The following is a 112,249-nucleotide window of genomic DNA, read 5'->3' as shown; positions in this document are numbered from 1 at the left end:
CAAATCATCAGTACCACTGTTACTGACATCAGTGGTATCAGGAGACCTGTGTTTTAATTCTGGCTCCACTGTTTCACAGATGGGAAGTCATCGCCGTAATACGGATGGGTATATACAGTCAGTAGTTTATAGCAGCACATTATTTAATACCACACTCTAATGCAGACAAAGAAAATACACCCCTACAACTAAATACTGTTGATCATAGGCTTTCCCAAATAATTGCAAAGCTCTCTTCAGGGCAAATTTGGAGGCAGGGTCCTGTTTGTGTGATTCATCTGCTGTATCGGTACCACTGCTGCAAGTAGTGAGGAAGGGTGTTGGGCACTATTTGGTTGGTACGGCTGCGGTAGCGCCGTGAGCCTTTCTGTGGCACATCCCCCAGCACTGCTGCTACATGTCTCCCAGGGATGGGAAAGTCTGTCTGGTTCCTCAGTGAATGGACTGAGTTTAAAAAAACAACCAAACCAAAACACAGAGCACTCGGCAACTGCTGTTAACTTCCATTCTTTTACTTCCTAGACCTCAGACACTGAAAAATCATCACTCAGCTTAACAGGTCGACTTTGCAGATGACCAGCACCTTTGAAAAGCAGACCTTTGAGCCCCTTATGAAATTCCCCTTCCTTTCATCACTGCGTGTCCAGGCTACTCTCTGGTTTCTATGCTTTTAAGACATGTGTCCTCTTCTCTTCTGTGAGAATTAACCATTTGGAGCAGATCATCAGGCTGCTATGCTGCTTCTGGCACTGAGAGTGTTAAACAATTGCACTTGATACACTCATTCTCCTAGTCGCTGACCTTTACTAGCTGGAGACTAGCCTAAGTCCTCAGGAGATACCACATCCCTACAACAAGCTGTAGCATTGCTTGTGCTATAGCTGAACGTTTTTATTCTCCACGTAACTTATCCCTTAGAAGGGTAAATCCAGAGTAGCCTCTCTTTAGTCATGCATCAACCCAGTGTAGTCTTAATTGCCAGTTCATGGGCCAGATCCAGTTGGCTCCCCTGCCTTCTCCCTAAGCAATTTATTAGTTGCTTGAGTGGCACATGCCTCAGGAACAGCCAAAAGCTCTCCCTGTGACTGCAGAGAGCCCAGCGGCTGGAAATCAAGCCTCTGGAGCAGCCTTGGCGTGGGAGGTGGGATGAAGTGTGGCTGGGAGAACACCTATGATCTGGTTATGAGCAAGCAATTAATTGTTACAGCAGCAGCTGCAAATGATGAAATACAGTGCTTTAAGTTTCAACTTTCTCTTAAACTCATGCTGCTCTATTTTTGTAATGATGCTCTTTCTTGTGGGAAGCCTTTTGAAGGTGGAAGATTGGCTATATCCCTAATAATAGGGCCATATCCGTAAGAGATGGGTCCATGAGACGGTATCTCAGGCATTAAGATGTGGTTAATGCTGTAATTGATGAACTCCTGACCTATAAAGCTGTGTTTACTCATAGACAGACTGCAGTATGCAGATGCAGAAGCTGAAGCTTTGTTTCACGCTCAAACGCCGGTGTAACACCATCAGGGTTAAGTGGGCCAACTGCTGAGAGGAATTTGGCCTGCTGTTCCATAATTATCTGCAACTGATCATTGTAATCATCTATAATTATCAAGGTTCCACCCAATCTGCAGATCAGTGGCACAGCTGACATATCTGCATGAGCTGAGTATCAGGCAGACATGCTAATTGCTTGGCAGAAAATAATTTATTTACTATGCTAACAACACAGGCCTGCTCCATAATACCGACTATTTTTTAAGAGTAGCTGGCTCCTTGTGAGGAGAGAGGGGGTTTTAAGTCATGGGCTACAAAGAGCAGATACAGGAAATCATGTCCTTCTTCTGTGATTGTACTGAACCATACCCAGGGGTCTTTTCAAGGCAAATTGAACTTTCCAGCATGTGCCATCCCTGACATTCAGCTCCGCAGATGTTCTCATCTGCAAAGGAAGCGTCCTCCCGTACTGAAAAGACACTGTAATGCATTAGTCTCAGAAACAAACTCCCTGTGTCTTCTTGGGAAGAGGCCACCATAACAATAATTAACTCTTGTATCATCCCATCAAGAGAATATTAGAAACTTGCTAAACTTTATTTCCTGTCAAACTTTGCTTTCTCTTTGCATGCACTGGTTTCCTTTGGTGGTGGTTCTGTGTAGTGCGAGTTAGAGAGATGTGATAAATTACTTTATCGAGCACTTCTGGCCACAGCAACTGCCTGCCACTGTGTTCCTCCTGGAAATCTTTGCTGACGTTCCCAGATTGCAAACCCACTCAAAGAGCCACTGTGTAAAGAAATAACCAGAAGGTAACTCTTCCTACTTCCCTGAGTGGGTAGCGTTCGGGTCCTCAGGCTCCTCCTGTTCACCCTGGCTTGGCAGGGTTCATGGAGAGGCAAGTCCAGGCTGAGGGCTGGAAGGGGGAGACTGTCAGGAAGTACAGGACTGTTCCCATTTCCAGCACTCACTTTTGGTCATGTGAAAGTACTGAGATATCTGAAATTGCAAGTATCATTTTAGATTATGCTATTTTTAGACATTTTTATATATTCTCAGCTCTATGAAGGCTGATATAAATGAACCATGGCTTTTTTAGTTTAACAGATTTTGATTCTCTAAATGAATACAAGAATTTTTATTCAGTGTTTGATATTCAGAAAACCTTAGCGTACAGTGAGTAACCCAGAAACAGTCTTGTGCTAATAAAAGTTTTGCGTCATGCTGTCATATTTTAGCTGCTTTTCTAACCCTGACTTTCTGATCCATCTGTTACAAGTTAAAAGGTTTGGAACTGAGTTAAATTGACTATTGGTGGTAAAAGATAATTCATATTGTTAACAGCAATCAACTAGAACAAAAAGTACAGAAGCTTGGAACATTACATTAGGTATCCCTAAGTGATGTTGATTAATTCAATAAACGAAAGTAAAGTCCAATAACCACAAAACTCAACACAATACATTCTTATTACTTTCTTATCTCTTTTACAAGAAACTACTGAATCTCTGAATTAGCTTGTTTTCTTCTAACAGAATCCATCTTGGAGAAAAAGGCTGTAAAATTTGTTAATGCTGACTTCAGGATATCTAGAATTTCACTGTGTGAGTCACCAACAGGAAAGTTTTCCCCTCATTAATATGTTAATACTTTGCTTTTACTCCAATACACTTATCTTTTTTAAGGAAGCAAAAAGCCAATACATTCTCTCCGTCCAGATATTTTTCACATCTTCTGCACCAGTTCTATTGATTTTTCTAAATTCTGTTGAAGGGATCCAATGTTATATACTGCAGTATCTATGTAAAGACATCAGTTTCTCTGTGATGTTCAGACGAACTTGCTTTTTTGTTTTGGTTGTTCAGTATGGAAAATAAGTCTGAGAAGCAAAGTCACCTTTTCTCTTTATTTTTACTTTATAATGCCGAGTAGCAGACACACGCATAGAGTCAAGTTATAGAAAAAATCATAGAAGTAGCTTGTTACTGCCCTCATAGTCAAGCGCTTTCCATTTGGGACAGAAGAGCTTCAACATGTCCTGCGCTCCACCTTTTATTCCCTGGCAAAGAAGCCACTGGACAGGAGACTTGCTTGATGTTTCCATCGCTTTCACTGGCCTTGTGGTCTTGGTCAGATCAGTTCATCTCACTGTGCCTCAGTTTCCCCAACCTCAAACAGGACAATATTTTCATTATAAAGTGATATGAACTCTGCTTGTGGAGGTTATGTATGATTATCTGCTCACAGTCAGTAGGTTCCCCCTCACACACACAGAGCAAATGCTGAAGCACAATAGCACCTCATCTTTCATAAGCAACCTGGCAATAGTTCAGTGCATGCAGAGGAGCAGTAGTAATTACAGCTTAAGTCTAAACCAACATCTTCCAGGATGGACTGAAGAATGGCACAAAAGGGAGAGACTGTGGAATTACAAAAATCAGCATAAACCAGTGCTGTACTGTTTTGAAATCTTGGAGATGTTGAACTTAATTTTGTGAAGAAGCTGAAGGGGAGTGCAACCTGGTCTCTTGTTTACCCAATCCTAGCTGTTCTGCTGTCACATGCATTATTTTCAAATATGATTATTCAAAACAAATTTGTGTTTGGTAAAACACTGCCAGGCCCTCTTAAGACAGAAATTCAAATCTCCTGTCTAGACATGGATTTTGAAAGACCTAACTAGTTTGGCTAATGAGGAACACTGTGATATCAAAACTCCTTCCCTCCCTACCTGCGGAGAGGGAAGGAGTTAAATGTCATGCTGGTAAAGGAATCTGAATCATTCTTTTGCAGCTGTTTCTGACTTTTAGATATATGTAGGGCTTTCTGCTCTTACTGATGTGGATGATTTACTCCTGCAATGTCAAGGTCTTTTTGCTGTTTGAGAAGAAAAGTTTATCGCCAGTACACTCTGTCTCTCTGAGATTTTGCCCTGGCTGCCATGACTGTAAGCTGAGCCCTTCAGAATTTTTAATATATTTAGCCTCACAAATCCTCTCTGAACTAGAAAAAAGCAGAGAATTAAGGCTCAGAGAGAAGGAAATGTCTTGCCTGAGGTCATCTGGGCTGCTTGTGGCAGGGAAGAACTGTAATCTTTCACAGAGGGTAGGACTAGAATCATTAACCTATTCTCTCTCTTCCCCCAAATACAGGAAACAATGCAAACATTCTCTAAATACTCTTTTAATCTTTTTTTTTTTTTTTTTTTTTTTTTTTGTGATGGGAGGAGGAATTGGAGAGATTTTTTATGCCCACTCAATAGTTCCACATCAGTCTATCCTACTGTGGAAAGTTGCTTTGTGATGTTAAATGACATTCACATTATTCTTCCCAGTATCTATCTTGTCTGCAGGGTATAACAAGCAGTTGAAGCTCAAGGGGATCGCATCAATTTTTATTCTGAGCCTGGCTGACAAAGATATGAACACTTAATTAAGATTTCTTTCATCTCCTGAAAATAGCCCCGAAGATCTGAGCCTGACAGTGATACTAGCGAAGGCAAAGTGTCCAACTGCAAGATCTTAGTTGGAACACTTAGTTGCCCTCACAAACCGTTTGAATTGAGAATGTAATCTAGGTGTTTCCAAGTGGATGCCCTAACTCAAGCCAGAGGCTCCTGCTTTCTCTTCTGACTCACTCTAGTCCTGTGAATGCCTCTTTCACACAGGAGCAGACCAACAGGAGGGAGAGCCTCTCTCAACTCCGCAGGAACAATGTCAATAATTCAGGCGTGCATGCTGCAGAAACAGTTGGCTTAGGCTTCCCGATGTGCCATCTGTGAGAAAAGTGCTTTTTAAATGACTGATTACAACAAAATGCACATTCGTTTTCTATTTATTTATATGCATGCATGTATATTGATTAAAATTAGTCCGGTTTTGCTACATTAAATCAGAGTGTTGATAATTAAGCATCTGTGCACAGAGCTGAGAACATTAGGAGCACCAAAGAAACAAACAATAGTTTATAATAGGATCATTAGAGGAGTCTTAGCAGCACTTACAACATGTTTATTCAAAAATGAAATATGCCCTAGGGAAGAAAAACACCAATTATGGAACACAGGGGATTTAAAATAAAAAGGTCAGTTTTAAAGCCTTTAAGTAAATAATTTCAAACAACTCAGCAGGAGCTCACATTTAAAAATAGACCAAGTAGCTAAAACAATAAAATGTGTTAATTGTATGATCTGGAATATGTCAAAAGGACAAGTACAGTCACCCTCATTACTTCCTCATTGTTCAGAGTGAAAAAACTCAGTATTAATACTGACATATGACATACATCTTGGGTATATATGCACAGCAAATATTTATGGTTCTATGAGTGTCTCAGATTGATTGTACACAGCCAAGAAGGAACTACTTCCAGCTGCACCAGGATTAAAATAAACTGTGTGCATATCTGTATCAACAGCTCAGGTCTGCAAAAACCACTGGCTGCCCTTGGGTCAGAGGAAGTTTATAGGTCCTGCTCCATATGGGAACAGGAGACCTTGTGTCTAAGTGGTGGAGCAACCTCTTATCACATACACATACTTGGATTTATACCCATTATTTCTAATTAATACATGTATCCAGCAGCACCTGCAATCACCTGCAATCTAGCAGGCCTAATTAAGTATTATTATTACCCACTCAGAGATAGGGACTTCGACACACAAAAAAGTAAAGCATCTCTGTGGACTAAAACTCACCTCTTCTGTTTACTCTCTTATCACATATCCTTTTAGTATCTAAAACACAGTATTAAGAATTTAATCTGAGGAATGAATGCAAAAGAATAGCAAACAGGTTTATGCAAATTAAACCCTCTACAGTACTGGCTGAATTTCAGCAAAAGCCGCGGGATGCTGATAGTATCTCAAGGCAGGCCACCTGAGGCTCAACTAAGGAAACTACTCTAGTTTTTCTTAGCAAAAAGGGTTGTCGCTGGACAACACAATTTTCCCGTAGGGTTTTGGCTGCTTGCTCAGAGGCCAAGCACCAGCTCTTCGTCCCGGTCAACCTCCACCGACACCGCGTGGGGAAGCACCGCGAGCTGTGCCCCAGGCGAGCGCAGCGAGGTGCCTACCCCTGCGGGATCCACCACATGGAGACTCTGGCGGGAGGAAGGGGCTCTGCCCCAGCGTGACGGACAGAGGGGGCAACACCCCCCGCACGCCCGGCGGGCGCCGCGCGGAGCCCCAGGTGAGCGCCGCCCCGCCGCCGCAGGTGAACGACAGGGCGTTGCCCCCAGGGGTCCCCTGATTGGCCCGCGGCGCCGCCAGTCGCCCGTTCCCGCGGCAACGCGCCCGCCCTCCCGCAGGCACACCCCCGCGCCCCCGCTGTCGGCGGCTGATTGGCCAGGGCGACGGTGACGCGCGCGCGGGGGTTTTACGGCCCTCAGCTGGAGGGGAAGCGGCTGGAGAGGGCGAGCGGCGGGTCTGGAAGCGGGAGGTCGGCGTGGCCGCTGCTACCATGACGTTCAAGCGGAGCCGGGACCGGTTCTACAGTACTCGTTGTTGCGGCTGCTGCCATGTGCGGACCGGTACCATCATCCTGGGCACCTGGTACATGGTGAGAGACTGGCGTGGGGGGCAGCCGGCGCCGCTGAGGGGGCGGTGATTTGGGTGGTGCGCCGCGCGCATGCGTGGGGGCTCTGCGGGCGCTCGGCCTGGGCGCGGGGTGGGCAGAGCGCATGCGCCGCGGGTGGGCCCCGCGCGGGGGGGGAGTGCTCTGAGGGGGCCGCTCTGAGGGGGGGCCGTGGCGGCGGGATCAGCGGGGCTCCCCCCGTCCTCGCCTGGCGAGCTGTTCCCCTTCGGGAGTCAGCAGTTGTGTCAGCTGTCGCGATTGTCCCCTGTGCCGCGCTGTGCGGGGGAAGCTACACGAGTTTTCTGGAGTCACCCGGCGTGGCTCGGACCCCTCTTTCTGGGGTCTCTTTCGGCTTTGCCAAACCCAGTTGTCCCTTGGCGGCCTCCCTTGTGATTAGAAAAAGAAAATGAAGCAAAAGTTCAGGGCGTTTTAGTCTAGGTCTCTAAGGAGTTCTGTTAGTATTCCCTTTCTTGGACTAGAGGGATAGAGACTTTTACATGTTTTAAACAGTGTTGAATGTGTCCTTGGTAAGACAGGAGATGCTAACGTTCAGGGGGACTGGAATCTGGGGTATGCTGAGAATAGGATGATAAGATGTGGCTCCCCCGAGGGGAAGATGAAGGTCTTCGAAATGAGCATGGCTTCTGCTTGTTGAAGAGCTTTGTGGAAGGGGAAGTTTGTGGTTATTTGGTACTCAGTGTTCTTAGCACAGTGGTTGAGGAGGAGCAACACAAACAGATTTGGTTTCTAAAACACCTCTTGTTTGACTGGTAGGTGCTTTTTCTCTGAATGAGAGCTGTGGTGGTGAAGTTGAAATATTTGATAGTTTTGAACTAGAGTGGCATAGAAATGTGAAAACATACCAAGTTAAGGCCCGTAGTCTTAACTTCCCTTAGTTCCCTTAAAGGGGAACTGAGTTCCCCTGTATTGAAGTCATTTCCTCATCTTTCCTTCCCCTTACCCTCATGAGCAGTAACAATGTGAGAATAGTTTTAAAAGTTGCATTGTAGGTTTTTTGTTCTTCTGAAGCTGTAACCAAAGCCTGTGTTCTCATTTACCCTTCCCCAGACTGTAAAAATAAAGAATGCTGAATTTTTATGTCTTGATGTGAAGGAACTGTTCACAGAAACTGCTTTTACAGGCATGGGGATTTAAGTTTGTGGAGTTTTATGGTTTATCTTCAGCAAGTATGGGGAGGTCCTTTTTTAATCTCTTTTTTTCCCTTGACCAAAAAAATGTACAGGCAAACAAAATGGCAGGAGGAAGGAATGGGAGCAAAAGCAAGGTGTGGGGGTGGGAAGTGTAACAAAACTCTAGGAAAGGGATACTTTCTCAAAAAGAAACTTGGAAAAAATGGTTTGGTTTTAAGTTCTACTGTTAGTTCACGTAAAATAGAAAAGTAAGTTCTACTGCAGTATTGAATATCAGACTTGTTCTGGAAACCTGCAAAACTTCCAGAAGTTTTAAGCTATGCTGATGGAGGGGGATCAAGAATATGCTTCTGGTGAAAGCATAAATTGTTAATAGTAAGGAGATGCTTGTCCTTGTTATGAAACAAACGGACCTTACTGCCTTCCCCACTTTTGTTTCCTGCTCGCAGGAGTATGTAGAAACCCAAGAACTCGGTGGGGACACTGGGCAGGGATGTGTTTTACCTGGTCTCAGACCTGGTAGTACTTGCAGCTTCCACCTGTCTTGCTGTGCTTGTTTCATCTTGTTGCTTGGATGCAGCACCTCTTTCTTGTTCCTGAAGCTGTACAAATACCTGTAGTGCTTATGCATGGTGAAAAGTAAGCTGGTCATTGATGAGGCACATGGCTTCAGAGGTGGAGCGGTGTCTGAGGCAAAGTGTTCCTTTGATCTTGTGTAACTGCAAGGATTCAGGCTACTAGAGGGAAAAATACAGTTGAGTTCAGGGTAGCAGGGTGCATGTGAAGTACTTCATAGCTGTGTTTTTCTATAAACTGCATCAAACAGTTAAACTATGCATTGAAAATTTTTATCCAGCTCTTTCCAGCTGTCAGCTGGGAAAAGGTGCTAACGCCTTTAACTCTGACAACTGTTAGCTGTTTGAGCTGAAATAAGGTTTTACCATGAAGTCTTAGGTAGTCTTGCCTAATGCTTTAAATCAGAATTCAACTATAATTCATACCTTTTGAAGGTAAAGTACAATTTGGACAGTGAAAATTAAATTTATCTTTCTGCTGACAAATGTAAAAAAAAAAAAAAAATTAAATGGCCCAGGGTATGTCAGGTTGTTTAGACATGTTAATTAATGCACCGTTTAAGTATATATCACTAACTTCAGTCTTTCAGACACTAGTTTGTGATAAGTATTTCTAAATTAATTTAATAATCTGTGTTTATAAGTTATAGTGGGACAAATAGTAATAACTTTCAGTGTAGGTGGGTTTTTTTGTGTGGTTTTTTTTTTTGCGAGGGAGGTAGCATTTTGGTGGAGGAGAATGCTTAGTTCAACAATAGTTTTGTGTTACTGAAAATCTTGGTCAGCCCGTATTTACTGGATAGCCTGTTCTTGTGCTGTGCAGTCCTGAAGGAATTCGATACCAAACATAAAATGGAGTATCGTAGCAATTTACTCCAGATGTTTTAGTAAGATAAGAGTTTCAGCTATTTAGTACATGTGCGTTTTTCTTATGTAACCATTTCTTTAGGCATTTTCCTGTTCTTTATTTGTATACTCTTAGATCTTGCATCTAATTAACTCCTCACTAAAACAGTTATTGCTGTCCTTGTTGTGTACTTCTGTGAGTCTAGAGAGAACAAGGATATTATCTTCTAAAATGTCTGCTGTTGATGCTGTGTGATCAAACTGCGTCTTTTAAGCATTTTTCAGTCTGTATGCTGCTACTGTTTCTGATAAATAGATAAAATCCTATTTGCAAAAAGATGAGTTAAGAACATTTCTAGCAGACTCATACTTGAGTTCCAGGACTAATATAGTTTGGTTTACTCTGCAACACCCACTACTGTTCTGTGTAGGAAAGAAAAAGAAACCTCCTATTCCTAGTTCCGTAATTGCAAACGGGTGGCTTTGAAGCTTGTTTCTTCCTGTAAACTTTCTTATTAGGCACAGTGCTTTCCAGAAACCGGAAGTATGAACACTCCACTGGCAAAGTCAGATCAGAGTTCAATAAACAGTCTAAAAGTAATAGCATTGTTTTGGAAGGAGTGGCTGTTTCATACTGACAGCAGACTTCAGCGATGGAGTCAAAATGCTGCAATTGCTACTGGTTAGCAGGAGGGTGAGGATGATCTTTGGAGTCGTTTGTTCACTGAACAAGATTTCCAGAAATGAAGGAATGTAACTGGTCTCAATCTAATCTTGACAGTACTAGAAGCTCTGAAGTACCCTATTCAAAATTACTATTTTTAAGTTTTTATTAATTCAGTATAATAAAAACAAAAACCAAAACAAAAAGTCCATCTTGGTTTGTTTCTTCAGGAACATGTTTAAGGAAGAATACTGGAAAAGTGAGAGGAAGATGAGAGAGTATAGTAGTGCAAGGCAACTTCCCTCTTCTTTTCCACTCCTAAAAGGAAATAAGTAGGAATTCTTGTTTACGTCCAAGACTTTTAGTCATTCAGAGTGCTTGGGGAAACCTAGGCTTTATGTTCAGGCCTCTAGAGAGATGAAGCACTTAGATGATTAGGCATTAAATGTATACCATAGAGATAAAACTCTAATTAAAAAGCTAATGCTTGTTATGGTCCCACAGTCTTTTGAGTTCTGATCATACAGGGAGCTAATATTTCTGTTACCAGTTTGCAATAAATGCTGACTTTCTACTTTAATACAGCTATCGAATTTTTAAAATTTTTATATAAGCTACACCAAACTTCTATTAAGTTTAGTTATCCCAATTATAAGAGTAAAACATAATTCCTAAACTACTACAAAACTGAAGCTTTTTCATCTTAATGGAACCATCTTTTGAATAAGAATTTGAACATGCATTTTGTAATTTATTTTTTGATTATTATTTTTTGATATCCTAACAAAAAAGACTAGGATGGGGACTGCTGAGATTTTTGAGGTGTTACTGGCTTGTTTCGAGCTGGTCAGTTTTTTGGTGGGTGGTGGTGGTTTTAATCTTCAGATTACACTGAGACCTGTGCTATGTTTTTTCTGACTTCTGCCTGTAGACCATTTGTGAACACATCTTTTATTTGCAGTGAGTATATTCTTTTAAGCTCTGATGGTGCCTTGCAAGCCCAACCATCCTCTTGCTGCCAGTCATGTTGACTATCAAGTTGAAACAAGCTTTGTGGTCGCGCTGTTATCAAGCTTCTGCGAAAGAAGAATGGTAGTAGTTAAAATAGAGGCTCTGGCTTTGTGCTGAAAAGGACTTCTAATTTGGAGTTGCTGGTAACTCTTAATTGAAATCCATATGTTGAATATGAGGAATTCCTCAGTGCTATGATATGACTGACAAATAGCAGTAATGGAGTACTGGAAACCCTGGTGTGTTAATTGGCAAAGGTTTGGGTTTGTTGTTGTTTGGGGTTTTTTTAAGTTAGTATTTTTATTCTGTCTCACTGATCCTAATGGATTGGATTTTGAAATACTCTAATTTTCTATTTTACTTGCATGCCATTTCAGGTTCAGAAAATAAAGCTTGAATACTTTGAACCATACTCAGTAACTAGTAAAATTACTCAGGACTTTTGTATGCTAAATTAGGACCATGGATAGGATGAAGATTAAAAAAAGTGACAGATGTAGGATCAGTCTCACAGTTCCAAAGTATTCAAGTTTTTCAGTACTTCTATATTAGTTCAAGTGCTGCTTGCTCTTTATCTTGAAGCAGATAGCCTATCGTGGCAATTAAACTCAGTACTGAAATAATACCGTCTTTTGTCCTCAACTTTATCACAGTTTAAGTTAAAATGATGACTGTATATAAACAATAAATGATTCAGATACAATTGAACATGTCTCTTTGTGTTTTATGAAGTAGAAGTCAATGTTTCGACTGCCTGAGATCTGAACCTTGACATAGGCTTTTAAAACAATTACAGAGCAGGAAGTTATTTTCCAAGGTATGGGTTGGTACCGCTGGCTCACTCAGGAGGAAATAGAAGGCTTGAGAGTATACTGAGAACAGAAAGCCAGAGTACAGAAGGATGAAACAGGAGTGGTGAGAGAATATACTATTCTATACAGTTGAACAATGATGAAGCAAAATAAAAGATTTGGACAAGTGTCAGATGAGCAACTTGACAGTTTATCCTGTATGAAGTGTCTTGTGAGGGGGGAAAATATGTTTCTTTCTAGGCTAAAGATATAGGTGGCTAAAGTTAGTTCTTTTGTCAGCTGTACTAGTTGTTATATTTTACATTGCAAGGCATAAAATGGAGGATACAAGTGGGTGAAAGTAGCTGGAATTTCTAATAAGTTTGTATAATACATGATGACATGATAGCATTTCTACAAAGCGATCAGCTTTGATTTCACTAAAGGGTTCTTTTTAGCAAAAAGCATAAACAAGTTTATCACCAACATATCTCTAAACTCGGGGGGGGGGGGGGGGGGGGAGAAAACCTAACCAAACCCTTTTAAAGAAAACCTCAACCTTGTAGGAACTGTGAGTCTTTAAAAGCAAAAATTCCTTTTAAATGTTCAAAAACTTTTTTGCCTTATTGAAAACTTCAGTAATTGTGCATGGACTTGCCACTGTTATTATCATTGTCTCCTGGAACGAGGACAGTAAAATAAGAAATATCTGGCAAATATTCTGAAGTTGTAAGAAACTGCAAACCAGTTTGTTTTTTTCTTTTGAGACTAACTGTAAAAGATCCTGCTGTTAGTGGTGACGGTGCTGAATACTGATTGGAGAACGACAACAGCTTGAAAATACCATTGTGACTTTTTTGTTATGCAACCTTTTTTTCTTTGGCACGTCTCTCCAGATATTAGTAACAGAAACTATGCCCCTGTAAATCTTGAATAGGTTATAAATGCTGTGAAGGTAATTTTGCAGAGGCTTAAGCTACTTTTGACTCTTCGAGCTCTTACTGTTACTGAAGGCATTTCTGCTATGTACCAAAATGGGGAAACAGAAGTAGTCTTCAGTGGCAGTGTAAGTGAGGAAAAGGACTGGTAAGCACGTAGCCCAATTTTGCTTACAAATTTTGGGGCTCAATCTTTGTGTGAGACGTTTTTAACTTCACCTGTGTTTGTGTAGCCTTTCTGATAAGGACTGCTGAGGTTTTAATAAATGATCCAGGAACGGGAGAGAGACAGTTCTCCCTTGCTTGTAATTGTACCATTGTAGCAGCAAGCTACCTTTGAGGGTTAGAACTGTAGTGGAAGTTTTCCCTCATACACTCAGTATTTGCTGTGATGCTTACACTTGCCCCCCAGCACTGTTTGGTAGGGTGCAGTGTCTTATTTGTGCATTAAATTAACTCTGACTTTCAATTTCCTGTGGAAAGCAGAAACTTTCCAAATGTTCCTCATTGTGTCCGTTGTTTTACCTTTTCCTTCCTGGCCTCTTTTAACTGTTTCCAGTTTTCCGGTTCACAAATCTGTTCATTCATCATGCAGCATCAGTTTATGCCATTTGAATCCCTACAAATCCTATCCATCCTCTTAATTTGCAAAGTTGTTTAGTTGTGATCCATTAAAACTATCAAGCATTCAGTGCTCTTCTGGTTGTTTTGGTAGTGATTTAACTAAAACAGCTTGAAATTTAATCTTAAGTTGTGTTCTTTTTTTTCTTCTGCATATAGGCAAATAAAAGAGTTTATTTCTAACTGAAATAAAGAGTTGTTAGTGTGTCCTTAAAAAGATCATAGCTGTTGCAGTGTAAATAACCTTTAGGTAACTGTGATCTTTCTCAGGTGGTGAACTTGCTGATGGGCATCTTGTTGACAGTAGAAGTGACTCATCCAAATATAGTGCCAACTGTTGATATCCAGTATGAAGTCATCGGAAATTACTACGCTTCTGAGAGAATGGCTGGTAGGTGTATAATTCTGCTGTTTGATTAGAAAGTAAAGTATGCAGTATCATGCTGTATTTACCTTACATGAGTGCATATATATGTGTACAGCTTTTAAATATGGATGTCGCTTTCTGAATTTCTCTTTATTCTGGATTTGAGTTGTTCTACAAGATTAAAAAAAACTTTTATGAAGTATTATTTTTATTTCATATTATTCCTAAGCATCTTAAACGATAAGATTTCTAAAGGTTTCTTGGCCTTCTAATGCTTTGAGTGTTGAAGTATGTGTGGAACATCTCTAATTCACTTTCTCTGTAAACATTTATTATCCTTGCTGTGTCAGCAAAACAAAAAGCAGAAAACTATTTTTAAAGACTTTGGGAATTTTTGGTGATCCTCATGCATTTAAGGAAAGAGCTTACAGCTATTGTGTATGAGTTTATTAAGAAAATCATGCCATATTTCTAAGAAGTAGAAGAATTGGGATGCCAAGTAGTGGAGCGAAACCAAAGTATTTCTCTTAAAGTTTGACATGCCCAATAAACAGAAGAGAAAGTCTCATAAGCAGAATTAAACCTACTTTCCACTCTATTGTAATAGATTAAGTGTATGATGTGCACAAGTGTAATTGGTGTAAAACTTTTGTCTGTAATGACCAAGCTTTTTAACTGTAGCATGACATGGGAACTTGTGTGTATGCCTTGTTTTTCTTGTTTTTAAATGTGCACAAATATGTTTTGTGTGGCACTTGAAATATGTCCCATCTCAGTCTGTTGTATTACACTAAAATTTCAGGAGGGCCAGATCCAGTCTAGAGCGAAGATAAATAGTACAGCACAAATCTGGGTTTTGAGAGTTCTGGTTTACAGTCTTCGTGTTAATTGTTCATGACCTGAGTTAAGGATCTGTCAGTTCTGACCTTTGACTGTAACTCACGTTTGTTAGTAATGAAATGAGAGGCAACGAGGACCAGCTACTTCATAAAGCCAAGATATTAAGTAAAATTACAGCAAATATCTGTAAAATGTCATATGTTCTGTAACAAATATTGGTGTACTTGGTAGCCTTACACTTACGTAACTGAGAGGTGCTTCTGAAGTTGAAGGTGCTTTTTCCACTCTACTGTAAAATGGCTATCACATGATTTTGACTTAAAGGTTCTTGTTTCCCACGTTGGGATATGTGCTAGAGGGTTTTGTGTGCATGAAGGGATATCACAATTTTGATTGTGCATGTGGATATCATGAGTAACAAGTCCTCAGAAGAAAACCACTCTTGTTGGTTATTGCTGATTACTTAGGGTGCTCTGATCAGCACAATGCATTTCAGACACAGGAGGGCCTCCTTCTTGATGCCATCTGTGTGTGCAGATACTATTATCTTGTACTGAATTGAGTACGTAAGTCCTCCTACAGTGTATCTTTTCAAATCAGTTGCAGACTAGAAAGTTATGATTCTCAGATCATATCTTTCAAGCATGGGAACCACAAAAGTTTGGCTTCAGTATTGCTAAAAACATTAGCTTACCACATCTATAGACTCTCAAGCTGATTTCTTTCTATGTGTTTAAAAATTTAAACTGTGCTTGCTGTAGGAGTATAATCTAACTTGTGGAAAGCAGCTGTGCTTCTGTCATCAGTAACTGTGATGCACAAGGAGAATCTTTTATCATTCAGTTTCCATGAGTGTCCTGGATTCTGCTACCATTTGGCTTCTCTTCAGCTGTGCCTTTTCTTGTAAATAATGGGATACCTTCCACACAGTGACTTCCTGTTTTCCTTAGTGTTCCTGAAGGAGCAGTGCTGATCCCACTGCCAATGACCAAATTATATAATCAAACCATTTTAAAGTGTAAGGGTTTATACTGTGCTAGCTTTGCTTAAAATTCTTTCCAGTTGTAAAATTAATCACCCACATACTTTTAGCACTGACATATATTGCTAATCAGCATCATTATGTTGCATTGCTGTCAAAACTATGTGAGGTCTCGAACTGGCGTGTCTGAGCTTTATTCAGGCTTTTGATTAAAGCAGAGTGATTTTTCCAAATGCCTGCTGGTTTTCTTGAACCAGATTTTTTTCCATTAGGAGAGATCTGAGTTACTCAGTTCTGCTGCTGCTAGTTAGCACAGATGAAGCAGTTGAGAACAGATGATTGTAATGGATAGAGCCTGGGTGCCTGTCAGCTCCAGTGTGACAACTTCAGGAAATGTCTGATGCTTATTGTTTTTCTTTTAATGCAGAAAATGCCTGCGTTCTATTTGCTATCTCCCTCCTCATGTTCACAATCAGTGCAATGATGGTGTATGGTGCAATTGCTGTAAGTATATTTATAGTCCATGGTTTTAAACTTGCTACTTGAATTTTTAACTAAATGCCTTACAGGCCTGCTCCTCTTTTCTTTTTCTTCTTAGCATCGTGTAGGCTGGCTGATCCCATTTTTCTGTTACCAACTCTTTGACTTTGTGCTCAGTTGTCTGGTTGCCATCAGTTCTCTAACCTACTTGCCCAGAATCAAGGATTACCTGGATCAGTTGGTAAGTGTTTGTTTAGCTTGAGTTGATATGTTACATTTGAAATTAAACTTGGATTTAGTTGGATAAATGTCTGAGCTATAGTTACCTTACTGTGCATAAGAAAGAGAAATTCAGACTGCAGCAGCCATAGGGGATGACTGCTGGGATGGTTATGAGAATGAGAGTTTACCAGAGGTGGAAGGGCCAAAGGTATCATTGTTCCCTAAAAGGAAAGGCAGGGAGAGTAAAGAAAGAATTGTGATGGGAATTGTTGGTTTAAACTTTTTAATACATTTGCATTCGAAACAAAGATGTTTGTAACCCTTTAAGCAATGCAGTTCTGTGGCAGGTTTGCTACTGCAGATTAAAAATTAACTCTTATTTGGTGAGGAAGAAGAAGAGTATAGGTAAGGATTGATAATAATGTAGGTTTCTACAGCATTATGGGATGGAATTTGAGATTCTGAGGGTTCCTTTTTACGTTCTATATGACTCTTCTTATTTTGCAGCAATACCTTCTAAGGAAACTGTAATGGAGTTTTCATTAACACTGCCTGTGTTTTAACTGCAAGATGTCTCAATAGATAGAATACACTATTCAGTGGGGATCACAGTCTCTTTCTGGCTTGTGTTTTGATCTGATCAAGTAGATCAAGTTCAAAAATAAAATCCTTTTTAAAACAGACATAAACAAAAAAAAATGGGTTGGTGTTGGAGAGAGGCTTTGTTACTGTGGTCAGGGAAAGAGAAGAGTCTGAAATCTGCAGAAGCTCTTTGTTTTGGTTCTTCTGAAGTTTGGGGGCAACTTTTCTCCTTTCTACTCTGCACACATACATGTTACTGGTTGGACTGACAAGAGGTAATGAATACTACATCATTAAAGAGTTGCAGAGGACCCTTGTACAGATGCTGAGCTGCAGCTGTTAAAAGGGAAGTGCATAGATATCTGTATTAGCATGAGATTGAGGAAGTGACCAGGGGCTGTATAAGTAGCCCTTTTCTTTAGTGACCTGTACTTGCAGGACAGAGGCAGGATAAATACTGTGCTTTGTGGGAGGATAAAGAAGCAGTGAGTGAGAACTGGAACTTTTTGTTGTTTCTGGGGGAGCAGTTTACTCAAGAGTTTGTTTCATTTGGTGTGAAGTTTGGATGTCCTGTCATATTTGTGACTGTGCAGTGTTCGTGCTTATCTCCTCCCTTTCTCTCCCTTCCCTTTTTTTTTTTTTTTTAAACTAGCCGGATTTCCCTTACAAAGATGATCTCCTTGCCTTGGACTCCAGCTGTCTCTTGTTTATTGTTCTGGTGTTCTTTGCTTTATTTATCATTTTAAAGGTAAGTTAAAACTTCAGCATGTCTGAGTTACTATATTAAGATGCTGTCAATCTGAGTTAATTCTCAATGTTGAATTAAGAACTCAGCTGACTTCTTAATGCTGTGTTAACTTCTTTGAGCATAATTGTTAGCATGCTCAATTATGATATGGCTTAAGTCTTATATTTTATGTACTGATGTCTTCAGTTAACTTGCTTGTATGCAGTGGGGCATGTTTACGCAGCTCTGCCCTTCCTGAGTAGGAAGTAAGAATGTACGAAGACTTCAGATACCATTTTTTTGCATATGTGGAGATAAATTTAATATTTGTAATTAAGCTTGTAGTGAAACAATACTGAGTTACTGCATACAAGTTTTCTAAACAAAATTTGTAAAATATCTCACTGTGCCTAACAAACCAGGGTGCATTTTTGGAAGGAAGATAATGGAAGGAGGAAATGCATAGGTTAATTCAGAGCTGCATCTTTCTTCCTACTGAAGGGTGATACTACCAGTTATTTTCTTTCTGAAGATCTAAATACAGAGGCATTCATTTGAATTACAAAAACTCTTGTGCAGACAAAGCAAATTAGAGAAATGAGTTGGTAATATACCTTGGCTATGACAATATTCCTTTATTGCATTCAGATTGAATTTAAGAAAAAAGTGAAGTAATGAAAAACAATTTTACTCATTTACTATACTTTTAAGAGGAATGTCTGACTGGAGGGAGCGGAAGCCTGATATAATAGATGATATTTTTGTATTGATTGGGAAATATGGTACCTTGTGTATAACCATGTGTTAACTTGCCAGTGAAAAATTTAGATTAATGTTACACAGATTGATGAGGATTAGATTTTTTTTTCTTCATTATTAGAGCATGATACATGTATATTAGTACATCTCTTTACAACGGTTAATGTTGACTTAAAGTTCAGGCTACTTTGCCCTACCATCTTCTCTTTGTCGGTGTGCCCTGTCCTTTACACTGGTGCCTGGACACACAGTAATGCTAACTCAGGGATGAATGGAATTGTGCTGTTGGCCTGTCCTCCTCCTCCTGGCAAGTTTGGACTGAAATCCACAGAAGCATAAGCCAGTTGGGGATTAGTTTGATTAGCACTGCTGAGGCAGATAGAGAGATTAGTTGAATGGATCTGTGAATTCTTTTGCTAAAACCTGTGTGGTTCATCCTCTGAGTCACTGTGATAGCAAAGCTAAATGGGGAACAGGAATGGAATAGGTATGTGGCTAAATCTGTCAAATAGCAACCATTCCTCTGATATGTGTTGACTAAGTTGATTTATGCTTTTTTGTCATATGAATATAATCCAGCATCTAATTTCTGAATTAGCTAATGCATATGAAGTCTTTAAAAAGAGAAATCTCTCTTCTTTCAGGCATATCTAATTAACTGTGTATGGAACTGCTATAAATACATCAGCAACAGAAATTTGCCAGAGATAGCTGTGTATCCTGCTTTTGAAGCTCCTCCACAGGTAAAACCTCTTTTTGAGATAAAAGGAACCACCATCGTTTAATTTTGAAGTAGGAAACCACCATATCCCTATGTGTTTACAAGCCTTGCCCAGCTTTCTAAACAAAGACTGGAAAGATTTAAAAAGTTAAAGCAGCTAATGTTATGGTGGGTTATTTCCTAGTTACATTCTTATAGTGCATAAAATAGGAGGTTTTATAGAGAAAAGCCTTTGAATGTTTTTCTTGCAGTAGAGTGAAGTGTTCTGATTGTCCCAGTCAAAACCTTCCTTGCTGCTTTGCAAACCCAAGAGACAGTGGGGTGGAATGAATGACCTAGGGTTAGGTTCAGCAGAGCAGTAAACTGTTGTTTCACCTCCTTTCACTTCCTCAGTGGCTTACTAGAAACAGCAGTAAATTCTACCTAAAAACATTTGCCTGCAACAGAGGATTAAATTGCTGATGGGGCATGTATGTTTTTGTTCTGTTTTTTTTCTAAACCTTCTGCATTAATCTCTTCAAAATACCTTCTCTTTAGTATGTTCTGCCAACCTATGAAATGGCAGTGAAGATGCCTGAAAAGGAACCACCACCTCCCTACATACCTGCCTGAAGCAATTGTTATGTTAATTAACATCTGTACCAGCTTCCTGGGGGTTTTGTCTTTTAATCTTGCAAAACTGCTTAAGTAATAGAAATATTCAGGGCTTTAGGAGCAAACTGTTCTGTTTAAAATATGTTTGATATAAACTTACTAAGCAAAACACATCTGGGAGTGATTTTGTTTGCTTTAATTTTTGTTCTCCTTAATGCTCTTAAACATTTTATTGCCTTAGGGCCTTATACTGCAAGAACTTATGCATGTGACTAACTTGTGGCTTTTAATAATACCAACTGAGCCAATCTATGATTGAAGTTAGCTGCAATTATAAGTGTCTGCAGGATCGTGCCCTTAATTTATATTAATTTTTTTGTAAAGTAGTTCACAAAGACAATCTGATCGTGCAGCAAAATGACAGTTTGCCTTTATCCATTTTTTGGAGGGGGAGGGGGTTTGAATGTGGTATATACGTGACTTTTTTTTTTACTTTGCACTTTTCTCATATGTTATCTTACCTTTTATTGTGGTTTTTTTGGTTATCCTATGTCTTGAAACATAGTATTTTTCAGGAGGAAGTGAGGGTGGCACAGGATGTTTATTACAATGTGCTGTGAGTGCAAGAAAAATAGAAATGTGGAAGATGGTTGCATGCTTCTAATCTTATATGTATTTTCCTCTTTGTGATAAATGATACTTAAATAAATCTTTTACAAAATGTTTACGAGTAGCCTTGGTTGATCTGTTGGATTTCTTTCAGTGCTTCAGTGTACTGCAGATAGTCCCACATACATGCAGCTTAGCCAACGCTGGCTTCCTACAGGTGGTTAAGTGGTTGATCTGTGTTCTTCAGCAAAAGTCATCCTGTGGGTGGAGAACCTGGGTTTCCTTTAATGTGTAAGCTTGTATCGCAGCCTTTGCAGGTCACATACCCGGTTGTCTTCTACTTGTCTGATTGATTGCTACTTATACAGAAGCTGGGAAAAGGGAATTGTACTGGAGGCTTCTAGCCCTCAGGGCAAACTTGATGTCTGATGAGCTGAGGCGTTAAGAGCAGGACAGACACCCAGCAGGGCTACATTATCCACAGTGGAAAATGTCCAAAGTTGTTGGACAGATGCGGTAACTTCAGAAATGTTCTTCTAAAAAAACCAACCAAAACAAACAACTACAAATGACAACTTTTTACTGTTCCTCCTCTGTAGTAAGAGGTAAAAGATAATGTAATGATCTGGTAGTATATCTGAAGAAAAAATGACTTTCTATTTGGAAGACAAAAGGGATCTGGGATTAAACTCTGGAAAAAAGGATTAAAATTGCTACAGCATACAGGTTGTTAGTTATTCTAGTCTGTTCAAGTATGTACCTCCTTCCTGTCCCCCTGACACGTTTAAAAACGCCTTCTGCCATTGCCGTGGTATCTGTTACAGTTTCCTTAGTTTTCCCTTTACCTGAGGTGCCACCCTCAAGAGCACCTGACACTGCAGTGCTGTAGAATGTTTTGGGCTGCTGTTGGTGCAGTGCCTTGCCCATCCCCTTACCCTATGCACCCCTGTGTGTTGGCAGCTGTGCTCAGTTCCAAGTTTAAGGAACTGCATTGGATCTGAGCTCAGACAGAGGCTCCAAAACCAGGGAGTCTTTAGGTGCTGGCAGACTGCATACTCCTGGGGGCGAGCTGACCGACTGCATGAAGCTGGAGTGGTCCAAGAAACACAGAGCTGAACTACTGGGGTACTGTGTGATACACAGACACCGGTCCCCGAGTGTATAGGGCCTGGATCTACCCGCACCCAGGGAGATGCGGTGTGTTGTGCGTCAGAATGAAGCCAAACCCCTGCTCCTTCATGAGCAATCTGACCAGGAGTGGGCACCAGAGGAACCTGAAAGCGTTGGAGAGGGGCTGGGAGCTCCGGGCGAGGGGCTGGCTGGCTGACTTCCCCACAGGTGGGTGGGCGATAGTAGAGGTGAGCAGTGTTTGGCAGCAGCAGGCACAGCTCGAAATTCGTGTGTGCGCTCTGTTGCTCAAACAGCTGCAGCCCCCACCAGGAGATGAGAGCCGTTGCACTTCACCGGGCCCCTGTCCCGTCGCTCTCTGCACGAAGCGTGCTGGTCCCTCTTCCCTGACGCTGGTGCAGGCTCTGTGACTGCGACCGTGGCCTCTTCCACTGTGCGGTCGAGGTAGCATTTGCCAAAGTGAGTCAATGCCTGTCACTGTACTGCTGGCCGGGTGTGAGGGTGTGGTGGTTCTTGTTCTAAATCGGGGCTGCCTGTTCCCCTTGCAGAGGTTTGGCAAACGCTGTGCTGGAGGTCGGAGTGCATTTGTGCCCTGAACTCTGCTTTCCGTTAAAGCTTGCTGCAGCTTCCCCCGGGAGCTGGCAGGATCTGCAGTGCCAGGGACCAGACAAAACGCCCTGCGTTAGGCAACAACAGGGAGGGCAGGTTCTTGTGCCGCGGCGATCACGCTGTGAGCTGCTTCACCCATTCTTTGCAAATACTGCCCTGGAGATAAAGCCTGGAGACTAGAAGTGCAAAGTTAGCAGACCTGGATCAAATAATTCCAGTGCAGGGAGAAAGGGGGAGTTTGTATTTCAGCTGAAGCACCCGCCCCCAGGTTTGAGCCCTCTCCCTGCCGTGCCGCGAGTTCCCGAAGTTCAGCTCTAACCCCGTCCTTCCCTGGCCGCCGGTCCCCACCCGCCGGGGGAGGAGGCGGCGGGGGGAGCCGGTGCCACCTCGGTTGTCCCTCCCCGCACACCCCCCCGCCATCGCGGCCGGCAGCTTTAAATGCGGCGCGGCGGGCGGCGGGGCAGGCGTTGGCACGATGCGGCGGGCGCTCGGCACCCTGCGCTGCCGCCCGGCGCTGCTGCTGCTGCTGCTGCTGCTGCTGCCGCCAGTGCTGCCGCTGCCCGCGGCGGGGGGCTCCCCGCACCGCCTGCGTCGGCAGCCGCGGCCCGCCGGGGGCCTCTCCGGGAGCCGCGCCGCAGGTACCGCGCTGGGAGCCGCCTCTTGCGCGGGGCTGCGCGCCCCCGGCCAGCCCGCCCGGCGGCGATGCCCTGCCCCGAGGCGATGCTCTTCGGGAGGCGATGCTTCTCCCGGAGGTGGTGCCTTTCCCCCAGGCGATGCCTCTCCCGGAGGCGATGCCCTCCTGGAGGCGATGCCTTCTCCCAGGCGATGCCCGCCTGGAGGCGATTCCCTTCCCGGAGGCGATTCCCGGACCCGGCTGCCTCGGCACCGCCTGCCATTGCTTCTCCTGGGCTGCTGCCTTACATGCTTCGTTTTACGAATGATTGGGAGAGAGTTATTCCCCAGGGACATCTTGCTGTAGCTGCGGCAGTCCATGGACCATTCCCTTGAAGGCAGAAGTGCCAACTACTTCTTTTAATGCAAAATTGGCCTTGCTAATCTCTAAAACCTACATAACTCTTCCTTACCCGTGTTCATTTCTTGAAACATCTCTGTTTCGGACTCAGAAAGATCAGGCTAATGAAAAGGGTTTTTTTCTTAATCTAAAAAAGAGAATTCCAGAGCCTACAAATCTTGCATTTGGTCTTTTTTTTTTTTTTTTTTTTTTTTTTGCTACAACAACTAGTGTGTTTTTCTTTGATGGCTTAAGATACACATGCATGCACAAACATTTCTTCATGTTTTCTCAGCTTCTCAAAGGGCACAAAGCCATTCTTCTAAATCCTTACGCAAAAACTGAGTTATGGGATGCATGTGGAATTTTATATAATATACCTGGACAGGATCCTAGATTCATCCAGTCCATTACTCCGTCCAAAGGCAAAAAGTAAGATCTGTCTGATTTGATTTTTTCCCTCCCTTTTCACTTGCACAAGAGAAAAAAAGTTTTTTAATGCATTGGGAAAAAAAAAAAAAGGTGCTGTTTTTACCTCTACTTTTAAGAAATTGTGAACACTTTTAAATTTTTTTTTAACTGGAATGCAATAATAAAAGTCAACTTGATAGTAGCTGTGAAAGGTGTGTCCAGTTCCCAAAAAGAGCTCTTCAGGGAGTATATTCAAACTGAACACCTCAAATTTCGCTATTTAATGCACTGTTGAGAGGGAATGTGTCTTTTGTAGAAATATTGTGCTTTTGGGTTGTCTGTTTTTCATAAACCTGCAGTACAAATCCATACCTTGATCAATGTCAGGTCAGGATATCAGGACTAAAGAGTGTACAGCTTAAGTTTCCTGCTATTGCTGTCTTGATTATTTATCATCTTCCTAGAAATGATGCTTATCTCTGATCTGAGCTATGGCTTTTCTGTTTCAGTCTAGATTTATATGTCAGTGAGGAATTTTAGCAGCTAGAAAAATTGGTGTAAATATTAATTTTTACATGTAAAATTACTTCATAAATACGAAGTTCATTTATTTCTCTGCTCTAGAAGCCTTTAAACAGTAACAACTTCTAAAGAAGCCTTTATCACAGCATCATTAGTGTCTTTTTCCTGTTGCTCTTTATTTCTTCTTGTTTGAACTTCACAACACTTTGGATTCTGAATCAGGAATTTATATTCTTACTATCCTAAAAAATATTGCTAGGATCTGTTCACTACGTAATCTAGCCAGTTGTTTTACCATTTTATTTCTGGAGCTTATAAAAATATGTAAGATGAAAAAGTAAGTACATTTATATATCATTGCTACACTTCTGTATTGGCTGTTATATGCAAACTACAACCCTTTGTTTCAAGGATAGTGACATATTTTGTGGGCTCAAATGTAGACCTATCTTTTAATGCTTAGAAGTGTTCAATTTTTTCTTACTTGTCAAAATTAATATTTAAGAATTTCTAATGTGTGGCTCACTGTAATTTTAAACCTCTTCCTAAAGAATCAAGAGTGCCAACATTTATCTGGAAGGAACAGTTTGCCATGACAGCTCTCACTGCCCTAGGGTGAGAGTTCTGGTCCTGTGTAGGAGATAACTGAAGTGTTTTCCTTCCTTCTTGACAGACACTGCCTGCAAGAACCGGCCCCTAGACCTCGTCTTCATCATAGACAGTTCCCGTAGTGTCCGACCTGAAGAGTTTGAGAAAGTGAAAATCTTTTTGTCAAAAATGATTGATACTCTGGATGTTGGTGAAAGAACAACCCGTGTGGCAGTCATGAATTATGCTAGCACTGTCAAGGTGGAGTTTCCCCTCCGGACCTACTTTGATAAAGCATCTATGAAGGAGGCTGTATCCCACATTGGCCCCTTGTCTACTGGCACAATGACCGGCCTTGCCATCCAAACCGCCATGGATGAAGTCTTCACTGAGGAAATGGGCACCCGGCCAGCAACCTTCAATATCCCCAAGGTGGTCATTGTTGTGACAGATGGACGGCCACAAGACCAGGTTCAAGATGTGGCAGCAAGTGCCCGGACAGCTGGCATTGAGATCTATGCAGTTGGGGTAGACCGGGCAGACATGCAGTCCCTGAGGATAATGGCCAGCGAACCACTGGATGAACACGTCTTCTATGTGGAGACCTATGGTGTGATCGAAAAGCTGACAGCCAAATTCAGAGAGACTTTCTGTGGTAAGGTGGTCAGTCCAAGAAGGTAGTATAATTTGGCTCCTTTTGGCTCCTACTGTGGTTCCACTCCCTAAGAAAGAAGGTTTTCTTTTTCAGAAGTGTTATGTATCACATTTAAATATTTCCTTTGCCATCTGTTGGGCAAACAAGCCAACCCTTTTATTCAGCCTAGGCCAAGCAACGACCTTTAATTTTGAATCGTGATCTTACCATGCAAGTAACAGACCTGATTTCAGTGGACCTCCTTGTGTAGTTGGACCAATTTAGTGCAAGAGAAAGTATGGCAATCTGTCCAGGATTTGGCTACCTAAATTTACTGACTCACCGATAGCACACACCAGAGCTGTGCAGTCTGCTCATTCCTTTTCCCATCTTGCTGGGAAGTGAGGAGGGTGGAAGCATGGTGCTGAAGGGCTCTTTATAGTTTTGGAGTAGGAAAATCAGTGTGGCAGGTGAGCCGCCATGCTAGCTTGAGAAATTTGATGCAGGATGAAGTGCCCAAACACAATGGCAGGTCATCTCGGGATGGGCTTTCACTCTGCAGGCACTGCTGGGCTTTTTCAGTGTGCCAGACTCACACCTTTCTCTGTTGCTCTGCAACTTGACTTAGATAGGGAACTGTGGGATGGGTTGAATTAGCTTCGCCCTTTCAGGGCTGGTCTTGGAAAAATGCTGGATGTATATGTAGTTTGGACTAGAACTCCACTAAGGATGCTAGGCCAGTGTGGGTTGTTATTGTCATTTACAGAAAAAAAAGGTCATGTATCTGGAGTATTTAGAACTGCCTATTAGACAGCTATGACACAGCCCTACTCACAAAACCCAGTGACTTTTTGACAATTAAACTTGTATGAAGTAGATTTTTGTAGTAAATTTGTAAGGTAATTACTTGTAAAATAAGTCTCCAGCAAGTAATGGCTAAAATCAGATGGAAAGAACATTGGAAGAGAACTAAAATAAGAACTATTGCCTTGGGAACTTGGTTGGCAATGGGTTACTTTGTTATTTCAGAGCCTTGCTAAAAATTACCACCATACCTTTTGAATAAATTTAGAGTGAATAGACCTCTTTTTCTAGGTATGAAATAAATGTGTAAGGTTATCTCCAGATAGGACACCTTGCCCAATAATTACCATAGGAAGTGCCTTGAGGTTTGGCTTGACATCATGTTGTGTTGCTGATGTGATCAGATCCTCTCCCTGGTAGCTGGAAGTGGGTACAAGTGCCCACCTAGTTGGACAGGTATGTGTGCTGTGAACATAGCACTAATTTTCCACCTATGTTCTTGCCAAAGCAAGTCCTTTCATAGCACCAAATAAAAATCTCTTGTTCTTAAGAGTAATGTCACTGTTCATTGTGCTGAAACATAGAAATTAGGCCCCTACTAAACTGGAGGGTAAACCAAAGAGAGCTCACAAATACACACTTCCAGTGTAACCCTGAGTTGCCTGCATGCAATTAGCCAGAATCTGTGGGATTCATGAACAAGAAGAGGGTAAAGGGAATAATTTTTAAAAAGGTTCCTACAAACCAAATAAATCTAAGAGGGTCTTGTAAAACAGTGTGGGTAAACTGGGTCTTTTCCAGCTCCAAACTGCTTTTTGGTCAGAAATCTAGACTCACCAGTGACAATTAGGATTTTCTTTGCTTTGGCCAAGGCAAATAAATTTGTTTGTAGGGTGAACTGAAAACAGGAAAACTAATGTTCAGGGGCAAAATAGTTGGGTAAGATCAAGATCTTGATGTCTTGAGAGCATCATTCAACATGAGACCATCCTGGAGGTGGAAAATCTTAGCCTTGAATTGGTGTTCAAGTCAGTGGAGGCTTGACTTTCCTACCACAAAAATCTGACCATTTGAGTCTGAGCTTCTCAGTTATGCTTGAAAATACCACCCACAGATTTTTTTCATAAACCATGGAGATGAATTCTCTTATTGCCAAGGGTGTAGCAGAATGAAAAGATGCTGTCTTGGTTTGAGATTTGTTTTTGCCAATGGAAAGACAAGGCACAGTTTCTGTCAGCCTTATTAGGGGACACCTAGATCTTCCATGTGTTAGAAAATGGGAAATGTTGCCTTGCATTCAGAAATACGTGAGAAAATTCAAGCACTCTTGTTTCTCATTTCTATCTCACCACTATTGCTTTGGAGTTTGATTTTACCAGTAGTCCATACCCACATTTTAACTACTCATCTGAGTAAAATCTCAGATAATAATAGACTTGTGCTTCCCCTTTTTCTCCTTTTCCCTTTTGTTTCCTCCTTCTTTCTTTCCTTCCTTTCCCTTTTTTGTTCCCCTTTCCACTTTTTTCCTCCACCTTTTTTTTTTTCTCCCCCCTTCTCTCTCCCGTTCCCTTTTTCCCCTCATCTAAATTTAGTCATCTAAAAATCATCTAAGTTTAAGCGGGTATGTAGGTTTCCTTTACAATCTGTGGAGAGAAACAGGGGCATCTTGAAGTGACCAAAGAAGCAGCAGATCCAAAGCTAAATATACTTGAGAAAAATTGGTCAGAAGTTAATTAGTTATGCAGTTTGGCCATCTGTGAAGGAAAAGACTGTCAGCACACATAGTGCATTCCAGAGACAGACCAGCATTACAACAGTCAGTCTGCCCTGTTACCACAACACACATATCAGCTGCCATCCATCACGCTGCTTTTCATATCACTGTTTTCTGTTTTCTTAGTCTGATGAAATAGCCTTACTGTTTGCTGGGGAATTAGCTGGTCCTTGAAAATTGAATCTCATTTTGTAGTTTGCAGTTTCAGTTTCTCAGTTCTCTGAGGTTTGGATATTATTTGTGTACTGTCCTTCAATTCGGAGGGTCATGTACCTGCAAAGCTACCTTGCTGTTGAAACTTTCTTCCACATCCTCTTTTGGTTTTGACTTCTTGAATCTGATGGATCAAGGCAGCTGCAGCCCTCACATACCCATCTTGCACCGGTGTGGGTTTCTTTGCTGGACCAGCATTACACAGACACTTTTTTCATCCCTGAGAAGACAGTGTGTTATCCTAGTGCCTCCGAGTCATTTTTCTGTTCCTCCTGGTCTTGATGGTCTTTCTGTTGCAGTTTTGGTTTATTTTATTTTATTTTGCTTTCTGTTGCATTACAGTTTACATGTGATTTTTTTACAGTGCAGCAGGAATTCATAAATCAGGTTGTTTGCCAATGAGCAGAAGTTAGTAAACTGCCAGACAGTGACTGATACATTTTGGGATTATTTCAACCGGTTGTCTGTAATAGAAAGAGACTGGATAAAAAATGCCAGAAGGTCCTTTTCATTGCAGAGTTCTCATTTCCAGTGTAATGTTACTAAATGCTTAAAATCTCTCCCTGTTGCACCCTTTTCAATTCATCTTGTCTTTCTGCCACCTCAGGTGGTGAGTTATTTCACTGCAGTTGTTCCAGTGTCATTTATGACCTCTTTCTTTCTTCTGGCTACAGAATGATGCAAAAGATACCTGTAACTTTTTGTGACAGTGACACAGCACTGACATTTACTGCTGCTAATCCAGCAAACAGTGCAAGATGTACTTTTGTAAGCATAAATTATTAATGACTGTTTCTTTCCTTTGGAATGACTGAAATACCTTTTCTGTAAATGTCCTTTGTAGCTGCGAATGTGTGTGCACTTGGGACCCATGACTGTGAGCAAGTCTGTGTGAGTAACGGTGGATCCTACCTTTGTGATTGCCATGAAGGCTACACTCTGAATCCAGATAAAAGAACCTGCTCAGGTATTATTCTTTCTGTAAATGTGTTCAACTAGAAAAAAAACCACTTTTAAAAACCATAATTGGATTTAAGAAGCTACTTGTGTACTTCTGTTGAAACAGTGAACATCTGCATCTTCTTCAATAATAATAAATCTAATAATAAATAATAAATAAAAGTCTGCTGCAAGTAATGGTGAGTAGTTTGACTCCATCACCATCCTTTTTATTATGCCTACAGATCCATTCCTTAGGGCCAGATGCCAAAACAAAGTCTTCAGATATAGACACTGTATAGGTATTTTCCCCTACCACTTAATCTAATTCCTTCAATTACTATTACCATTTCTGAGCTGATTCCAAATCAAAATCTATTCAAAAATGTGAATATGCACTCCATCCCAAACTACTTTTTATTAAAAATGAATCGCTTCTCTAATATGCATCTTGCAGCTGTGGACACATGTGCACCTGGAAGGCATGAGTGTGATCAGATCTGTGTGAGTAACAACGGATCCTATGTCTGTGAATGCTATGAAGGCTACACCCTGAATCCAGATAAGAAGACTTGCTCAGGTAAGAATTAAAGGCTACTTTAATATATGAAACTCATGGAGAGATGGGCATGTTTTCTGTGAGTTGCCCTCATTATTTCTAGTTGAAAAATTGCTTACAGGCATCAGCTCTTAAAATGAGAATTCACTTATAGCCTTTCCCCTTAGTTCCAATAACAATCAAATTGCATTGTTCTTTGAATGTGTTGATTAAAAAAATGCAGTTTGGCACTTACCTACCATTTTATGCTCTTCACAGTACTTCATAAACATCACTTAGTCCCTGGGAAAGGATGAACCTATTTCGGAGATGCCCACCAGCACTGTGTCTCCACTGGAGAGTGAGTGCCACTAGTCCACAGAGAACTTAAAACCTGATGATTTTCCCATGTCCTCTCCACCGCTTCTGTTGAAACTCAGGGGTATTTACAGCTTGCTGCTTCTGCTTCCAAAGTTGTGCAGGGCCCTGCTGTATAGCAACCCAAGTCTTACCCTGGCAGCAGTTTATTCCTCTCCTACTCCTTGAATTGGCACCCTGAAAAGTTAATCTATTATAAAAACTTTTTTTCCCCCCAAATACTTCTGTGGAGTTATTTCTTTAAATCCAGAAGTTCTGAGCAGCACCGGCCTTAGGGTAGCTATTTTATAACTGGTAAGTGCATCCCTCCCTTTGAGAGCCCTTGAGCATTTTTTCACGGAAGTTTCCACTCTTCTTATTTCTGAAGGGAGAACATAATCTTCTAGAGCTCCTGCTTTTTTGTATATGCCTCACTAGGCTTTATATCTCTTTGCCATTTAATAGCATTTCTGTGTATCATTTTTGTGCCTGTGTTCAGCTCATGGATGAAAGTATGAAGTCAAATTTGGATCCACCATAGTTACTGTTAATATTGCAAGAAACAACTTCTGCCTTGACATGTGGCAGGTTATTGCTCATCTCAGTATGGTGTTTTAGCTTCATCCTTACTGGGGATATTCAGGACTGTTAGCATGGCTGATAAAAATCAGACTTGTGTGAGATATGTTATAGTAATGTCTTACAGTCCCACTATCTGCCTCTACTAAATAATTAGTAACTGAACTCAGCTGTCTGGAGGGTAATATAATAATGTAGTAGGGCACTGGTTGAATCCTAATTTGAATCCTAATTTAATTGTATTTATAAATGTTGAAGCATTTAAAATGCTTGAGTGTCTGGGAGGGATTAATAAGTTTGTTTTCTAAAATATGTTTCACCACAGTCATGGACATGTGTGCACCTGGAAGGCATGATTGTGCACAGGTCTGTCTGAGTAATGATGGATCCTACAGCTGTGACTGCTATGAAGGCTACACTCTGAATCCAGATAAGAAGACTTGTTCAGGTAAGACCTGATCATGGAAATACTGTATGTAGCTAAAAGCAAGTAGCTTTTAAAAATCAGGTTAATTTACATTATTTTTGTGATAAATTATCCAAGAGTTTCTGTAGAACTCCTGAGAACACAGTGCAACTTTATTTCTTCATGTGTCCAGCAATAATTTGAGACCTGTGACTCTTTCACAGTTGTGAAAATTGTAATTGCTATAATTAAAATGCCATTTGATGTTTCCCTGAGGACTTCACAATATTTTTACACTGATGGAGCACAAATTACCATATCTACCTGAGAGAGGAGAAGGATAATATATTTGGTGGGAATTATGTAATGTGCACTACCTGTGTCACAAAAATCTTCAGCAAAGCAGCACAAGGGAATGAGATGAAGAAGAGCAAGGACTGTGCTGGGAGAGAGATTACAGTCTGTATCATCATGAGTGTGATCACTCTTTTTGGTAGATATGTTTGGACCTTAAAAAATACTCCAGCCTTAGAGCTCTAGAGGATGGAAGGAAATTTTCTTTCCCAGTGCTGGTCTCTTGTGGAGAATACGAGCATAGATATAACTGGTACTTAAGGATGTACATGTAAGTATATAGTACCTACAAATTAATACGTATTCTATATTATTTTCATTTAGGATTAGGATTTGAGCTTCACTCTTCATTTCTTTGGATGTCTCACTGAAGATTTATTTAAGCAAAATCCTTTTTTCCACTTCCATCATAATCCTTTTCCTTACTACATTTTGTGTGAACCAGTGAATTGCTTCCAATTACAGGAGTTTCCTAGGCAAATCGCTCCAATTAAGTCATATGTCTCACATCTCAAAGAGGCAAAGCCAGAGGCCCTCAATATTTCTTCTTGCCTGGTTTAGAAGCTGATTTTGTAAATACAGTTCCTAAGACTAACTCTCACCTGGCATTATATAGACACAATAAACATCTGTGAGGGAATGTGAAGTCAGTTAGGCATCCCCTTTGGAAGTCCAATCCCAAACCTCCTTTCATAGCACTGATTATCCCCCTGCATAGACAAATTTCAGATTATTTCCCTAACATGCTTGCTTTTTTTCTCTTTTGAATCTCATTTTTCAATAGGCTGCTAATGATTTCTCAACCATCCAGGTCTTTGTGATATAATAAAAATAGTTTAGGTCCAGGAGGGGGTCATCCCTCCCTCCCTCCCTCCCTTCCTTCCTTCCTCCCTCCCTCCCTCCCTCCCTCCCCTCCCCTCCCCTCCCCTCCCCTCCCCTCCCCTCCCCTCCCCTCCCCTCCCCTCCCCTCCTCTCCCCTCCCCTCCCCTCTATTTTTCTTTTTCCTTTCCTTTTTTCCTTTTCTTTTTTCTTCTTTCCTTCTTTCTTTGCTTCTCCCTTACTGAAGCTCCTTACTGCAAAGATATCCAAATATGGGAACGCCTTCTAAGCTTGGCCTTTCAGAGTTGATGTGTTAAATTTGGCAGAAAACATCAGCTTCACACATCAAGTGCCCACTTTGTAACTGGCAGCAAATGCCACGTCTCTCTTTTTTTTGCTGCCATGTATACTCTTCGGTTTATGGTCTTTTCACTCCATAAAACAGTGTCTTATCCAACTCAATTAAAGCTGAAATAATGCCAAATACTCTATTAAAATCCACATACTTGTTCTCTGAAATTCCTTTGGATAATTATTTTGTAACTGGGTCACTGCTACTTTGGCTCCTTTTGCAATCTGTTACAACTGCAAAGAAAGCGTTGCCAGTGTTCCAAAAATTGTATTAATTTTGTGATGTTTATAGCCAGATAAAAACACACTCTGTATACCCTATCATGGCTAATAGCATGCTGACATGCGATAAGAACGTCATGGTTTGAATCCAGATGAAGACATGTTTGCAAATGGGAATTACTAACATCAACTAAAATGAAGTTTGGGTATTGATTGATACTCTACTCTTCTCTTCTCAAATGGCTTCCTCAGCTGTCGACATGTGTGCACCCGTAAGGCATGACTGTGAGCAGGTCTGCGTGAGGGATGATCTGTTCTATACTTGTGACTGCTACCAAGGCTACACCCTGAATCCAGACAAGAAGACTTGCTCAAGTAAGAGCAGATTGCTGTTTCCTATAACCCCCGTGCCCTCCCCAGCTAAGTACATCTATTGACATAGCTCTCATTAGCAGGTTAATGTATTTAGATCTGTTTGAGAAACTTACACATGTATTCAAGTGTTAAAAGACAGTTCTATGTCACTCTGCCTTTTCCACTTTGAGCAATATTTAGATATAAAGCACTTCATATGCAACAATGCTAGTAACTGCTTACCATTTGGTCTTTGTTTATCATCTTCTAATGAAGGTTTTCACTGTATTTAAAAAAAAAAAATGCAATATTCAGCAAACCCAGAACTGAGAAATAATTGAAGAGAGAAGAGCTGGGGTTAGTCACACAGTCACATACTTTGCAGTACTGCAGAAACTGCGTACCACCAAGCAGGAGACAGCTTGAGGTGATGTCCTCCCCTCCAGGCTGAATTTAATTTTGCTGTTTGTTTCTTTAGCTTCTCAGGGACTTTGAGTTATAGTAAAAATGTAATCATTTTAGAAGTGTTTCTTTCCTTCCTGGTTTCCTTACTGTAAGGTTCTGTACTGGAAATTTTTCCTAGCATGCCCTTGGAGGTGCTCTGGCACTTCACCTCTGGTGGTGTTAGGCAGCTGTGGTTGGAGTGAGCACAGACTGTACAGAGTAAGGACTGAGGGAGACCCCAGTAAGCCAATTAGTTCATCTCACTGCTTCAAGGCAAGATCAGTTACACATATCAGTAGTTCCTGGTAAGATTCACATAGGATAGGCTCCCAGCATGGAAAAGCATTGCCATTGGGAAGCATTAAAAAATGGTTATCTTGGTTTTGGATAACTGTTTCTCCAAAAAGCATTCTGTAGGCACTGATGTATGTGCACCAGGAACCCATGACTGTGAGCAGGTCTGTGTGAGTAATGGCAGATCATATACCTGTGACTGCTATGAAGGCTTTACCTTAAATCCAGATGAAAAAACATGCTCAAGTAGTAATTTTTTTTCCCTGAATATATTTATTGAAGTACCTCTCCTTAATATGTTAAATCCTTTAAATTTGCTTGATAAAGGTTCTATCCACTCACAAACTCCCTGAAAGTATAATCCCTTTTAATTCTTTTCTGCCTCTTCCCACTAATATTTTGAGCTAGTTTGATCCTTCTTGTTTAGTTATAGCAGTTATTGTATTTAAAACTACAGTTGACTCTTACCTATCACCACACATTTAAGGACTTCACTGTATTTAAAAAAAAAGAGTCTGTTATAATCTGCATTTCCTTATGAAATGGGCATAACTGGGGGGATTGGCAAGGCAGGGGTTCTGGGGCATCTGTTTCTGGGGCATGGGACTCAGTTGTGTACCAGCATTTGCAGGATGGTGGGGGGCCAGAGGGGAACAGAACTGGTGTCAGAAGAACGACTGCAACGCTAAACCATGTGTTGTTGTCCGCTCCTCCAAGCTGAGTGGGGCAGGCATGCCAATTGTTTTCCCTTCAGATGGGCAATAATGGCATCAGCTGTTGGCAGAACCTCTGCACCATTTGATGTAGAATCATAAGTAAAGTTGGGTTGGAAGGGACCTCAAGAGGTACCTAGTCTGATCTCTGGTTCAGAGCAGGAATAACCTGCCATTACATCAAGTTCCTAAGGACCCTATGTAAGAGCAAAGTTATAAAACAGGTGGATATAGCCAAACACCATCTGCAAATATAGTAATTTTTTGTAGGTCTGGACTTCTACATAAATGCAGTGTAAAAACACTACTCTAGCATGTTTTGTATGACTTGTTTGGCATCCCAGTGGCAATGGGAGCATCCAAGATTTTGAATATCAAATACTGGAAGACTCTAAATTTCACAGAAGGACTGTAGAAGACTTCAGGGTACCCTTGGCAGTTGCCAAAGTTGGCTGGAAAAGTAATTTTGTTAAAACAGACATAATCCAAGGAGGATCTGTATCTGTCATTGGAGAATTTAAATGCAAACATAAAAAATTAACTGGCAGTTGGTTGGAAACCAACCATGTTGGTGTGATATTTTGAACTGGCCTTCCTCCAGCTGACTCTTGAACAGCTCTTCTTTGTACATTGACCATAAAGCCAGTGGAACGTTCCAAAGAAGGGAGGTGAACAAATACAGGTTCAGTGGAATCAAGGAGACACCAGTTTCAACATTGGCGCTAAGACAAATGAATTTCTGCACTGCTAGAAATGAATCTGTTCATAGATTTTGCAGTTTCCCTGCAAAATGGAAATATCAATGGCATGATTGGTAAATAAAAAAAGAAACCAAAAAAATTCAGAAAAAAAGAGGAATTGTATCCAGGTATAATATTTCTATTGCTTTACTGTTATAATGCTCACATAATTTGTTTGGCATTGATCAGCTACACATTTATGTATCTGCATAAAAAAGAATTGATTAATCTGCTGTCATTGCCTTTGCAAGCAATGTTAAAAACATGTATAACAAGACAGGCATTACATAGAAGTAACACCTCTTGATAACTTGTTGAAAGGGTATTTCATAATCGTAGGCCCTCTTTTAAGAAGGCTCTGCCTTGGGAAGCTTATTATTATTCTGGTCTCAGATGTAGACAGTAATCTCACTACAGTAACTGTGCTTCAGTAGCTGTTGATGTTTGTTCTTAGCCTGCAGCAAGGGGTGCAGCTTGCCTTAACTCCTGTTTTCTTTACGGAGAAGGTGAGGTTAAATTGCCTTTCATGTAGCTAAGAACTCACAGCCATCAGCTGATGCCTGATGTTATTATACCACAATGAAATTATCACCTCTCTGAGCCCTTTTTGATCATCCCTGGTTTTGTGGTGGATTATAGAGAAAAAGGAGTTCCTGAGGACAGCTGAGGTGGGTTCCCTGTAAGTCTGGAAGATTGAGGGCAATTGTGAGGAAGAAATTCTTTACTGTGAGGGTAGTGAGACACTGTTGCCCAGAGAAGTTGTAGCTGCCCCCTCCCTGGAAGTGTTCAAGGTCAGGTTGGACGGGGCTTTGAGCAACCTGGTCGGAAAGATGTCCCTGCCTATGGCAGGGGGGTTGGACTAGATGACCTTTAAAGGTCCTTTCCAACCCAAACCATTCTATGATTCTATCATTCTTCTGAAGAGAAGCCCAACAAGTTAGTCATGGCCTTAAATACATCTAATTGAATAGATTCTGTTTACAGTGATGCCAGTGGCCTTCCTGTGTGGATAGTCTGATGGTCAAAGTACTACTTACAAGACGGAGACCTGAACTGCAGGTTCTTCTCAGTCTGCATCACCTGAACACACTCATTCTACTTCCCAGTGTGCCCTCCCTTTTGGGATGGGGGATATTCTGGATGAGAGGGAGAGATAACAGGGAGATGGGGGAGGCTGGTTGGTCTCTGCACCCAAGCTTCTTTTTATATTTTGCTCAATAATGGTCTAATTTAAAGAGTGCAGAGGATCCAGGTAGGTAGTCAGGTGAGGAACTCCCTGATCTGCCTCCTCCCTGGTTAGAGTCACGTTCTCTCTTGCCCGTCCTGTTTCTGGACTATGACACTCATGTCTCTGGCTACACACTGGCCCCTGTTCCCTGCTTTCCCTCCTTCCTGACTGCCCTGGGTTGCAGTGCTTGCTGTAGTCTCACAGCATGAGTTCAACTCCCATTGCAGAATCAAGCATTTTCCTGGGATTTAAATGTTTGATAATTGTCATAAATATTCTAAATGCTGTTTTCTCTCTTAGGAGCCATAACGAGCAGTCTCGTAACAACTGAAGAGTCCTGTAAGTGTGAAGCCATAGCTGCCCTGCAGGACTCAGTCACCTCTCGCCTTGAAGCTCTGTCCACAAAATATATCCTTTTTCTTACATGATCTTCTGCATTCAGCTCTTTACTGGTATTTTAGAGGTAGCTGTTTTGATACAAGCCAGGGAAGGAACATCCCTCAAAACAGAAAGTATTTTCATGGTGATTTTAGAAATGTTACGGAGCAAAATCTTGGTTGTTGCAAATACCACTATGTTTTCAAATTTCATTGAAGGGCTTTAGTATCAAGATACAGATAAAATGCATGTGCCCATGTCCCCTAGATTATAAATGCTACGTTTAACATCAAGCACTGCTCTATTCATAATTCTTCCAGATGACTTTTACTGTTATAGCAAATTCTCAGTTTTGAGCCCCCCTATTATGTTCCAAAATTTTCAAGACAACAGGCAGTGTGACAACAGTCCCATTAGCTGTGGTATTCCTCTGAATCCCACCTCTGCAGGGAGGCACTGTCCCAGGCAATTTTCATGCACCTTCTTCTTTTCCATGAAAATGTGCTAGCCTATTAATATCCAGCTGCTGGGATATATGAGAATGGGAGAGCTGTGAGGCAGGGTGCCGAGGCTGGAGGCACTAGGCAAGCCTCAGGTTCACAGGACATCTGAGGTGCAGGCTGGTGGGTGCCAGCTCTGCTGTGCTGGAATTTCCTGGCTTCGTTTGCTGCAGTGTGGTGCCTGTGGCAGTGGAGAAAAATGTGGTCAGCCCCCAGATTAAAGATTGCATAAACATGTAGGAGAGAAAAAAAAAAAAAAAAAAAAAAAGAGAAAGTGGTGAACTGTGTGGTATCACAGCAAACCTAAATGCTGGAATAAATGCCCTCAGACGGCACAGCACGAACTAATAGCTGGAAATTAAAGTTGGGCAAGCTGTGATTCATCAAAAGGCACAATTTTTAGAAGTGAGAGTGGTTGATCACTGTGACAATTTACCAAGATTTTATCACTGGAAATTTCTGAGACTGGATGCTTTTTTCTGTAAAAGGTGCTCTTGTTCAAGGAAGAATTAATTTAGGGGAGCACTATGTCTACGGTTGTCATCCTGATCCCAGGGGCTTCAAAATCAAGGAAGAGTAGGGTATTTAGAATTAATCAAAGAAAGAGAGCAAAGCAGGAGACTAGTAAGTTTTATATGTTAACTCATCATTTATACAGATAAATGAATTTTACGGTCCACCAAAGTTTCTGAAAGCCAAATGAAAACTTCTGCCAAGGACATAAGACTTTCCCAGTTCTTGAATAAATTCAAAGTTATTTTATAAGGTCTAATTGCAAATCCCTCTTCTTGCAGTGTGCCTGAAGTTCAGTTTATCTGCCTGGGAAATGTGAAGAGAAGACTCTGATTTTACTTGGATTACAATATATAATTCCAGGAAATCTTAAGTAGATAAAACTGAACACCAAGATAATTAAACCTGTAATGTCATCTCAATAGTAGCATGTCCTTCAGAGAACAATCTTTCTGTCTAAAAGAGCTAATGTTAGGCAAGAAAATGTGGTGTGTTCAAGTCAGGAATATACTTTATTACTGAGAACTGAGGCTTTTTTCCAGAGTTATTCTTTGTTGTGCAATTTGTATCCCTAACATCTTTTCAAGACAACCTGGGAAAAGCAGCAGAGACAATCACTTGGTCCAACTCCTTCTGAGAAATTAGGGTTGTAGAGATCGTTTGGGAAGTTGCCAGATCTTGACAGATCTCCAGAATGCTTTGGAATCTCTGGTTCAAGCATGTATTGACCTGTCTAGAAAACAGATTGTTTGTTGAAAATGAAGCAATGAGAAAGTTTATGAATAAACCAAACATTATAGACAGCTATTTTATTGCCCTTAACAACTGACCACTAGATGAAGTGTCTGAGAAGCTGCAGGTATATCAAGGCAGACAGCAGGTTGTCTGAGCTATCATTCTACTTAATTTTAAAATAATCTTTCAGAATCAATCCTTTTTATTGTGTTCAGCAAGCTTTATTTTGTTGCACAGCTTACAAAACAGCAGTTGGTTTTTTATAGTTGACAAATGTCAAGAAGACTTCAGGAAGACAGCCTTGAAAATACAGTGACCCTGAGGATCTTCATGTACAGTCACTTTATAACCATAAAGCTACCTATACCTGCTGTGCTTCAGTTTGTACTACAAGTAGCACAGCAGGTACTGCTTTTCTGCAGTAACTGCATTTTTATTCCTTTTTTAAAAGTAAATACAGAAAAAAAGAATGGATACATATATCACATTATATAAAACTGTGAAATGGCAAGGCAGAGTAAAAAATGTGCCTGTGTCTTCTGTTCATTAAATGGGAAAGTAAGTTGGGGTCTTGTAACTTATTTTAATAAAGTATGATGTGCACACTGACACTGGAAGTTTTCTTGTATACATCTTAAAGGATGTGTGTTATGAAATAAAGGGTTTAACAAAAACAAGGAAACAAAACCTCAAAGATAAAGGGGGCATAAAGGGGAGAAATCCACAGAACTAAACAGAATACTATCCCCAAGTCACATAGTTGGAAAAAGAACCGTTTGATTTTAAAACCTGCAAGTCCTTGTTAATATAGATAAAAGGTTTAATAGTAATTTCAAGTATTAATAATGTTGTTTAACACTCAGAAGGATGAAAGACGTCCTCCAATTTAAGGTTTTTATCCTGCAAGATTTACTTATGTTATTAGTCAGTTATTCCTGTTGTCATAGGACAGACTTTACTGAAACTACTTCTGTCAATTTGGCTTATAGAATAAAACACACAAGCTAACAATTAAAAAATTTAATTGTTAAAGGAATCCACTTGTTTTGCACACTTGGTGTTTCTAATCATCCAAATGCTTTAGCAACTATATTTAAATAAGTTGGAATGAAAACTATGTTGGTTTTTTTTTTAGCATTGAAAAATTCAACATATTTTGTACAACTTTGCAATATAGTTACACAAAATATTTTATCAGTAGCTGGTATGTCAAGGACATATTATAATGACATCTGTGCTTGCTTCATGCCCTGCACCTAACAGATACAAACAACTGCAAGGAAAATTGGTGGGCAGAAGTTTGGTTATCATGTTCACTGCACATGCGAGTGGGACTTCAGGTATGTCTACACAGTAATGTTGTTAGACTATAATACTAAATAGCACAGGTAAACATGGGACACAACTTCAGCAAGGGCTAAAAATGAGACTGTAAACTCTCCAAAACTGCTGGATTGGTCTGTGGTTGGTATTTTGTGATGTGTGCCCACTGATATTAATTTTCTGTAGCTTGGTTAAAGTTAGTGTGGGACAACCTAGCTATGCTACATTGTCTTCCTCCAAGTGCTGTATATGCATATTTTTTCTGCAAGTCATGGAGTTTTATATCCAGCACTTTACTTTGCTTACTTTCATGTCCTCTGCTTAGACATGGGTATTATACAAGGATTTATAGGGCCAGAAGTATGCCTTGGCCTCTGTAATTGGTAAGAATAAACAAGCTGTAAATCTAATGCAAGACTTTTCAACTTCTTGGCAATTGGGAGTGGATGACATCAGTCCCATTTACACTAAGGCCAGTTGGCAGATGAGATTTTATACAATAGTGGAAAATCGTCCTGGAGGCCAGATGTGTCTTGCTGGGCAGGCTTTGTTTCATGCATTAGTATTCTTAACTCCATTTTACATTACAAATGATAGTATTTACATTCAATTCTTTTGAGCAATTACCATGTCTCACTGTGTGCTTGTGAGCACCAGGTAAAGTTCCAAGGTGATATAAGCAATTTCTTTAAAATAGGACATACCAGCATGTCCTATTGACTGAACATTTTTATTTTAAATACAGATGTATTTGTTGATATGGAATGAGTAATTACACTGTTTTAATTATTGGGGCAGTAGAACTTTAAGACTAATGGAGAGACCTGTTAGGAAAAGAAATAAATTTGATCTTTTGGATGGCATTTTAAAATTATTTTTATTTTGCATAGAATAGAATAGAATGGAAAGGACCTACAACGATCATCTAGTCCAACTGCCTGACCACAGGCATTTTCTAAATTACCTTTAGCTATCTTATTCAGCTCTAAAATGCCTACAGGGCTTCAGCCAGCTTTGCTTTAGAGTTCTGTCTTACGTATGTGCTTCTAAGTTGGAATCAGTCAAAAAGCTGGATGCCCAGTGCTCCTCATGTTCATGTAACTTCAATAAAATGATGTGACGATAACCCATGGCTGGTTCTATTTCTCTACGTTTCCAGATAGGCTCCCTGGGAATAGGGGAGCAGCACTAAACTTGACGAGACACAGGTTTGAGAGCTTGGCTTTGTCATGATCCTCCTTTGACATTGAACAAATTGCTTATATTTCAGTGTTTGTGTTGTGGATAATTGCACTGTGGAGTGCTTAGCCTCCGTGAAAGCAAGTGGGATGATGCCCTGGGAGTCACACCACTTGTTTTTCCTGCGTCAAGAAGGCGAGTTTTTATAGCAGGATGCAGGAGACACAGTACAGACTTCTGTACATCTCCCATGTTCCCCTTTTCTGTCTATCAGCTACAAATCAGCTTTGGTGCGGAAATTGTTTTGCAGCTGGGTCCAACCCAGCTTGGAGTCAGTGCTGCCAGAGCCAGACTGCTCCTGAAGGCCCTGCACCCCTCTTGCAGGTCCAAATCCAGGTTTGATCCTTCCCCCAGCCCACTGCACTGCTCAGTGTCAAGAGCTCTGCAACAGCAGCCACGGGGCTTGCTTCACCCTGCCTAACCCGCTGAATCAAGGCATTATCATCTGCGTATGGGACTGACTGACCAGACCCGGTGGTGGGTGCTGGCAGCACCTTCTGAGGGAGCAGCAGGAACGGCGTCCAGCGCCTGTCCCCTCAGCCACAGCCACCAGTTACCTCAGAAAACAGTAGCGCTTGGGGCAGCTCCAAGGTTGGCGTAACTCTGAGGATGTACTGATGTCAGTTATACTAAAAACACTGTGTGCAAACAATCTGGGACGCGGCGGGCGAGCAAGCAAGCCAGTCTCTCCTCAGGCCGCGATGGTACCTACCGCCCATCGCCACCTCAGCCGGCGCCTCTGGGGGCGGGAGCGCTGTGCCCGGCGCGAGAGGGCGGGCGGCGCCACGTTAATGGCGTCTCTCTCCTCCCGCTCCCGGAAGTATAGGAGCGCGCGCCCGGGGCGCACTTCCGGCGGCGGTTGCCAGGGAGACGCGGCTACCAGGGAGGCCGCGCTGGGCCCGCTGCGAGTCGGCATCCCTTGGATGTAGGGTTTGTTTCCGCGCATCACCTTGCCCGCCGCTCGCTCCTCCAGGATGTTCATCTACCTTTGCAAGAAGGTGCTCCTGGGGCACGGAGGAAGGTCGGGGCGGCGCGGGGCTGGCAGTCCGCGGGGCAGGCGGAGTTCCCCGCTTTCCCCCCCGCCCCGGGGCTTGGGGGCGCGGAGGCCTCGGGGCGCTGAGGGGATCCTCGGGGCTCCCTCCCGCTGCCTGCGGCCCGGTGTCGCTGGTGGTGCGGCAGTGGGCTTGGTCCCTGCCCAGAGTGCTGCCCTGCTCTGTCCTGCCTGCTCCCTCTCGGTCTGGGTTTGGGGCTTGGGGTTTCTTTGGGCTGCAGCTGTCTCCGAACTGCTCCCCAGGAGAATGTGGGCGTAGCACTTCAGCTGGAGACCGGCTCGTCGCAAAGCCCTGTGCGATCCCTCTCACCTGTGTTGTTGCTTATGGCACCTTCTCTGCCCTGTTACTGCACGTGTTAGATTTCCCTTTTCTCAAGTGTTGTGTTGCGCAGTTTCACTAGTGCTTGTAATTCTAGTTGTCTTCTGTCTCTTTTTGCATGTACTGATGTGTTGATAAGACATAAGTTTATCTTGTGTGCTATCATATGGGTGTGTCTTTGAGGTGTTCAGATAGACTTTTAAAATAAAACATGATTCTTACAACTATGTAGAGATACAAAATACTTCTTTTTCAGATTGCAATTCCTGGTAATGTTCGATTAAGGTGTATTTCCTGGAATAAGGATCAAGGTTTCATAGCCTGTGGTGGAGAGGATGGATTACTGAAAGTTTTAAAATTAGAAACACAGACAGGTAAATGAGGGTTTTTTTTTTAAGAACGAAATCCACCACACTTCAGAGAACATAACTCCTTCCACAAGTTACCTGACAATATTATATATTTTAGATCTGTACATAGATAGTGAAGTATTTGCATAAACATTAAATGTGCTGTCACTTTCTTTTGAATACTTTTCCTCCAGCTTGTCTTACATGGCACATGTTTAATTTGTCTACCTGTTACATCTGCTGAAGTTTTCTTCAGTGCTGCTTTTTCAGGGCATATGTTTTATCCTTGTTCTTTTTGTATAGGCTTCCACTTATTTTGGAACTTCATTTTTTCTTGCTTTTGTTTGAATGATCTCTACCATCTTTGCTATTTTAGGGAGAAAGCTGTGTATTTTTTTTTTAAATATATGTGTTCCAAGAAAAGTAAAATCTAATATATATTCAGATTCCTTTAAACCTCTTTCTGAATTAAGAAAATGTGATAACCATTGCTGCTGTTGTGGGTTTTGTTTTGTTGTTTTTTTCCTGAAAAACAGCTAGACTGTAAAGGGTATATGAATTTGGATGTCAGATGTGAATAGCAAACACGTTGAACTGAGGGATGGAAAATTCATCCTGCACTTACCATTTACATAATTCCAGGGGAATAATTTTATCTATGTAAATAGTGATTAGAGCTGCAGTATTGATAGAGACACAGCAATATGTATGCCTTATTAGGTTTATTTTATAGTTATTTTTGTTATTTTTAGATGAAGCAAAAATAAAGGGACTTGCAGCTCCTAGCAATCTTTCTGTGAATCAAACTCTTGAAGGTCATAGTGGTAAGTGTCTTTGGGCGTTTAATGTACTTTTGCTTACAATAAAAAAAATAGAAGATTTTGTGAAGTTGATAGAGTAATTTTGCTATAACTTTTTATTATAAGCCTGAAATAAAGATTGTCAGTATTCAGCTCAGGTATGTAACAGCTTGGCTATCTATTTTTACCAAGTTATCTGATGAAAGACCTGCAGTTGATCTTTCATGATCTGTGAGTGAATTACTGGGTTGAGAACCAAGTTGATCTAGACTTAGCTCAGTTCTCCTAGCTGATACTGTATGTGTGATGCAGAATGCATGCTGCACAAATCAAGCTCTGCTCTACCTGTTATGATTTGAAGTCTGCTTATGGATTTTGCAAGGATAAATCTGTGAACTTTGGCATTACAGCCTAACTTGTGTTTTGTATTACCTCAGGCTTGGCTTTTTTCAAATTATTTGGTCCCCATTCATTATCCAGAGAAGGAAATACTGATTTCTATTTAAGTGGATGATGCTATTGTATGTGTTATATTACAGAGGGACTTTTTTTAAATTTTACAGTGCTATTGGTATAGTACTTGTTTTCTCTGACTTCAGCGTGGTTATTCTGGAAGTGCTACTACTCAGTTGTATGTAACTGGAATATATTTTTAGATATTTACATAAAAGATCATGATACATTTGCTCCCATACATTTGTGGTGTTGGAATGGGCTGCCCAGGGCAGTGGTGGAGTCCCCATCCCTGGAGGGGTTTAAGAGTCGGGTTGACCCAGCGCTGAGGGATCTGGTGGAGTTGAGAACTGTCTGTGTGACGTTCATGGTTGGACTGGATGATCTTCAAGGTCTTTTCCAATCTAGATGATTGTGTGATTCTGTTCACATACTGCCCTGGTAGATGACAGATAAAGAATTCTTTGTAGCAGAAGAGAAAGGCTGAACTGATGGGCAGTTAATGCTGGAATTGCTGACTTAAAGAAACAGAGATGTTCTACTGTGGTTTTATTAAAAAAAAAAAAAAGAACAATTTTCTCTTACATATATATATATAAAGTTTTAAAATATGTATGATAGGCTAAAATCAGAAATGAGACTAAATGTCTTAAGCATTTTTGCTAGCAACACATACGTGGATAAGCCTGTTTGTTTTATAGTGTCTATGAGATTTGCGTATATGTTACGGTAGCTTTACATTTTCTTCTGAAGAAATCAAAGTTAGTTCAGTAAACCTGATCTCTGTCTTAAATATATTTTCATTTTCCCTTTATTGACAAATTACAGAATGTGTAAATACGTAGACTGGAGTATAGTATACAGACAAAGTTTAGAGAGGTTAGAAAACAGGCTAGAGAAGGATAGCGTGTGAAAGTAAAAATTGAATGCAGGGAAATTAGATGAGTTAAACTCTTGCATGAGAAATGTTAAATGGTCATCACCTGTGGACAGTGGGATATGAAGAGAATGCTAAAATCCTTATATCATTTGAAGAAATGGTCTTTTTATGAGGGTTTGCAGTTGAAACCTGCCAACAGTCAGGTTATTTTAGGGGCCTGGTTAAATATGATCGAAAAAATGAACTGTGAGGAATTGATTTAGTGGATATTTTGAATGGATGTCTTAAATTCTGAAATAGATTACTGTTACCTTCAAAAATTCCCAACATTCAGGATATCTTTGATTGCAACTGCTGATAAAGGTCATGACTGAAATGCTGAAAAATGGGAAGGATACAAGAAATGGATGGCTAGCGGTGAGGGCATGAAAGATTATGATGCTTGAAGTGGCCAAGTTCTTATCCAGTGTTGAACTGATAAGATGCTGCTTAGAAATGGTTTGAAGATGTTTTGAGTCAAGTCAAATATTTGAGTATGATGCCATATGAGACTTGAGGGTCTGAAGGAACTGTGTGTAGAGTGCTCTTTTTGGTAATCATGAGGGAGGTTTTGTTTTAAAAGTGCAGCACTACTGAGGATCAAACTATTAAGAGGAAGAAAAAACCCAAAACTTATGACAGTAAAGTTTTGTCAGCTTCCCAGACTAACATGTCAGAGGCGGTCAGGAGCTGCAAAACTATGATTTGAGTTTTGCGTATTGAAGCAATGGTCTGAGCAGAATTTGGAGAAGGTGTTACTCAAGTGAGTGAATACAGAAACAAAAGGAGCTGTTTATCTGAATTTTGAAAGAGGAAACAAGTAATACAGAAAGAATGCCTAGAACTAAATCAAAGTCAGCAGTGCAAATTTCTGAAAGGTTCCAGGTTGATTGTGCGATTGAAGGAGCTGGGGCTGTTCAGTTTGAGGAGGAGAAGGCTAAGGGGAGACCTCATCACTCTCTACAACTTGTAGAGAGGTTGGTGCTGGTCTTTTCTCACAGGTGATTAGTGACAGAACAAGGGGGAACGGCTTTAAACTCCAACAGGGGAGGTTTAGACTGAACATTAGGAAAAAATTTTTCACAGAAAGAGTGGTCAGAGAGTGGAATAGTCTGCCCAGGGAGGCGGTGGAGTCACCATCCCTGGATGTGTTTAAGGGTCGTTTGGATGAGATGTTGGAGGATATGGTGTAGGGGAGAACTTTGTAGAGTAGGGCTGATGGTTGGACTCAATGATCCCAAGTGTCTTTTCCAATCTGAATGATTCTATGATTAAGTTGGGTGTGTTAGTTTTATTAACCTATTTAAATGCTGTAAATAAAAAATTTGTATCATTTTCTAGGTTCTGTGCAAGTGGTGACATGGAATGAACAGTATCAAAAACTGACTACCAGTGATCAAAATGGACTCATCATTGTGTGGATGCTGTATAAAGGTATTCTACAGGATAAATTTGAGATGGGATAATATTTCATGTTGTGAGAAATCTTTTTTTCTTTTATTTTTTTTCCAGCAATTCTTTTTTGGTCTTTATTTTGCAGATCGTAAAGCTCAAAATAGACTTAAAACAATTTCCAAGTTTTTATTGTAATACTTGTCAACACTTTTAGTAGTGTAGTCACATATAAAAAGGCATTTGTCCTGCAGAGCTACCTTAGGAGAAGGTAAAGATTCTTAGCCATATGCTTGGTAAACTGCTTTAAATTTCTCATTTTCTTATCCCTGTTACTTTATTCCCTTGGAGGAAAATAGTATATTGAGGAAAAAAAAGAGCACTGCTTCTTTGTGTAGGTTCTGTTCTGGGTATCATTGTAATTTTTAAATAGTTCTGCAAAGTGCATCAAGCACAGACATACTGGTAGAACTACAAGAACTTAGCAACCTTGCTTAGGACATCAATTAAGTACTTTCATAAAAGCAATCTTTAGAAATGTTTAATTAAGGCAGTGAACTAATATGACTAACCAGTGTATTGCTGTAATTGGCCTTTATTGTTCTTGACCTTTTCACACATACATGTACTTCTTTGGTACACTTAAATACATTTGAAAGCCAGCAAACCTCTCAGTCAAATTAACCACTTTCCAACATGTGTGGGAAAGAAAGAAAATCAAAGGTTTTCTTTTTGTCTTGGGATGTTTGTTTAAAGAAAAGCGGAAACAAATAAAATCTCAGCTCAGCCTCTCATTTCAGGAATAAAGAATGTCACTTGATTAGTCTTTCTGCCTGATACGTGGTGGCTATTGTCACATAAATCATCTCTGTTTTGGAAAAGAACCAGTAAATTCCTTAATACATGTTCCTATCAAAGAAAGTTGTTTCCTCCATTTATGTTTCCTAGTGTATTCTTGCCAGTTCTGAAATTACATAAGCACAGATCTCTTCCTGTAGGGCCCCTCTTGGACTTTGGCTTCCCTCTCTGATTCCTCATTTGTCAGGTTCTTCTTGGAAATAAATAGCTCACATCTGAACACTGGGTTTCACAGTAACTATGTCAGTGTAGTCTGGGGGACACTATAGCATAGTCTTGCTAGAGTTTTACTGAAGGGGGAGAACTTTGGTTTTAATTATTTTCCAAAATTAACTGCTGCTGTAGCTTTTTGTTGTATATTACATTGCAGAGTCATATGTAACCTACTGTCTCATGGTTACTTATAAGCAGACCATTTTCAGATTTCTCCATTTCATTGAACACCTAATTTGCTTGCTTGGTAACTTTTATAAACTTTTTGTCTGTCTGTATTATGTTTTATTTGGGGTTTTTTAACAACTTCAGCAATTCATATCACTAAGAAATGTCATTACCATCCTATTGATGTATCTTTTTAATTGAGAGTAATTTTACTGTTTGAGTTCAGTGATTAGAGTGTATTGTGAATCCACTAGAGGATCATCAGATCAGAAGTGTAACTCAGTTTTTCATTCACTATTAATAGGTGCTTGGTATGAAGAGATGATTAACAATAGAAATAAATCTGTCGTTCGAAGTATGAGCTGGAATGCTGATGGACAAAAGATTTGTATTGTATATGAAGATGGAGCTGTGATTGTTGGATCAGTGGATGGTAAAATTTAAGCTCTACTAATTGTTGTGGTATTACATAGCTTTTAAGTATTATGTACATAGTGGCTGTTTCTCTAGATAAATACAATTAATAGTTACTTTCTAATTGTTGCTTTGACTTTCTTTAGCTGTTCTAGTTTTTACACTGGTAACTTGCATCCTGTTTTTAATTTTGTGGTTTGTTTATTAAGTACAATCAATGTTCTGTTACAGGCAATCGCATCTGGGGAAAAGACTTGAAAGGTACCCACCTCTGCCATGTGGCCTGGTCCTCCGATAGCAAAGTTTTACTCTTTGGAATGGCAAATGGAGAGATTCACATTTATGACAATCAGGGAAATTTTATTGTAAGTTCATGGTGGTATAATAAAGGTATTAACTTCAACAGGCATAAAAACTTCCTTCCCCTTAATTTATTTAATGTTTGTTTGTTTAATTGGTGGAGTTCAGTACTGAGAACTGGACAAAGTTTTTGTAGCTGCAGCTTTTTAATATAAATATTTCTTTCTTGGTAGCTAAATTAATATCACATCAATTAATACCTTTTTGCCTTGCAATAGTTATTAAAAATATAAAAATATGTTTGGTGATACTAAATAATTAAATTAAGCCTATGTTAAAAGTACTAGGGTGCTTTTGGAACAAAGCAATAGTTTGTTTTCCTATTGCTCCTGTCATTCTTTATTACATAAGGAATGTTACATGCTTTGGAGAAAACCTGGTAATAAGTGGAAAAATGAAAGGAAGTAACTTTAACAGTGTTGCATTTCTGTATTGCTGCATTGCTGTAAATTACTGAAATCCTTTACATAAGTTGTTGTAGCTCCCCCTTCTATTCTGCCTCCTTTTATCAACAACATGTTTTGTTGTGTGTCCTCTCTCACTCTCTTGCTCGGTGTGTACTGCCCCCCCCCCCCCTCCCCCTTACCTGGTAGCCTTCCTCAAAGTAGTCCAGGTGCACTCTTAGCTTTCAGAAGAAGCCTTTACCTGTGCTACTAGATGTACAGGGCTAATTATTACAAAAGCAAACTTACCTTAATTGGTATTATAATTTGGACACTTATTTTTTCGAATTATTTATATATATTATTCAAGAGACTTTTATCAAGAAAATCCTGACAAAAGGTTTCTTTTTAAAAAAAATCTTGTGGCCAGGAATGGTTTGAAATTGTTTTCATTATTTTGCAAAGTTCCAGTGGGGTTCCTTGTGTGTGTGTGTGCATGTGTGTGGTGGTTTGTTTTTTTGGGGGGTTTGTTTTCTTTGTTTTTAAGTTACTTTTCAAAGAATGAAAATGCCAACATTAAAGTACTTCTTTGTAGTTTAAATACATGTTTTCACATGTCTGATCTGGCTTTGAATAAGGAGGTTTTTCAAACTCTTAGAATTTTGAGATGTGAAAATTCTTCTTGAGACAGGAAAAAAATTTTGCATAGACATCTGGTCTTTTGCAGAGTATCAGTAGGGATATAAATTTTTTTTCTTCTGAACAGCGTATTGTATATGACTAAATGATTAACCATTTTTGTCTAGGTGAAAATGAAACTGAGTTGTTTGGTGAACTTAACTGGAGCATTCAGTATTGCTGGAATACATTGGTATCACGGTACAGAAGGCTACATTGAACCAGATTGTCCTTGTCTTGCTGTCTGTTATGACAATGGAAGATGCCAGATAATGAGAGATGAGAATGACCACAGTAGGTACAAAATGTGGGCTGCTAATTACTGAGCTACTCTTGACCCAAAATGTCTAGTTGTGTTTTTATTCTTAATGTTTATTTCTTAAAAACTAGATCCTGTCTTGATTGACACTGCTATGAATGTAGTGTGCATTCAGTGGAACCACTGTGGAAGCGTTTTGGCAGTGGCAGGCTCCCTAAAAGCAACTTCTCAAGATAAAGATGTAAACATTGTGCAGTTCTATACTCCATTTGGTGAGGTAAAAATATTTAATATATTTACATTTTTTAAAAATCTTAGTATGTTTTGTCCGTGTGGTCATTACTGATGGAATTTGGATGCCAAAATGCAGGTGTTTTAGTGTGTTTAACGTGCTCTAAGGTATCTAGGATATCCACCTGGATCTGGAAGGATGACACAGGACCAGGTACCCTTTTAGAACAGCAAATTAGTTGGCCAGTGTGAAAATCCAAGTGCATCTTGTAAAACACCAAATGATGGGATATGTGCAGTGTCTACCTTTTGAACACCTAACTCGATACCTGAGTTCAGACTATAGTCAATAAGCAATCTGGAATACTTAGGCAGCAGTTAAGATGCTAATTTAACATCTGTGTATCAAATCTGGATGTACTTGTCTTTCTCCACTGGCTGTGTAAGACACCTTGATATCTCTTGATTAGGAGTTCAAAATAAGGTAGGGGACGCTCCTCTCTGTTTTTATGGAATCAGTAAAACTGAGAAAATGTCATCTCTTATCAGTAAAAGTGATGGCTCAGAAACCTCAGAAAAGGTAAACTGTTTCTAATCTTCGTTTGTCTGTTGGCAATATTGTTTTGTAAATGGTTTTTGTACTTCCTGTCTTTTTTAATAAGGTGTTAAATGCTCAACAGTTGAGAGACAACTTTCCTATATATTTTTGTTCATGGTGCTACTCTTGCCTTGCAAGGTAATTTCACCTTCCCTCCTAGTCATATATCTAGAAATCAGTAAGCTAGTGTTACATTACCAGAGTGTGAGGAAGTTTGTTCCTCTTACAGGGGAAGAACTGGTCAGCTCTGGGGGTAACCGTGATAAGGATAGAGCTGTGAGCTGTGCAGTGAAAGGGATTAAGATCCAACATCATCTGTAGGAGTTTCCTTAGTTGGAAGTATTAAATGGAACCAAAGGCTTTCACCAATAATATTACATCTCTGGTTGTTAATGTCCTTCAGATTAGGCCTGGCTAAACAGGGACCTTTGGCTGGATCTCAAGAACAAAAGGAGAATCTATGACCTTTGGAAGAGGGGGTAGGTCTCTCGTGAAGACTATGAAGATGTAGTGAAGCTATGCAGGGAGAACATTAGGAGAGCCAAAGTGCAGCTAGAGCTCAGCCTGGCTACAGCTGTTAAGGATAATAAAAAATGTTTCTATAAATTCATTAAAAACAAAAGGAGGATTAGGGAAAATCTCCCTCCTTTATTGGATGCAGAGGGAAGCACGGTAACAAAGGATGAGGAAAAGGCTGAGGTGCTCAATGCCTACTTTGCCTTAATCTTTAACAGTGGAACTGGCTGTTCCCTGGACACCCAGCCTCATGAGCTAGGAGATGGGGAGAGGAAGCAGAATGAGGTCAGCACAATTAAAGAGGAAGTGGTCAGAGACCTGCTACACCACTTGGATGCACACAAGTCTGTGGGGCTGGATGGGTTACACCCAAGGGTGCTGAAAGAGCTGGCAGATGTGCTCGCCAAGCCGCTTTCCATGATTTACCTGAAATCTGGGGAGGTCCCATTGGACTGGAGGGTGGCAAATGTAACACCCATCTACAAGAGAGGCAGAAAGGAGGATTCAGGAAACTATAGACCTGTCAGTCTGACCTCAGTGCCAGGGAAGGTCATGGAGCAGATTATCTTGCGTGCCATTACAAGTCATATAATGGACATCCAGGGGATCAGGCCTAGTCAGCATGGGTTTATGAAAGGCAGGTCCTGCCTGACAAACCTGATCTCCTTCTATGACAAGATGACCCGGCTGTTGGACAAGGGAAAAGCTGTGGGTATTGTCTACCTGGATTTTTGAAAAGCATTTGACACAGTTCCCCATCGAATTCTCATAGAAAAACTGGCTGCCCATGGCCTGGATGAGTGAATGGTCTGCTGGGTCAAGCACTGGCTGGCTGGACGGTCCCAGAGAGTGGTGGTCAATGGGGCTAAATCCAGCTGGCGGCCGGTCACAAGTGGTGTTCCTCAGGGCTCGGTGTTGGGACCATTTCTGTTCAACATCTTTGTTGATGATCTTGATAAGGACATAGAGTGTATCATCAGTAAATTTGCAGATGACACCAAGTTAAGCGGGAGTGTCAATCTGCATGAGGACAGGGAGGCACTACAGAGGGACTTGGATAGGTTGGATCGGTGGGCCAACGTCAACGGGATGAGCTTCAACAAGGCCAAGTGCCAGGTCCTGCACTTGGGCCACAGCAACCCCCAGCAGCGCTACAGGCTTGGGGAGGTGTGGCTGGAGAGCTGTCTGGAAGAAAAGGATCTCGGGGTTCTAACTGACAAACAGCTGAACATGAGCCAGCAGTGTGCCCAGGTGGCCAAGAAAGCCAATGGCATCCTGGCTTGTATTAGAAATAGTGTGACCAGCAGAAGTAGGGAGGTGATAGTCCCCCTGTACTCTGCACTGGTGAGGCCACACCTGGAGTGTTGTGTCCAGTTTGGGGCACCTCAATATGAGAGAGATATTGAGGTGCTGGAGCGAGTGCAGAGGAGGGCAACGAAGCTGGTGAAGGGCCTGGAGAACAAATCCTATAAGGAGAGATTGAGGGAGCTGGGACTGTTTAGTTTGAGGAAGAGAAGGCTGAGGGGAGACCTCATCACTCTCTACACCTACCTGAAAGGACATTGTAGAGAGGTTAGTGCTGGTCTCTTCTCACAGGTGATTAGTGACAGAACAAGGGGGAACGGCTTTAAACTCCAACAGGGGAAGTTCAGACTGGACATTAGGAAAAAATTTTTCACAGAAAGAGTGGTCAGACAGTGGAATAGTCTGCCCAGGGAGGTGGTGGAGTCACCATCCCTGGATGTGTTTAAGGGTCGTTTGGATGAGATGTTGGAGGATATGGTGTAGGGGAGAACTTTGTAGAGTAGGGCTGATGGTTGGACTCGATGATCCAAAGGGTCTTTTCCAATCTGAATGATTCTGTGATTCTGTGATTAACTGAAACATGTGTTCCAGATTCTGTATCTAGTGTTTAGAAGTAAATTACTTAGATTTTAGAATTGTTTTGTACTAGTTCTGATATTTAGGGACAGACTTAACTTTTTGGAAGATAGTATCTTCTGTGTATAGTATGTGGCCAGTATTTGGACTTGGTATTTGTATTTGGCATGAAATAGGTACTAAACTGTGTAAGTTTATTGACAACAGTTTATTTGGGCACAAAGTTATGCCCTCAAAAGGAAAGTTAGATCTAAGCATAAGTATCAGTGTTCTGCTCAGTAAATTGTATTTTTTTAAAGCCTAAGATTATTAAAAATCTTACAGTAAATGGTAATGTATCCTCTACTACATACTTCTATATTATTTGCAAACAAAAAACTTCTCACAAACAAGTACTCTGTGGGACTAAGGTTATAATTTTTGAAAACATTTTTTTCAATTGCTTCCTTCATTCAACTTCAAATTCCACAGCAAAATAAATATATATCAAAAAGACGGAAAGTGTATATTTTTGCTGGTTCTTAAATTGTAAACAGACATCTGTCTGCCTTAGACTGTTTTTGAAAGGGAATAGAGAAGAAGAAAATGTCCATTGCCTCACTGCACATTGTGTATCTATGCAGCTAATTCATTGTATGCTCTTGACATAGATTAGCTATATGTTTTTATTTGTTTAAACTATCAGCTGCAGTTAAAGGTGCTGTATATCAACTGACTAATACACTTCCAGCATAAATAAACTTCTGAGGCATGTCAGGTATCAGGACTATTGTTATGTTTGCTTTAGTAACAACTGAAGTTATAAAGGTAATTCACATTATCAAAGGAAAAAATGTTTATATTGTCATTCTCCATCTATTATTTATTTTTGTAAGTTTGAACTATCAGAGTCCTGTTTTTTCTTTTTCTCTGACAAAAAAAAAGAATTGAGGCAAAAAAACATTTACAGCAATGCATGTTAAATATCTCCCTCTTTGTTCACATTTGTATTGTAATTTGAGAATCATTATGGGGTACTTTAAAGAAGATCTGCGTTTGGTTTTCATCAACAGTCAAAACTACTGTTTGTGTATTTTAGAGTGCCTATTATAAATTCAGAATCTTTTTCTTTCCTTGTTTTAAACAAGCATTTGCGCACACTGAAAGTTCCTGGCAAACAGATATCTGCCTTGTCTTGGGAGGGAAGTGGACTGAAAATAGCACTAGCTGTTGATTCTTACATATATTTTGCAAACATTCGTCCAGATTATAAGGTATGTAGTAACGTCGTACTTAACTGTATTAATAAGCTTCCTGTTATTTATTCTCTTTCTGAAGGGGTTGAAAAAGTAGCTTTCTCTAATACATAAATCAATACTTACCTTACGATTACTGCTTGATCAACACTACTGACTTGAAGTTTTAGTGGAATGTGTTTGTGTTGGTGATGGAATGACTTAGCCGTTGCTTTTATAATGAATGTGTGATGTTATTTGCATAATAAGGAAATGTATGCTTTGTTAATACTAACAGAATTGGGCATGATTGTAAATTTGATAGTAATTGAGGCTGTCATGTAGGTAAGGCTCCAGTGCTTTCATTGCTGTTTTCTTGAACTGAGTGAGCTAAGTGATACAATGGGAATTGTTTGATCTTTATTTTTACTATGTCATTTTTTTGGGTGGTGAATTACTAGTTTGAACCTGGAGAGTTGTGTAGAAACCTGAACAGTAGAAATACATGCAACCTGATAGGCTTACTTCCTACCTATATTTCAGTTCCCAATATACCTCTTAGAAGTGTGTATTCAGCTAATTCTAATTAAAGTTTTTTATCTTGTCTACCATATGGGGTTTCTTTTTTTGTAAAGAGTTAGGACTATTTCACGTAAATTTACAGTTTAACAAAAAATACCAATTACTGTCCAGTATACAGTATTGTATACTTCCTTTTTCCAGCACAGGATATGTTCTTTAATCATCAGTGTGTAACCACTGTGATTAAAGAGTGTAATGTGAGGAACATACTGCAGCTATATTGAAATGTATTGTTCCACTCTGTTGTGAAAAATCATTGGTCAGGGAGTTATAAACACAAATCTGCTAGGAAGCAATCTCAAATCGTTTGTTGTAAATCTGCTGGCAAAGACTTTGGAAATTTGAGCTGGAAATTAGTCTTGCAGGAAATGCTACCTAATGTTTATTCTGGGAAATGTGTAACAGCTGGAACACAGGCCTGTTGCTTTTTCTTGAACTCATCAGTATCTGTGAGACCATGTGTATTTCAAGATCTGGCACAGTTTGCAAATGAATATATTTTGAAACCTTACTTTTAGAAACTGCATGTGTAAGCTATCTTTTTTTGGTGTTTTTTTTTTTTCTTTTGCATATTTAAAGTGGAAAAAGATATGCTCAAACTAACTTATTTCTGGCGCAAACAAACTTAACCTGTTGGTAGTATACTTGGTTTCAATGTTAAATATTTTTATGGTGAGTGATATGTGTTGTCCTTCAATAAATAATGCACATTACTACTGCTGTGTTCTTTCTGATCATATCAGTAACTCCCTTTTAGGAACTAGATATTCTAAAACGTAACACTCATTAAATGGTAGTGATTCAAAACTTAATTTAGGCTGGACTGGAATTAATGACCTGGAGATGAAGTGTTAGTATCATATTACCTATCTACTAAATAATCTGTTTTCCTGTAGTTTTCAAGTATTACCATAATAAGAGAAAGGGGGTTCTAAATTAATATGACAGTAAAAACTATGAATTGAGCTGATCTTTTTTTAAACTATTCATGGTTTACATGGTATATTTTTGGAGTTGTAATACTAATTTAGAGCCTATAGCTCTAGTTTCTTCTGGTATGTATTACCTTGTTCAAATCTATGTTGGATTTCACTTTCTATCCTCCTCATCCAGCATTCTGGGATCCTTTGCCGCTTCTTGAAATCAGTTTAGATTTGAGAAACATGGTTTACAGTTTACAGACTTGTTACCTCATAACTTACTTCTTTCGTATAAATTTTGAATATTCAGAATAGTATAGGTTCCAGATTGCATCGCTGGAAAGATTCTGTGGGTAGTGCTCTTGGTTGTCAAAACCAACCTTTATTCCAGTGCTTTTATTTTTCTTCCTGAATCCAAAATGAGCAGGATTTTCGTGAAAATCCAAGTAGATTATATCAGTTGGGTCATCTTCATTCACATGCCTGTTGCCTCTCTGAAAAATAATAAATAATAAATGAGGTACCGCTTCCGGGGCTAAAAACATCATGATTGTCCTGTGTGTTGTATTTATCCATGTCCATCTGATTTTTTTTTTTTTTTTGTTACATCTCTACCTTGTGTGAAAGGTGGATTTACTGATTTGTGATTCCCAGAATCATAATGCTTTTTTACATCTACCCACTCCTGTTCCTCTGGCTGTACTCCACAGCATTGTGTTTGAATTCCCATAGAACTCTACTTGAGTGAAAACCTTTGGATTCTGACAGTTTGCTACCATTCAGTTTACAGATCTATTCTAAAAGTTCTTTTGCTGATACTTTAGTTTATTGTCTTGGTTTCATTTCCTGTAAAGTGTGGGAACCCTTCTGTCCAGCTCTCTTAAGAAGCTTTCTCCTCTCTCTAGTAAATGCTGATGCAGAGAATTCTGTTAGTTTTTCTACAATTGCATCATCATCCTTAAGTGGTTTGCTGTATATCTTATTTGTCAGCTTCACCTCCTTTCTGAGATATTTTCTGACTCTGCTGTGTTAGAAAGGGTTTTCATTATTAATTTCTAATTAAATCAGTTGAACACAATAAAATACATCTTCATGGTTTTTAGTGTTTGGATACTCAAATTCTTCTTTTGCTTTTTTGCCCTTTCTCCTACTTATTACATTAATAATTATATTCTTCTGGGGAGAAGGGAGGTGTTTTCTCATGTTACTGTGGATGATATAGGTGATATGAATTATTATAGTGCTCTAATATAATTGCTTATTTTTGTCTGCTTCAGGAATTGCACTGTTTGAAGTGTTTTATTTCCCTTGGGAAATGAACTTTGGGTTTCCAAAGCAATAGTCATAGACCAAGCATTTTCATGGTCTAAAGCATTATTGCAGGGGGTATTTTTGTGTACCCAATGACCAAGGAAGAAGCGAGGAGGAGTGAGATCTTGTCAGATTTTGAGATTGATCCTCCAGTTCTGATTGCAATAGGTTATTCTGTGTGATGGGAAGGCTTCTTTTGCCAGTTTAATATTATGCAAATAACTTATTACTGGAGCTGTGTTCACATACTTTTGACAGATCAGTTCATCACTTGCAGGTAAAGAAAATATTGAATACTGATTGTGCATATGAAATAAACACTTTCTTTAATAGCTGTGAACAATTTATTATTGAATTCTTATAATTTCTGATAGGTTTTATCAAAATTGTCTCTCTTGGCAGTGGGGTTACTGCTCCAATACGGTTGTTTATGCGTATACCCGACCTGATCGTCCAGAATACTGTGTAGTCTTTTGGGACACAAAAAACAATGAGAAGTATGTGAAATATGTGAAGAGCTTGATTTCTATAACAACTTATGGAGACTTCTGTGTTTTAGCAACTAAAGCAGATGAAAATCAACCTCAGGTAAAGCCTTTCTTTTAATTTTCACTTGAATCGCCCTGTTCCACATATCAGTGCTTTACAGCCAGAATAAGATGAAATGTAACATTCTAAATCTGCCTCAGAGTGTGTCATTCAGCTGTCATTTGACAGAATGGCACTTGAATGGGCTCAGTGTTTAAAAACAAAGAACCCCAACAAACAACAAAGTAACAGCAAAAATGTGCAGAAGGGATTAACTGTTTGAGGAGGGGATCAAGTGCACCCTCAGTAAGTTTGCAGATGGCACCAAGTTGGGTGGGAGTGTTGATCTGCTCGAGGGTAGGGAGGCTCTGCAGAGAGACCTGGACAGGCTGGAGCGATGGGCTCAGGCCAACTGTATGAGTTTCAATAAGGCCAAATGCCGGGTGCTGCACTTGGGCCACAACAATCCCCAGCAGCGCTACAGGCTTGGGGAGGAGTGGCTGGAGAGCTGCCAGTCAGAGAGGGACCTGGGGGTGTTGATTGACAGCCGGCTGAACATGAGCCAGCAGTGTGCCCAGGTGGCCAAGAAGGCCAATGGCATCCTGGCTTGTATCAGAAACGGCGTGGCCAGCAGGGACAGGGAAGGGATCTTACCCCTGTACTCAGTACTGGTGAGGCCGCACCTCGATTACTGTGTTCAGTTTTGGGCCCCTCACTACAAAAAGGACATTGAATGACTCGAGCATGTCCAAAGAAGGGCAACGAAGCTGGTGCAGGGTCTGGAGCACATGTCGTATGAGGAGCGGCTGAGGGAACTGGGGGTGTTCAGTCTGGAGAAGAGGAGACTGAGGGGAGACCTCATCGCCCTCTACAACTACCTGAAAGGAGGTTGCAGAGAGCTGGGGATGAGTCTCTTTAACCAAGTAATAAGCGATAGGACAAGAGGGAATGGCCTCAAGTTGTGCTGGAGAAGGTTTAGACTAGATATTAGGAAGCATTTCTTTACAGAACAGGTTGTTGGGCATTGGAATGGGCTGCCCAGGGAGGTGGTGGAGTCCCCATCCCTGGAGGTGTTTAAGAGTAGGGTCGACATAGCACTTAGGGATATGGTGTAGTTGGGATCTGTCAGTAATAGGTTAACGGTTGGACTAGATGATCTTCAGGGTCCTTTCCAACCTAGATGATTCTGTGATTCTGTAACTGCCTCTGTATTTTAAGTCCTTGTAGCCATTAGTAACTTAATGAAAACTGCACCCTTCCACATTAATGTTTCTTTAGAAGGATTTAGAACATTTATTTAAAGACAAGCTGAAAGCAGGAGAGTATCAGAGTGGTAATGAATATTTAATCAGTCAGAAGTGGAAAAAAGGGAGAATTTTTTAGGTGATACACATCACATTAATGCAAACTGCTCCGTTTATTTTAAATGTAGTGACAAATGGTATGATAAATGTATCCTTTGGTTAATGTATGTTTGGTTAGCGTGATGCTAACTGTTACATGATTTTTCTTACTGCGTTCACTTCTGAAATATTTTCTATATCACTTGTATATTGCTTACAAAGGAGGAGCATGAGACGGAGTCAATTGGTTCAACGGTAAAAAAAAAAAGCTTTAGTGCTGCTTTGCTTGATTGTGCAATAAATGATATACTGTCATATGGATTGAAAATATGGTATACAAGGCCAAAACCATTTGGTGAAATTGAGTGCAATAAAACGAGATTTTTCAGGGTGGTATTAAAATAGGAAACAAACAGTGAAGGGACTTAATGTAACTTTCTTGAGTAAAAATAAGAGATTTAATTTTAGCATCTGTAAATTACAGATAATAAGCATCTTTCAATTCTTTCAAAAGGGCTCCAGTGTAATTATTAATACTGTGGGGGGCCAGCTTTTAGGAAATGAAATGAACAAGCTTATCTTTTGGATAGCAGTTCATTAGAGTTGCTTTCTGAAAAAGAGATTTTTTTTTTGCAATAGATTTCAGTCATTAGAATTGTGATTTCAAGATGGAAAAATATACAGCAATAGCTGATGGAGCAAAAAAGACTAATTTCCGCAGGAACTGTTTAAAGGTATTGCAAGTGGATGTGAATGTCAGTAAGTTATGAAGAACTTAATGTTGATACCCATAGCAAGGCTTGAGCTTTCTGCTTTGATCAAATCAGACAATGCAAACTCCCTGTTCCTGGCACCACGTGCGTAGATCACGCAGCCTCTGTCTTGGATACTGTTACTCCATCACCCCTCAGCAGTTTCTGATCTACTGACTTACAATTCTCAGAAATAAGTAGAAAGGGCATAAGAGAGAAATTAATTAAAGAGTGAATGTTACGATAATTTGCCAGAGAAGAATGAATATAAACATAATGGAAACAATAAATAGTTTGAGAAACCAGGTGTGGTTTCCTACAGAGGTGGAGGCTCAACGTATTTTTTGGAAAAGAGAAATTTGAGAATGCAGCTGGAAAGTTTTAACTCACGAACAAAGAAATAAAATACTATTTTGGAGTGGTGTTTATTGGTGGCAGAACCAGAAAAATAAATTTAATGAAAATAAATCTTTGTACAGATCTTTTTCTTTGAAAGAATGAAGTTCATACTGTTACTGAAAACCTAAGTTCTGCCATTCTCAGGTGATTAATAAGCTATCAGTCAGTTTAAAGGGGTAGGCTGTTGCTGTAGTCTGCTACCACAACTACATGAGTTGTTCAGGAGGTGAAAGAGCTATGAAGAACTAGTTATCTTCCATTTCCTGGAGAGTCAAGATAACGGTTCTTAGGTGATTCAAGTTTTGGCAGTCCTGTGTTACTTTTACTGTAAAGTCTTCAGACTTTAAAAAAAAAAAAAAATTGCTACTTAATTTCCACACTTATTATTGAAAACATTCTTATTTCCCTGTGCAATCATCATAAAGCTATTTAATCCTTGATTTAGGCCTGGAAAAATAAATAGTTCAGCGACAACAATGAAGCATTGATGTCTAGGTCAATTTTTATTTATTTGCATCTTCTTGAATTTAACAGACCAATCTGAGCTATCTGTGCTATGAAAGCCTTCCCAAGCAGGACTACAATAAGAGCAAAACTAACAAAACTCATCAGTTTTGTAGTATCTGCGATACTGCAGGGCAGTATCACAATTATTTTTCTTATTCATAATTCTTCACACATTGTAGCCCTCTTGGAGGTTCAACGAGATCGAGGTCTGCAAAGGATAGAACGAGGGTCCAAACTTCTGGGAGCTAGTGAGGGGGTCTGATGCAGTTTATGAGATTACCTTTTGCATGAACAGCTAGGTGAGAGTTGAGTCACAGAGAAATTACTGGTGTATCGTGCTAGTAAATAATCACAGTACAGTATGTGCTTCACAGAGCAGGGGGTGAGACACTGGCTGTCTTGCCTGCCTGCTATCTGTGGACCCTGATGGTGGTACATCCTACGTATTGTGTTTTGTCTGGTAGATTTGCTCCTTTGCTTAAAACAGCTGGTCATTTTCCCGTTCTGTGTTTGTCTTCGTTTATAGTGCTAATTGGCAAATACCTCATTACTCTCATGCTTATGCTGCTTTATATTTATTGCAGTCATGGTCTCTCTGTTTGCTGTTGCTGATCAGCATTAGATTGTGTGAAATGTGGGTTATGAGAGACACCTTCATAGAAAAGCTTGTACAGCTTACTGATTTTAAAAAAATGTGGTTGTAATGAGACTTGCTTTTATTTCCATACAGTATGTGCTGGTTCTCTGCAATTCTATTGGCACTCCCTTGGACCCAAAATATATTGATATTGGTAAGCAACTTGCAATAGTCTTATTCCGTTGTTTGTTTGTTTTTTTTTTTTTTTTTCCCCAGTCTTTATAACAAATTTATTATGCAAGTTTGTTGTTCAATGAAACAATCGCTGTGTGGTAACACCCCTTGCATTCAAGTGTTGTGACCTCCCATTCTATATGTGATTGTAACTATTACTTTATATTGGCTTCTCACTTCTACTTGGACTACCCCTAAATGTAATAAACATGTAATCAAGGGTTCCCATGTTGTGAACTGTGATTTGTATTGGAAATGACCTATTAATTTGTTAATAAAAATTGTGACTTATAAAACCAGTCCTATTCCTTGTAAAAATTGGCTAAATTCAAACCGATTCTTCCAGTTAATACAAAGTATTTACAACAGAATTTAAAAAAAATTGTTATTTTTTCTATGGATGTTCTTGGTGATTCAGCTTTTCTTGAGCAATTAAAATAGTTTGATCTGGACTTTCATTTAAAAATAATATGTTGCTGCTTCCCAAATATCTTAAAGATCAATTTCTCATATTTCAGTGTTGGTAATATATTTTCCTTATCTTCCTCACAATTGTTTTATCTGAATAGTTTTAGATTATAAAATAAAAATAAAATAAAAAAAAATAATCAGTGGATTGTAACAGAAGTACGAAAGTACCCCCAAATCCTGAATAGATCTGAATCCCAGGCTTTTCCTACTGCTTGTTTGCTGCTTTCAGGGAGTTTTGCAAGAGAATAAAGATCATTGATTTTTCCCTTCAAACAGATGAGGGAAGTGCAGACAAATTGACAGATCAGCTTTTTGATTGATTAATTGACTTTTGTTATGGCTTGTGCTTTATTTTTGGTTTGTTATCCCAGTAGATCTGAATTTGGATTCAGGATAGACACTGTGAACCTGATCTGCAGTTTTCTTTTTGAAGCTTGATTCTTTGATTTACTCTTCTGTTTTGTTGAAAGGCTAAATCATTTGTGATGAAGTTTTAGCAAAAGTATTTATTTGCTTTTGAATGAGAGAGTATAGTTAAGTGAAAAGTAAATAGTTATTTTTAGAACCTTAGCTAAAATGATGGTTAAGTAGAAGGTGTATTTGGCAGTAGATATCTCATGTGATTCCACTGTGTTAGAAAGGTAGGATACGCTATACCACTGTTGTGCTCAGTGGTATAGCACTTTCTGAGCACAGTAAAATACTTAAGAAAAAAAAAAATTCTGTACATGGTTATGCATGGTTATATCATGTGCATGATATGCAGGGGAGCATAGCCATATTGGAACAGGTTGTGGATAAAACCAGATTGCTTTTTGTAAACCTGGAAGAATTCCTCCCCTCTTACCTTACTAATGTAAAGGTGTCCACTTAATATGTGTATATAGCTTTGGAACATACGTGCTCTGATTCTGCAGAAATTACATTTAATTTTTGAACAAACCAAAATCTTTTCCCTACTTGTGCCAAAAAGAGATATAGCTATTATGACAAGAAACCTCATGAACTTTTGTTGATGTAAATTGCCTCTAGAACCATCCTCTCTACAAAAAGTAACTTTTCTGTCTAAATTAAGCCCATGAGAGAAGTTAGTTCCAAGCCACAGTGCTAATACTTGGTGTTACTAATAAACAAACAGCCATTCTGTCTTACAAAATAGATGGGAAAAGTGTCTAGCAAAGTTCTGGTAAGACAGAAATGATGAGGAAAGTAAGATGAAGAATTCTAAGACAAGGAAGTAACAACAATTCACAGAAGAATATAGGTAGGAAAAAAAAATTAACCAAAGAACAGAAATAGTTGAGATCATAAAGATGACTATTTGCTTAAATTGGTGCTACTAAACAGTTTTATTTTTAACTAAGTTTGTAAGTGTCATTTTCTAACATTGTTCAGTTTTTTAGTGACAGCAGGAAGAAATCAGCTGTGAGTCAAAAATATATATAATGAAATTCATGCCCTATACTGTAGATCATAATTAAAATGAAGGGTATCCTGCTCTGATGAATGAGTTTGACTCCTTTGTCCTATAGAATGTAGATGAAATATTGTGGTACTTTTTAGTCTCATAATTTCTGTTTATGTCAATTTGATGCCCTCTTGCCACCTTTTACAATAGGGGTGGCACATCAGAATCTTCAGGACTAAAGTGCCCAGGAAATTTAATACCAAAAATTTTACAATGGATGCGGGGGGAAACAAACAAACAAACAAAAAACCCCAACAAAACCCCCAGCAACAAAAACTGAGCACTGAAGTAAGATGACATGGTGGGTGGTAGTGCTGTAGGTGGTTGTCTGTTGTGTGTGCCCTGTCCTGTCCCTCCTCCTGATCAGATGTCTGCACTGTATGTGCCTACTAGTCTCCTGGACTTACTTGACAGGTGGGATTCAGGTGGTGGGAGGAGGATTCCGGGACTTACAGGGAGTAGTTAATTTCATTTCTGCAGTTGAGATCTAAAATATGTTCAGTGAATCATTCCTGAAAGGGGTCTTTTTGCTTTCCATTGGGTACAGAGAAGCCCAGGGCAACCAGCTCATCTCTGTCAGAGATATCTAAAAATAGGTGAGACAAATCCCACTCAAACAGTCAAAATTAGCCTTGCATGTACACCTCTAACTCTGCATTATTTAAACTCTTTTCTTTGCATTTTTCTAGTGTTCTGTTTATGTGAGTTTTCTAAATCTATCTGTGATAATTTTATTTATTTACATTATAAACAAAGGTGTAAGTTTCTTTATGATTACCCCATTATGACACATCTTCAGCTGTCTGTATGCAAGAAAAGAATCTTCTCTGGTAGCTGAAAACAGTTAAAGAGAAATGCTATTTAACTGAAAAATGCTGCTGCTGTTCCAGCTATACTTGAACTGTGCTGAAGAGATTAAACAATCTGGAAAAAGCTTCTCTTCCTTTAGCTTAACTAAGCTTCCTGCGGTCTGCTTGTGTTCCCTCCAGCGTCAGAGGGTCAGTTTAGTGCATAGATTTACAATGCTCTTCCCTAGTGTGAGCTGACTTGTGAAAAAGCTACGCCTTACAGCCTTCAACCTCATAAATGTGCAAATAGTTGAGGTTAGGAATATTTGCATTTTTGAGTCCTGAAAAATTTCTGTAGTCTCAGTAGTTCAAACATAACAAACAAGCCTTTCACTGCTGTACAGTAAACGCAGCCAAAGATTCAACTTTTTTTTTTTTTTTTTTAATATATGCATCCTGTAAGACTCCTTTAAAGTTATCCCACCAAATTTACAGTAGGGATTGAAGGTGAAAGTGAAAAGCAAACACCTATAAATGCAATGCTTTTGGAACACATTGCGCTGGTTTTATCATAGTTGCTTTTCTTTTTTGTAACCTTTAAGGATACAACTTTATAGAAAAACTTGAAATACTTATAAGGTCAGTTTGTGCAAGGTGTAGACACTAAGGTCTTTAATATAGAGTATGTCATGCTGTTTATCACAGCTGGAGCTTGTTGGCAGTAGAAAGTATAATTGTTCCAGTTTGACAGGGTGCTGAACTTAAGCAGCTGGCCGGCCTTGCTGAGGTTGATAGAGAAGACCTTGTAAAACCTTAAAGGCAGAAGACCTTTCTGTAAATGCTTTTAAGAATCCACTTGGTGCATCATTTCGAACAAAATCATTATCCCTTTGTCAGGTTCATAAATGAAAAAAATAAGCTTTAAATCAATTATCAGGTGAGAGTAATTAATAGTTTAAGATATAAGCAGTACAGGTAGAATTAACATATATCTTAAGATAATTGGAGGGGTGTCTTTGACTTATGAAAAATGATTATCTGTCTGTGAAAGTCTATCAAAGCAGTTTTTCAGGTTACTCTCGTTTAGTAAAGCAATACATTGTTGCATTGAGTTCTGTCTAGAAAATAATTTGCTTAGGTAATTTTTGTTTTGAACTCTTGTTCTTGTTTCAGACTTCTAAGTGCCATCTTTCAGAATGGTTTGACAACATTTAGGTTGTTACTTTATTTGATTTTCATAAATGCTTACGAAAAATGCCTTCTCATATAGTAGGATGTTCCTTAACAGACCACTCGCTATCTGTGTGCTCCTGCCTATTCTTAAGTGGATGCTCTTGACTGCCATGTGTCTCAACTTTTTTTTTTTTTTTTTGACTGGCTGTAATTACTGCAAATTGAACACACAGTATCTTTTGGTTTTTATCAGACTGCCCCTTGGCAATTGCAATCACCTGGTGCTCTACTGAGCACAAAGATTTTACTTGTCCTTGAGACTTTGGTGCCCTGCAGGTCTTTCAGGCTTTGAGCTGATAATGGAGAAAAAAGATTGCTAATCTAGGTATGCTAAGTAGCTGACAAAGCATTGGAATAATACATCTGAGAACGTGTGTTAAGGCACAATTTGTACAAATTGTCAATTTATAATACTTTATAAAATTGTTTGAACAATATTAATGTCCTAGTGACAAAGTAAATGTGACAGTGTGCCATGTTTGATTCACCCCCAGGAGATGCAAATCTTACGCTGTTGGGCTCTGAGTCAATAGTTCAAGAAGGGCTCAAAAAAAAAAAGTCCTTATTCCCTTTGTTCTGTTGAATTTTTAATTATGTCATTAGCTTTCTAATGCTTGCCTCTGCTAACAATGGCAAAAAAGGATTAATCCACCATTATCTGGTGAAAGGCTATCACTTCAACTTTCTTTAGACATTGATGGATGGTTACACCTTAAAGCTCTTCCTCATGTTACTCTTTATTTTGTCCAAGGGCATTTTTCTTCCTGTGCTTCCTGTGCCTTGTTTTTAGGGTCCTTCACAATAGCTAGTGTTTGCTAGCCCATAACTTGGTCTTTCCTCCATTGTCAAGCATTATTATGTTCCATCCTACTAAGGTACAAAAATTAACCAACACAGTTTCTTCTGTGCTTGTTTCACAGGCTCACAGGGTTTCTGTCAAAGTCCTTTCATGAATAACTAAATATAAACTACAGTAGGTGAAATAGCTTGTTATATAATGTATTTTTTAATGGAAACACAGCAGATGGTATCTGCTAAGAAAATGTCACTCAGCCTGGATTATATCATCTTCTTACATGCGCCTTGAAGCACTGATGTAGTGAAGCGTTGTGTTATCTTTCACATGTGTGTTAGCGCCTGGTGAAATGAGTACAACCGCCTGACCAACATACAGGTGGATTAAAGGCAGAATGCTGGGGTCATTCCTAGGGGTCTTGCCTCCCTCCTGGATGCTTTAACAAGGATGACTGAACTACATGTGAAACAGCACTTGAATTGCTGTTACTTAAAGTTGATATTTTTAAAGTAAACTAGAACTGATTTTTAGTATTTGTTCATGTTCTGTAAACTGCGGTCAATCATGAGTTGTTCCATGTGCCGTTCAGTCGTCCCTGCTGCTGTCTGACATTTTCTTCTATTTATGAGCTAACGCTTCTAGAGACATTCAAATCAAGCTCTAAAATTAGGTAGATGTTATTGATCAGACTAAGTTTGTCCCAGTTTCTCAGGAACAGCCTGTAATAGGTTTCTATGAAAACAACAGTTTAATCTCGTGTCTGTCAGATTGCTTCCTTTCCATCAGATTTAGGTGGGATTACTTATCTCTCTTGTGTTAGTATATTATATTTCATATACTAGAAAGTGTTAGATTTTTCGTGCAGTGAAGGAATATAGTCATGCATTAAGTTTGTTTTCCATCTATTTCTTTTTAAAGAAGATTAGACATGAAAGCAGGTGTTTTCTAACTGTTTTAAAGTGAGATGGAGTGAGTGTGGATGAAATACAGACATCGCAGAAGATATTTGAGATTCCTGAATATCTAAGAAGTAAAGTTTCTCTCCTTCAGGGACGAGGTTTTATGAAGGAGCAGTGAAGAGAAATGAGGTGAGAAGAGAAAGAAGGGCCAGAGAAAATGTAAAGGGCAGTTGTTTCACATGTTGGCATTGTTTTGCTAGGATGATGTGTTTAATCCTTTTCAGTATTAAATCACTGAAAAGTAAGGCACCTCTTCAAATGTTTTTCATACATATTTTCAAGGTCTGAAAATTAATTATTAAGACATTAATACTGAAGTTATGTATCTGCAAAATCAGTGGGAAGAGCTAGACAATCGAAGAAGTCCACATGTTTAGCATGGAAAGCTGCTATGCAGTGGAAATGCTTGAGCAGAGTAGTGTCCAAATCTCTTGCCTCCTTCTGACTTTAGGTGCTTGCTTTTCTTTCTGCTTAATAGTCAGAGCACGAATTCTGTGAAGGGCATTGATGTCCAACTGAGCATCACTTACTGCTAAAATCAGGGCCACTGTAGAAGATGATAATACCTCCCTACACAAAAGGAAACTAAGTAGTTAAACCAGCTGCCTGGAAAGGGATTCTAGATCTTCCTCAGCCTGAAGGGATTGAAATAAGCAACTTTCCTTTCCCAGAAGAGGACAAATCCCATTCCTTCCTTCTCTGCCCCAGCAGCAACCCAAACTTGAAGTGGCTGGGGCATCCTTTCCTTGTGTTGAATCTGTGCTGTTATGCAGCCAACAAGGAAAGCATTTTAGGAGCAGAGTGTAGCCCAGTGTTTAAGGCTCTGAGGTGAGAAGGGGAAATAGAACAGAATAGGATACTTCCCGTTGGAAGGGACCTACGACAATATCTAGTGCAACTGCCTGACCCCATCAGGGCTGACCAAAAATTAAAGCATGTTGTTAAGGGCATTGTCCAAATGCCTCTTAAACACTGACAGGCTTGGGGCATCAACCAGCTCTCTAGAAAGCCTAGTCCAGTGTTTGACCACCCTCTCTGTAAAGAAATGTTTTCTACTGTCCAGTCTAGACTTGGATTTTAATTTCTCTTTCCACAGATTTTTCTGTTTGTGGGTTTTTTTTGGTGTGTTTAATGACTATCCAGTATAAAATGCTAAAGCAATTCTAAAAAAAACCCCCATATGTCCTACTTTTACGCAATTGTTTAAGCTATTTACTCAATTTTGTAAAAGCATCAGTTCCCACATACAGATAACTGTTCTTCCAGATGTGTTTTTGAATGGATCTGATCCTGATGATGGTTTCTGTGCTGTGTATCCTTCTCCCTGCAATTTCATATTTGGCTTAAAACCAGTCATCGTTTAGCCTGCTGTTGCAGAGAAGGCCCTGCCCTCCATGCTGTCTGCTCATTCCTGCCCTCTCCAGCATTTGTGATTTTCTCTTTAATCCAACTTAAACTAATCTTTTATTTATTTAATTTTGGGGTCAGTTAGATGAATGAACTGATACAACTTACTCTGTGGTCAAGCTACTGCTAGAGCTGATATAAAAGAAGTGGCAGGGAAATGTGTCAGGGGTTGGTGTGTGGGGTTGTGTGTTTTTTTTTTTTAACAGCAACAGTCAGTTTAAGTCTTAGGCATGTTCATAAAATGCCTAATTGATTGCATTTCTCTGGATAAAGCATAGATGTGTTGCCATCTTGTTTCTGGATCACAACAGAGCTTATGTGAACATCCTTTTTTCCCAGATAGGGGTACCTTGAAGTGTGCACAAATGAGTAAGTTTAGCTTCCATGGAAGCTGTAGGTCAGATGGGGAGTCACCTGGGGAGTCACCTGGTGAGTCTGAGGAATGCCCATGGCTTTCAGATGTGGGCTTGATTTAGCATTGTCTTGGAGTAAAGTTGTTTAAACGTTTACTAAGCTGTGTCCAAATATGAGGCTCAGTATGATTTGAGCAAGAGGAAACCTTCTTCCCTCACAGGTCAGGAGATTCTCATGTTTCATTTGTAAAGGATAAAAGAATTGATTCTTATGGCATGTATAGCTGCAAGGTAATAAAAAACCAGAGCAAATACATAAAATTTATTAATGCTGTTAATGAAACAGAGGAGACTGTATCCTTCAGTTGTATGTGACTAATGATTGAAATGAATAAGTATATGAAATACACTGAGTTGCATATAATGTAAACAACTGTACTGCTCACATGTTAAGCATCATCACTAAGCCTTCTTATCCAGTATTTACATTTATACTAAAAAGTATTCTGCAGACATCGGGTAGTTTATATAATCCTCTTGGTTTCAAAGAAATAAAATCTGTTCAACCAATCTTCCCCCATCTGTGTCTCAAAGCACTGTTCTTCTTTATGGCAGGCTTATAGCTCCCTCCAGAGTTCTGTTCTGTGCTAAAATACAGGAAAGAAATGAGATTCACTGTAAAAGAATCAGATTTTGCCCTCACAGCCTGTTATCTGTACGACTCAGTGTTTCACTAATATGCTGGGCTGCACAATTCTTTTGAGTTTTTCTGTTTGGTAACATACTGATTTACTTGTAGAATTTGAAGACATTAGGGGATTTACTGAATAGGTTTCTACATTTTTCTGAGCCTTTTCACGTGCATTAACTGGTTTTCAGAAAGATGAAATAAAGGCTTGTAAAAGGGAAAAAAAAAGCCACAATACTGTCAGAATAGTGTATTATGAAGAATAATGTAATGGTTTGAGTGCATATATATATTTTTTTCTTCTTTGTTCACCTAACATTGACAGCAGGAATGAGATACTCAGTTTATCCATGTGTTCTAAATGGGCTTAGGGCTAAAGTAAAGAAAATGCCCTGCCTTCTACACTGTGATCTTTGGATGCAATAAAGTAACACTAAGTGCACGCTTTGTTAAATATTTAACTTGCTGCCATACAGATAAAGTGCTATTTGTACCAGCTATTAACCAAGATACAAACAGCATTTCTAGGTCTTGTCTAACTCAAAATTTTGTTGACTGTTTTTAAGTGGTGCTAATCAAAGAATCTCTTCTAGATTGTCAACTTCTGAGTATTTATTTATATTTGAGTTATTACAAATATGTCAAATATGGAGGTATTTTATAGCTCATCTTAGAGTTTTGAGATATTCCTGAACTGGTCATTAACCTGAAAATTTGTCTATATGCTTTTGATGTTTTCTGCATTAGCGCATGGAAATTTGCTGAAATGATAGGGAGAAAAGCGTTAATTTTAAAATTGGAACTTGTAAAGAATTTTTTGGTCTTCTGAAAAAGGCCACAAGCCCCAGTGAAATTTCTTAGCAATTAATGAAAACTGGTGCTAGGTTGTATGTGGTGTGGGTTTTGTTTTGTTTTGGGTTTTTTTGTTTTGCTTTTTTTCTTTTAACCTATGGAGATACGGCTTCATCCATCTGGGAGAAAGTTTACAAATTAGCATCTAGTCCAGTACTTGCTGCTCTAATTTTACAACCATTTGGGTTTCATAACAGGGCCGTTGTTTGTCACAATGACCAAAACGCATGTGATAGCAGCTTCAAAAGAAGCATTTTACATCTGGCAGTATCGTGTGGCCAAGAAGCTCACAGCAATGGAAATTAATCAGGTAGCACGGACCAGAAAAGAAGGAAGGGAAAGGTTTGTCTTCAGGCTTTGTAATTTTTCTTCCTTTGTGTTGGTATCATTGATAAAGGTGGATTCTCCCATGCCTAAAATGTGAACTCTTGTTTTCTCATTTTTCTACTCAGCTGTGTTGACTTGCAGGCTTGTAAGATTAAATACTAAAGAATAGTTTTTCATAACAAATGTAGGTTTGTTATCCAGATATCTTAGACTTTCTGGATTAGTTCCTGTTCAGTGTCTCCATTTGCTCACTGTGTGCTTCCCTTACAGAGCTACGTGTCTTGATGCTTTTTTTCCTGCTCCCCTTTTTCTCCTCCATACTCTCAGTTTCCAGGCAGCTGTATTCCCTCTGATAACTTTAACTGCTGCTTGTGTGTCAATGGCTGTAAGGACATAGTCTATCCAGCTAGTTCTTTAAATACACTTGTGTCTGTATCTTTGATGTCTAATCCCATATGGAACTTTATCCTCTCGAACTAAACAAGCCAAAGTCAACATCATCTTGCTTCCAAAATATTTCCTTCTCAGGCGCTCATGAGTGGCATTAACTTTTCTGTCACCTCCACAAGCTTGCAACTTTGTTACGATTTTCTCTTCTTTTGTGTTATGTTTTCTTCCATAGAGATGCTACAGTATCTTTCTGTAAATCTACCATCTCCTGTCACCATATATCCATAAAAATTAGTAATTATTTGTACATGGTGTAATAACTTACATTGTTCTAGTACCTGAATGTCCTAGCCTTGGACAAGATTGTAAATTTGACAAAAATACTGAAAAAGCAAATAGCTGTATTTCAGTATAAACTATGGTTTTAGCATTCTAAAACCTTTCCTAATGCTACTTTTTAATGCAAAAGAGAAGTTATGATGAAGGATTGAATACAATAATGCATAAGTTTTATGGATATGAAGGTGAAGCTCTCCATAAGTATGGAGAAGAGCCTGAGGAAATACGGAAATGCACATTTGCAAAGAGGCAGTTGGGGTGGTTGATGGTTTGCAGGTACTTCTTGTTGCAGAATTAAAGTTTATAGATCATATAGGAATATAGACCATCAGGGGCTGTGGAAGTGAAAGCAAGTATTATATCTTTATATCAATACAAATTGGGGTTATCAAAGGGGATACTACTGGAATGTAAGAACAGGCATATTATTCTCTTTTCCAATTGCAATGGTTTCTTCTCCAAGGATTGAAGATACCTGTATGCTATTAAAAATGATCCTTTCTTTGGACTGCCTTTTTCTTCTAACTTCCCTTTTCTACAGGATTTATCATATTGATGACACTCCTTCAGGATCTGCGAATGGACACCTTGATTACAGCAGAGCTATTGAAGTGAGTGATGTTTTTAACTAGTTTATTGTGGTGTCACTGGTAGCTTGAAAGAGAAGTAGTTACCATTGCTCTATTTATTTTTATTAGTAGAAGTGGTCGTACTTAAACTTTCTTTTACTTCTGTCTTTTGTACATAACTGGTATTTTTCTCCCCTCTGGTTAGTGTGTTGTTACTGTGTCATTATGTATTGCTGGAAGCTATATATACACTAAACTGTAGGTGTTGTGGTTTGAATTCAGCCAGCAGCCAAACACCATGCAGCCACTCACTCACCCTCCCCCTGCCCAGGGGATGGGGGCGAGAATTGGAAGGGTAAAGGGAGACTCATAGGTTGAGATGAAAACAGTTTAATAGTTGTAATAAAATAAAACAGTAACAATAATAGAAAGTAGAAATGGGTGGTGCACAATGCGATTGGTCACCACCCACCGACTGATACCCAGCCTGTTCCTGGCTAGTGATCCTGAAATAGCAAGATCCTGCAGTCACAGTCCCAGAAGCAAGAGAGAACCTCCTCCTTCCTGGCCGCCCCTCCTTTATATACTGAGCATGACATTACATGATATGGAATATTTCATTGGCCAGTTAGGGTCCGGTGCTCTGGCCATGCTCCCTCCCATCTTCTTGTACACCTGTGCACAGGCAGGACATGGGGAGTTGGAGAGTCCTTGATCTCTTAGCAACAACTGAAAACTTCAGTGTATTATCAGCATTCTTCTTGCACCAAATCCCTTACTGAATCCAAAACACAGCACTATTCTAGCTACTAAGAATAATAAACTCTATCCCAGCCGGACCCAGGACAGTAGGGAACATAGAAGAAGTATATTCTGGGGTCCAGTATGTAGACACCTGCTGTCTTGCTGAGAAGCAGCTTCCCTTAATTCAACAAAGTATAAGCTTGTTAAAACTCAATAGCCCTTGTAATATTTTCTAGTATTTTCAGGCTTTTTCACTTTATGTGTGTGTGTGCACACATGCCTGCTTTTGTACTTACAGGTATACCTAAAATTAATTACAGGCCTCAAGTCAGGGATAGTTGCCTTCTTGTGTTTTCTATTAAACACCTGTTATGTTGTGGGTTTCTTACTTTTCTGGAGGAGGGGCAGGAGAAGAAAGGAAGCTGTTAATATTATTATTGTCATGATTCTCATAACAAAGGCTACTGATATCATAAACCATCCATATACCTTATACTGGCAAGGTTTGATAGCTCCTTTTCATGTGGATACTTAGCAGCATTCTTGTATATTTAAATAAAACTTTCTTTAGCAGTGCATTCTTACTGTGCATTAAAACTGATATTGATATGGCTTTTGTACTTATATACTTCTAGGGAACAAGAGATCCAATTTGTGCAATAACAGCATCTGATAAAATACTACTTGTGGTAAGTTACATGATTAAAATAACTCCTAATTGCTTCTTGTGCTTGTAGGCAGGAAATTCTTCTGCAGTGTGTTCATAAGCAGTCATAATTTCAAAGCATTTCTGAATTTAGAATTTACACAGATGAAATCTCTTTCTAGATGTCTTCAAAGGTAACTTTAACAGTTCTTCTGTTAACCTGGACTCTTCCTTTAGGAGGGATAATTCACTAAGTGCTTACAATCTTAAGTTCAGACAAGTAGCCTGAGTTAGTACTTATATGTAGGGTTTGATAAAGTCCATCTCAGAACTTAATTCTGTAATCTGAGTTCTGGGAAGTCTCTTCTAGGCTGTATGTAAATGCACAAATATTTACAAAGAAATTTTAGGGTGATGACATTCCCTCTTCCCACTTCTGCTCTGCCACTTATCCAAAACCACTTTTGTCTAGGACAGCATATAAATAAAACCTCTTAAAGAGTTTATTGATGGAAAAATTCTCTCAATAAGCAAGCATTGTTTTTCTTTAGGGAAGAGAATCTGGCACTATTCAGAGATACAGTCTTCCTAGTGTTGGTATAGTACAGAAGTATACCCTGAACTGTCGCGCATATCAACTGTCTTTAAACTGCAACTCCAGGTAAGTTAGGGATTTGCTTCTAACGCAGTTAAAATAAACCACTACAATTTGTGAAAATACTAATTCTATGAATGTATAATAATTATGTACTAATTTTACTTTAATATAAACTATTGATTAATTTTTATTGTTATTAATGTTTGCTTAGCCATTTATTTATTACTAAATAATTACATCTAGCCAGTCATCAGATTGCTCTGAGAGAGTGTGTTAGTAAAGCTCTCTTGTGTTTTAAACTCTTTAGGGTGTGTGTGAAGTTTAAGGAAACATACACACAAAAATATCTTTGTTTTATTAGATGAACCAAACATAAGCTTCCTGTGATCATGACATGAATTGACAAAATTATGTCATAACCTGAAATTTTATATCTCTAAGGCTTCCTTCTATTTCCACATCCTTCTAATGCCTGGAAGCTTTGTTCATCCCATGTTTATTTTCTGTTGTTACAAGCTGTAGCTGGTGGCAATGCTTCTAGCAAGACTGGTTTTCCTATGCTTAAGCTGTGCTAATACTGAAGTTGCTTTCTACTTCACAGCTATTTTTTTACAAGAGAGTGCATGAGAGTCTTGGCAGAAAAGGCAAAAAACATACTGACTAAAGAGGACTTGTAAGACAGTTTTAATCACTTCAAAGTAACTTTATAATTTCAAATAAAATTCATAATGCATGTGTAGATTGCTCACCTTCTTAGGTATAGACCAAAAATGGATTGCTTCACTTAAAAGGCAATGTGATCTAGTCAGAGCTGCAGTAATTTTGTTTTGAAACCAAGCTGTCTCCTTCCTAAATGACTTTGTGCTAGTGAAAAAGGCTCAGATCCATAAGTGTTTTGAAGTTAACTTTCTAAATTGCTTTTGAAATTTTAATAGGGATTAAGGGTGTCTAAATACCTTTCAATATTTAGAAATGCTTTTAAAATGGCATTGTAGTAAATACAGCCTACTGTGATTCACTGAAGACCTTATGTAACTGGAAATTTTCCAATGTAACCCTTTAGAAATTGTATTTTTTCCCATATTTTAAAAAACTTCAAAGAATAATTGGATTATACTTCATATTGTCTGGAAAAAACCTAAAGAATAGCCTTTGTAGAAATGTAAGAAGGTCCTGTTTTAGAGACTAGCGGTCTGCATCACCGTGCTGTCTTTTTAATTTAAGAATCTGCTTTATTGCCCCCTAGTAAATAATGAAGAACAATTTTGTTTGGTTGTTAATTTTAGGCTTTGGCAAGGGGCAGTACCTGCAATTTATTCAACTTGATATCTGAAGTAGTAAGGGTCTTCAAAATGTTGGATGAAAAATGGGCATATTTCAGAACCTTTACAGGGACAGATCCTGTATGAGCAGATGAAAAACTTCTTTCCATGTCTCTGGTCTCTCTCTGCTATTCCGAGAAATGAAAACCACACGCATCTCACTGAATCTATGGAATTATACTAATATTAGATTAAAGGAGAAATTTGGCATGAGTGTGCCAGTTTAGGGAACTATTTCAGATTTACAACCTTGAATAGTATTATTTAGCTGTCTTATTTTTTTCTTCCTTTGTTTTCTGTAGTCGTGTTGCTATCATAGACCTTTCAGGCGTTTTGACTTTCTTTGACTTGGATACACGGGTAGTAGACAGTACAGGACAGCAAGTGATAGGTGAGCAGCTGAAACTGGAACGCAAAGATGTCTGGGATATGAAATGGGCCAAAGATAACCCAGATTTGTTTGCAATGATGGAGAAAACAAGAATGTATGTTTTCAGAAACTTGGACCCGGAGGTAAATATTAATATATGTGAACTACTCATTTTACAAATTTGCTTATAAGTTAATGACTCTGTGTTGAATAGTATTATTTTTGGGCTTTACCGTTCAATTAGGCAAGTGTTTATATAAATAAACTTGCTTCTGGAAATCTCAAAATCTTGTCAACTCTAACGTGGGAGTGTTGTTTAGGAACAAATAAGTAAAATGAACTATCAGTCCTGGAAAGATAAATATGCTGTCATATTTTTCTTAAATGTAGGAGATATTTTCAGGAGCATATTTCCTGTATGCTTTGGAAAATATAAACACAATTTTAGTAAAGATATTTGTAGAACACAGTTCAGTTGAATCTAAATATTGGCAGGTGTTCCTTTATTTCTTATAATTTAGTTACAGAAAACATGAGGATTTTTAATTATGTTTGCGTATATGGAATGTCAATAATGTTAATGATTTTAGTATTTATTTCCTGTTGAAAATGCAATTAAATCCTGGTTTGGAGAAGAAAGTCTCTTTATACTTAACAGATTTGGTTAGGATTTAATCAGACAGAATACAAGTTCATTCCTTTGTAATTTATTTAACTTTAAGGAACCTATACAAACTTCTGGATATATTTGCAACTTTGAAGATTTAGAAATCAAATCTGTTCTTCTGGATGAAATATTAAAGGTAAGTATAATTTTATTTTGTAGGAAAAGTTGGTGTCTGTTGTAATGATTTGAACAATAGATATCTATGTTGCATGAAAATAAAGGTGACATGGAATAAAATTATGTTTCTTTATCCATTATGTTAGAATCCTGAACATCCTAACAAAGATTACATCGTCAATTTTGAGATTCGGTCATTACGAGACAGTCGAGCATTGATTGAAAAAGTTGGTATTGAGGAATCTTCACAATTCATAGAAGACAATCCACATCCCAGACTTTGGTAAAATCTCTTTATAAGCCAACTTTGTTTAAATTTGTGTTCTTTTGTATTCTTTTCCTGTTCAGACAGATCTAGTATTAAAGTATAAAACCTCAAATCTAAGCCAGCCAAAGCAGTATACACTTTAAACAGAATCATTTAAGAAAATGAAAAAAAAAAAAAAGTAACAGTGCTCAGCTGTGTAATCTTAAGGGCTGCTATTCTAACTGAGAATGTCTCTTCATTGGGCTGAATCACCTCTAGAGGAGTATTACAGCGTTGAGGGAGGGCCTAAAGAGAGCCTTGCAGTCACCTGCCAGCCTGGCTCCCCACCTCTTTTGCAATTGGTGTGTTTGGGTAGTTTCAAGCTGTGTGGCATTTCCCAGTATGGAAGAAAGTGAGATTTTTGTTACTGAGTATTTGAGAATTTGTGTTTCAAGAGATGCTGAGCAAGTGTTCAAGACTCCTCAGCAGCCATCTTAAAAAAGAACTTGGGGTCAGTGCTTCCCCAGGCTCCTAGTTCTTGAACGCAAAAAACTGGGCTCTTGTACCTAAAATGGAAGGCATGCTCTGTGTGTCACAGCAGTGGGTATAGGGCACAGCCTTAGGACACCTTTTTGCTCTATGCTGTATGAGTCTTAAAATGCAGTGCTCCCTGCTTTTATGGGCAAATCTAAAGGAAATGAAAAAACTGGCAGAAAGCTAACTTTTAAGTTGGTTAAATTAAAATTCAAATTGCTCATAAGTTGAGAGGGTATTTATTTATTTAATATTGAACCTTGATGACAAAGACCTTAAAACCCAGTAAAGGGAACACATTAGAATGATAACAAGGTAAGAGCTTTTTGGACAGGCCATAAAGGACAGAAATGAGAAGGGCTGGGTATGTTAATCATGTTATGCTGCAGCCTCTCAGAAGTAATCTGAGCAAAGATGTTGGCATGTTTAAACTAAACATGGACTCTACTATTAAACTGAACTTGAAAAGCCTGTACAGCAAACATGTAAGAGTAAACCTGTGAAAACAGGAGCCCTGGAAATGTATTAAATATCCTGTGTCATTATGGGCTGGAAGAGTTAGTGTCTTGGTAGATAATTTAATGAAAAGTCAGTAGCAGAAACTAAAACTTCATCAACAAGGTACCTATTGAATGATGACAATTCTCTTTAACTCTCTGGAGATTGTTTCTCTATCTGTACCTTTCTTTAGTGCTTTTGGCTCTCTTTTGAAGCTAACTGATTTCTTGCAGTATTGGATGTTTGGCTTGATTCAAGGGGGGTTGAGAGTTCTCTGTTAATTCTGACAGCTAAGAGGGGAATTTAGAATTGCTGAAAGACTGGCCAAGACAACTTGTTTTAAAAGTTTGTCCCAAAAAGCATTCCTTCCTATCCAGTTGTGCTTTCATCTCCACAGGTTACGTCTAACTTTATTAGTTTGAGTATGTAGAGTAAAATGTTAGTTTTGTGAGTCTTCATTTTTACTAATGTCTTGAACTAGCTGAAGATTTTTGAAATTTTGAAGACATTCATGCTTTTTGCTAGTAGCATCTATTTATTTAATATAAAATGAGTATTCATTTTGAAAGTCTGTCTCAATAAAAGTTTTATATCGTAAAATTACAAAAGACACGTCAAATGCTGTTCACCTTGCTCCAAAATTGCCATGACCTTCATTTGCATTATGTAAGGAAACATATGATGTGTCACATATTTATACAGAAGAAATGGATTAGAAGTGCTGGATATAAAGCAAATATATTCTAGATCAGAACAGGACAGTGCCATTATTGCTAGAATGCAACAAACAGGATGATGTGTGTTGCAGATTGATTAAATTTGCCATACTGTTTTTTTTCTTGGTTTCATTGGTGTCACTGATGAGCACTTGAGTTGAAGTGATACTAACCTTCTCAAATTGATACAAAAATACTGCCTATGCATGGCTTAGGTCACTGAATACAGCAATCATATTATTGGTTTTGTCAGTGCCCTACTGCACTGACTTTGTTTCACAATGCCAATCAGCCAGTCTAATTTTACCTAGCCTTATTTTTGCAGAAAATTCAAGAGCTCATTCAAGCCCCTGATGGATGTAGGCTGGCCTGAAGGTAGAAATTCTCTATTTGCAGAACTAACCAATGGAGCAGTACCAGAACAAGGTTTCTCAGAAAGCCCTGCTCTCCCAGACTGCTATCCTAACTGGACAAGGAACATCCAGGTGGATTAGAAGGATAATTTAGCCTTTGTGGCCAACTTAGTTGGAGGCCTTCTGACTGAGGCTGCCATCAAGGCTTAAAGTTGTGATATATGCATAGGTAGAAATATCTAAATGGAACTGCATTGAGACCAACAACGCATTTCACACAGGACAACTGTAATACTCAAACCCTGCGCAGTCCTCCCAAGCCAATGTCCGTTTGAACAGCTGAACAAAAGAATATTAGCAATTATTTGAACAACTTTCTCTAAGCAAGTACTGTATAGATCACAGAACGTACTGGGGACAAAAATACAACTGAAATAAGATTAGTTAGTAAATAATACAGTTGCAGTAACTTGAATATCTTCTTTAAATAATGACTAGTTAAATGGATCCTCATTTAACTTACTTTATAGCTGCTTTTCCATGTTATGTTTTTTTTTCACACAGGCGTCTCCTGGCTGAAGCTGCTCTTCAGAAGCTGGATCTGCAGACTGCTGAACAAGCTTTTGTACGTTGCAAAGATTATCAAGGTATTAAATTTGTGAAGCGTCTAGGCAACCTGCAAAGCGAGTCAATGAAGCAAGCAGAAGTGGCAGCCTATTTTAGCAGATTTGAAGAGGCTGAAAGAATGTATCTGGATATGGACAGAAGGTAATTGCACGTAGTCATTTCAGCAGCATATAAGAAAAAAAAAAAGTCTGGGAAAAAGGCTTGCCTTAATAAGGAATAGCTGTTTTAGCACTGAAGACTCTAACAGTTTCTGGAAAGACAGAAATGGATCAGATGGAGATAATTTTGTTGAATCCATAGATAACCAATTCTGTACGTAAATCAGCATGTTCCAAACTTTGCAAAACCTCTGCTGCTTTAGGTAGTGTTGTGTTTCACAGAAGATTTTTTGCAAGTATTTTGTTGGTATTTCAGCTGGGATTCCAAAAATACAAATAATCTTAACTAATGTTTAATTTATGTACTGTTGCTCTTAGCTAGTAGCCAAGTACACATTCTTTCCAATTACATGTACAAACAACGGAGTTTTTAATGAACTGTAATCTCTGGAGAGACAGAAAGGACTTTGGATGAAATTGAGGACCAATCAATGGAATTTTTGCTCAGGAATGAAAACAAACAAAGCAAAATTACAATATTACGGGGAAATGCAAATTAATGCTAAGTAATTAGCTAGAGCACCGTGTTTACTGAAAAAGGATAATGAGAAATAATAAGCAGCATTTGTATGATGTGACCTGTAGGTGGTGGTCAAACATGAAGAAGCACAAATCACATACGCACATGTGAAATTTTTAAGCTTTGATTAACGGAGCCATAAAAAAAAAAGTAGGGAATGATGGAGAAAAAATTATTTCTTCTTTCATACTGTAAGAATGAGAAACCTTCCTCTTCCCCAGTAAGGGTGGGGGAGAAGGCAGGAGCTGGGGAGAGATGCACATTAGAGCCTGGTAATGGAAAACTTTCTTGCACATAATTAATTAGCTGATGGAAGTGTGCTGGTTTGGAGAGGTGAACTGCCTCATAAGCACTTCAGTCACAGTACAACATCGACTTTTAGATACGGCATGTTCCCTTCCACATGGCTGAACAGAAATTTGACCCTTATAGGATTCCAGAAGTCAAAGACTTTTTTTCTTTTTACTGGTTTCAACAGTAGAGCATCTTATTCTCCAGCTACAAGAATAAGGTCAATACAGAATTCCCATATGTGTCTCCTCACCACTATAAAAATCTTGATAAGGACCTACCATAAATCAGGCTGAAATAAATCTATTTTTCAAATACAACTTTAATTTTTTTTTTTTTTGAAAGATGCTCTTATTTAGCTAACTGCACTGACTTGCTTTTGCCTTCCTTAACTTACTTCTAAGTTTAGGGCATTTTTAAAAGAAGTGTATAGATCTCTCTCATTTACTTTCTATGTGCCTGCAGAATTACTTCTATAGGAAGTAATATAGAATTATTCTACATGGTGGAAAAAATGTGCCAGACGGACACATGGTGGGTCATATGTATGCATGAATAAGGAAAGACTACTTCTGAGTCCTTTCTCCTTCATCTAAAGTCATCTTGAACCTGAAAGAGAAGTCTGAGATCCATTTTTTTACATCTCAGCTTTCGCCTCCATTACTCCTTGCTCCTTGGCCTTTCTCCTCCCCTCTCTTCTGCTTTTAGCCTTTTCTAGCTGCTGCCATCTATTGTAGCAGTCAGCAATGAAAGATAAAGAAAGATACAGAATCAAAGGAAACCTGAAGTAGCTTCAGCCCAACTGGTTCACCAGCTGCTCATTTAACTCCTCACACAGGGGAATGGTTAATAGGGAAGTGTGTATGTATGAGTAACCTGTGAGCTCTCGGCGTATTTGCTTTTATGGAATACTGTTTAAATTGTAAACAAGATATCTGGGATCACTGTGATACCTGTGATGTAGGTTATGAGCAAGAAAATACTTTTGGATGCTTTTCTCAAGATTTTTGTTAGCTATTTGATTGTCTTTGAGTTTTTCCTGCTATTTTCTGTTTATACTAGAGATCTTGCCATTGGACTACGGATAAAACTGGGAGATTGGTTTCGAGTATTGCAGCTATTGAAAACTGGCTCAGGTGGTTCAGATGATGCCCTTCTTGAACAAGCATACAATGCTATTGGAGATTATTTTGCAGACCGTCAGAAATGGTATGTTCTATAGAGTAAGAAGGAAATTATAAAACTGATAACAAGACTTAATTTATGAGGAGGGACAGGCATCAGGAAAGTCAGGATGCAATACATGGGATAATTCTGGAATGGTGAAATTCAGCTCGGACCTTTATGGTTCCATTGCTGTATGTACCTTTAAACAGAGAGCTGTCGATCAACTATCTAAAGAATGAAGGTGATAAAAATCTCGGTTTTGCCAGAAGTCTGTGCTTCAAAGGAGGGCAGGGGAAGAGAAATACCTATGCAGTTCTAGAAGGCTGGATATAGAAAGTATTAAAGAAAAAAAAATATTAAAAGTAGGAGAGAATTATTAAACATCAGTGAATTTCAAAAGTAACCACAAGCTTTCTAGAATGCTTAAACCCACAAATATTTGAAACGTCCAGAGTTCTCTCTGACCTGGATCTGTCTCCAGCTGTTGTCCAAACTGGCCACCCAAGGAAGATTTTTAAGAACAATGCATGCATATAATGGTATTTCTCCAGAATGCATTTTGCATTCAGGTACTTACTGAGCCAGAAGTTAATAACTTGAGGAGAAATTTTCTTTCATTAACTTTTTCTTGTTGCCTTCTAAGCCCATGTAAACTTTTAGCATCCAGAACATGCTGTCTCATAGAGTTCCTCAGCTCCACTATTTATCGGAATTACTCAAACTATATTATCACAAAGAACTTGGGTCCCAAAGCAGTTGAAAACTTGTGATTAGATTTTGAAAGTTGATTTTTAGATGCTTTAGGTAACTTTGGAGAATGGCGTTTGAGATCTTAGTGCTGTGTTTTAAAATATGGAGGCACAATAGTAAAGCCTTTTTCTGAAAGTTTAGTTGTAAGTTGTTGTCCGTTCTCACCCATGATCTGTGCAGATGTGGGAATACAGTTTTAAGATTCCTTGACTCCCTAACCTTATGCTAGTCAGAGAATCAGTCTTGCTACTACTTCAATATAATGATCGCTGAAAATTACAACTTTTAGTGCATTTTAGAAAAAAAGTGAAATTCTAGCTACAAAAGTTCTCTCAAGCGAAGTTACCTATCTAAAAGATGCAATTTTAAATTTACAAATGCAAAAAGCTTACACAATGAGAAGCTTCACTTCTGTTTATATATCAGAAGCCACCACTTTTTTTTTTCTTATTAGGTTAAATGCTGTACAATATTACGTACAAGGACGAAACCAGGAACGTTTAGCTGAATGTTACTACATGCTTGAAGACTACCAAGGACTGGAGAATCTAGCTAATTCACTTCCAGAGAATAATAAATTGCTCCCTGTAAGCAAAAGGCGCCTTTATTTTTTTGTTGTCTTATGCTCAACTATTTATTTAAAATTTCCCATCTTGGGAGGGTTAAGAAAGAAAGAGGAAAAAATGCAGTATATGACCTATTCACTTAAGCATAATGGTGTTACTTTGATATTGATCTCCAGTATTACCATTGTTTTCATACTCCATCATTCTTCCTTTCCCTTATTGTCCACGTTCCCCAGAAAAATCTGATTATTTATCATACCTTATGGCTACATGGCTAAGTCATAATTCACTGCTCCCCTCCAGAAATTCTGGCATTTCTTTCTAAAATAGCTGTGCTTCACTGAGAAGTCACTCCTCATAGCTTTCATTTTGCCATCTAGTCTACACTGGGGTTCCTCAAAGTCTTCCTGATTGCTATCCCTGGTTTAACTTCTTGTGTGGTGGCTCTGTGGGAATGCTAATGTACAAAGAAAATTGAAGATACTCTGCTGAAAGGAGGGGAAGTAGGTGGTATAGCCTGAAATGACCTACTAAGTAATAGCTAATTTCAAACTATGATATGTTTGATTAATCCAAAATGCTTTAAAAAATGCAAAAAATGCCACACTCATTGAATGCCATTTTCAGTTGTTTGAACAAAGCAAGACAGCACTTTCTTTTTAATCTCTTTCTAATAGCAAAGTTTTGTGAAATACTCTAGTAAGAACACAGTTCTTCTGGTATGATTTGATTTGAAAGAAAAATTTTTAAATATCTTTTTTTAATTTAGAAGCAGTGTGTGAACCTAGCACACTGTTCTAAAGTTTTACAACAGTGCGTGTTGTCTTCACAGAATCCATGAAGCAAACAACCCCTTTCCCCCAGCTTCTTGGAACTGAATTAAACAATGACGTAATAGTATGGCAGTTGCTATGCAACGTACTAAAAATCTGAAGTGAATTTAACATGGTGCTGATGCTTTTTGCAGGATATAGCTTATATGTTTGTAAGAGTGGGGATGTGTGAACAAGCTGTGTCAGCCTTTCTGAAATGTAATCGACCAAAGGATGCGGTAGATACCTGTGTACACCTCAACCAGGTAAAACAGCAGTAGATAATCTGCTTTACTGATACCAATTTAACCGTGAGATTTCTATCCTAATGCCCAGTTAAATACAAATCCTTGCTAAGTGTCTGATGATTTGTCATGATTCCTGGAAAATTCATATGTCAGTGTTTAAGCCAGTTATCTGAAATTAGGATGAGACCATTGGAGGGACAAAGGTATATGCAACAGTGCTACTTCTGCAGGTGTGTGTGGTAAACATGCTCAGCACACAGACATTCCTGGCCTTTGTAGAGCTAGGCTGTGCTGCCTCCTGATGGGATGGGAGGAAGACCAGACAGCTTCTGGCTGCTCATTTTCCACGTTCCTCTCTTTCCTTGTACAGATGCAAATGTGTTTGTGGCTGTGTTAGGATGTAGCTAGAAAAGAACTGATCTAAAAAGATGATCTGTATGTTTACAGCTAGGGCTGTTCTCCAGAATGACTTACCTGTGCAAATGTTTGTGTCAACACAAGTAAGAGAGAAACTGAGGATGGCTATGAGCAACTTGATGTATGGGAATGGCAGGACTGACTAGTGCTGGCCTTATGTGGACAGTTTCCTAGTTTATGGATCTGAAGGGCTATTAAGTATGAGATTCAGCTAAGTTTCTCAGTCCTGTCAAACTTATGACCTGGGGCAAACACAGCAGCCAAACTGTTGAAGATCAGAAAAATTCACAGACAAAATGAGGTGTATGGAAGGATAAGTAAAGTGTTATTGTTTGTGCCTTATGGGCTGAAGTACTCTTTTAGACATGCTTTTAAGAGTCTGGGTTTTCGTAATACCAGACATGTTGAAATCCACGTGTCCAGCTATGAGCAGCAATGAAGTGATTTCGCAAAGCTTTTACCAAAGCAGAAGCAACTGCTTTGTATGTGGTTTTGGACAGAGGTCTAGCCATTTGTTTCACAGGCCTTCTGTATCACGTGATTTGCAATGATGATAGCATTTGCATTCTCTTGCTCTTTACTTCAATTTTATAGTAGTCTGGTTCTAACAGTGATGAAGTTGCATGCTATTCGTGGATAACCAGCTTGTTCTGAGAATGTATTTGGAAAAATGAGGTTGATAATTGTCTGCTTCCATTTCTAGTGGAATAAAGCTGTGGAGCTGGCTAAAAATCACAATATGAAAGAGATTGGATCCTTGTTAGCCAGATATGCAAGTCACTTACTGGAAAAGAATAAAATCCTTGATGCTATAGACCTCTATCGTAAAGCAAATTATTTCCTTGAAGCTGCTAAACTCATGTTCAAGGTACTGCAGGTTTTATTTTTATGTCAAATAACTGGGGTTTTGGACTAGCTCTTACTGTTTCCATGCTATTTTTATTTTCTTGGGGTTATTTTAGTGTTAACAATGTCCAGGCAGTAAGCAAATGTTACTATACAGGATACTGCAAGGCTGAGTCCAACTCCTAAGTTCAGGTATCTCTGTCTGAAATAGTTACTCTGCATGTCTTCTGTAGCCAGTGGAGAGGACACTTGCAGGACACAAGTCATCTGATTTATTTTGAGACTTTCACTTCAGAATGATATGAACTACACCTCAGAAAAGGTCCTGCTGCACTGCATTGCCTAGTAAAGGAGCATAATAGACTGTCCTGGGTGCAATGTCTACATTATTTTATATGTTGTGTGGATTGGTTTTAACTCATTAATTTTTAAAAATAGCAATGTCATTAACTAGAAGTTAAATTTTGGTATTTCTTCAATTGGTACCTTCAATTAGAAACTGCTGGGGTGTGCTTTTATGATAAAGATGTTGCTTAGATGTGGTTTGGCTGCAGAGATTTCTGTACATAGCTTATAAAGTCTGTAAGAGTGATATGTAATTTTTACAGCAAATATAGTAAAAAAAAAAAAAAAAGTTACTTTCAAAAGCCATTCTCCTTTTCTGGGAAAACCACCAGACATTATTGAAAGCTATGTATTTCTTAAACTCCAGTGTTTAAAAATCACTATTTTTTAGTTTATATTAAGTCAGTAGACTTATACATGGTTACACTGATTTATTCTTCCTGAGAATCTGGCTTTATATACTTGTTAGCTAAATAAATATAGAATAATGTACATTTTTCACTTTGACATTTTCATGTATAGTTTTGTTTGCAGTCTAAATTATTACATTCAAATGCAGAATCGTTTTTTGGCATGACTTCCTAGGCTTGTACAAGCATGCAATTGTCCAAGAGACTGAAGTGACTCTTCTAGTACTTTTTTAAAAAAATCTACAGTAAATTCCTTGGTTTTGTTTTTTAAGATTGCAGATGAGGAGTCAAAGAAAAGGACAAAGCCTCTGCGAGTTAAAAAGCTTTATGTATTATCAGCCTTACTTATGGAACAGTGCCATGAACAAATGCAAAATGCACAAAGGGGAAAAATTAAAGGAAAAACTTCAGAGGTAGAGTGTCTTTTTTTTTTCTTTCTGAATTCTGGTATGTGCTACCTAGTCAGAACAAATATAGCTATCTTCATGTGAGGCTGTTATTTTTAATAATCCTTTTTCCTGCTAAGAACAAAGCTTTCCTTAAGTTGTTTAAATGTATTGTTTAAAGTATTATTTTAAAACATTTAAATCATATGTATTAATAGATATTTTTCTTCCTAAGTTTAATGTCTTTTTTCTTAATGTTTTCACTATAACAACGAAAATCATACTAAGAAACTCCAGATTTATTTTTTTTTCCTACGAGACTCTCACTTTCCTTTCATTTATGAGTAAGTATCAATCCCGAGGAGAGATCTGTGATTAGGTTAAGCTATGTTGGCTATAATTTAGTAGGGAGATGGCTCCAGATATGGGGGAAGCAAATGGAAGAAAATTTTTTTTTCTGCTCGCACTTTCATCTTCATATGCACAAATTAAATAGTTTAAACAAAGTTTTAAGAGATCTGGTGTTGAAATGCCGTATTAATCCAAACTATGAACCAGTCTGCAGATGTGCACAGAATATATTTGTACACATGTATATGATATTTATCTTTGAAAATCTGCACCATATGTTCTGCCTATGCACTGTATAAAATGCCTAACAATGTTCACTTAGGTCCATGTATTTATATTTTCCCTAGTTAACACAGACAGTGGTGTAATCACCAAGTACAGAAAAGTTCTTTTCATATATCCCCATTTCCTGCTGTATCTGTTCCATATAAAAATTACTTGTGATACTGCTTTGTTTTCAGACTGCTTCAGCTTTGGCTGGTTTGCTAGAAGAAGATGTTCTTTCTTCAATGAACCGCTTTGCAGACAATGCTTGGCGAGGAGCTGAGGCTTACCATTTTTTCGTACTTGCACAAAGACAGCTCTATAAAGGTTCTGTAGATGCAGCACTTAAAACAGGTAGGACTTCATTTTTAACCGTGTAAAGAAACTGTTCTAATTTTACAGATCTGCACAGCACATAATTTCATTTATTGCTGGCACGTTTTTCTATTCTTGCTAGATGCATGGAATTTAAAACAAAACCATGTAATTAATTGAATATGGCTGCAGTCAAGATACCTAAAAAGAGTTTTCTTGGAGACAATGCAAATCTGACTTATCAAATATTACCTGGTTAAATTGGACAATCTCTGTAGATGTTCTGTTGACTGTTTTGTTTCTTTCTTTAAACTATAAGGCATGCTTGAATTCACATCAGATCTCCCTGTAGAGCTTCATAAAAAAACTTGTGGGAGTTAGAGAAGCAAATAGTGCCCTATACTCTGTCCAAGTAATGAAGGTCCATTTCAAATACTTTCAACACATTTTTAAAAAAAGCGTCTCAAAAAGACACTTTAATTTCCCAGTCAAATCCCATTTTATTTATTTTTGAGAAGCGTTGAATCACACATGCTTCATAGTCATGTCAATTAAAAGACTTCGGTTCATTGTGTCCAATTTGTGAGATTAATACTGTCTACTAGTAGCAAATATTTCATACAGATGCTTGCACTTTTCAGAAGACATGTAATAATTTCCTTGGATTATTTTTTTTTCATTTCTTAGCTCTTCATTTGCGAGATTATGAAGATATTATCCCTGCAGTTGAAATCTATTCCCTTTTGGCACTCTGTGCATGTGCAAATAGAGCATTTGATATTTGTTCAAAAGCCTTTGTTAAGCTGGAATCCTTGGAAACTCTTAGGCCAGAGCAGAGGCAACAGTATGAATACCTCGCTCTGGAGATATTCACGAGACATTGTCCAAAGTATAACAAAAAATCTGATCTGGATGACGTTCTTGAGAGGTGGGTTTATGTTTATATGATATTATAATAATGCTAGCACTTTTTTCTGCTATTGTCTGTATTTTTGGTTTTAGCAGGTTTTGTGTGACCAAGTTAATTAGTTGCTTTGCTGTTTAAACCAGATATTGGGCAAAAATGATGCCAGCATTAGCCAGTTTGCAGAAAGGGTAACACTATTTTATTTGGGAGAATAGACACTGACTGTGTTCGAGAAACTGGGCATAAACATATAACTTCATCATAATTTGAAATGCATATGGACAGAGCATGGGAGTTTTAGGAACTTTAGTGGCATGTCACACCTTATCAATGTTACTGTTTGCATCACCATTGTGGTAGAAGGCTGAGGGGAGACCTCATCACTCTCTACACCTACCTGAAAGGACATTGTAGAGAGGTTGGTGCTGGTCTCTTCTCACAGGTGACTAGTGACAGAACAAGGGGGAACGGCTTTGAACTGCAACAGGGGAAGTTCAGACTGGACATTAGGAAAAAAATTTTCACAGAAAGAGTGGTCGGATAGTGGAATAGTCTGCCCAGGGAGGTGGTGGAGTCACCATCCCTGGATGTGTTTAAGGGTCGTTTGGATGAGATGCTGGGGGATATGGTGTAGGGGAGAACTTGGAGAGTAGGGCTGATGGTTGGACTCGATGATTCCAAGGGAACCTGAATGATTCTATGAAGTGTCAACAAATGAATATTTAACCATTATTAACCAGTAAGTCCCCAGTGTTTTGTGATTACCTAAATCTGCATGGTGTGAAAAGATGAATATGTTAAGTGAAAGAATTAGAATATGAAGGGGATGCTTAAGGGGTAAGTCCTTGGAGTGGCTGTACACACGATGGTGCCTTTGACATGTTTCCTGCTAACAGCTTGGGATTTGTTGAGTATGGAAATTGATTGTGAATCAGTTTTAATGAATAGGAATTTAACTTGTCTTGTTTGATTTTACTGTGCAGATGTACAGAATCTCACTAGTGGCTTTTATGATGACTCTTTGGAGGAATAAATGTAATAGTAGTGCAGGTGTCTAATTGGACCTTACCTTTATATGGCCTTCACTGCTTCTTTTCACTTAAGTTTTTGGATCTGCTGGCCCAGATCTGTTGACTGTATGGTTCTGGGGCTGTGCATTCTGTGTGTGAAGATCTACGTTAACTACGCTAACAGTGAAGGGTTATGTGATTTAACAACTTGTAATCAAAAAGTGGCGCACATCTGAAAAGAGAAGTGGCATTTTACAGATGACCATCACAAGTTTCGTATTTAGCTGTAGCTAAACAATTGGGTATTTATGCTGGTTTGCAAATTTCTAGAAAACAAGTCTTTGTTGCTATTTTAAAACCATGTTTTTATTCTTTCAGCTTTATTTACTCTTTTTTTTTTTTTTTTTTTTAAACAGTGGAGATGGGAAACTGCCTGTATGTGTTGCAACAGGAGACCCTATCCTGGAGTGTCGATTCTGGATGTGCAGTGTATGTAAGCATTTTATGAAAGCCAAAGAAGCAAGCAATTATAACTTCTGTCCTCTGTGCCACAGTAGAGCATAGCAGAGGATAAAGGACTGTTCATCCTCATATCTGTCTCCTAAAAATACTCTCCAAAATGTTACTGATGTACTATATTTTAAAATACAACTCATGTACTGTATTGTAACAGATAGTGCCACTATTAGAGAAACATTTAAAAAAAACCCAAAAAACCAAAAACAAACAAACAAACAAACAAACAAAAAAACCCCCAAAAACCCCAACCAGAACCTACGAGAGAAACCTTTACTAGTTCCATTTATGTGAAGAAACGACTGTGTTAAGACTCCATTTTTTTGGTTACGTTTTTTTACGAAGGTGTAAAGTAAAAGCATTCTTTTCCAATTGTAAATTGAGCCTAATTTCAAAACCATGTGAATTGAATGTAGGTTCATCCTAATATGTTTTACTCTGAGCAAGCTCCAGGGTTGTTTTTTTTTTTTTTGTAATTCCAAAGGAAATTATTGGGTTTTCTTAAAATTCACAAGTTTTTGAAGGAATTACCGAGTTTAAATAATGCCACAGTAGTTCTGATAATATTACTGTCTACGTTTTTCTACTACTGTTTTATTAGAGTGATGGTACCACTTTAGGCATACATTTGTGCTGTTTCCTTTTGCCAAGTGTATTTAAACCCACCATCGCAATAAAGGGCTTACAAACAGCAATCAGTGCCACTAGTCTGCAGCTGTGTTCTTGAGCTTTGGTGATGTCTTCAACCACTTAAGGAAACCTCTGTGAACCTTTAAGATTGGAATCTGGTAATGAGATGCTATTTTTTCAAGTAGCTTGAAGAGAGCAGCTGACATCTGTTGAACAGATTTCAAGAGTTGAACTGTCATCCTTGTTATAGATGAAGGTTTAAGGAACACTGGTTTACTTAGAACTGCGCTGTTGTATTTTATTGCTGGATTGGAGCCTCTGCTCTGGAAGCGCCGCAGGCCCGAGCCCCACACTGAGCTTTGCCCCAGGCCCAGCCAGCGCTTGGCAGCCTGGCAGCAGCCGCCAGCCTGGACGGGCACGTTGTGCGTTAAGTTGTGTGTTGTGGCTAGAGAGCTGTCAGTCAGAGAGGGACCTGGGGGTGTTGATTGACAGCCGGCTGAACATGAGCCAGCAGTGTGCTCAGGTGGCCAAGAAGGCCAATGGCATCCTGGCTTGTATAGAAATAGCGTGGCCAGCAGGGACAGGGAAGTGATCTTACCCCTGTACTCGGCACTGGTGAGGCCGCACCTCGATGAGTGGGTTCAGTTTTGGGCCCCTCACTACAAAAAGGACATTGAATGACTCGAGCATGTCCAAAGAAGGGCAACGAAGCTGGTGCAGGGTCTGGAGCACATGTCGTACGAGGAGCGGCTGAGGGAACTGGGGTTGTTTATTCTGGAGAAGAGGAGGCTGAGGGGAGACCTCATTGCCCTCTACAGCTACCTGAAAGGAGGTTGCAGAGAGCTGGGGATGAGCCTCCTTAACCAAGTAACAAGCAATAGGACAAGAGATAATGGCCTCAAGTTGCGCCAGGGAAGGTTTAGACTAGATATTAGGAAGTATTTCTTTCGAGAACGGTAGTCAGGTGTTGGAATGGGCTGCCCAGGGAGGTGGTGGAGTCCCCATCCCTGGAGGTGTTTAAGAGTAGAGTCAACATAGCGCTGAGGGATCTGGTGTAGTTGGGAACTGTCAGTGTGAGGTTAATGGTTGGTCTGGATGATCTTCAAGGTCTTTTCCAACCTAGACAATTCTGTGAAGTTTCTGGGAGGAGAGCAGGAGGCCTCTTCTGCACCATCTTTCACAGCCAGTAATGCCTCTGGATTAAGATCAGGTTAGGGAAGAATAACCCCCTTTTGTCTATAATCTGTACAGTATTGCTGTTTTTCTGTCCTGCTATTTGAGCCGCTGCTGTGTGGAGAAGGCTGAGCGCGTGACGTCACTCCGCGCGCCACCAGCAGCCCTTTGTCCCGCCCCCTCAGGGCTGCCCCCGGCGCTCGGATCCCGGCCGGCCGCTGCTGTGCCCGTGACGTAAGGGCGCGCCCGCCCCGCGTGACGTCACGGCGCCCCCTCCCGCGGCGCGGCGGAGGCGCTGCCATGGCGCGGGAGGCGGCGGGCGGCGCGGCGGAGCTGCTGGCGGCGGCGCAGGCGCAGTTGGCGGCGCGGCGGCTGTCGGCGGCAGAGGAGCTCTACAGCCGCTTCATCGCCCGGGGAGCGGGTGCTGCCGCCGGGCCCGGCCCCGCCCCCGCAGGGTACGTGCGGGAGAGGGGCGGGGGGGGAGGCGCGGGGCCCGCCGTAACGGCCGCTCTCCCTCTGTCCCCGCGCAGCGCCGGCCGCGACCTCGCCACGGCCCTCAACAACCGGGGCCAGATCAAGTACCTTCGGGTGGAGTTCGCCGCTGCCATGGAGGACTACACGGCCGCCATCGAGTGCCAGCCCGCCTTCGAGGTGCCCTACTACAACCGGGGCCTGGTGCTCTACCGCCTGGGTACGGGCCAGGCCGCGGGGACCCCGCCGCGCAGTCGGTCACGCCGGAGCCGGTCGCCCGGGTGACCCGGGGCAGGGCGGGGCGGGGTGACCCGGTCAGGCGCCCTGGGAGCCGAGCGGCGGCCCGCGACCCTCCCGCCTGCCCCGGCGCGGCCTGGCCCGCCCCGTTACCGCCCGCCCGGAGCGGGGAGAGGGCAGGGAGCTCTGCCAGGGCCGATTAACAGCCGAGAGCGCGGGTCTATCCCAAGATTCACCCGAAGCTGGAGGGTAATTCCCTCCGTGTTATAGATGAAGGGACCTGCCAGACACAGGCGAGGGAAAGGCGGCACACCAGAAATAAATGGTGCAGGCAGAGGCACGTTTTTGTCAATCATAGGAGGTTTTAGCTACGAGTGTGCCCTGAGTATGCAGTTAAATATTTCTGTGTATCTCTACGTCTCTGCTGCTGTGTCATTTGAAATGATACTATGCAGGGAAAAATAGAGGGAAGGATGCAGTTTCAGTTCTGGAAAAATTTGGATTAGGGGTAAAACTGGCTAATTCCAAACACTGCCATTAAACCTGAGGTAAAGCATCTTTTAAAAGCAGGTGTAGCCATAGCGAGCACAGCCTTCTCAATTGAGGTCGGCTGTCAGCCATCTCTGGGGAATTCGCTGCCCAGGTTTTGAATATGTCATGAGAAAACGTTGCCCCTGTTGGTTTTGTTGGAGCTTGGCCATTGCAAAGTCAAGAAGCAGAAGTTGAGGGACTGGAGAGAGCACCAGGAGAATGGAGCCTGACCAAGGGCATTGGCTTGAAGCAGTATGCCTGTGTTCTGGGTTTAAGGCAGCCTGGCTGTTAGTTGCCTGAGTGAGGGACTTCTGTCTCCTCCTCTTGCTTCTCAAGCTGGCTGAATTGAGCCTTAAGCCCATTTTAGGTTCAAAAATACACACTCTGGTTCTTTCTCTGAAGAACTCTAATTCCCACTTGGGCCTCTGGAGAATCTAAATGTAGTGGGTCTAGTAAGTATAGCTGCTACGTTTTGTTAGTGAAGGTATTAGAAGGTATTTTTCAGGTGTGGTTTGTGAGTTTGAGGAGTTACGGAAAGATAATTCTTTCTTCCTTTCTTTTTTTTGGGACAGGATGCTTTGATGAGGCAATAAGAGATTTCAGGAAAGTATTAGAGTTAAATCCCCAGTTTGAAGATGCTGCACTGAGTCTAAAACAGGCTATTCTTGATAAAGAAGAAAAACAAAGGCGGGGTTATTGAAGATGCAGCTAGTGGTGTGAGAATGTTTTGCTAAACACGTGATTTTTGTCATTGATGGATGAAACACAAGATCATTTACATCTGTTACTACCTACTGAAGAAACCTCATTCTTGGGAAAATTAACTTAAAAATGGATTATGATTGCAAAATGAACTGTTTTTGGATATTGTTAGTGTTGAGGAAAAGCATAATGTTAGATCTCTGTGAGATACTTGTACAGATTTTGTTCAGTACTTCATAAAGATGTTGGAAGCTCAGTAACAGCAAATTAAGTCTGTAGTTCTCTTATTAAAACTGTGTTTCTGTACTCTCTTACAGATTGTTTTAAACAGTCTTTCATGGGGAAGAAAAATCAAACTATATAAAACATTTAAATACTTAAGATTGGAACTTGTGAGAAGTACAGTGATTTAATAATGGCAGTGTTTGTCCACTTCTAAATGTAAATTTGATTTAAGCTACAAGTGCAATTGTTAATAATAAGGTGTTGTCCTTGAGATGCTACGGTAACTGATTTCCTTTTCACTTCAGAATGTTTCTGTATTAAGAAACATTTAACAGAAACAAGGAGATCTTTTTAGGTAATACCCTCTGTACCTTGTATGAGGTATAATAATTCAGTCCTTTGTACGTTCATTCACTCCTAGAGGTAGTTTTACATTACCGAAACAGGTAGGAACAGAGCATACCTATTTTTTGTAATCCAGTTGTAAAAGTATTGGACAAATTAATAATTGAATGAATAAAAATGAACATGTACTTTTTATCTTGTGACTGTCTGTAAAGAGCTTATTGTATAGAATGTAGTTGGGCTATTCACAGTAGGAATTACGGCTTTCTCCTTGTTCTTGAAAAGGTCAATTGCTTGAAAAATAGAACGTGAAATCTATCTGCTTGAACTGGCTGTGAATACCCAGGCAGCTTCATTTCTTACATGATAGGAGGGACCATTGCTGAAATCTATAAATCATCGATAAGAAACACCTTTGTGTGTTCATAGCGATACAAGTTCTAATAAAAGAAATACTCTTTGATTGCTCACGTGGGCATTAGGATTTTTTTTTTTTTAAATCATGCTAATGACAGTTGTACATCTTACAAAGATGGTGGGACCCTTTGGGTAAGGCATGAGAACAGACTTGAGCCTCTGAATATCTTCCCCAGCAGCCTTACTGAGATCGCTTTCAGCTTTGGGGTGAAATGCTACAATAGCCACCATCAGCAAATTTGGAGCACGGGGCTGAGAAAATGCTGCATTTGCCTCTCGTACTCCTGACACTTGACAGCAGCAATTTTGTAGTTATATGATGCATGATATGGTTACGTCCGTTTACAGTTTGGAAGGCGGGCTGTGATGTCATAACTGACCGTTTTGTTCAAAAATTTAATTTTGGACTTTTCTGGATGTACTAAGCATGTGCTTTGCTTCCATTTTTATATCTTAGTGGTCTGTCTCCAAAACAACAATGTTTTAAGGACTTGGCACGTTTCATGCCACCTCATTCTCAAAAATTGAGAAGTCATACCAACCCTTGGTTGATGGTGAGAAGATGAGCTAGAACTAAACCTGTTCCTGACTTAACCATGCCAAGAAAATTAAAAAGACAGTATGACTGGTTGAATATGACCTGTGTAATTTTACTTTGAGAGGAGAGATCACCGATGTGGTTCTGCACAGAACACTGTTTAAATGATAAGATACAGATAAAAATCAAAAGATTAACAGCAAATAAGTATTTTAGAAAACAAAGATGCTAGTAATAATACCCCCTCCTACTTCCCAGCTTGTAGTGTTTTGTGAATGTTGCGCAATTATTTATAATACATTCATTGTTGGCACGAAAATATTTCACTGGACTGGGAGCAGTTTTGTAGCAGATTCTACACACTATTTCCTTCTCTCTCCTGTAAAAGGATGAAGTGTCATGGTGCATTTCGGCATAATTTGGAATTCTGTCAAGATAAGTTTGGCCAGTAAGGTTTTCACACACATTTTCCCCTTTCACGTGCACGCATGAGTCACTTAGTTCTCTGGCTTTCAATCATAAGGCTAATCAGGGTTTTCAGTCTGCAATATTTATTAAATAGCATTGTGTAGTATTCTTTCACTCGGGACTGTTGAAGGGGTATAAACCACCATCATTGATATTAAAGAAACAAAAGGTTCAAGATGAGGATTTGTTTAGTACTTCCCGTTGTTCTGCAAGGTTTCCTGTTTGTAATCGTTTAAGAATTAAAAGTCTAATGGAGAGTAGTAAAATTCTTTTTATGTAGTGTTTCCTTGTGAAATTCAGACAACCTCTCAGCTCATAAAAGGAGCAGGCGTTGTGTGCTTTGAATGCTTCACAGTGCAGAGGTACTGTGGCTTTATACCTTCACTGGGCTTTAGGGGTTGTCTCTGCTTGAAAATTACAAATCTCTGTAGAGCATCTGGGTCAACCCTCTCTGCCTGCTGCATCGTCCTTGCGAAGCATTTGCTAGTCAGAAGGCACAGCGCTCTACCAGTAAGTCCAACAGGTGGTTGCTGCTCATATACATTGACTGTCTTTACTCTGGTCAGAAATGTTTCGGATGTGAATAATGCACAGCCGCTTTCCCAAGGTCTCCTACCTATAAACCTATTCTCCAAAAGCCCTCAACTCCTGCCCTCACACAGCCTTCACTGGCAGCCCCTCCCTTTACTTCATTCCCCATAGCTGGAATTAATTTAGAAACAAGTAACAGGCTTCTCACCTGGTGATTTACCTCTAAACTTACAAAAAATATGTGATTTCCTCAATACATTACAGAATGGGGTTTTTTTCTTCAGTATCTGGAACAACAGTCTAATATCTTACTTGCTCAGAGAACAAGGCAAAGAATAATATCATCACCCTATGCTTTTCCCTAGTACCCTGTTTGTCCTACTGAAACACAGAAGGAGGAGTTGTCACACCACTTACAGTATTGCTTTTACAGAAAGGCAGGAAAAGATGACAGAATCCCAGGTTAGCAGGGCACAGAGCAGTACGAGAAGTGTTTCATATATGTCTGCTGTGAGATGCAGCGTGAGGAACAAGGAGACCCATTCTGAAGGGAAAGCTGCGGCACGTTGAGGGGAAAGGGCGAGGTCGTCAAGTGGCCAGAATATGTTCCTCTTCCATGTGCTTTCCCTCTGAGTGGACGACCGAGGTAAGTCAGCATTAAAAACCTGAAAATCTTTGGCTGTTACAACTGAGGACTGCACTATGCAGTGTCCCAATTAGTAGGTAACCTTGATAAAAAGTAAATTAGTAGTGAAAGGTGCACTATTCAAATTTTGTGGGAAGATGAACGCCTTTGTATCAATCAAGCTCAGCTTTGCACATCATGCTCTCCTCTGACTGTCGGAAAAGGAAGGGTTCAGAAAGAGCAAAAACAATGTACAAAACCGAAGATTGCTAGTAGAAGGATAATATTCTATATACTTTTGTGTTAGCAGATTACTGTTGGTCTACCTAATCCTTTTAATAGAGGCAAAGACTGGATCAGTGGAACAGATTCAACCTCAGCCTCTGGCTTTCATGCATGATGGAAGGGCTGGTTGCCTTTATGAAAAAATTTTGTTGTGAGATCTGGTCAAGGTGGAGGCCCACCTAGCAGCTTGTGATCATGTGAGTTGAGAACTCTAGTCTATTTCTGAAGTTTAACTGTTTCTAAGATTTTCCTTGTAGGATCCCTTTAGTCCATGAGCATGGAGGGATTGGATGCAGTCCACAGCATCGCTTCCTTCAGCCCATGACATCATCATTCATCATTCATGTCTTTGTATTGTACAATAAGCACATGAAATGGACCTGAAGGATTTCTTCATCTATCAGCAAGGAACAGCTATTCCAACGCTGTCGTAGACATCAAACACTAGGTTTCAACCTGACTCCTATTACTATGGAAAAGGCTGGTCCAAAGTTCAGTGCTTTCCAGGTGTGTATGGGGACTCCTGTGTGCCTGTATCTGTGCACTTAACATATCTCTCACACCTTCCTAATTCCTTTTCTCCACATTGGCTGAATAATGAAGGCTTGTTCAACCCTAATATGTATGACCAGAGTGGTTCCTGAAAGCCTGACCCAAGAGAAAACTGCAATCTAGGACACAAGTTTGGTGCTGAAGTTCCATCTGCAACACCTGAGAGGAGGGAGTAATCCCAGGAGAACCTAGATGCAGAGCAATACACCATGCAATAGCACAGCTGAACCATAGCTTGGGAAAGACACCCTCAAAGCTAAACGGTGAAAGCCTAACCCTAACACACTTGTGTGATTCAGTGCAAAAATAACATCTGCCATGAACAGCACCCAAGGTAGGAGGAGGAAACCAAGAACGTGGAATTTCTCTGGCTTGTCTGTGAGAATGTGGGAACCTGAAATGCCTGTTGAAATGGGAGTGCAGATCTGTCTCACCTTCTCCCTTTCCCTCCCAATGTATCCAGATGAGAAAGGTCTCCCCATCTGCCAGGTAGTGGGTGGATGGGTATGGAATGCTGCTGGCCCCCTTCCTGGCTTTCCAGGGCAAAAGGAAAAGGTCTGGGATATCCCACCTGCTGCAGACAACTTTACCTGAATCTACTCTGTGAGACTGCAGAGCGAGCGAACATTAGTGATGCAACACCAGACCTGATGCTCATCAGCGTGGAACTAGACAGTGTCCCATGAGCACTAGGAAAAGAAGAGCTAGCGTTTAGACATCATTATTTAACCTTCATCCTAGTTTACACATTTCAAAAGGACTGCTTTTTAGATTAACAGAAAGTTAAGTTAAACTGATGAGTTTGTTACTATTAACATTAAAAATGGGGAATGTGCTCTCTTGGAAAACGTGTGGGATCAGTAAGCTTGCTTGACTCTGCAGTGTTAGCTCTGGACAGTAGAGTGCACTGCTCTTACAGCAGAGGAAGGCATCTCCCAGGCTGCTGCTGAAGGGGGTCTTGGGATCCCAGTACCTTCGGATTCCTTTTTACAAAACTTAGTCCTTCAGTAGATACAGCTTTAAGACTACATTTATTCAGCAATCATCACAGGCATGACAGAAGCTTTTGGGAAGCGTGCCACGTATATGCACTGACCATCCCATGTCACCAGCCAGCCTGTGAAGATGGAGGCTGTACGAGCCATGCAAACCCACTGGAGGCTGCACACGTGTTTGCTCTTAGCCTGCATCAGCATCAGTGCAGCTGCCCCCTCCTCACTGCTGCTGAACACATACTTGTGCTGCTGGCACACTTTCAGTTACAGCATAGGTGCATCCTGAGAGTGATTACAGGTGGTCATGTGTCTGGATTGTCCTTGATCTCTAGAAAATAATTTAAAAATTTTTTTCTGTTGGCACAGAAAACAAAACACCAAGTAAATTGTCCTTTTTACTCATGTTAGAGCACCCATCTCCCATTTTGTAGTTAGCCTTTTCTATACAGGGGCAGGTGAGAGGAAAGTGAGGAACTAACAGGTTTCCAAGATGCTCAGGCCAATGCCATGTTATAGACAAAAATCTGCATTAATGGGAAAAAAATTATGCCATTGTGTTGCATTTGAAAAAGGCCCTAAGTAGCAGATTTCTTGGTGCTTTGAAGCCAATGTTGGTACACCAGATGGTTGCTGTTGCACATTAGCCAGGAGATGTTCTGCACTGAGATTACTTTGTATGTATTTTTATTTGACTTTTCAGATTTGCACTTTATATTCACATGGAAGGATTGGCAGTCACTTTATGAAATATTACAAGAAGCAGCTGTAATCAGGGCTGGAACAATTTTAGTGATCTGCATGTCCATATTTCAACAGCTGGAAGAAACAAGAAGTGTTATTTTGCAGCCTTGGGTTATTTTCTGGTAAGTTTTCTTTTGTAGCCACTTCAGAAGGGCAACAGGTTACATTTACTTATCCTGTTAGCAGACCCTAGCACTTTGCAGTGTTGTGGTGCCGTCCTGAGTCACACCAACTGGTCTTTTCACTTTAAGCAAGGTAGTTCTGGTGGTCACTGAAAGAGGTAGCTCCTGTGTCTAGTTGCAGCGTTTAGAAAGCAGCCAGCATAGCAGAGCCTTCACGTGCTGTTGGAGACACACACACAGTGAAGTGAGGAGTGAGGCTGGAGCACATGGGTGAATAGCTCTGGTTCTCCAAGGGCAGACAAAGAAGCTATAGCATAAACCCTAACAGTTTGGAGGATTTGGACCCTTCAAAAGAATTTGGAATATGGCAGTGATATGTGCCTTAGTGTTTGTTTCTAAAATTTTGGATCCATTTGCTTCCAGACTGGGGGCAGTACAGTTGAAAACCTGTTGAAATAATATCTGGTTCCAAAACTGCCTGCTCCAGCCCAACTCCAACATGCCCTGCTCTATTGCTGGCATCTTCTCCAGAGCCATGCCACCTGTGTTTGGCTTGGCAGGTAGCTCTCCTTCTTCCCCCTCTTACGGTCTCAAGCTTACACCAGGAGACTGCAAACCCTGCCTGTTCCCTAGTTCTTGTCCCAGAACTTACAGTTCTAAGGTCTTGAAGGACAGGCTATGCATCGCTTGTGCCACGAAGGATGGTGACCTTTCTAGGTGAGTATGCAGAGCCTGGTGTTCTTACCAAATGCAGTTTGCACGCATCATCTTAGATCTGGATCAACAATCCAGACTGGTCCAGCAAGTACGTAGCCCTGGAGGTTGGCTGAACAGTGACCTGGAAAGGCTGAGAATGATACACAGTGTATTTGTGTAGTTTTTAAAGAATACATACATGTTGCACATTAAGTGCTAATTATTAAAGTATGACCTATAGGTAATGTTACACAATTTGTGTGAGGCATTTCAGATGCCAAACCCAGAGGTCCTAAATCCATTAAAAACATCAGGTCAGGAGTGCTTTGCAATGGCTCTTTTTCTCCTGAACACCTACCCTTCCTCTCCCTGCTTGAGCTGCACAGTCCTCTGCAGGGGCTGCCAGGTAGTATGTTGGTAGGAGAGCACGCTGCCACCAAACAGTGCACGTACACCTGAGAAGTAGAAAAAGTACCACTTGGTCCGTATCAAATCCTGCTTTGCAGCACATTGTTTTGTCTTTTGTCTGACTTTTGCAGAAGTTACAGATGATTAGACTTAGGCTTGTCTGAGCACTTGCGTGCGGCACCTTCTAGCTGAACCTGCCTTGAATTTCAAATCTGGTGTCAAAGAAGCCCTCAGGCATTTTGGTAACTGAGAGGCTGAGACAGGAGAAGTTAAAACCTCATGAGCTGCAGTGAGGCTGTGTATCAAAGCTAGACAGAAACTCAATCTAGTGCTAGATGCAGCTGCACACTTAGGAAGCAGCACAAGCCAGAATTGCATCATGTTCATTTCTAGCAAGTTCACAAGTTGAACTGCTTATGAAAGTCAAAAATTATGTGGTTATTTAAGCTACCCAGGCAGGGATACTGCCATGGCTTGTATAAGTACATGTGCTAGAGTCCATTCAGCTGGGTGCACTAGGAGCAAAGCACCCTCAGGTGACTGTCCTGCGGTTTTCTTTGCTCTTCTTAAACCTGTTAGAGGAAGACAGAACCTCAAAAGTGTAAGACCAAACCCACATGCCTCTGCTTCCCTGCCCATTGGGCTGGCATCTGAGGAGATGGTTGACTGGCTGGGACAGATGGGAGACAACAGAGCAGAACTTCATGTGGATATTATGGCATATAAGTTGATTTTTCTGTTATAGACATTTTGAGCTGAAGTGCTATGACTCTGATCCTATAAAAAGTCAGAAACACCATATAAAAGTCATATTTACATACCAAACTCTTTCGTTTACTTCAGCCAGTCCAATCTCAAGTCACTGAAACTGTGTTGCAGAGCAGATTTGAGAAGAGAACTAAATTAAAGCTGCACACCAGTCAGGCTACTTGGGTTGGATTCTGGCTAGGTCTTAAGTCTGTGAGGTCTTTAAACTGGCTATTTTTTAAATGGTCTTAAGAAGTTCAGAGGATAGGTCCACGAGTGGGAGGTGAGCCTTTGATTTAATCTTACCTGTTTCAGATGATGTGTCAGGGTCCTTACTGCTAGCCTTTTAAAATGAGAAGGGTGTCTCACCCTGGGGCTAAGAGATACTGGACAGAACTCTGCAACATATTCACTGCCTTTTATCTCGCACCTATTTGAGAGAACAGATCAACAGATCTAGAAGAGAACGGGGCTTTGCTGATGAATGCATTGGTCATTCAATAACTACTTGCCCATCCACAGTGATGTTCCATCTTGGGGTGCTGTTGAAGTCTAGAGACCCTGTTACCCAGCAGTTTTCCAGGTGTAATTCAGTGTCGGGGCTCTCGTCTTTCAGCTCCACCTCAAGAAACACAGGCTCCATGGGTAGCTTGAGTATTGTCACGTTGGGCTCGTAAAATTCCACAAAAGATTCATCTCAAGAAAATGTCAGTGGAATTTGTTGTTTAATTTTATTTAAATTAAAGCATATTTGGAAATTTTCTGATTTTGTTAGGAGACTTACCTTTGGACACTCTTGAAACTACATTCAGGGCTTGTCTTGTCCTTCTGTATACTGCAGAAAAAGAAATGTTAGTGAGGTTCTTTAGTAGGAAGCAGAGCATGTCTTAGCAAGGGAGCTTACAACTGAAAGATTCACAGAAGTTTAAAAATGAAGAATTGCCTACCTGCAATATTTGATCTTGGTACCATTGTACCAGAGCCAAAGGGAGGTGATGTGGATGGATCACTAGTGAAGGCACCTAGCACTAGGGTCTCTTTTGCTTGGTAGTAGCACAAGACTGTTAACCTGTAACAGGAGAAAGGGTAATTTTTGTGTTCACTTTCACTTTCCAGGAGCTGTACCAGAGCCAGTGAGCAGTAGCTCCTACCTGTAGTCTGGATCTCTTGTGATTATTGGTATGCTCTGTCCTGGAAGAGTGTCTTTTTCATAAGAGATTTCATTTTCATAAATAATGTGATCACCTTCAAACTGTGCATATGGGAAGCTTATTAAAGACTGAATCTTCTCAGGAGCTGAGGCAGGGGAACAAAAATGAAAAAGCAGGAGAGACAGAGACTTCCATCAGATGTATCTGCTCTGGCCATGGGCTTACCCTTACTGAAGTGCCGCAGGTAGTGACATGGAACTTGAAGAAGGCATGTCTTTCATTATACTCTCTAGGCTTGCAAGAGCTATCCCTTAGTTTGGTTTTACTCATATCTATGGCAGGAACTGTCTTCATTTGGGCAGATATCATTACAGTACCATCTGGGTGACATACTGAGAAAATCAGAGAGTTGATTATGAACTCAAGGAAAGAATCACAGATCTTTCTATTGCTTGATCAGTTGTATAACTTACTTATAAATGCTGAAGGATTAAAACTGCAGCTAACAGAGAACATCTCTAAGGTCTCCATAGTTCTCACTTTCCTTAGGGCAACATCAAACCTTGCTTTAATTTTCTGAAAGGCCACTTCCTGTGAAGGAGGTGATGGAAGAGGTCTCCTGTTAATGCACATGATCCATATGTACAAAGTTCTGATCTGTAAATTGTGCCACTTGAATACTAACGAGTCACAAGAGTTAAGTCAGTGTGAAGACTTGAGCCTGATGCAACATGGGGGCAGAAGTTTTCTTGTATGAATTAATTGGTCACTGTCACAGAAATAAATTTTGGCTGATTATTGTAGAATAGCTCAAATGTTTATTACAGCATCAATTTTCCTTTGCCATGCCTTGACATTTTTGCAAAATGTTCCTTTAAAAGAGCTTCTTTCATAAAAGCTATATTGAAATATTGTTTCTGGCTCAGTGCAGATGGGACATTTTGCCTCATCTTACTAAAAATACTGAGGAGTTTGTTTTTGAAGACTTGGTGCATATCTTTTAGAGACAGCTTAGCATTGCAGATTACATAATACATGGCACTACCAGAAGGGTCCATGTCCGATACCTCTTGTCCCACTTGCACTGGCTTCAAGTCCTTCCCTCTGGAGTTTTTCTAATACCTGTAATACTACAGCGCTACAAACTGTGACTGTAGGACTGTGACTGTATAAGCAAACAGTCCTTTGTGCTTTAAAGAAGGCATTGCTGTACAGTTCATGTACCTCATAGATAACTCCTGCAGCAAACAGAGGTATTTGCAAGATCAGGTGTGTAGAATTGGTAGCTGCAAGATATCCATTGGTAAGCACAACGTGCCGGTTCAGGAGCTTGTTACCAAGATACAGGTTCCAGTACTGGTGCAAGCCAAAAGTGGGGATGGCTAGATAGAGGTTTTCTTCATCACAGTAACCAACTGCTTCTGGTAGTTCTGCTGAAAGAAGGTGGAATAAAGAGTTAGCAATGAAGGAAGGTTTGAGCGATGGATGATGTTTGGCCCAGGCAGGGATTTCTATCGTCATGGGTAAATTTTGCACTGGCACCGCAGCAGTGCTGATACATGCATACTGGCATCATCTGCAGGGCTTTGGCTGTGTTGTGGATGTAGCAGCTCACAATCAGTGGGACTGGGAATCCTCATGCTTTAGCGGTGGCTGCCAGCTTGCTTCCAGGACTACTCCCTGTTTCAGTAAGGCAAGCTGAGCTATGTAGGTATTATTTTTTGGTCAACCTTCTTTGGGTTGAACCCAGAGCTATTTCAAAGATCAAATAGGACAGTAAGGAGACTCTGTCACCTTTGTGGCATCCAAAATCTAAGAAGTTTGAGAACATACCAATCATACCTCCTGACTGGTTCAATAACCTTCTAAGTACAGCTTTCAGTGGATGGTTATCTCCCTACAGAAATGCTGTCTTTGGAGTTCACAGGAATTTATTTGAGTCAGTTGAGTTCTGCCCTGGACTCAGAGGCAGAATTGCATTTGAGGACAAACTGAAACTTGTAGCAATGTCTGAAAGTTTTGCCAGTGGATGTATGTTCAAGTTATGAGGCATCTTGTTCACTGAGTTTGCAAGCCAACTTATCTTACACACTAGTTTTTATTGCTCTCAGTGTCTCGAGGGCAGACTGTCTTGCCAGTATGCAGAAGAGCTGCCATCAGAAAAGCAGCAAGTTGGCTATGATACCAATAATGAGATATTTAAGGGTGGGGTTTTCCCAAAAGCTCTCATCCTCAGCCTAAAGCTGTTCTCACCGAATTAAATGAAAATCTGATCCATGCTGTTGATGCAAACCAGCTAATATTGGGGGAAAGCTTACCAATATCAGCAATCACACACTCCACCTCTGCAGAATGATAATATAGTGCCATCTCCAGACCCACACTTATAGTGTAGTTGACGAGGAGGGTATATTTTGTTTCATTTCTATTCACATACTGAAAGAGAGAGAAGTGTAAGGCTGCAGTAGCAATGACTTCCAGCACAGACAAGAATGTATACCCTGAGCAGCACTAAATAATTATTCCAACACCCTCCTCTCCCTTGCAAATATCTCAGTCTCCAAAAACATCGCTTCAGTTGGCCTAAAACTCTTCAGAAATCTGGACTGGATTCAACAGCTCTTTCAGCCAAACATAAATGTGGAGAATGTAGTGCCTGTTCAGAAAATGGAGGCAGAAATGAACACAGTGGTGTTTCCTCTGTAGCCCACTGGTGAAGGAGCTTGTAGAGGGAGATCTGAGTCCAAATCCTTGTTCTTCTTAATTCAGAGTTTTGCTGATTGTTACTGATTTGTTATTAATCTGAGTTGATGATTTTTGGTGATTTTGATAAGCAATGATTAGGATTAATCAATTAAATGGAATTTCACAGGAATACTGGTTTTATAAAAGATAGTTGTATAATGTTTTAAGTAGTCATAGAAATATTCTATTTAGCTTAAAATAACCATACAACCAGTATGCTGCTACAAAGTCCTTTGTAAAGGCCCAGGCTAAGTCCACATAGGCTGGTAATAATCATTAACCAGATTTCTACTCAAAGAATAAGAGTCATGACGAGGTACTATTGTTAGACTGTGCAGTGAGGATGATTTATTGCCCTGTAGACCAGGATGCTCTAAAAGTTACATTGTGAAAGGGTCTTGAAGCATGTTAAAATCGCAATGTGAGCCAAAATCCTTGAGTCAAGGGCATTGGAGGGTCTTTCTTTTAGGTCAGTAGTCCGTGGTGGTCGCAAAAGCAGTCACCCGACTCATTTCAGGACTCAAGTGCGTGTGACCGGAAAGGGGTGGGAATATGAAAATGAGTTATGGGAATTATCATGTTTATGTATGAGAACTTGTTTAGTATGTGTTACTGTATCCTATATAATCAGCACGCTACATGGGTTAGATGTGTGGTGTTGGTGAGATGACTCCCCTATGCACCCAGCTGTTAATAAAGGAGTGTCTGCTTATCTACATCACACTGGTGTTGATAAGTTCTTTTATCCCATTTTCATGACAGAGTGTGGACTGAACCCAGGAGAGTGGGTAATCAGTAAGACAGAAGGTGTGAGGAGATGTTGTGAGATGTCCCTCTCAATATCCTCATTTACTTCACTAAAAGTGCCCTCAAAGTAAAACCTGCTGTTCAACCTGAAAGAAATACTTCTGAAAGTTTTTGGCTTGCTTTGATCCTTAATGCAATTTAACTGTGGTTTGACTGGAGCCTGAAAATTTTTTGTTCAAGTCCTGATCCTGTGTGCTCACAATATTGTTCCTTGTGACAGAAAATATCGCAGCAATGCATGATTTGGTCAAAACAGTGGTAGACTTGCAGTTGTGGATCTTCCCACTAAAGTGAGTGGTTGAATTGCCTCTGTGAGTTTATACTTTTTACAAATATTTAGATTAGAAATGGTCTGAAGCTTAACAAAATTGCATATAGAATACCCTGAGTCTGCCTGTACATGCTCACATGGTACATGGTCCATGCCAGTGGTCAAATGGCTCTGCATAAACAATATGTTGAGGAATTACTGGATGTTGGTAACCGGTGTTTGCAGGATTGAAGTAATTGATTTTTTTCCCCCAAGACACTCCTCTTTCAAGGGACAGCATTTAATAGTGATTTGACAAACCTCTTCCTGCTGGGCATGCACTTGGAAAATAGCCATGCTGATAGACACTAAAGGAAGTCATATTTCATACCATCTAATCACACTTGATGCTGCACGTCTCCCAGAGACCTAGGGAGAGCAAGGTGGGGACATACAAGCCTCTAATCTGGATTCAGATGATCTCACAGTCATTGACACCTTTATGACTGAGGAACAGTTGTTGGTTAATAAAAGTCAGACTATGTTCTGAAAAAGGACTGCCCTACCTCCTCTACTCAGTTGCTGAAGTGACCTGCTACATCTTACCTCCTTTAGAACATACGGATCATCAAAAGAGACTTCCAGGATAAATCCTTTCGTTCTGTTAGAAAAGGGAGTTTCATAAATCTTAAACCCATGGTGCTGTGCTTCCCTCAGGGTAAATGGCACATTTCCTATTGTGATTGCCACCAGAGAGACATCAGGAAGAAAGTGTCCAAACGCAACATTAAATAGCCTTTCCTCTGGCAGAGTATCTGTAGTGAGAGAACATCAAATTACTGCTGATGTGGATCAAGTAATGAAGATGGTTGGGGTGGCCTCCTGTTCAAGTTCCAGGAAACTTAGCCAACAGCCATCTCTTTAATGGCTCTGATTAATGAGTGTTTGTGTTCTAGTCAGATCTGAAATACTCTGAGTACATGAGAATTGCTTCAAGCTGCAGGAGATTAACAACAAATACATACAACTTCATAGAAAGTGGGTTCAGTAACTTTCTAGAGGTGCACTAAGATGTGCAATGACTTTCCTATAAAGAAATCTAGAATCTAGTTCAGCCACATAAAATATGGATAAACTATCATAATGTATGCTAGAAGGCTCCTTTTTCTTTCTATATCAGTTATCCTGACAGCTCCAAAGATATTTAGTGTCTCAATGCATTGGAAAATATAATTAAAAAACATTACTGCACCACTGGATGGTGCAGTGATTTCAGTATGTTCGCAAGATAACAAATGCAGGCAGTTTGGGGGAGAAAATGCAATCAACGAATGCTGTCCTCAGACAGTTCTTCTCTCCAGCGTGATAATTGCACAACACAGCATATTTATTCTAGGGTCCCAGTGCTCACTGGAAAAATCTGGATGTTAGTGTGAAAGAAATGTTTACATTCTTATCAGCAACTTACAGTTTTCATTTCATCCCATAATGACGGGTGATAAATGATACATCCTTTAAGGCTAAAGGTTTGAGTTTTTTTATAATACCTTGAATCTTGATTTTGGCTAGCAAATTGGAAGTGGGAGTTGAGAACATTCTGGTGAATGTAGGTGTGTGGCAGAGGTCAAATGGAGCAATGTATAACACAGCAGAAGCAAGAGATTAGTAAAAGTCAGTGAGAGGAATGACTTACTGTTGATCACGGTTGGTATTTGTGGCATGAAAGGTGTGGTGATGGATTTGATGACAGTATACTTCGTGGCTTGCCAATCTGCATCTGTCCAGGTGTGCTCCAGAAACAAGTCAATACTGTAAATGACTCCGTACACACCACCAGATATGGAGCTCTAGGAGGTAAAATTTGTGGTTAAGTCTTAATTCTCAATAGCTCAATAGAGGAATGACTGAATATGGTTAAAATTTTTACACTAGAAAGAGGAAATGGTATTCTAGTACTGTTTGAAATGGATTTTGCTAGGGCAACTTGTTTGTTTGTTTGCTTGGCCCATTTGTCTGGTCTATGTTTGGCTCAGATACTTCTGAGATTCTCAGTGAGAAAGTATCAGGTTTGTGTGGGGTGTCCTCATTATGTTTAGTAAGCAACCATATTTGCATTTATTTTTTTACAATCCTTGGATTACCAGTCAAGTCTCTCACTCTGTCCCAGTTCACTCTGAAAGTTTGTCAGTGATTCTAACAGTTCTTCAGACCGAGCTTAACTGGTGTTACAATACACATAGTGATGTAAGTGTCCATTGAGACACAAAAAAGTGAACTTCTGAAGGGAATAAATCAAAGTCACACCAATGTAATCTTCACAAAATGGAACTGGTAAAGAGCCTGGTGAGAATACTTCCATCTCCTTTCCAAGTGTTCAAGGTGAGGTTGGATGGACTTTTGAGTAATCTGATCTAGTGAAGGTGTTTCTGCCCATGGCAGGGGGGTTGGACTAGATGATCTTTAAAGGTGTCTTCCAACCCAAACCGTTCTATTCTGTTTGTCCTGGTTTAACCAGGATAGGGTTAAGTTTCCCCAGCAGTGGGGGGGAGCTCTAGCCGGGTTATTCAGATACCATGCGGACGTCACATCCTGGCAGGTCACATTTTTCCTGGCGCGGGAGCGCGGTGCACTCGTGGTTTTGTACATCGTGCTTCAAAGTGCTGTATTTGGTAGCTATTTTGCTCTGTTCATTGCTGTCACTATTACTGTTATTGTTATTGCTGTTGTTTGTTGTGTTGCTATTGCATTGTTGTATTAAACCTTTCCTTATTTCAGTCTTGGGGCTTTGTATTTCACTCCCTTTGTGGGGGAGGGGCAGCGGCCGCGTGGTCTCAGACGCCGGCAGGGGCTAAACCACCACACTGTTCTACTGAACATTTCTTTTGACACTGCCTCTGTACCTGTAAATTACAAATTGACAAGGAATATACTATGTCCAAACAGGTGTCTGCACCCAAACTGCATGCTGGGAACCTCTCCTATGATAACTCATGCTGTCTGCATGGAAATTGTCTGGGAAATTACTCCTTGACCCAGGCCAGAAGTTTACCAGGGCTAGTTTCATAATGTAACAACATAGACAATTGAATTCCAGTGCCCAGGAATCCCTTCACTCTTAATTTCTTAGTATATTTTATAGATTATTAAGAAAAGACTGTCTCTTGTTTCTATCATATTTGGTAATCATAGATATTTAGTTTCTGGGTAAGTGCTTTTAAAACATAGAGAAGGAGCATCTAGGTCTTCAAATATTTCTTGTATCTAAGATTTTAAGAGGCAGTGAATCACTGTTTGGAATGATTTGGAATGATCATGATTTAGAAACATCTTCCATGCTGCAGGCCCTCAAATGTGTTAGTGTGTGACAGATTCATACTAACCTTTAGCTTGCCTCCTTCTGCTCCAATAGGGATAGTTATTCTGATGTGTGTCTTGTTGTACTCCAGTAAGTAGTTCTTCTCCTCCGGGTTTATTATGACTTGATCATTGATTCCCATTACAACGTTTTTAGACAGAAATGTGGATTCTTGAACCACTAATGTGGGGATAACGCTTGGCACAGTCCATGTTAGTGTAGTATCAGTGAAACTGATGCCATCTGTTGAGTTAGATAGTCCCAAAAGACTGAGTAATTGGAGTTACGTTAGTCTTCACTCTGCAATTGCTGTCTTTCCCTGACTCCTTTTCACCAGGGTACCTTTACAGCTTTCACTAATGAAATGCCTTGTAGGATACTAGCGAACTGATGGCTATTTTGTCACAGAAACCATGACACTTGATGTAGACTTGAATCACCAGTTTCAGGTGACTAATTAATTTATTCAGAAGAATTGACAGTCATGCTACCTGCTCTGTTGTCCTTTTGGTCCCAGGAGTTTTGCCATACTGGCAAAAGGAATGGGGCACAGAGCCACCTGTTTGGACCTTCTCTTTGGAATATTGTCTTCAAGATCATGACAACTTAAAACCTCCTGCTTCCTCCTCAATTGTTCACATTAATACTGTTCTGTGAGAGACAGAAGGTGCAGCCACCACAGTTCTGCAAAACACCAGGCTAGTTCTGCCTCTCCAGAGAAAATGACTAGGTGAGTCCCAAGGATGCAGAGCTGCATCCCCTGTGTGGAGTGGAGTTATATGACAGAGGAGAGCCAAGACTGTGGGATTAGGCCAGGGGAGGCTCCCTGGCCCTTCTGCAGCAGTTTTACTTGTCTCCAGTTCCCTGCATCGAACATGGGGGTTTGAGAAACCAGAGACAAGGCACAACACCACAGTGGGAACACAAGTAATGTAGTGTCACAGCAGGGATGTATTTGTCCGGGACTAAAGCCATGGAGTCTTAGCTTATGCTGCTCTGAGGGCAGCTTGTAAACCTCTTCTTACAGAGTAGATCCCAGGGAAATGGGGACACTGTGTTTTCTACTAGCTCCTTAGGTGGTTATGTTTGGTGAACATGGAAGAAATCCTTACCAACAGGACAGGAGACAGTCGTGTCAATCAGCAAAAGCAGCCACCGCTGCCTGTACATGGAAGTGGAAGTGACCATGTTCATATTTACACCACTGACCTGTTGGGATGCAGGCAGAAAAATAGAACTGATGTTCCAGAGCAGCAGTGGAAGCAACACAGTTTTGTGTCTGATTGAGAGGAGCAACTCACCATGCTGACGTCAGACTCGTTGCTGTGGTAGGGCGCACGGAGGTACACGCGAGACAGCGTATTATTGAAGCTGTAGCCCAGTTTTGCTGCATCGCTTACCATTATTCTCTTTCTCCCTGATGGAGAAACAAACATCAGTTGCCATAGCTGGTATGCAACATTTTGGGTCTGCAAGAGAGAGATGAACTGCATCAGATCTAAGTCTACTGAAGTCTCTTAAAAAACTATGATATTGTAGCACCTATTTTCCTGTTAGAAGCTGGAGTAGCTGGAGTGACACTGGACACTCACTACTAGTTTAACCAAGGCAAGAAATATCCTTGAGATATATAAAGATATGGAAGGCATCTTTAGAAATAGTCTTAGAGCAGCCCTGGAAGAAACTTAGACTGAAGGTCTTGAACAAATCCTCTTGGACAAAATGCCTGTGCTGTTAAGAAAATTATTGCCTTCATGTCTGTCGATTGCTGGCGCAGTCTAGAGGCCAAATGATGGACTACCTTTCATAGTACGTAGCCGTACTGTGTCAAAGATAAGAAGAGAGGATGTCTGTACTAGTCTAGAAGAGAGTCTTCTGAAATGACAACCATATGGGAAGATAGCCAAAAGGAAAAATGGGCGTAAGGAGCAAGTAAGATGTGAGAAAAATAGGACAAGCTTATATATTCCCCTCTAATACTTTCCAGCCTCAAATAATTTTGAGCTCAGGCACTCCTGAGCTATCTGTAGCTTCTTTGTATTTTGTATGTCTTGTTGGATTTCTCTTCAGTCAACTTTTCCAGACTCTTCTTGAGATCAAGCAAGCTTTTAGCAGTCACAACATCTTTTGGCAAGGAGTTTGACAGATTCACTACCCATTGTGTGAAGAACCACCTACCTTTGTTTGTCTTGAACTCAGTTTCCACTAATGTAACAAGCATATGGCTCTGTTCTCCCACCTAAATGTCTTTTTGCAGTCTAGAGCTCTAAGAAAACTTGAGAGGTTTTTCAGTACTTGATGGCATCTTTGCTATCTCCCTTTTTTTTGACAGAGATGGAGCTATGCTTCAAGAATGACTCCTGAGACTAGTGAGAAGAGGCAGGCTAGGACCTGTTAGGAAAGACTCCATACCTCTGGCAGTGCTGACATCCATGCTACAGTGTAGTCATTTGAAACTGAAGGGACATCGGTCTTCACTGACACCTGGGGACACAGATGAGATTCTTTGGGAACAAAGAAATCTTCAGCATTATTACAGGCATGGGGAGCAGAGAGAGGGCTTTCAGATTTCTTCTCCAGTGTCTGTTGGGATTTAGCAATTTACATTCACTGGAGGCAATTAAAGTGTTTCCAAAGAGGTTCTTGATGATAGTAATTTCTGTGAC

The 112,249-nt window shown here is 39.9% G+C and overlaps 4 protein-coding genes and 1 long non-coding RNA gene across 7 annotated transcripts; 4 read left to right on the top strand and 1 right to left on the bottom strand.

Moving 5' to 3' along the window:
- Positions 1-3,380: 3,380 nt before the first annotated feature.
- LOC141921427 (uncharacterized) lies at positions 3,381-6,799 on the bottom strand. Of its 2 annotated transcripts, none has more exons than XR_012622688.1 (2): positions 6,191-6,799; positions 3,381-5,526 (listed from the first exon to the last, which is right to left on the bottom strand). It is a non-coding gene; the product is annotated as an uncharacterized LOC141921427 (long non-coding RNA). The 2 variants fall into 2 exon arrangements; XR_012622687.1 differs by having other exon boundaries at positions 3,381-5,269.
- A 59-nt stretch (positions 6,800-6,858) lies between these two features.
- LAPTM4A (lysosomal protein transmembrane 4 alpha) lies at positions 6,859-20,663 on the top strand. Its single transcript, XM_074820118.1, has 7 exons — positions 6,859-7,052; positions 13,935-14,055; positions 16,281-16,357; positions 16,452-16,574; positions 17,790-17,885; positions 19,268-19,366; positions 19,882-20,663. The coding sequence occupies exons 1-7, from the start codon at positions 6,954-6,956 to the stop codon at positions 19,954-19,956; spliced, it is 690 nt and encodes a 229-aa protein (XP_074676219.1). The 5' UTR covers positions 6,859-6,953; the 3' UTR covers positions 19,957-20,663.
- A 2,066-nt stretch (positions 20,664-22,729) lies between these two features.
- Positions 22,730-39,315, top strand: MATN3 (matrilin 3). Its single transcript, XM_074820116.1, has 8 exons — positions 22,730-22,922; positions 24,903-25,472; positions 29,087-29,209; positions 29,639-29,761; positions 30,981-31,103; positions 33,060-33,182; positions 36,881-36,988; positions 38,805-39,315. Exons 1-8 carry the CDS (start codon positions 22,760-22,762, stop codon positions 38,858-38,860), a joined length of 1,389 nt encoding a protein of 462 aa, XP_074676217.1. The 5' UTR covers positions 22,730-22,759; the 3' UTR covers positions 38,861-39,315.
- Positions 39,316-42,134: 2,819 nt separating this feature from the next.
- Positions 42,135-90,531, top strand: WDR35 (WD repeat domain 35). 2 transcript variants are annotated; one of them, XM_074820114.1, is made up of 28 exons: positions 42,135-42,266; positions 42,895-43,012; positions 43,741-43,812; positions 46,502-46,594; positions 48,096-48,224; positions 48,437-48,570; positions 49,755-49,920; positions 50,017-50,162; positions 54,239-54,364; positions 57,541-57,726; positions 59,232-59,264; positions 61,398-61,458; positions 70,691-70,835; positions 72,091-72,160; positions 73,498-73,551; positions 74,060-74,169; positions 75,731-75,941; positions 76,521-76,601; positions 76,729-76,865; positions 79,495-79,698; positions 81,589-81,735; positions 82,898-83,030; positions 83,977-84,087; positions 85,190-85,354; positions 86,360-86,500; positions 87,286-87,442; positions 88,091-88,331; positions 89,737-90,531. In XM_074820114.1, the coding sequence occupies exons 1-28, from the start codon at positions 42,243-42,245 to the stop codon at positions 89,882-89,884; spliced, it is 3,543 nt and encodes a 1,180-aa protein (XP_074676215.1). In that variant the 5' UTR covers positions 42,135-42,242; the 3' UTR covers positions 89,885-90,531. The 2 variants fall into 2 exon arrangements, with proteins under 2 accessions (XP_074676215.1, XP_074676216.1); XM_074820115.1 differs by lacking the exon at positions 59,232-59,264.
- A 794-nt stretch (positions 90,532-91,325) lies between these two features.
- On the top strand, positions 91,326-94,343 carry TTC32 (tetratricopeptide repeat domain 32). Its single transcript, XM_074820113.1, has 3 exons — positions 91,326-92,094; positions 92,170-92,330; positions 93,451-94,343. The coding sequence occupies exons 1-3, from the start codon at positions 91,940-91,942 to the stop codon at positions 93,576-93,578; spliced, it is 444 nt and encodes a 147-aa protein (XP_074676214.1). The 5' UTR covers positions 91,326-91,939; the 3' UTR covers positions 93,579-94,343.
- The last annotated feature ends 17,906 nt before the right edge of the window (positions 94,344-112,249 follow it).

Source organism: Strix aluco, chromosome 3 (assembly GCF_031877795.1).
Source record: "Strix aluco isolate bStrAlu1 chromosome 3, bStrAlu1.hap1, whole genome shotgun sequence".
Classification (NCBI taxonomy): Eukaryota; Metazoa; Chordata; class Aves; order Strigiformes; family Strigidae; genus Strix; species Strix aluco.
This window is presented reverse-complemented; position numbering and strand designations above follow the sequence as displayed.

Coding starts and splice junctions, on each gene's coding strand:
- TTC32 (XM_074820113.1), top strand. CDS start 91,940: ATGGCGCGGGAGGCGGCGGGCGGCGCGGCGGAGCTGCTGGCGGCGGCG. Junction 92,095..92,169: donor CCCGGCCCCGCCCCCGCAGG/GTACGTGCGGGA, acceptor GTCCCCGCGCAG/CGCCGGCCGCGACCTCGCCA. Junction 92,331..93,450: donor CCTGGTGCTCTACCGCCTGG/GTACGGGCCAGG, acceptor TTTTTGGGACAG/GATGCTTTGATGAGGCAATA.
- WDR35 (XM_074820114.1), top strand. CDS start 42,243: ATGTTCATCTACCTTTGCAAGAAG. Junction 57,727..59,231: donor CAGATGAAAATCAACCTCAG/GTAAAGCCTTTC, acceptor TTGCTTACAAAG/GAGGAGCATGAGACGGAGTC. Junction 75,942..76,520: donor TCAGAAACTTGGACCCGGAG/GTAAATATTAAT, acceptor TTTAACTTTAAG/GAACCTATACAAACTTCTGG.
- LAPTM4A (XM_074820118.1), top strand. CDS start 6,954: ATGACGTTCAAGCGGAGCCGGGACCGGTTCTACAGTACTCGTTGTTGC. Junction 14,056..16,280: donor CGCTTCTGAGAGAATGGCTG/GTAGGTGTATAA, acceptor CTTTTAATGCAG/AAAATGCCTGCGTTCTATTT. Junction 17,886..19,267: donor CTTTATTTATCATTTTAAAG/GTAAGTTAAAAC, acceptor CTCTTCTTTCAG/GCATATCTAATTAACTGTGT.
- MATN3 (XM_074820116.1), top strand. CDS start 22,760: ATGCGGCGGGCGCTCGGCACCCTGCGCTGCCGCCCGGCGCTGCTGCTG. Junction 29,210..29,638: donor AGATAAAAGAACCTGCTCAG/GTATTATTCTTT, acceptor TGCATCTTGCAG/CTGTGGACACATGTGCACCT. Junction 33,183..36,880: donor AGACAAGAAGACTTGCTCAA/GTAAGAGCAGAT, acceptor TTTCTCTCTTAG/GAGCCATAACGAGCAGTCTC.